General features: G+C 47.4%; 7 protein-coding genes across 10 annotated transcripts in view; 4 read left to right on the forward strand and 3 right to left on the reverse strand.

Annotated features, from left to right (window-relative positions):
* Positions 1-1840: 1840 nt before the first annotated feature.
* LOC130129580 (basic helix-loop-helix domain-containing protein USF3) lies at positions 1841-15662 on the reverse strand. Its single transcript, XM_056299168.1, has 7 exons — positions 15619-15662; positions 15470-15501; positions 15274-15356; positions 15048-15144; positions 12720-14864; positions 9880-12608; positions 1841-4249 (listed from the first exon to the last, which is right to left on the reverse strand). Exons 1-7 carry the CDS (start codon positions 15660-15662, stop codon positions 2432-2434), a joined length of 6948 nt encoding a protein of 2315 aa, XP_056155143.1. The 3' UTR covers positions 1841-2431.
* Positions 15663-17112: 1450 nt separating this feature from the next.
* naa50 (N-alpha-acetyltransferase 50, NatE catalytic subunit) lies at positions 17113-21194 on the reverse strand. 2 transcript variants are annotated; one of them, XM_056299492.1, is made up of 5 exons: positions 20929-21194; positions 19348-19481; positions 18943-19062; positions 18761-18827; positions 17113-18607 (listed from the first exon to the last, which is right to left on the reverse strand). In XM_056299492.1, the coding sequence occupies exons 1-5, from the start codon at positions 20934-20936 to the stop codon at positions 18430-18432; spliced, it is 507 nt and encodes a 168-aa protein (XP_056155467.1). In that variant the 5' UTR covers positions 20937-21194; the 3' UTR covers positions 17113-18429. The 2 variants fall into 2 exon arrangements, with proteins under 2 accessions (XP_056155467.1, XP_056155466.1); XM_056299491.1 differs by having other exon boundaries at positions 19348-19484; positions 20929-21180.
* Positions 21195-21665: 471 nt separating this feature from the next.
* atp6v1ab (ATPase H+ transporting V1 subunit Ab) lies at positions 21666-41285 on the forward strand. Of its 2 annotated transcripts, XM_056299070.1 has the most exons (15): positions 21666-21753; positions 24768-24868; positions 26043-26171; positions 27473-27687; positions 27810-27947; positions 31000-31151; positions 33725-33887; positions 33991-34099; positions 34753-34875; positions 38220-38334; positions 38453-38516; positions 38637-38840; positions 39216-39310; positions 40064-40235; positions 40549-41285. In XM_056299070.1, the coding sequence occupies exons 2-15, from the start codon at positions 24787-24789 to the stop codon at positions 40639-40641; spliced, it is 1854 nt and encodes a 617-aa protein (XP_056155045.1). In that variant the 5' UTR covers positions 21666-21753; positions 24768-24786; the 3' UTR covers positions 40642-41285. The 2 variants fall into 2 exon arrangements, with proteins under 2 accessions (XP_056155045.1, XP_056155046.1); XM_056299071.1 differs by lacking the exons at positions 39216-39310; positions 40549-41285 and having other exon boundaries at positions 40064-40216.
* Positions 41286-50768: 9483 nt separating this feature from the next.
* On the forward strand, positions 50769-66887 carry gramd1c (GRAM domain containing 1c). The gene is made up of 17 exons (XM_056299477.1): positions 50769-50875; positions 51348-51465; positions 52791-52891; positions 53836-53931; positions 54348-54428; positions 57986-58104; positions 59206-59365; positions 59469-59625; positions 59733-59876; positions 60746-60864; positions 60960-61102; positions 61192-61295; positions 62117-62287; positions 63092-63158; positions 63327-63446; positions 64988-65093; positions 65743-66887. The coding sequence occupies exons 1-17, from the start codon at positions 50777-50779 to the stop codon at positions 65809-65811; spliced, it is 1974 nt and encodes a 657-aa protein (XP_056155452.1). The 5' UTR covers positions 50769-50776; the 3' UTR covers positions 65812-66887.
* A 21876-nt stretch (positions 66888-88763) lies between these two features.
* Positions 88764-99076, forward strand: zdhhc23b (zinc finger DHHC-type palmitoyltransferase 23b). Of its 2 annotated transcripts, none has more exons than XM_056299456.1 (6): positions 88764-89027; positions 92925-92990; positions 93411-93624; positions 94987-95661; positions 96111-96278; positions 97259-99076. In XM_056299456.1, the coding sequence occupies exons 3-6, from the start codon at positions 93491-93493 to the stop codon at positions 97530-97532; spliced, it is 1251 nt and encodes a 416-aa protein (XP_056155431.1). In that variant the 5' UTR covers positions 88764-89027; positions 92925-92990; positions 93411-93490; the 3' UTR covers positions 97533-99076. The 2 variants fall into 2 exon arrangements, with proteins under 2 accessions (XP_056155431.1, XP_056155432.1); XM_056299457.1 differs by having other exon boundaries at positions 96120-96278.
* A 130-nt stretch (positions 99077-99206) lies between these two features.
* On the reverse strand, positions 99207-121732 carry ccdc191 (coiled-coil domain containing 191). The gene is made up of 17 exons (XM_056299865.1): positions 121658-121732; positions 120954-120992; positions 120730-120862; positions 120456-120608; positions 119816-119994; positions 119419-119642; positions 113266-113416; positions 111603-111793; positions 110282-110579; positions 108223-108731; positions 106261-106352; positions 105667-105749; positions 105342-105443; positions 104956-105099; positions 102140-102292; positions 101807-101961; positions 99207-99437 (listed from the first exon to the last, which is right to left on the reverse strand). The coding sequence occupies exons 1-17, from the start codon at positions 121730-121732 to the stop codon at positions 99269-99271; spliced, it is 2850 nt and encodes a 949-aa protein (XP_056155840.1). The 3' UTR covers positions 99207-99268.
* Positions 121733-122654: 922 nt separating this feature from the next.
* Positions 122655-141803, forward strand: part of qtrt2 (queuine tRNA-ribosyltransferase accessory subunit 2) — a 26306-nt gene continuing 7157 nt past the window's right edge. The window contains exons 1-7 of the mRNA XM_056299676.1: positions 122655-122799; positions 123133-123336; positions 123450-123505; positions 128858-128934; positions 129145-129354; positions 130124-130323; positions 135376-135527. Of these exons, the coding sequence (XP_056155651.1) occupies positions 123134-123336; positions 123450-123505; positions 128858-128934; positions 129145-129354; positions 130124-130323; positions 135376-135527 (898 nt within the window). The 5' untranslated portion in view covers positions 122655-122799; position 123133. The remainder of the gene's footprint in view (positions 122800-123132; positions 123337-123449; positions 123506-128857; positions 128935-129144; positions 129355-130123; positions 130324-135375; positions 135528-141803) is intronic.

The raw sequence follows: 141803 nt of genomic DNA on the forward strand, positions 1-141803 counted from the left end.
TAGCTCTTCACAAATGAATTCTGTACAGTAAACCTGACTTAAATTACTTCATTACATTGGTGGGCGCTGTGCCGAAGCTTTTCTGAAAGGAAGCAACCGTCCCTCTGAGGCGCCAGTAATTTTAAGCTCTAAATCTAAACAATGATTTCTCCTCAGAAGATAACAAAACCGAAGCATCAAACAAAGGGGTTTTTCTGTCTTTTCTGCATTCTTCTCTCCTGAATCAAGATTTCTGAGATAGTTTAAAAAAAGAGAGACATCATATGCCAATCAAAACCTATATGCAATTGTTGCATATGTTTGAACATGTAAACCATGATAAACATCACTGGCTCATACTGACACATTGTGTCAGTTTTCAGTCACATTTCAGTCCCGTCTGGTTTCTCAAACCAGACGTTAGGTGCTTCTAACCATCATTATTGGAGATGGACACATATTAGGATGACCGACAAGTTTGTCCTAATGCGTTTCGAGGCTGCATCTACAGAACTGGACGAACTTACAGATGCTGTGACATCTTACATCAGTTTTTGTGAGGATGTGTGTGCCCATCAAAACCTTCTGTACCTTCAACAACAATGAGCCCTGATTACCCAGCAACACTCAGGCAGCTTCGTCAGGCCAGAGAGGAAGCCTACAGGAGTGGAGATAGGAACCGGTACAACCAAGGCAGAAATGCGCTCACAAAGGAGCTCAGAGTGGCAGAAAGGCTCTACGCTGAAAAGGTGAAAAACGGGTTTTCTGCCAACAACCCAGCATCAGTCTGGAGCGGTTTGAAAGACGTTACCAACTACAGGAGACCACCCCCCAACACTGCAGGGAACCATCAACTGGCTGACGATCTAAATGGGCTTTACTGCAGGTTTGAAAAGCAAACGTTCACACCCCTCACCCTGTGCAGCCACAACACACAACCAACTGCACTCCCTGCCAGCCACTCCCTCCTCCCCACCGAACCCCCCCACCCGTGCTCATGATCTGTGTTTAGGATGTACGCCAGCTCCTCCAGAGACAGAAGACCAAGAAGACCTCAGGCCCGGATGGCGTGTCACCCTCCTGTCTTAAAAGTCTGTGCTGACCAGCTGGCCCCCATTTTCACACTGATCTTCAACAGATCACTGGAGCTGTGTGAAGTCTCCTCCTGCTTCAGAGCCCCACTGTCATCCCGGTCCCCAAGAAACCGGTGGCGGCTGGTGCTAACAATTTTTTGGGGGGGGGGGCGCAATTTACCTTGGTGCAGCACACCTGACAGCTGCTATAAGGTCCACACAGTGACAAGAGTTATTATGAAGGACAATGTAGCCTATAGATTTTACCCCTGATAAAATCTGCTGATTCAGTTCTACACTGCAATAACCCAGTCTGTCTTCTGCATATCCATCACTGTCTGGCTTGGATCGGCCACCAAACAGGACAGGGACAGACTACAACGGACAGTTAAGTCTGCAGAGAAAATCACTGCCCTCCATTCAGGACTTATATACCTCCAAACTCAGGAAACGGGCAGGCAGCATCACTGCAGACCCATCACACCCTGGTCACAACCTGTTCCAACTCCTTCCCTCTGGTAGGCACTACAGAGCACTATACCTCAAAACAACCTGATATAAAAACAGTTTCTTTCCACGGGCTGTCATTCAAATGAATGCTTAACACTGTCAAATAAATCCAACCATTTTGTATATACTGTACTGAACTTTGTACGTACACTGGTATGCTGTCATGTCCATCTACCTCAGGCATGTATGTAAGTAACCTGCTAACATTTATTTCAGCATCTGATATATTCTCTGCACCATTGCACTTTATTGCCTCTTATTTCACCTGTATAAAGGCACTGGGCATGGTGGCCTAGTGGTTAGCACTGTTACCTCATAGCAAGAAGGTCCTGGGTTCGAACCCCAGGCTGTCCCAGGTCCTTTCTGTGTGGAGTTTGCATGTTCTCCCCGTGTCTACATGGGTTTTCTCCACGTGCTCCCATTTCCTCCCACCATCAAAAAGACTTGTATGTTAGGGTTAATACTCCTGCCTGTGCCCCTGACCAAGGCAATGAAAAGAACTGGGGTTGGTCCCCGGGCGCTGCAGCTGCCCACTGCTCCTATATAATAGGATGGGTTATATGCAGAGAACATATTTCATTGTAACTGTACAATGACACATTTTCATTGTAACGGTACAATGACAAAATAAAGTAGCTTTCTATAAGTCAATCCTTGTGTATATATCTGAAGATTATTGTGTTGTAGTGCTGTTATTCTATGTTAAGTACACTGAGACAGCCATGAAACCGGAGTCAAATTCCATGTAGTGCAAACCTACATGGCCAATAAACATGATTCTGATTCTGAACAAAGTCTCAAACAGAGGTGGAATCTAACTGCTGTGGGATTGACAGTCTGCTGTGGTGGTGCAACAAGAGGCCCCGTGCCTATACAGCAGAGCTGCCGTCATGGCCCAGTATGTGGCTGATATTGTGGGCAGGCCTATTGGGCTGCTTGCTAGAATCAGCAGCCGAGGTGTTGGAAAGAGACAGCAGCGGGGACATTGGCATGGCTGAGCCGTCAGTGGGCATGGCTGTGGCGATCTCGGGGAATAGAGAGGTGAGACTGAAATTGGACAGGTGGGGGGTGATGCCTGATGAGTTAGTCATGGGCATAGGGGGCATATCTGGAAGCAGGGGGAAGCTGGCCTGGCCAAAGCCCACAGGGCGGGGCGGGGATAGGATAGAGCCGAAGCGGTTGTTGAGGGGGGCAGTGCTGCCCTTGTCGGCGCTGGGGCTGGTAAACATCTGGTTGGAGAAGTACTGCAGTGGGATCTCACTGGGGAGACTGGGGTGGGCAGCAGGAGAGTAAGAGGTGTAGAAGGAGGGCAGGGTGTTCTGTGGTTCTACAGGCAGGAGGGCAGGGGTGCGGGAGGCGTTGGGCTGGCTGACCGGAGGAATGAATGTGGAGTTGGCATTGATGGGAGGAGGAGGATTCATCCCTCCTTCAGCGATGAAGGGGAAGCCAAAGTTCTGGGCTAGGTGTTGATCTGGCACCAGGTTATTGTCACCAGTAACGGGAGCACCATCTGCCATGAAGCGCACAATGCTGCCGCGTCTGGCCTCTCCTCCAGACTGGGGTCGTCCCAGCAGCACCCCTCCCCCAGAGGACAGAGGCAGGTGTCCCTCTGGCTCAAAGGGGTTGCTGGGTCTCAGGGTGCCTGATCGGGGCCGGTCACCAGGTCTCATCTTGGTGGGTTGGTTATCCTGGGCAACATGGCGAGAGCGCTGGCTGACAGCGGTGGGGGGTCTGGAGGGGGCCGAGGAGCGGCCTGGCTCGGAGCTGCTGTGTGGGGTAGGGGGATGAGAAAGGCCTGCTCGCACACCTGGGCCTCCGTGCATGTTCCCACTGGCCTGAGGAATATGACCCTTGTTGCCCTCTCCAAGCCTCATGGCTGGGGTCTTCTGGGTCTGCGGTACGCTGGGGCTGGATGCTTTGGCCTGCATGTCCCCTGCAGAGCTACCAGGCACACAGCTATACTCCATGCTGACCGGGGGACAGCACTGGACGGGCCGCTGGTGGTTGCTTTGTTCAGGCAGGTGGGGAGACAGGAGGCTCTGCATGAAGCTCTGGTGGCAGCCTTCCTGCTCCCGGGGCAGCCCACCCCCTATCTGTACTCCCTGGGAACCAGGGTGAGCGGCACTGTAGCCCCCGCGGGCTCTGCCATCTCCTGGAGGCCCAACACCCATCCTGAACCCCCCATGCTGCTGCCCCTGAGGTCCTCTCTGGGCAGGTGGCACCGATTTGGGTGCCATGTCTCCCCCACGAGACACCTGAGCCTCAAAGCTGGTAAGCTGATGCCCTCCTCCCCCGCCCATGGTCTTGAACGGGGGGCACTCGGAGACCCGCTGAACGTCAGCCGAGCCCGGATGGTCTGGTTGCAGACGGTTCTGGGGGTTGTGTCCGATGTTGGCCTTCCCTCGGGTCGTGTCCAGATAACCCCGGAGGTCGGGCTGCTCCTGCGTGGCACTGCGACCCGGCTGAAGGTGGAGGCCCATGCGCTGCTGCTGTTGATCTCCACTGGAGGAGCTCTTGCCGATAAGTGCTTCAGCAGAGTAACTGGAGACTCGGTGGCGTTCCTGGCGGGATGGGGCACAGGCCAGCTCGGAAGGCCGGGACACAGGGTTGCTGGGCTGGGAGATGAGCTGCTGCTCCAGGGTCCTGGAGTTCATCAGTCTCTGCATGCTATTATGATCCGGACCAGCCTGACATGAAAGGAGGGGGGAGGGAGAACAGAGAGAAATTAGGAGAACTACATAAAATTTAGATTTTAAGCAGTTACTACTTAAGAATGAAATATTAACCTATTTCTAAAACATTTGTCAAGATCAAAATGTATACACACACACCAAAAAATATAAACGCAACACTTTTGTTATTGCCCCCTATTTTGCACATGTTGCAATAAAAAAAAAGCCAGGATATTGTTGTCTGTGTACAATAAGATTATAAATCACTCAAATATTGGCTGACAAACTGAAAAAAAGTATTGAATATTGGCATATTTCCAAATTGTTTGTCAATATCAAAATGTTTTATCATCATCATCATTAGTGGCGGTCTTAATTAACAATTAAAATGATTTTATTAATATGGCGACGACAGTGCTTTGAGTATCGTGCAAAGTAGTCCATCCGTTTGTTAGTATGAACCATTGTGTGTAACTCGATTTTTTAAAATAACAGGCTTTATGGAGGTCGGTTCGTAAGTATGGGCGTTCATAAATTGGGCGTCCGTAACCCGGGGACTTCCTGTACGTGCAAGCTGCTCCACTACGGCAAGGTGGCGATCTGGGAGAAGGAAAAATCTTTTTACACACAGACAACAAAAATATAAACGCAGCACTTTTGTTATTGCCGTTTTTCACAGATTGCAATAAAAAAATCCTGGATTTTTTTGTATGTGTACAACAAGTTAAAATAAAATAAAAAATAAATGAATAAAATAAAAAGATACTCTAGGCAAATTTTGTTGTGCAACACCGAGTTACAGGTGCCACAATTTATGCAGGAACGTGCCCTTGGCATGCTTGCTGCAGGAATGACCACTAGAACTGTTGCCACAATAATAAATGTTCATTGCTCCACCATAAGCTGCCTCCGGTGCTGCTTCAGAGCTTTTAGCAGTTTGCCACAACCACCGAGCACGTGTGACCACCTCAGCCCAGAACTGCTACACCTGGCTAATACACCTGTGTAAACGTGTGAGACCAGCCACATTAACTGCTCATGAGATATTTGGTTTGCACAACCAAATATTTTCAGCACAAACCATCAGACATTGCCTCAGGGAAGCTCATCTGTGTGCTCAGCATCCTTACTGTGGTATTTGGGCGGCACGGTGGCCCAGTGGTTAGCACTGTTGCCTCACAGCAAGAAGGTCCTGGGTTCGAACCCTAGGGTTGTCCAACCTTGGGGGTCATCCCAGGTTGTCCTCTGTTTGAGTTTGCATGTTCTCCCCGTGTCTGCAGTGGGTTTTCTCCAGGTGCGCCGGTTTCCCCCACCACCAAAAAGACACGCATGTTAGGGTTAATACTCCTATCTGTACCCCTGACTGAGGCATGGCAAGACGAACTGGAGTTTGTCCCCGGGTGCTGCATGGCGGCTGCCCACTGCTCCTAGCTACATAGCCAGAATGGGTTAAATGCAGAGAAGAATTTCCCAAGGGATTAATAAAGTATATATATATATATATATATATATATAAAAAAAGATTAATCTGAAAGATGAGCTGCCGCTCCTTCGCGTCGAAAGGAGCCAGTTGAGGTGGTTCGGGCATCTGATTAGGATGCCTTCCTTTGGTGTTTTACCAGGCATGGCCAACTGGGAGGAGACCCCGGGGTAGACCCAGAACTCACTGGAGGGACTACATATCCAATCTGGCCTGGGAACACCTCAGGATCCTCCAGGAGGAGCTGGAGGGCGTTGCTGGGGAGAGGGATGTCTGGAGTGCCCTACTTGGCTTGCTGCCACCGCAACCCGACCCCGGAGAAGCGGATGATGACAGGTGCGGCGCTAAGGAGGGGCTTGCCGGTGCTTCAGCTCCCCCTAGTGGTGGCATAGCACCCTCACGATATCAAATAAAAAGTTACCAAACTAAATATATTTATAAGGCTGTTTATTTTTCACTTTTTATCTAATTTTTGTCCGAAAATGACCAACATTTATTTAATGACATTACAAAATGTAGGAAATGCACTTAGGTCTGACGTCACCTGTGTTTTTCCCCTCGAAATTGTCAATTTCCCGCTTGCGCTCAGTGCGGTTTGTTAGTAGTCTTTTTGCCCTTGCCAGCAAAATGGAACGTTTCGTGATCCTGATTAAGCATGCTCGTAGTTCGGAAGAACCAGTACCAGTAAGCAGTGTGGAGGATACCGACATTCCACCGCTAAATACTGAGGATATGGCAACAGACAACACCTCAGAGTCAGATGACGAGTGTGCAGCAACAAGTGCTGGTCCCACGGGGGAGCTAGCTATTGCCAGTGACAGTGCTGCTAATGCTAATACTAACTCTTCTGCTGTTAACCTTGGCAGCAGCTCAGCCTCAAGCAAGGCCTGTGGACCGGAGGATCTTAGTGAAAATCCAGTGGAAGGACCGCGACGCCCTGTGCGCAAGTACCCAGCAAAGACCTTTGGTACTCAGAAAGGGAGTTTTAATCACGTATGGTATGAGCAATATAGTTGGCTGGAATAGTCAGTGATTAAGGGTGCAACCTTCTGTTTCTCATGCACACATTTTGCCCCTGCGGGCAGTTATGGATTTCGTTCAGAGGAAGCTTTTACTGTGTTTGGGTTCCAGAATTGGCGTAAAGCACAAGCGTCTTTCAAAGCCCACAACATAAGTGCTGCACATAAGAATTCCATGGAAGCATGGTGTAAGTTTAAGCAGAGAAAGCAGGATGGTTCGAAAATGAAGAAAATGCTCGATAAGGAACATTCAAAGCTGGTTCAAGAAAACCGGGAGTATATGAAGGTGGTAGTGGAGGGCCTGCGATATACAGCGTGCTAGGAGATAGCTCAACGAGGCCAGAGAGGATGGTCAGGTGGCTAACAGAGGAAACTTTCTCCAGCTACTAGATATTATCGCTATGTTTAACAAAACAATTGCTAAAAACATCTCAGACAACCCATCAAACGCAAAATACACCCACCATGAGATACGAAACGAAATGTTTAGTATTATGGCTGACATGGTGAGGAAACAAATAAGTGATGAGATAAAGGAAGCTGGGCATTTTGCCATAATGGTCGATGAGAGCAAGGACATTAGTAAGAAAGAGCAAATCTCAGCGGTGGTCCGCTATCTGCACAATGAAACTGTGCTTGAGGAGTTTTTACACTTTATGCCTGCTGATGGATTGGATGCAGACTTTCTGCTGAAAAGTATTAAAATGACACTTAGCCAATGCAACATTGACCTAAGTAACTGCATCGGCCAATGCTACGATGGAGCCGCAGTGATGTCGGGATGCAATAACGGGGTACAAGAGAAGTTCAGGAAAGTGGTGCCACAAGCTCTATATGTTCACTGCCATGCGCACCGGTTAAATTTGGTTCTGGTTGATTGAGTGAGTAACGTGCAACCTGCAGCTATTGTACAATTTCTTTTCTGGCTCGGTGGTCCATCACATGTTCTTGAAAAAGCAGAAAGAACTGCAACCATCAGAACAGCATGTTGAGTTGAAAAAACTATCCGATACACGCTGGGCCTGTCAATACACCGCATTGCGCGACAAAAAAATAAATAAATAAAAAAATCGCTCCCAGCCATCCAGGCTACTCTCCAGGACATCATAGGCCAGACAAACACGAAAAGAAAGACAGAGGCTAGAGGGCACAAGGGCTTATAGATGAACAGTTTGTTTTAAACCTCACTTTACTTGAGGATGTATTCAGGGTGAGCAAGTTTGCCTCGGTCCAGATATAGTCACCCAACCTGGATATCTCGTCTGCAAATGATCCGGTTCAGTCAGTCATCGCAACGTTTAAAAATAAAAATAAAAATAAAAACGGTCAGCAGAGTCATGGAACAACATACAAGAGCGGGCTAAAGAGCGGTGTGTTAAGGCTGGCGTAGCACAGCAGAGACCACCACCACCAAGGAGAGAGGATCGGCAGCAATCCAGCCGTTTACGGGACTATGTGGTTGAGGCCCCGAATCCGATACACCACACACATTCATCAGATGACCTGCGCACACAGCTTTTTTATCCGGTAATTGACAGGCTGGTCAGTGAATTGAGGAGGCGCTTCTCCACAGATGCGGGTCATGTGAAACGTCGACTGGTAATGGACTGGTGTTTTTTTCCCCCATGGCAATGGGTTGAATATTGTGTTGTATATTGTGAATGATTTTAACTGTGTGTTAACTATTATCATATGGATAGACATTTAGTTGTTTTGGTATCATACGGAATTGATGGTTATAACCAGTTGCTTAATAATTATGTGGATACTGTGTTTGAGTTCTCTGCAGTTTTATGTTTTGACATAAAGGCCTCTGGCATTAGGTCTGTGCTTCGCATCATGCGTGTCGTGTTGCGATTATGCTACAAATCTGGCCGTTTATCTAAATCTGTGTGGAACACCAAATTTGGCTTTTGTATTGAGTGAATGTCAGCCATTGGCATTATAGCAATTACAGTTCTGTGATACTTGCAAACTAATATTAAATTAACATGCCCACACCTGTTTTTGTGTTTTGTACCTATGCACTAGGCTAGCCTATATCTCAGTGCTCCCCCAGTCGATGATCAAGCACCTCCGTAGCACCGGCAATCAAAGTTCTCTGGGACCGCCACTGGATGATGATGAATGAATGAATGAATGACCTGACTGCAGTTTGCCATTGTAACCGACATGCCCGAGCAAGAGTTCATTTTCCATGGACACTGGCACACTGGAGAAAAGTCCTCTTCCCAGATGAATCCCGGTTTTAGCTGTACCGGGGAGCTGGCAGACGGTGTGGATGGTGTTGTGTGGGTGAGCAATTTGCTGATGTCAACGTTGTATACAGAGTGACCCATGGTGGTGGTGGGCTTATGGTATGGGCGGGCATATCCTATGGACAACGAATACAAGTGCATTTTATCAATGCCAATTTGAATGCACAGAGATACTGTGATGAGATCCTGAGGCCCGTTGTCCTGCCATTCATCTGCCACCATAACCTCATGTTTCAGCAAGACAACACATGGCCCCATGTTGCCAGGATCTCTACAGTTTTTGGCAGCTCAAAATGTCATACATGTCACCCATTGAGCATCTTTGGGATGCGCTGGAAGAGTGCATACGAGAGGATACTGCAGTTCCCACCATGATCCGAGAACTTGGCAGAGCTATGGGACAACATTCCACAGGTCGAAATCGACACTGATCAGTTGTATGTGAAGGAGGTATGCTGCGTTGCGCTGCACCATGCAAAGGTTGTCACACCAGATATTAACGTGATTTCTGTTACGTGACCATACCTTGTTTTTAGGATATTTGTTGCCTATAGAGCCATATCTGTATCTCGAAAGCTACTGAAACCAATAGATAATTGTCTAATGCATCGATTAAAGTGGACTGATTTTCACTTATTAAATTGTAATCAATAAAATCTTTGAAGTGTTTGAGTGCTACGTTTACATTTTTTGAGTGTGTGCATGCGTATATATGTATATATAGTCTTTAAAGGGTTAGAGCTCATTTTGCTCCTATAGCCAAAAAAAAAGAAAGAAATTTTCTTTCAAAATCATCACACTGAATTGTCACACACTGCCAAGTGCCTAATTTCATCCAACTCAGTCAAATGTACTCTCATGTAATCAGTTCTATGACACTGGACAAACCTTGAGGTGCTCTTGCTGGGCCAGGTGGCCGCCATGGTGTGCCCTGGGCCCAGCTGTCTGGGCCTCGCAGCTCTTCTCCTGGTGTCGAGCCCCAAAGTGCTGTTGCTGCTGTTGCTGCTGCTGCTGGATCTGCTGCTGGAGGTGCTGCTGGTGTCTGGAGTGGGAGTTCTGCTGCTGTAACTGTTGTTGCTGCTGCTGTTGTTGTTGCTGTTGTTGATGTTGTGCCTGGGGCTGAGGTTGGTGCTGTTGGGGTGGTGGTTGGTGCTGTTGGGAATGAGGCTGTTGGTGCTGGGGCTGTGGTTGTGGGTGTTGCTGGGATTGCTGCGGTGTGTGCTGTTGGTGTTGCGTCTGTTGTTGATGTGGGTGAGGCTGAACTCCAGACTTTTCCAGGTGATGTTTCTGTTGCAAGCCTGCAGGAGAGCCAGTCTGGGTGCCTCGCACCAGTCCCCGCTTCTTCTGGCCGTGTTGCTGCTCCTGCTGCTGCAGTGGCCTCTGGTGGAGGGAGTGGAGCTGTGTCGGGTCAGGCTGTGTGAGGTGATGTTGCAGCTGGTACAGGTGGTGCCTCTGCTGCTCCTGCTGCTGCTGCTGTTGTTTCATGTAATGGTTACCCCCCAGATGTTGACCAGGCTGAGGCGTAGGATGCTGTGAGTGCCCATGGGGCAGGTGTAGGACCCCTGGCTGGTTCTGTTCAGGGGGTCCTTGTGGTGGGCAGTGGTTATCAGTGGGCCGGAGGACAGTGCTCATGAAAGAGTTTGTGGAGAAATGGCTTCCAGCACCTTCTGGGTTAATCCTGGTCATGACAGCAGAAGAGTTGGGGGGTAACTGGCCCACCATCATTTGGCTATGGTCTGGGCCTTTCACCTCCATTCTGCTGACACTGGCTGCTGTTGGAGTACAAGGCTTGGGCCTTTTCCCAGTGGGCAGCATCACCTCCTCCTGAGCTTGGCGCTTGGAAACATTCTTAACGTGCCTCTCACTCACACCAACCCCAGGTTGAGCCCTCATCAGGGCACTCTTTAAGGGGGTGTACTCATTCAGCTGGGCTGAGCCAGAGCAAGGCGGGAGAGCATTGTTTGATGGTTGGGATATATGGGTGGTTGTCCCCACTGGGGATGGGACTGAGCCCTGTTGGCTAGCCAGGTTAGGGGAGCCAGGGTAGGGCTGCTGACTGGAGCTGGGCCTGATCAGGTTGTTGACACTGAGGCTAGCCACAGTGGCACCCTGGGATTGGCTCTGAGACTGGACCTGTGGGTGAGACTGGGAGTAAGAGATGTTCTGTGGATGCCTGGTTGCTGTAGGCCCACTGACAGCCCCATCTCTGACTTGTGCTCTGACCAACACCTGGGTGGGGGGTTTACTCACTGCCACATCCATAGGCTTACTCACCTTTGCCTGTTGTCCAGCTGAGTTTCGCTCCTGGTTGGTGGAGGTGGGTGGTGTCTTTGGGGGCTCCCATATAGCTGTGGTTGGGTTGGCAGAAGTGGAATTGTCTCCAGAGCAGCCTCCGCCCCTTCTCCCAGGGCTGTCCTGCTCTAGCATGGCCAGAGCCAGGATCTCTGCCTGCTCAGAGGTGAATGTAAATGTTCCAAATGAGCCAGACGAAGCACTGATATTGTGGCCCTGGGGCAGCATTGAGGCCACAGAGAAGCCCCTTCCTCCTCCAGCACCTGCAGACAAGGAAGAGTCTGTCTGTTGACCAGATGTCATTGGATTCTCCATGATGTCATGATCTAAACTGGTGTACACCTGATGAGGTACAGTGTAGTCTTTCCTGGAGGGTGTGTCAGCTGTAGCAGCAGCGGCCACACCCTCTTTCTCTGTTGCTGCTGTGTGCTGTCCATCCTTCCGAGTATCCCTGCCCTTCCCGGGACCCTGGAGCAGTTTGCCCTCAGCAGTGTGGGAGGGAGAAGATGTAGCCAAGCTCAGCTCTGGCTGCTGAGTCAGAGTTCTACCACCCACAACCCTTTTTCTATACTCTGAAGCGTCTGAGGCTGGAATAGAAACTGCTTTAAGGGATGGAGCAGCCAGTGAGAGAGGAATGGTATTGGACACAGTGGGAGATACAGTGGATTGAGGCTCAGGCTTAGCATAGGATCCAACATCTGTGGTTTTGGATGCTTTCGGAGGGCACACTGAAGGGTTTTGAGAAGCCTGGAATGAGACCACAGCCGTGCTCTGAGCAGCTGTAGCAGTGCAAATTGGAAGGCTACTAGTGATGGTAGTCACATTGGTCAGGGTACACTGATTCTCAGTGGCAAATACGCTAGTGACCAGAGATTGGTTGTGTCTTGAACTGGCAGTGGTGGCTGCTGATCTAGTTTGTGCTGTGCTAGCTGCAGTAGCGATGACAGGCTGTGTACTCTGCACAACAGAGAGTTTGTTTACAGGGGAGCTTATGCCAACCACTACAGCTGGTTTACTCTCCATGGCTACAGCTGAGGTTACTGTGGGCTGGGGCTGGACTGTTGTGACGTTGAAAGTTGTGACTGTTGTGGCCATAGCGCTGCTGTTAGCCTGACTGACAATAACTTCACTCTGTGTTGTGCTGGTGCTAGCAGTGGATACACCCTGGGAGATAGTCATAGTGCTGCTGGCAGGGGTTATGCTGTGTGGCAAGGTTTGACTGGGTTCAGTTGGGTCACTAGAAGAGCTACAGGTGGACTTTGTTTTCACTGTGTTCTGCGTTGAGGGGCTACTATTTCCTGCGTCTCTGATCTTTGTAGAGGAGACTCCGCTACAGCTTGTGGATGACCTAGCTGTGACACTGACTGTGGGAGGGTCTGGGACCTTTGCACTCGATGATGGTACAGCTTGCGCCACTGTCACTTGAATAGCCTGACCTTCTCCTGCAGCAGCTGCAGCCTTTGCTGTGATGGTGACAGTGTTTTGTGCCCAGTGGAGCTCTATCTTCTTGATTGGTTTAGTCTTCTTGGCTGCGGTTCTTTTAGTACGAGGCCCCCTCCTTGAGGTTTTAAAGACATTACCTGCCGGTCCCGGTGTCACTGGGTTTAAGCAGGGTGTCTGTTTTAGCTGTCTGACAGGAGTGAGTGTTGCTCTGGTGACACTAACCGAAGGTGGCGGCTGTTGGGGCTGGACCACTGATGGTGGAGCAGCTGGGAGCTGAACGCTGTTTTGGTTTGAGATGGAGAGAGGGAGGCCCTGAGAGATGCTCTGGTTGAGGGTGCTAAGGGCCCCTAGACTGTTGAGGGCCACATTGGTGGTTGGTTCCTCTGTGGTGGTGGGCTGCACCAGCTGCAGTGTGCTCTGGCCACCCTGGGAGCCCCCTTTGTCTGAGGTCTTCATGGGGTGCAGGGCAAAAACCTGCCCATTAACAGTGAAGGTTTGTGGGGATGGAGGAATAGATGGGGTAGAAGAAACCTGGGTAACCTGTGAAGGCTGGGTCACCTGTGGTTGAATAGGACGTGGTAAAATGTGCACCAGCTGTTTTCCCCCAACAGTCTGTAAGCAAGTGGTAGATGTCGCACAGCTGGTTGTGGCAATCTGGGTGGGCACAGCTGGCACTGCAGTGGGAACAGCAGCAGGCACCATGCCAACCTGAGGAGTCTGAGGTGCAGGTGCTGTCTGATTGGGGGCTTGAATAATAACAATATGCTGGCAAGGCGTTTGATTGGTTAGCTCTTCTCTTACAATAGACTGGGCTGGGCAGGTATTGGCATGTTGCAGGATAACCACACTTGGATTTTTAGTGTTCTGTGGAGCCGTTACTCCAGACACTGTTGCCCCCGTCGGGTTAACCTGCAGTAACTGCATGGTCTGGAGCAGAGGTAGCACAGTGGCCTGGGGCTGGGGCTGAGGAATAATGCTTGACTGAGGATGGGGAATCACTGATGCTGGTTGCAGTACAGCAGGCTGAGGCTGTGACACTACAATGGGCTGGGGCACTATGGTTGATTGAGGAAGAACAGCACATTGGGGTTGCGGGGCAAGGACAGGCTGGGGCTGTGCCTGGGTCAGGATGGCCGGCCGTAGCTGGGCAGGCCTTTGAATTGGCTGTGCTTGGATATGAGCCATGATGGGTGCCTGCTGTACAGGTGCCTGAGGCCGCATCTGGATTTGAATGGGCTGAACAGATTGTTTGTTTCCCGGGGGGCACACAGTCAACTGCTGGACAGCCTGGCTTGCATTGCCAACCTCTGCAGTGGACAGACTCTGGCAGACTGGCTGCACAGTGTTACCTGCGAGTTGCAAAGTGGTCCAAGTAGTTTGTGTACTGCCTGCTGCCCCAGCCCTAAGAAGGGCAGAGCAGTTGGCAACAGTAGTGTGGCTCACAGTCCTGATGGCAGAGTCTTGTGTTACCAAGGAGCTAACCTCTGAGACTACAGCTTTAGATGTAGTTACAGTGTGATGGAGGGCAGTGAGACTTGAGACAGGCTGAGCAGGGCTTTGAGAGGGGAGCTGTGAGGCTAAGCTGCCAGCTACAGTCAAGCTTTGGGCTGGAGTGGCAGGCTGGGGCTGTTGGTGTAGGGTGGTGGTAATAGCTGGGATCTGAAGCGTTATATAGGATACAGACGGTGGCAGTGTGGACGGTGTGGCTGCCGTGTCAACCACGCACTGCTCTACCACTCTCAGGCCTGGCATAGACTCTGTGGGGGACACTGCAGCACTGGGAATCAGTGAGGGGGCAGAGGAGGAGGCATTAACCTGCAGGAAGGCTCCGTTTACCCTCATGCCAGCACCGACCTCAGGGGATGGATTAACAATAACAGCTTCAGGAGGCTGTTTCCCCACGTTAGTCTCTTTTCCCGCAGGGCAGATAACATTCCCATTGGAATAGACGATGATTCCCTTTGGGAGTTGATGACAGGGCGTCACCTTGGCCACCTTGGCACAGCGCTGTTTGCCCTTCCAGTGGATGGTGGGGTCTTCCAGGAAGTTGATGTCATGGGCTTTAAGGAGGTCAATGTAGTGGGCACTCTCCTTCCTTAGCTCTTCCAGCTGACGTCGGAGTCGACGGATCTCCTCCGCTACAGAGACAAAAATCAGTGACCGTCAGTGGCGTAAATAGACATTCAAAATAAACACAGAACATATAAGCACAGGGCATCAACTGTGTATTTCTGTTGGGGTAACATGGAGCATAGAACCCATGAGAAGGGTAAAAATAAATAAATAAATATTTAAAAAATAGTAAACTGTTTTTACTTCACCTTGCACTTTATCCCCTCCTTCGAGAAGCATCGTATCATTCTGTTTCTTCAGGTCGGTGATATAACGAAAAGCCTGGTCTAAGATCATGTTCTTGCTCTGAAAGAGGAGGGCAATAAATTATACTCGTACTGAGGATGTCATGACAGCTAATTTGGACACTTTACCGGTAGATACAATGTTTTGTGTCGGTAACAGCGAGAAAGACTGTGAGAGGATTTGTCTAACCTGTTTCAGAGCCTGGGAGCATGGCAGAAGGTTACCAATGCGATTAATCCCAGCATTGATCTTCTCTTTTCTGTGTCTCTCAACTAAATAAAACCACAGATGAAACCGTTATACGTCACCAAAATGGCTGCAAAAGTAAATCAATGTTCATTAAACTGCAGGCTTTGCACGGGTGAAGGATTCCAGCCCATCTTACCTGCATTGTGGGATTCTTTATTTTTCTTCTTTCTGTAAAAGAAATTAAAAACATATGGTGACAATTTTCAACTACCAACTACCACAACCATTACAATGACTCACACCAACCAGCGGGGTTGGTTTTTCTTATATCGGGTACATTCTTACTTAGGCTTGCGACCAGGGCTCTGAGTTTCTGTCATCTCCGGCATCCTGTCCTTAACAGTTGCCTAGTCCAAAGCAGCGGTCACCACATTCACCAGCGGGACCTCAAATCCCTTTCCTGGCTGATCTGCCATCAAAACACAAAAATGAAACCGTATTCAGGGAATCCACACGATGATAACGACCATAAAGTCAAACGTCAAAGAAAACCGTCTGCAATCCGAGTGTAACAAATCAGTTATTTAGTTGTAGTACAGTTTAATAGTGCAATTCAATGGTAAGAGGCAGAGAAATAGCCTTGCTCGGCTACGATGAGCTTTAAACTACTAGTTAGCTGCTAACAAAACGTAGACATTAACCGAGCTAGACAGCTACACTCATTGACCAAATATTGCTTGAATCCCAATTTATAACAATAGCGTTGACCTGTCGCACAGACAGTTACAAATTCAGACGACAGAAATCTAAAATAAGACATCACCCCATTGGTTAACTAGTGGCTAGCTTCGATTCGGCACCCAGGGCACTTTCACGGCTAGCTATCTCTTTTCAGTTAGCTTGCTAGCAGCTAGTTAGCTTAGCTACCGCTACCGATAACATTATCAATTCGACGCGACAGCTGACGGCTTTTTTCCCCTCCGGTGACGCGAAGCTGGCGACGAACGCAACTTTCTACCGACCTGCAGCCTGACCATTTTAGGGACAACGTCTCGGCCAAAACTTCGGGGTCGGAAGCTAGCTGGCAGCGCACTCCGCTCAAACTCATCTCAAAACAATCCCTTCGCAACCTAATGGGGGAGCAGAAAATGGGCGGTGTTTAAGACGACAACCAATCGTCTTTCAGACGGTGAGACGGACGAGCCAATCAAAATAACGACAGAGGCCGTAGAGCCTCTGCCCAGGATGCGCCTCTGTTTCCTTTATGGAATTTGACGTCTCGTTTCATTGCACCAACTCACAGACCGCCCGACAAAACATTGTAAACCTGTTTATATTACTGGATAGGGTTGTTTTTTTTTGTAAATAAATTTTCATAAAATGAAATTTATAAAGTCTTTAGGATACATTGCAGATGTAAATTGTTGGTGACATCTGCACAGGGTTTTTTTTTCCAAATATATTTCATGTGGGGTCAAGCACATGTGAGCCAAAGTTCTACTTTTGCTTGCAAATCTACAGTTAAAAGTTTTTTTTATGGAACGCACGAAGATATTAAGTATCTAAATTTATTAGGCCTATCTAGTGATGTAAAACCAGAGGGGTAGTAATCAATGATCCCGCCAGCGATCATTATAAAGCAAACAACGCTGACTGCAAAACAAATAGCAAGTAACCTTCGGTTTTAATATTTGCTAGGGATTTCTTTAATCCGTGTAAGTTTTTTTTTGAGTAACAAAGCTTTATTGCACAAATGAAAAGGGTGAGAAAACCCTCCACATCCAAGCATGCCTGTTTTCAGTATGCATGTTGATAAAGGATGAGTCAAATACCAATTACTGCAAATAGTAATTCCTTTATTTAGAGGTTAAAAAGTTTTTATAATATAGAGCTCCAGAAAAGATAAAATTCTTCAAAGGAAAAAAAAAAACAAAACATGCTTATACTACAGTGGAGAGGAAATGACTCTCCTCGCATGCATATGGTCAGAGCTTCCCCTGGGCAGTATGCTGTCTATAAGACTATATCAAGCAAGTTCCAGACTATCCGGCAAGCTCCCAAATTCAATAAAAGGATGAGTAATACCAGTAGTTAATTGAGACATTATCAATCGAGAGTAGGAAATTTGAGGATGCTAGATTTGCTATAGGTGGTCATGTGACTGACAGGAGCTGGTTTTTTAAAAAAAACTGATAGTCAATCTCAGAAAAACAGGGCTAAATCAGATCAGACCATCTTGCCATCCTTCAAATCCCTAATTCATCGAGTTCCCTTACTGAACAATCTGGTGTGGCATTCCCAAAAAACACATTAAACATTGTTTTTTTTGTTTGTTGTTGTTTTGTTTTCATTTTCCTACTCATTTGACATACTGATTTCTTGACATTGTGTGCCTTAGTAAGAAACCCAGGAGAATCTCTGAGCCATTGCCATCTCAATGTAAAAAATAGAACAGCTGAAGGGGAATTAAATTAAACAGGCTGAAAACATTTTTCTTTCTACAAATTAAGAATGGCGACCATCTCTTCCCACCACCTGTGAACCGTTAAGCTTTCCTCTTGCCCACATCAAGGGGGCACATTTCTGCCATTCCCCTCTGGACACGACAAATCACCATAGTGGCCAAACTCTTCCCATAGGTCCCGGGAATTCAGGTGGAGGAGGGATAGAGTTCTGACGTTTCCACGTCACCATGTCGACTCAAAGCATCGCTCCAAGTTTACCAGCTGGGACTCTGATTCAGTGATGGTCTTTCAAAGACTTTCCTGCTTAAAATAAACTCTTCTTTTTGCTCAAACAGTAAACGATATGTCCTTAATTTTATTTCTGCATTTAAACTCAGATAAAGAGTATGAGTCACGAACAATGCACTTATCCCCTCATCGAGTCCAAAACTACACTGTGGGGCTACGTTTGGATTCTGAGAATTTTGTCAAGTTCAAAACGTCAATGAGAAAAGGGGAAAATAAAAAGATGCAAAATTAAGGGGACCCTTTGCAGAATAAATGCAGCCATGTTTTTGTTATTGAAATTTGTTTTCTCTTTTTAACGTCCATTAAAAGAAAGTGTTGAATATGTCGACCCTGGGGCATTTGTCACAGTTCTGTTTCTGTGGAGGTGGGCACAGCTGTGCTCGTCCCAAAAAAATCTGTGCCCCTACTCTGACTTATGTAACTCTCCAGTGGGGGGCGCACATGGGCTGCGCAGACTCTTCTGCAGCACATGAGCGTCTGCAGGCTCTATCCTCTTGTAGTAATTCTTTTTTGTTTCAATGATCTCAAAGCCAAACTTCTGGTAAAAGTCAATGGCCGACTCATTGCTGATCTGCACATGACTGTGGGGAGTGAAAGAAAAATCTCATTAGTAATGAATAAGTAAGAAGTGGCAAAAAGACACCATTAATGGATGTCCTTGTTTTAACAGACCCATAAGCTTACTCCACAGAAGTATAAAGTTAAATTTTCTTTCTGCAGGAACAGACACTCACAGGTAAATATTATCAAAGGTGCCATCTTTCTCACAGATGTTTAACACATGATTCAGCATCTTTGTACCTAAAGAGGGAGAGGGGCAAAACACTGAATGCAAAAACCATCATGACAAAATCAACTCCAATACAATGTGAGCCATGTTGAAGACTTGAGGAGATACAGATGCAAAGCACCATACCAATTCCTAGTCTACGATAGGGTGCTAGGCAGCCAAGTGTCATGATGTACAGTCTCTTCTGGTTCTGGGAGTGATCCACTCGGCAGCATACAGCTCCCACTGCAATGTCATTGAAGTACGCTACAAATCAAAGAGAAAGGCAACATATAGACATCACAAACAGGCAGGGATTAACTAGAATTAGACTGCCTAATCTAATTAGGAGAGATCTGTAATAAAAAGTATACTTCAGATGATTTATTATTGAGACAAGAGTACAGACACACTTTCGTATTTTCTCAAAATACAGCATCTGCCAACTATATGTTTGTGTTTGTTGGAATTTCCTACCTCATGTATAGATGCTGTGGCATTCAAATGGATGCATATTAAGTGAATTAGGATTATGAACATACTGTCCCTCACCTAGTTTGGCAAGCTCTCCCACTTCCAGTACATCTTTGTAGAACTTGTCATTATAACTGACAGGAAAGATGACCTGGTTCAAGCGTTTCAGTTGCTTAATGTTGTGGGGCGTAACATCCCCCAGCTCGATCCGGCTACTGGAACAAGAGCAAAACGGTCAACTAACTGGCAAAAGACATGCCATAATATAATGTCAGGATGTCTAGACATGAAATACACGAACGAGCCATTAAATAACCAACAGCTACAACAAAACTACAGTCTGTGACTTTAAGATCCTACATGAGGTTTTCAGTGAGAGAGGGTTTCAAAAGCTTATGGTGAGGTAAGCGTTTTTCTTCCCTTGCTCTTATTCACAAGTGCACCACCTGTATCTACTTGGGCAAACTTCAGCCTGACCAGATGTGCAGCACCCCAAGCTCTGCATCCCAAATGCCACCCGAGACTGGTGCCACACATATTTATTAAGGCACAGAGAAGAACCCCCTCAACACAGCTGTACCACAGGGAAACTATTTCTGGCAGGTGATTTCGAGTTGCCCACAGCAAGAGGCGAGAATCTGAGTAACGAGCTGGGCTGCCACGACGCAATTCGTCTCAACACATCTTGTGAGATTAATGGATGATGGGTACATTTGTTTCTTGATAAGGAAATACAGACACCACCTTCAATTGGGCTCGGTGTGACGAGCTCACGGTGATATTTATAGGGCAACGGCCATGGGCAAAACCTCTATATACCGACACGACAGCTGTTGGTCACGTGTGTTGTTCACCAGAAGCGGTCAACAGCAAGGGAAATGTGCCAGCACCAGTCATTCAACTCAAAGAGAATGGGGGGGGGGACTCGAGTGTTATTCATTTAAAGTTGACCAATTAACGCCATGGCATTTGCACGCCCACAGCCAGCTGTAACTGGAGAGGATGAGCGCGACAAGCTAGAACGCGCTACCTGGCGAGATCAGATTACAATTATCACGATGACAGTAACGCTGGAGTTAACATTAGGGAGCATCAACACACGAGGCAGCCCTAACCATCCACCTGACCAGCGTCACATAGCTAACAAGCTGTTGACTTGTACAGCACATGGCTAGCTGGCTAACTAAACCGAGCTGACACTTGTTCATTGGTGGGTTTTTTTTTTTGCCAAATGGCAGATTTAAAAAAAAAAGAGAGAGAAGAAGAAAAAAAAGGTCAGATCTGGTCTCTGCTAGATATGTAACGCTAACTTTGCTAAACGGGTTAGGGTTGCCTTTACGGTTAGCCGATTAGCTCGACAGTAAAAAAGCCTCTTTGCTCGCTCGCCTATCAAACGGCAGACCGGCAGGCAGCTATAACAAACTAGCACGCCGACCCAACGCGGGTCCGGTCGGCGTGCTGTCGTTGGCAGGTTCTGGCCAAACCGCCTGCAGAGAAGGCTCGGCTAACGTTAGCTCTCACGCTAGCGGAGCCTCGCCGTCTCTTCGCCGCCTCCCCCCCCCCCCATCGAGAGAGAGAGAGAGGGGAGAAAAAAAAAGATCCACGAAAAACTTTGCCCGTTCTTGCTACTCAAACGCGTATTTAAACGGCCGTACTCACCCCTTCATCGTAAACCGCTTTTATTCCCTACTTCTGATATTGGCGAGGTTCGGATTTTTTTTAGACGAGAAGGGGGGGATGATATTGAGTTAGGGCCGGGGTTGCCTCCCGTTTTACCCTCCACATGTAGTTGGTTGCGATGGTTGCCGTTAGCTTAGCCGCCGCGTTTCTTTCACGACTGTGTGGACCGCTGTCAACCCTGACCTCTGCGCATGCGTACACGCCAGACGTCACCGCGAGTTGCGCGTCGATTTCGACGCCGTTTCGTTTCATAATTGGCAAATCGCGCGCGCGGGGGGGGGGTTGTGAAGTGTATTTCTTTCCGTACGCACGTCAACGAAAAATGAACGTCAAACGCAGCCCGGACGCACAAGTAAACCTTACACCTCAGGTCATTGCGGAAGTGTCAATAACTGCGGACTGTTTGGCCAAGCGAGGTAAGGTGAAATTCAATACACGCGGCCACGGGTGGAGAAACTCATTTACGCAAAGCCATTCGTCCAATCGCCTCCATCTTGGCTCAAACGTCAGCGCGTTAGAAGAGAGCGACGCGAGGGCGACAGGCCCCGGCGGTGACTGACGCACAGTGACGTAAGCGCGTTTTACGCCGCAACCTTTCGCCGTGCGGATCCAAAATGGACGCGGTTACGTGACCCCTCCCCCCCACGTCCTCCCCCCGCCCCCTCCAGTAAAAAGGAGCCGCGTCTGAATGAAGTCAGCTGATCTCCTCCGACTGTCACGCATCGCATCGCAGCGCAGCAGCAGCAGCGGCTCTCCATTTCTCTCTTGCGGCGAAGCTACGAGACCGCCGATCCATTCGAGAAGGTGAAGCCTCCTTTTTTTTTCCTCCTCCTCCTCCTCTCTCTCTCTTCGGGTGTCGTTGCGCATTCGTCGGTACCGACTTGCCGCGGAGGCCGTTACGTTTGGTTCGGTCGTGGAGTCACTCGGCCCGTTGCACCAAAAGAAGAAGAAGAAGAAGGAGAAGAAGAAGAAGAAAAAAAATGGCAGAGCCAGCGATTCTCTTCCGAGGCCAAGAGCGGCTTTGGTCGCCAGTGTCAATTTCTGGCAATTTCTTGCGGAGTTGTACCGACGTTGCGGGTCTTTCCGATGGAAAAAACCGCCGGTTATTTGTTCGTTTATAATGGCGTTTTCAGTCACGCGATGGCGTTGTTCAGTGTCCAGTATCGTTTTATGGCTACGATTGCTGTGTCATTATCGTTTACACTTCCAAGCAAGGTTTGAATTGTGTGCTTTTCGCCAGAGGATCACGCTTGTCACAGTGGTGCAGGATATGCACCGCACAGGGGTCTCGTCATCGCATGCATAATGACGTGCTTTTGGCCATAACACAAGTCTCCTCTTGGGGTTAGCGTTTGAATGGATGGGTGATATTTAGGCTGGGGTGTCATGTGATTTGCTCGTTGCATTCGGGGAGTTTGCAATTAACGTCAACGTGTCAGGATGCTGCTGTCCGTGGCCACCTCACTTGGGTGTGACATTCTCGTATGAGGAACACTTGTACCCAGATGAGTGCATGACGGTGTTGCTCATCTCCGTGTCTGCGCCACTAAAGAATGGGTAATTGTGGATAAATACAATAACTAGCCAACACGACAGCTTAGGTCAGTATTAGGACAGAGGCGGGCAAGTGTGATGTATGTAAACCCGCAAGATATTTTTCTGCTGTGTAGGATTTTTGTGTAGGGACACATTTTCCAAATGTTTCTTTCCACGGTCAGATTTTAGACTTCCCTGTTTTACCCCCAACTTCCTTAAACAGCAGTATAGAACCAGCCAAGCAGTCATGTGCCAGGATCATGTGAGTGTCAAATATAGTGTCGCATATATTCTTTTCCAGTGCACTTGCCTGAACTCCGTTTAACGGGAAATTATCATCAGCACTGTGTTGAATGCTCAACGATTATATTAGAACTTGCAGGTGTCTTGCAGGCTTTCTACAAATAATATAGGCTGGGTTTTTTTCTCTTTTTTTTGCAGGTTAGCACGAATGTGAGTGTGCATGCACCCTTTGTCATGTGAGATGAAATCAACTCATCAGGAGAACAACAGGCCGAATCAATGTTTTGTAGCCTTATCTTCCCCACTGCATGCCAAACTCAGCGTAAGGCACACTTAAGGCATTGTTTGATAGGGAGGGCTAGAAAGCTACCTTTAGGCCTACCCCACATATGGGGGAGTTGTTGTACTGAATGAGCAATTCAATTCATCCATCTGCTGTCCATCATTGAAAATGTGTTGTCCAAATTTAGATTGAAAGAGAAAAAGAATCACACAACTGATTCCATACAACCCCCCCCCCCGACATTTTTCAATTGTTGAGACCAGGCTGGGATTCCCGTCTGTCATGTGTTCTTCTTTCAAATTCACCAAGCGTAGAACACACAACTGTGTTGTTCTATCCACTATCCATGTACTGTTCTGCTTCGCCCGGCGTTGATACACAAGAATAATAAACAATAGGATTTAGATATTTAGGCGTCTTATATACTTAATTTCTTTTTTTCTTTTGCTGGGGAATGCTCTGCCAAATTCACAGCACGCTGCCGGGAGGTGTTTGTCTTGCAATTCCAGGAGAAACCCGTTGATGGAGCTGCTTTATCCCAGCACAGATGGTGCAAACACCCTGGAGTAAAGAGGAAGATGTGTAGATCAGTGGGAAGGACAAAAAAAGGGCATTAGAACATAAAATGTGTGTGTTTAAACAGCGTCGGTGAGAGACCTCATGCTTCAGTAATGTGTGCATTCAGCCAGGCTCTGGTTGAAGCAAACATCTTAAAAGAAGGCTGTTATCAAATGCCAGTACAGCAACCTGCGGTCAGCTGCCTGTCTAAATAGAATTATGTCACAACGGATGACAGATTGTGTTACTGCGACCGCAGAATCCATGCATCCACGGTGGTAAAGCATGCAGGATATGTCAGAGTGCTTGGATGCATGTTGGTGAATGAATATGTGGCAGGACAATGAGATAACTGAGGTTCTGAGAAAGATAAATGGAAAAACAACCAAAATGGTGCATGGAAAGATTTCCCTCTAATAATGAATTAAGATCGCTCATTGAGATTAATTCAGATAACTGCAAGTCTCTATGGAAGGTGTGTGTGTGTGTGTGTGTGTGTGTGCATATGAGGAAACAGTAAGAAATGATGCTTGTGTGGGAATCCCCTCTGACATTAGCACGCTGCGTCACACAGACTCCACTGCTGGCCCTGGGTGTAGAGCCAAGGTGGAGGGAAGGAGAGTGGAAGGGGTGTCCTAGTTTATACTTTCGGGCTGAGAAGGTGAAGTCGTGACCCGTATTTTGGTAGATATCGCCACGGTCATGGTAACAGTGAATGGAAGGGGTGCTGCTGCCATGGTAACGAGACGGATGGTACCGTGCAGAGGTTGATGCGCATGGGACAGCTAACTAATGTACATGACTGGATGCTTCCAAATGTTTCATTCAGAATTTGAACCCATGTCCAAAATGTGCCAGTGGCACTCAACCATAGGGTTTATTGTGTCCTTGTTGGCCAAAGCAAGTATTCCCTATTGGGTCTTGAAATGAAGTGAGCTTGAAGAAACAATAACCAGTGCACTTTTCGGTAGTGCATTTCTTTTGTGCCTCACTAACAGTCACGCACTGGATAACCCAGCAACTTTTGTCACTTCACTGAGCTATTCAAAATATATAAAGTTGTGTTATCCGAACACTGTTTTGACAATTGTGAGAAATGTAATTCATCGGTGTGACATCTTTCTCTCTACTGTTTCATTTATTCCTCTCTATTTCTATATTGCTTTGTGACTTCATGACAATTTTCCCATCCTCTTAGTCAGACCTAGCCTGCCAGGATGGACATGTCCAAGCTGCCCAAGATCCGGGATGAGGACAGAGAGAGCCAGTTTGGATACGTTCATGGAGTCTCCGGACCAGGTCACCACCAACGACACCATGCAAAACACACACACACACACACACACACAGCTTTGTATTTACAGCACATCACATGAAATGTTTAGATCTAACTCGTTTACTCTTCTTTTCAGTATGTTTGTCACAGTCTTTGTCTTTGTGATAAAAATGTTGCTGCTTATTTATGAATGGTAAACTGTTACCTGCGATCATTCAGTGGTAACATTTTGGTACTTGTTAACTTCACATTATGGGCTTTTTTCTGCATTGTTCAAATCCTTCATCAGAGTATTCGGTTTGCTTGAAAACTGTGGGTTTTATGCTACCTTGTCTTGTGTGTTATTCCTGAGCCCACTCTCGTCCCACAGCATCATATATTGACGCTGTTGACAAAGCATCAATATATGATGCACAAGGCACCCTTCGGCATCTGTATGCCACACGGCGGGTTAACCACTACCTAACCTGTTCGTTATTTACTATTCAGAAATGAGGGCGGAAGTTTAACATTGGAATCGGGGGCGTCCGGGTTGCATAGCGGTCTATTCCGTTGCCTATCAACACGGGGATTGCCGGCTTGAATCCCCATGTTGCCTCCGGCTTGGTCAGGCGTCCCTACGGACACAATTGGCCGTGTCTGCAGGTGGGAAGCCAGATATCGGTATGTGTCCTGGTCACTGCACTAGCGCCCCCTCTGGTCGGTCGGGGCACCTTTTCATGGGGGAGGGGGAAGTTGGGGGGAATAGCGTGATCCTCCCACGCGCTATGTCCCCCTGGTGAAACTCCTCACTGTCAGGTGAAAAGAAGCGGCTGGCGACTCCTCGTGTATCAGAGGAGGCATGTGGTAGTCTGCAGCCCTCCCCAGATCGGCAGAGGGGGTGGAAGCAGTGACCGGGAAAGCTCGGAAGAGTGGGGTAATTGGCCAGGTACAATTGGAGAGGGAGAAAAGGGGGGGGGAATCCAACCTCCCCCCCAAAAAAACAAAACTGGAATCTATGCAACACTGCCGTGTCTCTATACAGTTGTCAACAGCATCAATATACAAAGTCATGAGACGAGAATGCGCTATAATCCACATCCAGTAGGGGCAATGTTTTAAAGACAGACCCACAATAGTTTAAATGCTATTAGTTTGCCAGCTTCTACGTCTGTATGGTTACTGTAATAAAAGCAAAAAAAAATTCTCCCCCTCCAGTGGTGACGGCGACAGCCATGGCGGGAGCAGCCATGTACGAACTGGTTCGTGTCGGTCACAGCGAGCTGGTGGGAGAGATCATCAGGTTGGAGGGAGACATGGCCACCATCCAGGTCTACGAAGAGACGTGTATCCTTCTGTGCCTGAATCTTTTTACACCATTCCTGTCTCAGCCCCCACATGTAATTCATCTCGAGAGCGTAACATGGCGCTACGAGCTCATGTTTTCTTAGACAAAGATGTTGCGTAGTGATGGGACTTTTTTAAAGCTTTCTGTCTCATAATTAGCACAACTACCTCCATTATACTTAAGCGCACAAATTAAGATTATATTAAGTCAAGTCAAGCCAATTTTATTTGTATAGCCCAATATCACAAATTATAAATTTGCCACAAGGGGCTTTACAGCAGCACAACATCCTGTCCTTAGACCCTCGCATCGGATAAGGAACAACTCCCTTAAGTACAGATCTGCGCTTTTGTAGTCTACCAACCACTCAGAACGCTTTACAATGGATGCCTCAATATACTGCCTGCCATTGCAAGGGGCAAACTTGCTCATCAGGAGCAGTTGGGGGTTCAGTGTCTTGTTCAAGGACACTTCGACATGCTCTCTGGGGGAGCCGGGGATTGAACCAGGAACTTTCTGATTACTGGACGACCCGCTCTACCTCCTGAGCTATGCCGGCCCACTCTGTAAAATTGAAAATGATGCCCAACAGGGTTTCATTGATGTCTGGCATCAACACAAGTTAACCTGCGTAGAAGTGATTAGGAATATTACAACCTTTATCGAAAATCTCTTCATCTTTCCCACAGTAACCTGTAGGAGCAGACAGGACTCCTATCAGGAAGGGGGAAGGAAAAAAAAGAAAAAACTTACCGCTGGTTTTAACATTCATTTAATAATGTATAAAGGCTATTACCTCCAAGTGCACCTCTTCTACCCTGTTCACCACTTTGGCCTCCCCTGCCCCTATTAAAACGATGTACTTAATCCTCGTGGGGAAATCATCCTCTGTGTTTAACCCATCCTAGATATGTAGCTAGGAGCAGTGGGCAGCTGCAGCGCCTGGGGACCAACTCCCATTCTCCTTTCCTATTGCCTTGGTCAGGGGGCACAGACAGAAGTATTAACCCTAACATACGTGTCTTTTATGGTGGGAGGAAACCGGAGCACCTGGAGAAAACCCACACAGACACGGGGAGAACATGCAAACTCCGCATAGAAAGGACCTGGGGTTCAAATCCAGGACCTTCTTGCTGTGAGGCAGCAGTGCTAACCACTGGGCCACCGTGCTTTCCCAACATGATGTTAACACACATCAGTTGAAAGATTATAACAAGCTCCTCCCGTGTAATATACAAAAGTGAAATGCTCTTAGGCTGTAATTTACATGGTACAGTTAATTTCCTGAGTCCTGTTTTAGCTGGTGTGTCTGTGGGAGATCCTGTGTTGCGCACAGGGAAGCCACTCTCAGTAGAGCTGGGCCCTGGAATTATGGGCTCCATCTTTGACGGTATCCAGCGACCCCTAAAGGATATCAATGACATCACACAAAGCATCTACATCCCCCGCGGTGTAAACATCGGGGCCCTCAACCGAGACCTCAAGTGGGAGTTCACTCCCGGCAAGAGCCTGCGGGTATGCCATCTGCAACACCCTAGGATGCTGATAGGAATTCACAATTTGCATTCTTAATGGACTATTCCTTCAGATGAACAGATTATGTAGATTTGTTTTTTCCTCCTCTCTGCGGTTTTCAGGCTGGCAGTCATATCACAGGAGGCGATATCTATGGGATGGTGTTTGAGAACTCCCTCATCAGGCACAAGATCATGTTGCCCCCAAGAAACCGGGGGACCGTGACCTATGTGGCGCCGCCTGGAAACTATGATGTCTCTGTGAGTTCCTTCCCCTTCCTGCCACCATAGGGCCTTTGGAGAAACTTTTAGGTTTTGCTTTGTACTAAAGGGAAACATAAAAATTTACATGAGAGAGAGCGAGATACTCCATTAGCAGCCATAATACTGAGCAGTCTTCTCTATCGCTCTGATATAAGGATGAAATTGTGTCAGTCCATAATCTCACTGGCGGACCATTTCTGAATATGAAGACATGCTTCCTGATTTGCTGATTGTCTGCATTTTATGAGAAAATGTGAATAACAGGGCTACATTATACAGCTGTATGTAGCAATGCTGTTCTCATTTTCATATACATAGGGTTGGGTATCGTTTGAAAATTTTCTCTACAGATACCAAAACCAATACCTCCAATTCGATACGATACCTAAACGATACTTTTTTCGATACTATATATTATGAAAACCTTATAGGATTATCAGCAAACTACTTTTCCATTCAGCAAGCACCATAATTCATTGACACGTTGTGTTACTTTGGTTCTGTACTCTAGCACTTTGAGATTGAAAGGATACAATGACAATGAGGTCAATGTGCAGACTGATATCTTTAATGTATGTTTGCTCATTCTCATTTAGCATTCTTATGCAGGAAGATAAGCATATCTGCCCTTTCTGGCAGGAGACGAGCCCTTTCTACACTAATTGTGTCCCCAGCTGTTGAGAATGTTCGCTCAGCCGGAGTGGGGGATGCTTGGGGACACAAGTACCTAGCACTTAGACCAAACAAGACTGGTAAAGCCTCCTTTCTCTCAAACCACCAGATTACTGGATTTGTTGAGGTCAACACATTAGGTAGGCTTCTATACAGCTCCAACTCCTTTCTTGCCCTCTCTGCTTCAGTCTGCGCATTTGTGATGACACCCTCCACATTTCTGCTGATGGTTAGGGCCCTGCCTTCGTCCTCAGAGTTCATGTATTTACTGTTACCTTTCCTAGTAGATCGTTGCAAACATAAGCTACCTAAAAGATGGAGATTCAACTGTATTGAAGGGCTGCAACCCCTTAACTATGAAGCGGGTTACAGCCCGGTGACATTCCTCTCTCTCTTATTTTCTCATCTTAGCATTGGTACTAGCCAAAGAGAATGGAGTCACGGAGACTTGACTTGGCGATCTACACTACTGCAGGCTTAGAGTAGGGACGAATGAAATAGGAGATAAAGGCAGAGCTAACGTTATCTTTTTTTGTTTTTTCTTTTTGAACCTCAGACTGCTGTTAACTAAAGTTAGCTAGTGCTAGCTACGTTAGCTTCAGTTTTATAACCTAGCGTAGCTAACGTTCTGTGACATTAGACTCGCTTCATTTCTTTTTGACCTCAGACATACTGCTAGCGTTAGAACCAGAAACACTTGACAGAACCGTCCTTATCTGTTTCCTCATTGCTAGCAGTGGCACCAGAAGACCCAGTGGCAGTCGTCCCAGAGCTAACGTTAGCGTTGGCAGCAGCACGGACATTAACGTTATCAAACACAGAGCAGTTGTAAATGTATCCCATGCGTGATCAGATGTTTCATCATATTCGACGTATTCCCAGACTTGCATTTGATGATCGCTTTGCAGCGGTTGCATTTTACTGTGCCAGGTTTGCTGTTTATTTTTTACAAAGTGCAGCCACGCTTTGGAACGCAACTTTCCCGCGAGTTTTCAGCTCCAACCAGTCACTCACGAGACGCACACGCGTACCAAATAGCTTCATGCTGATTTGTCAGTCTGTACAACAACGCCGGCAGTGATTGGTTGGCTGCAATAGCGTTCACGTCGTCTACCGTAAAATATCGAAATTTGGCACCAGTTTTTTTCCAAAGAGTTTGATACTCGGTAGGACCGAGATATTTCGGTCGGTGCATTTTTTTAAGAAAGTGTATTTACATCTTCATTACATTCAGCTGGAGTAAATGTGCATGAGTCAACCATATCACGGGCTCTCCATAAATCTGGCCTCTATGGGAGGGTGGCACGAAAGAAGCCGTTGCTCAAAACCCACATGCCTTGATGCTAATACTGACACTGATGCTATTACTATTATCAATACTGATGGACTGTCATTTACACAATGATTCATGTTTCAGCAAAAATGTACCACACATGCATGAGCATTACCTGAACAAACACATACACAAAACCCTACATATACATTTGGCATTGATGTGAAAACATCCATCCACCCATTTTCCAAGCCACTTGTAATCAGGGTCACGGGGTTTTGGAACGTATCCCAGCAGTCATTGGGCAGAAGGCGGGGAAACACCCTGGACAGGTCGCCAGTCCGTCACAGGGCCCGACACATTCACACCTAGGGACAATTTAGTACGGACGATTCACCTGACCTACTTGTCTTTGGACTGTGGCAGGGAACCGGAGCACCCGGGGGAAACCCACACAGACACAGAGAGAACATGCGAACTCCACACAGAGGAATTAAGAACTTATTGATATTAATAATTTGATAACATAATTGTTGGTTCCTCCCTATCAAGGATGTGCATGCAAGGATGTGTAGTCATAATCCTATACAGTAAAATGTGGTCAGATTTTGTGTATGTGTTTGTTCAGGTAATGCTCATGCATGTGTGGTACATTTTTGCTGAAACATGAATCATTGTGTGAATGACAGTCTATCAGTATTGATACTAGTAATAGCATCGGTATCAATATTAGTATCAAGGCATGTGGGTTTTGAGCAACGGCTTCTTTCGTGCCACCCTCCCATAGAGGCTAGATTTATGTAGAGCCCGTGATATGGTTGACTCATGCCCATTTACTCCAGCCGAATGTAATGAAAATGTAAATAACATTTTCTTAATAAAATGCACCCTACTGGAAAATCAGGGAGTGTTAAGTTTTCCCATTTACAGATTGTCCACCAACGGGCACAAGTTCGGCAGCATTTCAGAGACACACGGAAGACTGCTCAGTATCAGAAGTGTTATCCCTGTAACATGCTTAAAGAGATAATGGCGAAAATTGTGATTTTTTTTTTTTTCCCCTTTTAATTTTTTGTTTATGTGTGTGGTGTGTGTATGCATCAGGACGTGGTGATGGAACTTGAATTTGAAGGGGTGAAGGAGCAGTTCACCATGGTGCAGGTGTGGCCTGTGAGACAGGTGCGTCCCGTCACAGAGAAACTGCCCGCCAATCATCCGCTGCTGACCGGACAGAGAGTGCTGGACGCCCTCTTTCCGTGAGTCTCTCTCTTTTCTCATCCCTTCCTTTTCCCTGTAGCTCAAACACTCCAAATCATACAGCGCTGGCTTACTGCTTAGCTTGTCCACTGGCACCTGGTCATCTCAACTGCTTGTCGTGACTGGCAGTGTTGCTGTTGCTCTGCAACCACGTTTTGACCCCCCCCCCCTTTTCTCCCCAATTGTATCCGGCCAATTACCCCACTCTTCCGAGCCGTCCGGGTCACTGCTCCACCCCCTCTGCCGATCCGGGGAGGGCTGCAGACTACCACATGCCTCCTGCAATACATGTGGAGTCGCCAGCCGCTTCTTTTCACCTGACAGTGAGGAGTTTTGCCAGGGGGATGTAGCGTGTGGGAGGATCATGCTATTCCCCCCCAGGCGCTCCGACTGACCAGAGGAGGTGCTAGTACAGCGACCAGGACACATACCCACATCCGGCTTCCCACCCGCAGACACAGCCAATTGTGTCTGTAGGGACGCCCGACCAAGCCGGAGGTAACACGGGGATTCCAACCGGCAATCCCCGAGTTGGTAGACAACGGAATAGACATGTCTGTGAATGTTCTCATTCATCCAGGTCATGGTTATCCAAAGGAGTTGAATCAAGTGCAACTGGACTTGGTATATATCCGTGAAGACGTTTCGCCTCTCATCCAAGAGGCTTCCTCAGTTTGTGCCTTTCTGACTAGACCAAGCTAGTCTGACTGGCTGGTGATGAGACTCAGAATTTATCCTCTAGGAGTCGTCGTCAGAGCTATTGATATGCGTGGCTCTTTGTGATCCGATGTTTACCAACGCCCGTCGCTAACAGAGCCATAGATATGAGTGGCTCTTTTGTGTACCGATGTTTGGCCGCGCCCGTAATAGTGAAGTCGAAACTAACACCCCCAACGACCGTCGCTGCTAAACAAATGCAAATCAATAGCTCCGATGGCGACGGGCGCGGCTGGACATCGGAGCACAGGAGAGCCACGCGTATCAATAGCTCCGATAACGACGGGTGCGGCCAAACATCGGTACACAAAAGAGCCACTCATATCTATGGCGCTGTTAGCGACGGACGTTGGTAAACATCGGATCACAAAGAGCCACGCATATCAATAGCTCTGACAACGACTCCTAGAGGATAAATTCTGAGTCTCGTCACCAGCCAGTCAGACTAGCTTGGTCTAGTCAGAAAGGCACGAACTGAGGAAGCCTCTTGGATGAGAGGCAAAATGTCTTCACGGATATATACCAAGTCCAGTTGCAACGGAATAGACCGCCACATTACCCAGACGCCTGCAACCATGTTTTAAACCAGTGGCTTCTGACCATATGTCACTGAGCCCTTGTTCACTCAAGAGCCAACTACGGTTGTTGCGCCCCCATTTTAGTGCTTGATCGGTCAAGCTCACACTCTAGTTATTAATGGGAACAACTGACAGTAACAAGTCCTGCTGGAAACAGGAACTAACAACAGAAGTTGACTCCAGTTCCTATAGAAAGGAGCTTGACTGTGTATGTGTAGATGGGTATGGGAGTTGATAACTGGTAGTTGATGCACAGTAATGCTCCCTGAATGTCTCACTCCTCCTTCAAAAGAAGGGCGGGGGCAGCAGGTTATGGATCAACTTGGACAGACGCTGAGACAAACGTCTTTAAGTTTATGGGCGGATTCTTTTCGGCTGCCGGAAAAGATGCGAAAGTACATGTCTCTTCTGGCTTCTCTCAGCCGAAATAACCAAAACCTGAAGGACCAACCCTGTATTTGTTGAGATCACATTTAGACCCCTGTGAATATCTGAAATGAAAGATTTGCATTCGGAGCAGCTTCAGTGGTGTTACAGACTTACTGACAGCGCTGGAGACACAGGAGTGAGTCCTGTTACTCCTACGTACGCGGAAGCTTTCTCAGTCTTGTACATATGCGTGTGTATGTACACAGAACATGGGCGACTCTACTTAATAACTTCGGTTGTTGGGGCATCTGGGTAGCGTAGCGGTCTATTCCATTGCTTACCAACACGGGGATCGCCGGTTCAAATCCTCGTGTTACCTCCAGCTTGGTCAGGCGTCCCTACAGACACAATTGGCCGTGTCTGCGGGTGGGAAGCCAGATGTGGGTATGTGCCATGTCCTGGTTGCCATACTAGCGCCTCCTCTGGTTGGTTGGGGCACCTGTTTGGAGGGGAGGGTGAACTGGGGTGAATAGCATGATCCTCCCACGTGCTGCGTCCCCCTGGTGAAACTCCTCACTGTCAGGTGAAAAGAAGCAGCTGGCGACTCTAAATGTATCGGAAGAGGCATGTGGTAGTCTGCAGCCCTCCCTGGATCAGCAGAGGGGGTGGAGCAGTAACCCGGATGGCTCGGAAGAGTGGGGTAATTGGCCGGATACAATTGGGGAGAATATAAAAGGGGGCGGGGTCGGTTGTTGAGCCCAAAAATGCAAATGTGGACAGGGCCGGAGAGCCATGGGTAATTTCCCTTCAACTAAAACTGCAACAACGGATTTCCTTATAGGTAGGAGACCCTTACTGTACATCCATTGCATTACATAAGGAGTTTCTCTCCTTCCCTTTCTGTTAAGGTGTGTACAGGGAGGAACCACAGCCATTCCAGGGGCCTTCGGCTGTGGTAAAACCGTCATCTCCCAGTCTCTGTCCAAATACTCCAACAGCGATGTGATCATCTATGTGGGCTGTGGAGAGCGTGGAAACGAGATGTCAGAAGTACTGCGAGACTTCCCTGAGGTGGGTGGTCGAGGTGGCGGTTCGATCTCATTACAGGAAGTCTATTCCAGCGTGTCTTTTTAGTTGGAGTTCAGGATAACTGACTTGTGTGTTCGGCCAACAGCTGACCATGGAGGTTGATGGGAAGATTGAGAGTATCATGAAGAGAACAGCCCTGGTAGCCAATACCTCCAACATGCCTGTGGCTGCCAGAGAAGCCTCTATCTACACAGGTATGTGAATACCAGCTACATTTAATCAAGGTTTTTACTTGTTAACCCAACTGTCCAAGGGGCAAACTCTCGTATGTCCTCCGCAGTCATAAAACACAATGAAAATCTTGTCAGTAGAGCGCTTGTGTTGTTGCAGTACATCACATAGCCGTGGTGGTGCATACCATTACAGATTGTACCTTTTAACTGGGTGATTTAAAGGCCGATTATAATAACCCTGATTTGGCTATGATGACTGATTTTCAAGCTCATGGAGCCATGCACAGTGGGGTGCACATTGTTTTGCAGTGTTTGGGGATTTAAGATTCAGATCTCTAATGTCCTGATTGAGCCTCAGACCCGTCACAATTATGCAAAACATGTTTGATTTTTATGACTGGAAGTAATACGTCTTACCATGCATGCATTGGGTGAGCCAGTCATTGACAAAAAGTGTAAAGCATGTTCCACCTTAAGATAGGAAATAGAAATCTGCAAATTTCAGTTGCCAAGTGTGCGATGCCTTGTTTTTTTCCACAGTCTGCTATGATTATAAAAATTGTGTGGCCTGTGTGGTGCTAAAATGATGGGTGATCTCACTGGTGGTGCGATAGCTTGGGAAATGACTCTCGGGGAAGTGTGTGTGTATGTGCTAATCTAGTGTGTCTTGTCAGGTATCACACTGTCTGAGTACTTCAGAGATATGGGATACAACGTTAGCATGATGGCCGACTCCACTTCCCGTTGGGCTGAAGCTCTCAGGGAGATCTCTGGCCGTCTGGCTGAGATGCCTGCTGGTGAGTATGGACCATGCAGGCGATCACCGAAGGAGTCCTAGAGAATGAAATTTGCCTCAGTTTGGCATGCATAGAGCGGTGTTAATTATTTGTGTGCTGATAAAACATGGTATTAGCCCTACTTACCATTCCACCAGGGTTTGTGCCAGACTGAACAAGCTTGTCAGAATTGATATTACTTGGCGTCCGGGTAGCATAGCAATCTATTCCATTGCATACCAACACGGGGATCACCGGTTCGAATCCCCATGTTACCTCTGACTTTGTCGGGCATCCCTACAGACACAGCTGGCCGTGTCTGCAGGTGGGAAGCTGGATGTGGGTATGTGTCCTGGTCGCTGCACTAGCTCCTCTGGTTGGTTGGGGTGCCTGTTCAGGAGGGAGGGGGAAAGAAGTGTCAGGTGAAAAGAAGTGGCTGGCGACTCCACATGTATCAGAGGAGGCATGTGGTAGTCTGCAGCCCTCCCCGGATTGGCAGAGGGGGTGGAGCAGCAACTGGGATGGGTTGGAGGAGTGGGGTGATTGGCCGGATACAATCGGCTCTGTGCATAACTGTAGTCCACTGACTTCGGGTTTCTACTGCAGCGGTCATACCAGCTTCCTGTTTGTTGGCGTGTGCTGTTGACAATGGCATATTTTTCGCGATGCCTGCAAGATTTACCATGGATAAATGTCAACGACATGCACAGAATTGTCGAAAGCTTTCACCTGCGCCTACGAGCAAACGGGTGAAAAGTTTCAAGTTGTACATATCAAGTTACGGACGGACGGACAACTGTGGACACAACTGGTATGACCGCTGCAGTAGAAACCGGAAGTCAGTGGACTACAGTTATGCACAGAGTGGATTGGGGAGAAAAAAAATAAAAATAACTGATATTACTCATGGGCTCCAGTTAAAATGGCCAGTACATTTTTACATATTACTCTTCTTTATTCAGTGGACTACAGTTATGCACAGAGTGGATTGGGGAGAAAAAAAATCAAAAAAATAAAAATAACTGATATTACTCATGGGCTCCAGTTAAAATGGCCAGTACATTTTTACATATTACTCTTCTTTATTCAGTGGACTACAGTTATGCACAGAGTGGATTGGGGAGAAAAAAAATCAAAAAAATAAAAATAACTGATATTACTCATGGGCTCCAGTTAAAATGGCCAGTACATTTTTACATATTACTCTTCTTTATTCAGGTGTAGTTTGTTACTTTCCAGTCAGGCAGCCAGTCTAGGCAGTCGGTAGTTTTTGTGTGTGAGTGGTGTGTGGTGGGGGGGGGGGACCTTTCACATCCACTGAAATCAGCCTGTTTCATTCAAGCTGAGAAAGAGAGATGGGAAAATAAATGAGTAAAAATAGATTTCATGTTAATTAAAAAAAAATCTTCAAGGTGTGTAGATGCCTGAAACGTTATATAATACAATATTGATACACACAGTGGTTATAAAAAGTCTGCACACCCCTGTTAAAATGGCAGGTTTGTCGTGTAAAAAAATTAAAACAAGATAAAATTATGTCAGAACTTTTCCCATCTTTAATATGAAATTGCAACCTGTAAAATTGAAGTGAAAAACAAATTTGAAAATTTTAGGGAAAAAAACAAGCTGGTTGCACAAAGTGTGCACACTACACTAATGCTTAGCACCTTATGTTTCGATGACAGCACTCAGTCTTTTTGGGTAAGAGTCTGTCAGCTTGGCACAACCTGACTTGGTAATATTTTCCACTCTTCCGTGTAAAAACATTTTAGATCCGTGGGCTTGTGAGAGCATCTCCTGTGCACAGTCCTCTTAGGTCACCCCACAGATTTTAAATTGAATTCAGGGCCGAGCTCTAGCCAGGCCTTTCCAAAACGCTAATGTGCTTCTGGTGAAGCCATTCCTGTGTTGATTTGGATGTATGCTTTGGGTTGTTGTCATGCTGAAATTCATCTTCAGCTTTCTAGCAGATGCCTGAAGGTTTTGTGCCAAAATCAATTGGTATGTGGATCTACTCATTATTCTTCCACTTTGACCAAAGCCCCAGTTCCAGCTGAAGAAGAGCAGCCCTGAAGCCTGATGGTGCCTCCACCATGCTTCACCGTGGGTCTACTGTTCTTCTGGTGACGTGCTGTGGTGTTTTTGGGCCAAACATACCTTTTGGAATTATGGCCAAATGTTCAACCTTGGTCTTATCAGACTATAACACATTTTTCCACTTAGTTTTGGGAGACTGGATGGATCTTTTTGCAAAACTTAGCCGGGCTTAGATGTTTATTTTCATGTTAAAAGGCTTCCATCTTGCCACCCCTACCCCATGGCCCATACATATGAAGAATACAGGAGATTGTTGTCACATGTAGGGAACAACCAGGACTTGTCAGAAGTTCCTGCAGCTCCTTTAAAGTCGCCATAGGCCTCTTGGCAGCCTCCCTAACCACTGTTCCTCTGGTCTTCTCATCAGTTTTGGAGGTACATACTGGTCATGCTAATGTCACTGTCGTGCCATATTTTCTCCACTTGTTGATGGTTATCCTCACTGTGTCCCATGGTGTATCTGATACCTTGGAAGTTATTTTCTACCCTTTTCCTGATTGATACCTTTCAACAGTGAGAGCCCATCCATGCTTTGTAAGCTCTTTGTTGACCATGGCTTTTGCAGTTTGATGCAACCAAGATGATGTCAGGGAACTCCTACAGGAACAGCGGAACTTTATTTGGGGTTCATCATAGTCACTTTAACTTATGTCAGGTGTATACTAACTACTATTTAACATGAGTTTGAATGTGACTGGTTAATTCTGAACACCGCCCCATCCCCAATTATAAAAGTGTGTGCACACTTATGCAACCAGGTTATTGTATGTTTAGTATTTTTCTTTTTTCTTTTTTCCCCTAAAATGTTTCTGATTTCACATTGAGGGCGGGAAAACGTCTGACGTGATTTATCTTGGTTTCATTTTTTTCCCAAAAGACAAAAAAATCACGAGTGACCTAAAAGATGTGCGTTCTGGGTTTTCACTCGTTCATCCACTCACCAGGAAACGGATCCATTTCAGCCATATGATGACGCTTCATCTGAACAGACAGGCTGGCATAGACATGGCTCTGGTGTGTGAAAACACTAGTTGCTGAACACAGTGTGCACATAGACGTATAGACAAAGGCAAAAAAAAGTATCACAAGCCGGCATACCTAGAAGACGACCCAGCGAGCTAACCAAACAGAACTTGGGAGTTGTAGCATGTTCTGCTGCTTAGCACAGCAACGCTGTAAAACGAGATTGCTCAATCAGTTTAAAAACACGAATGTCTGCCAAGCACAGATTGTTGGCTGAGGGAAGCTTATTTTGTGTGCGCTCACAGACAGCGGTTACCCTGCATACCTGGGGGCCCGTCTGGCTTCCTTCTATGAGCGTGCCGGAAGAGTCAAGTGTCTGGGAAACCCTGAGCGAGAGGGCAGCGTCAGTATCGTCGGAGCGTGAGTACACCCTCTTCACCTCTAGATGGCCACATTACCCTCCTCATCTTCATGGCTGTTAACAAGGGCAAAGTTGTGTGGCGGCTGAATATAGTAACTGTGGTTGTTGTCTCCTCAGTGTGTCACCTCCTGGTGGTGACTTCTCTGACCCCGTGACTTCCGCCACCCTGGGTATCGTACAGGTGTGCAATCATGTGGTGGCAACACACCGCATCCTCCTCACAGAGTTAAGTGTTTGAAAGTGCTTGCCTTTTACACGCCATCACAACGCCCCCCCCCCCTTTCTCCCTTTCCCCTCTCAGGTGTTCTGGGGTCTTGATAAGAAGCTGGCTCAGAGGAAGCACTTCCCTTCCGTCAACTGGCTGATCAGCTACAGCAAGTACACCCGGGCGCTGGACGAGTACTACGACAAACACTTCCCCGAGTTTGTGCCTCTGCGCACCAAGGCCAAGGAGATCCTGCAGGAAGAGGAGGACCTGGCTGAGATCGTGCAGCTCGTCGGAAAGGTGCTTGGAGGCTTTTCCATATCACCCTCACGTTGAGTAGTTCAACCGGTGGACGAACTGTTTCAGCATGTAATCCAGGCCCGCATGGTGGAATAGGATCATTTGACCTGCAAACGCGATTCGTAGGTTACCTGTGGACATGTGCACTCTCAGAAACACCCGGTAGTCAGTAGCTTTGGTTGTCCTACTTTTATGGATTCTGAGAGACAGGCAGCTACTTTCAACGTTGCACAATAACGAAATGGTAGAAGTAGTGGATTTTTTTTATTCTTACTTTTAAAACAACCGAATGTGAAATGTGTAAACACACAGAGGCGATAGACAGCGAGGATGTCTTGTTCTGGTCTTCTCCCTAACCTGGCGTCGTTCTCACAGGCATCGCTGGCAGAAACTGATAAGATCACCCTGGAGGTGGCCAAGCTTATCAAAGATGACTTCTTGCAACAGAACGGTTATACTCCATATGACAGGTACAATCCCAGCCAACACCTCCCCTGCTTTGTCCGATTTTCAAAGGACTTCGCAAAAGTTTAGAGGAAAGAGAAGAGGGTCGATTCCGTTGCCTACCAACATGGGGCTCTCCAGTTCAAATCCTTGCGTTGCCTCCGGCTTGGTCAGACGTCCCTACAGACACAATTGGCCGTGTCTGCAGGTGGGAAGCTGGATGTGGGGATGTGTCCTAGTCGCTGCGCTAGCGCCTCTTCTAGTCAGTCAGGGCGCCTGTTCAGGGGGGCGGGGGGACTGGGGGGAATGACGTGATCCTCCCATGTGCTACACCCCCCTGGCGAAACTCCTCACTGTCAGGTGAAAAGAAGCGGCTGGCGACTCCATGTGTATCGAAGGAGGCATGTGGTAGTCTGCAGCCCTCCCTGGATCAGCAGAGGGGGTGGAGCAGAGACCAGGACGGCGCCGAAGAGTGGGGTAACTGGCCAGATACAACTGGGGAGAAAAAGGTGTGGTGGGGGGGGGGACTGCTAAAGCGAAACCTTTAGTAGCCATCAGAAGAATGCCATTGCTGTGCTTGGCAGCTCAAAGGGGTCAAGAGGGTTCAAGTACACGAAACAAGAAGCAGGGCAGTGATGGGGAAATGTCCAAATGATTTTAAAAGCAAAACTTCATGAAATACTTACTCACATTTAACATCTTGAGAAAAAAAAGTCGCTCTCCAAGGTAGCCGTTCAGTCAAAGGAGATTGTAATAGCCTTTTTCTCGCACCTCCTCAGGTTCTGTCCCTTCTATAAGACGGTGGGCGTCCTGTCCAACATGATATCCTTTTATGACATGGCACGGCACGCGGTGGAGACCACGGCTCAGAGCGACAACAAGATCACCTGGGCTATGATCAAGGAGCACATGGGGGAGATCCTGTACAGGATCAGCTCTATGAAATTCAAGGTAGGCGTGTGTGTGTGTGTGTGTGTGTGTGTGTGTGTGTGTGTGTGTGTGTGTGTGTGAGAGAGAGATTTTTCCTGTATTCTCACTCCCTCATTCATTGGGATGATTTAATTTCACATATTTCATCTATGATACAGTAAGTGACAGATTAGAATATTATAAGGGTGGTGTGGTATATTTGCTGTGATTGACAGGTCACTACACACTCTTATCTGCCTATTTGGTACTTGAAGCATGTTGTGGTATTTAGTGTTTAAAAAAACAAACAAAACAAACTCACATTTTGTGTTTGCGTTTCTGTGTGATGGTACAGGACCCAGTGAAGGATGGTGAGGCTAAGATCAAGGCGGAGTACGCCCAGCTGTTGGAGGACATGCAGAACTCCTTCCGCACCCTGGAGGAATAAGGCCATCACCCCCGCCTCCACTTTTCATCTCCTACCCTTCCACTACAGAATCACATTCCACCACCTAGTATTCCCAATACCTGTGCCCCGTGTGTATGTGTGTGTGTGTGTGTGTGTGTGTATGTGTGTGTGTGTGTGTGTGTGTGTGTCATTCAATCAAGAGGGAAAAGAGAAAAGATGTACTGTATTAGTTGTTTGTTGCCTTATGTAGGCGTAACTCTGGAGCCTCTGCATGGTCATTGATCTTGGGAGTGTCTCGTTTGCGTGTTTATGCAGGCGAGGTCTCCTCGCTCTCTCTGCTTTTTCTTGCTCTGTTTACATGATTTCTGTCTAGCTGTGTTGGTCGACCCTGAAGACTTGAGTCGACGTCATTGTCATTCATAGGCCGTTTGTACAGAAGAGTATTGAGGATAAATTTATCAAGAGCAATCACTATTTATTGCCAGCATTTTGACGTGAACGCTGTGTTGTTGTTGATGATGATGATAACGACGATGATGCGGTTTCTGTTGTTTTTATGACTATGTGTTCAAGCTGTGCTGTGTCGTGTACTCGCTGTGTGAATGTGTTAAGAGTCGGGACTCCGGCACTCAGCTGTCCAATAATTAACGTGACGTGACTTCCAAAGAATAAAATGTGGAGAAAATCAGCCCCGTGCATGTGTGGCGTCATTATGTGCACTGATGACATGCAGCACTTCTGGTTCAGCTGGTCCCCCTGCATACTACGCATTCTCTGCAGCTCCAGGACCGTCTCCTCCCTGGCACGATGCTCTGTCGATGGAAAACCGAAACTACCACAAGTAAATAAACACCGGCATCGTGTGCCAAAATACATGTTTCACTCTACGATTTCTCCCGTTTCTCTGCAGCTCGGAGAACCCAGTTATCAAAATAAGTGGCCATATGCGGCCGTGCACAGCCCGGTGCACTTGGTGGCCGGTGGGCAAGTGAAAGGAGAGGTTATTTTTAGAGCCCTTTCGGGTATCTATGCAAATGCAGATCTGTGAAGCAGGAGGTGACAGCCCCCCCCCTCCTCCTACTCCTCCCTCCCCCCCCCATAGGTGTGTCCCCAGAGTCGGCTGGATGGGCGACCGGTCCGCTTGCTGACACCCGGCAGGTGAGTCACGTAGAAAAGACACTTGAGACCGTTGTGGTTCGGAGCAGGTTCTCGGTTTCCGGATTGTCCCGCTGCGATCGCAGAGACGATTAAAGCCGATAGTTGGTAATCGCGGCTCCTGTCGGCGTCAAGGTATGTTGAATGATGACACGCAGCCACTTTTTTTGTTTTGTTTTGTTTTGTTTGTTCGTTGTCTCGCAGCTCCGTCGGTATACCCGCATTCGGAGACGGGTCGGCCGGGTCGCGCGCTGATAACCGCAGGTTTCGCCGTCAGCCACGCGGCTTGGCTGATGCGACGGGGGGGGGGACGTTGTCACGCGGGAGGCGCAGCTAAGCGCGTTCGTCTGACGTGCCTTGACAGTCGCTGCTCCCCGCGCCGCTGCCGCCCCCCCTCTCCAGAAACCGGCCATTGATCCGGCTAATTACTGTACACGCAGTGTGAACGCAGCTCGTTGTCGCTGGGGGGGGGGGGGGGAGTAAAGGCGGCGTGTTGAGGTCAGGTTAAACGGAGTCTGTGGGCTTGGCGACAGTTTCGACAGAGCGGCTCCGCGAGATAAACCAGTTCCTCTCTCGGGCTGCGGCTCCGAGTCCGGGGAGCTTGGCAGGAATTGTGTGCCCGCGCGTGCGCGCGCGCATGTGTTATTGTGACTGTGTGTGCGTGCGTGTGTATGTTCTTGTGACTGTGTGTGTGTGTGTGTGTGTGTGTGTTTGTGTGCGCGTACATGCGTGCGTTTATGTTCTTGTGACTGTGTGTGTGTGTGTTCTTGTGACTGTGTGTGTGTGCGTGCGTGTGTATGTTCTTGTGACTGTGTGTGTGTGTTGTGACTGTGTGTGTGTTCTTGTGACTGTGTGTATGTATTGTGACTGTGTGTGTGCGCGTACGTGCGTGCGTTTATGTTCTTGTGACTGTGTGTGTGCGTGCGTGTGTATGTTCTTGTGACTGTGTGTGTGTATGTTCTTGTGACTGTGTGTGTGTGTATGTATTGTGACTGTGTGTGTGCGTGCGTGTGTATGTTCTTGTGACTGTGTGTATGTGTTCTTGTGACTGTGTGCGTGCGTGTGTATGTTCTTGTGACTGTGTGTGTGTGTGTGTGCGTACGTGTGTGTATGTGTTCTTGTGACTGTGTGTGTGTGTGTGTTCTTGTGACTGTGTGTGTGTATATGTGTTCTTTTGACTGTGTGTGTGCGCTTACGTGTGTGTATATGTGTTCTTGTGTGTGTGTGTTCTTGTGAATGTGTGTATATGTGTTCTTGTGACTGTGTGTGTGTGTGCGTACGTGTGTGTGTGTATGTGTTCTTGTGACTGTGTGTGTGTGTATGTATTCTTGTGACTGTGTGTGTGTTCTTGTGACTGTGTGTGTGTTCGTGTGTGTGTGTGTCAGCCTAAATATTTTTGTGTACAGTTGTGACCGTATGATGACGAACCTCTCGTGGTTGCGGTGATTCAAACCCTTCGTAAAACGTTTGCTCTCGGTATCTCCGCTCCCTCTCTTCGTTCACTCTCTAGCTCGCTCGACCAACTCTGCTTTGCGCCGGCTGCCCGCTCCGAGTCACCCGTGCGCATGCGTGACTCACATCTACGGTTAACAGATCGGGCAGCGACAATGTCGAAGCGAAAACATGATGTATTCGGGCATGAGTCTTGAAAGTAAAGGCGAAGGCTCCTTCACCGGAGATCTCAGCACAGGACAACTGGAGGAGCCAAACCGTGGAAGTGCCATAGATCCTGTTTACACTTGGTTTTAAAACGCGTTTTGGGCGACCGGATCACAAGTGGACAGCGAGACACGTCGCCGTTTACACCTGCGTCTCTCATGCGTCACCAAACGCGTCCTGCTGACCACGTGATCAGATGTCGTTACTCCGAAGAAGAAGAAGACTTCCTGTTGTCCTTGTCGGGGACGCATCAGGACGCATCAGCGTTTACACTACAAAAGAAATGTGGTCCCATGCGTCCCAGACCAGCTCGGGGAGTGGTTTGAGTAACCGGTTCACAAAACGTTTCGGTGGTCGTTTACACTTGTATTTAGCGCCGTTTACTTGTGATCCGATCACAAAAAAACGCATTTTAAAACAAAGTGTAAACGGGGTCTCGGTCTCCAATGTTAAATCTCAGCTATAAAATATTGTAACGTGCATGAATAAGTAGACACGTTGGTCCTTGACTAACGGGTCGGACCCTTTAGTCCAGTGGTTCTCAACCTTTTTGGGGTCCTGGACCCCCTGCGTATTTTTGATCTACCCTGAGGACCCCTCCACCTGATCTTGGGGGAGGGGGGTTGCAATTTGATAGAAACAGTAGAAACTGCATTTTAAATTGCATTATTCACTCTTTGGGGCAAAAATAAGAGCTTTCAGTTGTAACTTAGATATAGTTAACAAAACAGAATTCTTATGCAGTAACTTTCAGATATATGTAACAAAACATAATATGTATTCAGTAACTTTCAGATATATGTAACAAAACAGAATATGTATTCAGTAACTTTCAGATATATGTAACAAAACAGAATATGTATTCAGTAACTTTCAGATATATGTAACAAAACAGAATATGTATTCAGTAACTTTCAGATATATGTAATAACAGAATTTTTATGCAGTAACTTTTAACAATGCAAACGGGAGCGAGATCTCTTATTAAAATACAATAAATTACACTTGTGAAACAGATGTAATTAGAGAAAAAAGTCCTGTTACCCTTTATAGTTTAGGTAGATAAAGGTCTCAGTCACATTTGAATAAAATAATCCTATTTCTATAAATGTCATAGGATCTTTTTTTTAAAGATATTTTATTTTCACGGACCCCTTGCAATTACACCACGGACCACTAGGGGTCCGCGGACCCCCGGTTGAGAAACACTGCTTTAGTCGACTGGTTAACGTTGTCGCTTGCGGAGCGGGAGACACAGGTTCGCGTCCCGGCCATGGCGACGGTCTCCCAGACTGCCCCCCGAATTCGCTACAATATTAAGAGCGGGATTAATTAGTCACAGCTTGAAATCATCTCAGTAAGCCACAATTAAACGTTTCCGGTGGCTGAGCTGTTGTTTTATGAATGAGCGGAAGAACCATTCACCTTTATTCACGTTACACCGCGAAAACAGCGACGGTTAAACACGTCTGAAGTCTTTACTCACCGCTGTTTCGTTGCGTTAGAGCACAGCTGACGTCACCAGTGTGCTGCCAAGCACGATATGGCGTGTGCATTAGAGAAAGGACACATGGGTGACATCGCTGCAAGGGAAAAGTTACCCACAGATTTTTTTTTTACAATGGCCCGTGAACCCAAAACCATATGGGGGCGGTCAAAGAAGCGTGAACCCCCAATTAAGACAATTATCCCAATTATTATTAGGCCTCAGCAGCTGACAGCCGCACAGCTGACTGTCTGGACCGCTTAACGTTAGAAGCCGAGGGAACACGTGGTTGTTTTTGTGCACACGTCTCACCTGTGATTTGAAGTCTAGCTAGGTGACGTTCGACCCGATTGGTCGACTTCCTGTCAGCTGTTCCCCGCTGTCTCTGGCGGTGGCGGACAGGAACGCTCCAGCTGTGTGCTACGGCACACTGCGCATGCGCGGTAGCTGTGCACAGCCACTTCCAGCACTTAATTATGCAAGGTGTGCAACAGCTGGCATAATTCATGGCTGATTGGTTGAATAACTACAAACCGGTACCTATTCAGGGTTGCAAAGAAAATCTGCAGGATAGGGGGTCCTTGAGGACTGGGTTGGGAAACACTGCTCTAGATCGCCCTCTGTCACGCAAGCCACTTGCACGTCTTCCCTCACCACATCCATAAACCTCCTCTTTGGCCTTCCTCTTCTCCTCTCCCCTGGCAGCTCCATATTCAGCATCCTTCTCCCAATATACCCAGCATCTCTCCTCCACACATGTCCAAACCATCTCAATCCTTCTTCTCTTGCTTTGTCTCCAAACCGTCCAACCTGAGCGGTCCCTCTAATATAGTCATTCCTAATCCTGTCCTTCTTCATCACTTCCAACAAAAACCTTAGCATCTTCAACTCTGCCACCTCCAGCTCCACCTCCTGTCTTTTCATCAGTGCCACTGTCTTCAAACCATACCACATAGCTGTTCTTACAACCATCTTGTACACCTTCCTTTAACTCTTGCTGGTACCCTTCTGTCGCAAATTATTCCTGACACTCTTCTCCACCCACTCCACCCTGCCTGCACTCTGTACACCACCTTTCTTCCATACTCGCGTTACTTTGAATAGTTGACCCCAAGTATTTAAACTCATCCACCTTCGTCACCTCTACTCCTTGCATCCTCGCCATTCTGCTGTCCTCCCTCTCATTCACGCATATGTATTTCATCTTGCTGCCACTGGTTGTCATTCCTGTTCTCTCCAGTGCATACCTCCACCTCTCCAGGCTCTCCTCAACCTCCACCCTACTCTCGCTACAGATCACAATGTCATCCACCAACATCATAGTCTACGGAGACTCCTGCCTGATCTTGTCCGTCAACCTGTCCATCACCATTGCAAACAAGAAAGGGCTCAGAGCCGATCCTTGATGTAATCCCACCTCCACCTTGAACCCATCTGTCATTCCGACCGCCCACCTCACCACCGTCATACTGCCCTCATACATATCCTGCACCACTCCTACATACTTCTCTGCCCCCCCCCCCATTTCCTCATACAATACCAGAACTCCTCTCTCGGTACCCTGTCATAAGCTTTCTCTAAATCCAGAAAGACACAATGTAACTCCTCCTGGCCTTCTCTATACTTCTCCATCACCATTCTCAAAGCAAACATCACATCTGTGGTGCTCTTTCATGGCATGAAACCATACTGCTGCTGCTGATCATCACCTCTCCTCCTCTTAACCTAGCTTCTGTTACTCTTTCCCAAATCTTCATGCTGTGGCTGATCAACTTTATACCTCTGTAGTTGCTGCAGTTCTGCACATCGCCCTTGTTCTTGAAAATCTGTGCCAGTATGCTTCTTCGCCACTCCTCAGGCATCCTCTCACTTTCCAGGATTGTGTTAAACAATCTAGTTAAAAACCCCACTGCCTTCTCTCCTAAACATCTCCATACCTCCACACACAAGTATGTCATCAGGACCAACTGCCTTTCCACTCTCCATCCTCTTCATAGCTGCCCTCACTTCCTCCTTGTTAATCCACCACACTCCCTGATTCACTATCGCCATATCATCCAACCTTATCTCTCATTTTCTTCATTCATCAGCCCCTCACAGTACTCCTTCCACCTTCTCAGCACACTCTCCTCACTTGTCAGCACATTGTCATCGCTATCTTTCATCACCCTAACCTGCTGCACATCCTTACCAGCTCGGTCCCTCTGTCCAGCTAATCAGTACAGTCCTTTTCTCCTTCCTTAGTGTCCAACCTGTCATACAACTCACCATACGGCTTTTCCTTTGCCTTCGCCACCTCTCTCTTCACTTTACGCTGCATCTCCTTGTACTCCTGTCTACTTTCTTCATCTGTCTGACTGTCCCACTTCTTTGCCAACCTTTTCCTTCGAATACTTTCCTGTACTTCCTCATCCCACCACCAAGTCTCCTTGTCTTCCTTCCTCTGTCCGGATGACACACCAAGTACCTTCCTAGCTGTCTCCCTCACTATTTCTGCAGTGGTTGCCCAGCCATCCGGCAACTCTTCACTACCACCCAGTGCCTGTCTTAACTCCTCCTTGAACTCCACACAACGTCCACCATTTGATCTTTGGCTCTGCCTTCACTCGCTTCATCTCCAAAGTCATCCTACAGGCCATCATCCGATGCTGCCTAGCTACGTTCTCCCCTGTCACCACCTTGCAGTCTCCGATCCTTTTCAGATCGCGCCTCCCGCATAAGATATAGTCCACCTGTGTGCACTTTCCTCCACTCTTGTACGTCACCCTGTGTTCCCCCCTCTTCTTGAAATGTGTATTCACCACAGCCATTTCCATCCCTTTCGCAAAATCCACCACCATCTGTCCTTCCACATTTCTCTCATTGACACCATATCTACCCATCATCTCATCATCACCTCTGTTCCCTTCACCAACATGCCCATTGAAGTCCGCTCCAATCACCACTCTCTCCTCCTTGGGTGCCCTCTCCACCACGTCGTCCAACTCACTCCAGAATTCTTCTTTCTCTTCCATCTCACACCCAACTTGCGGGGCATATGCGCTGATAACATTCAGCAATACACCTTCGATTTCCAGCCTCAGACTCATCACTCTGTCTGACACTCTCTTCACCTCCAGCACACTCTTGACATACTCTTCCTTCAGAATTACCCCCACCCCATTTCTCCACCCATCCACACCATGGTAGAAGAGCTTGAACCCACCTCCGATACTCCTGGCCTTACTCTCCTTCTACCTGGTCTCTTGCACACACAGTATGCCTACCTTTCTTCTCTCCATCATGTCAGCCAGCTCTCTCCCTTTACCAGTCATGGTGCCAACATTCAAAGTTCCGACTCTCACCTCCACCCTCCTACCCTTCCTCCTCTCTAGCTGCTTCTGGACATGCCTTCCCCCTCTCCTTCTACTTCGCCCGACAGTAGCATAGTTTCCACCGGCACCCTGCTGGCCAACAGTACCGGTGGTGGTCATTGGTAACCCACCACTGGTACTGATAATGGCAGGAAAACACTGGTTTTTCTGTCCGTATATTTGTGTATTTCTCTTCTTCCAGTAGGTGAAAAAAGGGTTTGTCGCCAAGCCCGAGTACCGGAGAAGGGGAGATAGGTACACCTGGTGGACATCTGCACTATACCGAGTGCACTCCTCTAGCTTTTAAAATACTATTAACCTCCAAAGAGCTAATTAGGAAGTAACATATCTTATTCTATTTTTACGTTTATGTTTCGACATGTCTAAATGGGTATTAGGGCCACCATGGAAGGGTATTAGGGCCGCCGACAGATGATTTTTTTTTTCAAAACGGGGTGCGCACGAGGATTTATATTCTGAGTTTAATGTCAGAATTTCTGAGGGAAAAAGTTAGAAATAACTTCTGAGGAAAAAAAGTAACTCGGAATTTCTGAGATTAAAGTCAGAGTTTCTTTTTTTTGGAGGGGGGGGGGAGTTTCCCAATTTTTCTCCCCAGTTGTACTTGGCCAAGTACCCCACTCTAACCCACATCCAGCTTCCCACCCGCAGACACGGCCAATTGTGTCTGTAGGGACGCCTGACCAAGCCGGAGGTAACACGGGGATTCGAACCGGTGATCCCTGTGTTGGTAGGCAACAGAATAGGCCACTACGCCTAAAGTCAGAGTTTCTGATAGATAGCTAAACAAATAAATAAATAAATAAATAAATAAAAGGTAGGAAGGATACCAGACAGAAGGATGGAGTGGGTCAAATTAACACGACGGGCTCCACACCTTGAGGATCAATTAATCTGATAATCTGTCGTGTCACATGTTGTTGCACTACAAATCCCCTTTGACGAGCTCTAAGATGCACCCAGCGACAGCCTGGCCTCGGCCATTTCTCTTTAGTTCCTCCTGCAGAAAGGCCTTGCTTAAATCCAAAAGGGTTCTCCTTCTGAAAAGACCAAGGTCGCGACAACGTGGTTTCGAGGTACCAATATTTGTTATAATAAGGTGATTTTGGGCTAACATAGAATTTCCTTATTACTAAATCCAGTTCCAAAATATAACTTGATAAGGGCATGCATGTCAACCATCTTAACGAGCAGCCCCAATAAACACTAAACTGAGTTTTTCTCAGAAATCCTGACTCATTAAAATATAACTCCCCGCGTGCACCCCCTCTTCGAGAGAGAGAAAGAGAGAGAGAGAGAGAGAGAGAGAGAGAGAGAGAGAGAGAGAGAGAGAGAGAGAGAGAGAGAGAGAGAGAGAGAGGGAGAGAACCCTCGTTTGGTGGCCCTAATACGCTTCCGTTGAAGGGACACCATTTTCAAGGTTTTTTTTTAAAGGCACAAACCTGAATTCAAATGTAAACACAAAACGGCAACGCCACAACTAAAATATACAAAACCTCAGGATTTGAACCTGCGATCACTTCCAAACTGATTGGCAGGTCTCTTAAAACACCGACACTAAGCAACTGAATAACTACTAATAATAAATATAGTAGTTTTTAATGTTTTCTGACGCTGTTAAGGTTTGTTTGTCTGTAAAACAGGCCCATATATTCAATTACACTGAGCTGAGAAAGACTCCTACTTAATTCAACTCCTCAGTTATCTACTACTACTACTACTACTACTACTACTACTACTACTACTACTACTACTACTACTACTTTCGGCTGCTCCCATTAGGGGGCGCCACAGCGGATCATCCGTTTCCATCTCTTCCTGTCCTCTGCATCTTCCTCTGTCACACCAGCCACCTGCATGTCCTCCCTCACCACATCCATAAACCTCCTCTTTGGCCTTCCTCATCTCCTCCTCCCTGGCAGCTCCATATTCAGCATCCTTCTCCCAATATACCCAGCATCTCTCCTCCTCCACACATGTCCAAACCATCTCAATCTTGCCTCTCTTGCTTTGTCTCCAAACCGTCCAACCTGAGCTGTCCCTCTAATATACTCGTCCCTAATCCTGTCCTTCTTCGTCACTCCCAGTGAAAATCTTATCATCTTCCACTCTGCCACCTCCAGCTCCACCTCCTGTCTTTTCATCAGTGCCACCATCTCCAAACCTTATAACATAGCTGGTCTCACAACCATCTTGTAAACCTTCCCTTTAACTCTTGCTGGTACCCTTCTGTCGCAAATCACTCCTGACACTCTTCTCCACCCACTCCACCCTGCCTGCACTCTCTTCTTCACCTCTACTGCACTCCCCGTTACTTTGGGGGGGGGGGGTTACAACTCCTCAGTTACACCAGGTGTAGATACACCTCCTACACGGTCAAATAAATCACAGACTGGGCATTAAAAGTTGGTAGCCTGACAATCTATGGCAGCGTGTCTGATGTGGTTCATAAAATTAAAAAAAGTTTTCAATCTCTTTGTCTGCTGGGTGCAGCCCAGCCCAGATGGAGCAGATATTCGGCCGTTCAGGTGGGGGCAGTGATGACGTCACTGATGAGACGGCGTCCATGTGTGAGGTCAGGTGGAGCTCCGAGGACCAGGAGGTAAACCAAGTGACTGCTCACGTCACATCACATCACGTATCGACAAATCTCTGCTATCTTCAGGTATAATGTAATCAACCACTTATAGTATATATATATATATATATATATATATGTGTGTGTGTGTGTGTGTGTGTTCTGCCTTCACGTGGCGTGAATGTAGCAGAAGTGCAGTTCTACCGTGTGCTCCAGCATTGGCAGTGGTTTCATCACACGACAGGGATTTACTCCTCTGACGACAACAACAAAATCTCAAGGGCTGATGATGTTTTCCATCAGCTCAAATATATAAAACGGCCTTTTGTCTTCCCCGTGTTTCTCCCTTGATTCGCTTTACATTAAAATTAAAAGGATATTCGGTATAATCTGAGTTTATTGAACCATGAAGTATTTTCCAAGTTACACAGCAATGTCTCCTGCATCAGTATTACAATAACCACGGTCTTTATAATGTTTATATTCTATTCTTCAGGCCTTGGACACACAATGTCTTGCCGCCCCACAAGCCTCTCCTCCTACCTACAAACAGAGGCTTGACGAGTTCAAGAAGCTTTTCAAAGAGCAGCCGGAGTCAGAGAGACTCATTTTGGGTGAGCAGAAGAAGCTGTGTGTAGTAGTTACCCCATCTCTAGTCCTGTGTAGGTACTACTATGTCGTCCTGCACTGGCAGTAGTGAGTAGTGCTGAGTAATTCTGACACGTGGTCGCGTTGTTAAGCAGTTTTGAGACTAGTTTACCGGCATTCATAAAGTGTAGTTTGATGGGCGTCTGGGTAGCATAGCGGTCTATTCCGCTGCCTACCAACACTGGGATCGCCGGTTTGAATCCCCCATGTTATCTCGGGCTCGATCAGGTGTCCCTACAGACACAATTGGCTGTGTCTGCGGGGGGGGGGGGGGGGAGAGCCGGATGTGGGTATGTGTTCTGGTCACTGCACTAGCGCCTCCTCTGGTCGGTCAGGGCGCCTGTTTGGTGGGGAGGGGGAACTGGGGGAAATAACGTGACGCTCCCACGCACTACGTCCCCCTGGTGAAACTCCTCACTGTCAGGTGAAAAGAAGCGGCTGGCGACTCCACATGTATCGGAGGAGGCACGTGGTAGTCTGCAGCCCTCCCCGGATTGGCAGACGGGGCGGCGCAGTGACCGGGGAGGCTCGGAAGAGTGGGGTAATTGGCCAAGTATCTGGGGGCAGATTGCAAAATTGCTGTGGCCTGGACCCGTCCCACACCAACCCTTTCTTCCAGCCCACATACCGCATGGAATGATGGCACTCGGATGGTCTGCTCCTGTCTGCCAGATCTGGGCCAGAACCAAGCCATAGCAATGCCGTATTGCCAAAGGCGGCCCATATTTGTTTTGTGATATTTGGGCCATATTCACCATTTACCACACGGGCCACTTCAGGGTCACATCCAGATTACATGTTGCCCAGAGCACCGCATCTTTGGCATCTTTAGCATCTTTGGCACCACATTTGATTCTGCATATTTGGGCCATATTTGCTATTATACATGTGGGCCACTTCAGGCTCACATCCATTTTGTCAGGGCCAAGAAGAAGGCCATCAGTGCCGCATCACTGCCTGAAGTGGCCCACATCCGGATGCTGTCTGGGGGGGGGGGTAGTTTCATAGAATAAACATGTGATGCTTGCCTTCGTCTAAGAGAACTATTCACAAGTCTTCCAAAAACCAAGAACCTTTCCCCTCACAAGCCAATGTTTACCCTCAGATCACAAAACTTACATTTCTGCTGCGTCTGCACCGATTACAAAAGACAGAAAGGTGAACGCAGGGTTCGGGTGGCCCCTCATTCATCTTACCCTCAGTGTCCCATGATATGCCGAGTGTATTCAGACGCCGTGCTTCCCTGAGGTCATCTGCCCGCCTCACCTGTCCTGCACAATGCGTTCCTCAGACTACCCGTGTGCCCTCCAGAGAGACATTCTCCTCCAGGGACGCCTCTACCTCTCAGAGAACTGGCTCCTCTTCCACAGCAATGTCTTCTGGGGGACAAAGGTAACACAGCGCATGGCTCCGAGAGGGAAACACATGCATGTAGTGGGCGGTGTTATACGGTGAAAGGCCTTTCTGACGGCTCACAGTTACGTAATGGTAAATACAAAGGACGGGTAAACGTTGAACTCTGACCACCGTGAGGTCGACAACCGTCAATATAAACAAGTCGGAAAGTGTGGTGTTTGTTCGTGTTGTGTTCTCATGGAAAGACCCTGTTTCCATACAAACCAGTCAGTCTGCAGATGTTTTCCATCAACTTCACACACATATGCGTCTCATGATAGTGTGTATTTCAAATTTAAATCATTTGTAAGCTGGGCGTCCAGGTGGCGCGGCGGTCTATTCCGTCGCCTACCAACACGGGGGTCGCCGGTTCGAATCCCCATGTTACCTCCGGCTTGGTCGGGCGTCCCTACAGACACCGGTGTCTGCGGGTGGGAAGCCGGATGTGGGTATGTGTCCTAGTCGCTGCACTAGTGCCTCCTCTGGTCGGTCGGGGCACCTGTGGGGGGGGTAGCGTGATCCTCCCACGCGCTACGCCCCCCTGGCGAAACTCCTCCCCGTCAGGTGAAAAGAAGCGGCTGGCGACTCCACATGTATGGGAGGAGGCATGTGGTAGTCTGCAGCCCTCCCCGGATCGACAGAGGGGGTGGAGCAGAGCCCAGGACAGCTCAGAGGAGTGGGGTAACTGGCCAGATACAATTGGGGAGAAAAGGGGGAAAAGAAATCCCCCCCTAAAAAACATGAATAACAATAATTTGTAAGCTAAAATAGGCTAAACTCTGACAAGTAAAAATTGGGGTCAGTGTATTTGACACCCGCTAAATCCCCGCAAATACGGTGGGAGAGTAATACAGACTGATGAATACGCATTATCATATTTTCCATTGATAAACTGGTGTAGTTTGATGTTTGTTTTTTAACCTTTCACCTTTTTGTGCCAGATTATACTGCCACTGAAAGACATCATAGCCGTGACCAGAGAGAAAACAGCGCGGCTCATTCCCAACGCCATCCAGATCTGCACAGGCACGGAGAAGGTATCTATCAGGCCATCTGGGCCATGCAAAGCAGCGGTGAAACCTCTGCAGGGAGGCATTGTGTGTGACTATCATCACAAGAGATCAGCCCAGATAAGGTTTAAAGGTACAACCCGTAAGGGCATGCGCCGCTATACGTGGCGCTCTGCTGACGACAAGAAACATGGCACGTATCTCGCCATCGGGTCAACGATGTGGATTTGTTTGGGGATGTTAAGACAACCGAAATCCGCAACAGGGACTGGAAACGATGCAGCATTGGCTGGTTACGCAAAAGAATATTTACAAAATCTGACCAAAACAACGGCAGGAGTGGGACGGACAGCCGCCGTGTGCATCAATTGCGGACTGCGCCTTTAACGCTTGATAAACAGCAATTACTTTTGTCTTTTACGGCTTCATCTCTTCACCCACAGATGTTCTTCACTTCCTTCTCAGCGAGAGAGAAAAGTTACCTGGGTATCTTCCGCATGTGGCAGAACACACTGATGGACAAGGTAAAGCCCCGCTCGGTCCGTATCGATACCGGCCTCCCCAGATAGCAAAATTGCTGTGGCTCGGACCCGTGCCACAGCGACCCTTTCATCCACCCACATACCGTGTGGAAGGATGGCACCTGGGCGGTCCGCTCCTGTTTGCCAGATCTGGGCCAGAACCAAGCCATAGCAATGCCGCATGTGCCACATATTTGCCAAAGGTGGCCCATATTTGTTTTGTGATATTTGGGCCATATTCACCATTTACCACACGGGCCACTTCAGGGTCACATCCAGATTACATGTTACCGAGAGCACCGCATCTTTGCCAGTAAAGGCCCACATGTGATTTGGCATATTTGCTATTACACATGTGGGCCACTTCAGGCTCACATCCATTTTGTCAGGGCCAGAAGAAGGCCATCAGTGCCGCATCACTGCCTGGAGTGGCCCACATCCAGATGCTATCGGGGTCCCCTCTCTCAGCACACCCACACCCACCACACAGTCGGTCACAGTGTGCAGCATCAGTCTGACAGGATCAGCGTTTACTCTCAGTCTAGGAGATACTCTGAACATTAGAAATAGCCCCTTGTTCAGATCTCATTAGCATGAGGGTATTATATGAGGCTATACGTAACATGAGGGATGAATCTGCCCAGGACTGGCAGGCATTTCACAGTCCAGCCAACCCTGATCCAGTGACACGACGGAGGGGAAAAACCGACAACACTTTGATTTAATGGCTGAAATTCACCAAAACCACATTTGTGTTGCGTTCAGTGCTCTGAAGCTGACCTTGCTGTGTCCCCGTGCAGCAGCCGGTTTGTGACTTTACCCCACTTAGCAGCGCTTATCTTCTGAGTCCAGAGTACACGTCGTGTTGCCTTCGTCAGTGACTGTGTCTCTTTTTAAGGGCTGTATATTTGGCTGCTACAAGCGGGCCATGAATTTGCATGAAGCTATCGGATGACCTCTAGGCATGGATCGCGCGCAACACATTTCGAATTGGTCGGGCCCATCAGCCCCCCCCAACCTTTATGATCATTATGATATTACAGCTAACACATTATTAAGAGGCTAGAGAATAAGCTCTGTCGTGTGGAATTTAAGAAGAAACCTCAAACTCCCCACTGCTGTTCAAACACTGCTGAGGAGCTGTCTCCGTGTGCGGCTGTGCCGGATCGAAGGCTCCGGCGAGCCCCAAAAACATCCCTGACCCCAGTCCCCCTCCCCAGCTTTTGTTAGCATTGCCCCGTCAAAGTCTGCTGTTTTTCAGCGTTTCAATTATTACGTAGAAGCCAACTAGATAACCAGAGTGACGTGGTGTGGGAAAATGATTCACGTCACGTGACACAATTAGCCAAGACATTTTTAGATAACAGAATGCTGCTTCCTGATAGGCTGTGGGGGGGGGGGGCACACAGGGAAGCAGTGTGATATCTGGCTGTAGATGGATTCAGATGGATAGATGGATCCCCGCGACCCCGAGTAGGATAAGCGGTTTGGATAATGGATGGATGGATTTGAATATTTCTTTATTTTTTACATTTGATATTCAGAAGTAGGCAGGGCCCCCGCAGCTCTACCGGTTCCTGTAGACTCGGGTGAAAAAGTCAAACTTAAGTGTTCCCATCCCAGATAGCAAAACTGCTGTGGCCCTGACCCGTCCCACACCGACTCTCATACCGCGTGGCATGACGGCACTTGGGCGGTCCGCTCCTGTTTGCCAGATCTGGGCCAGAACCAAGCCGTAGCAATGCCGCATGTGCCACATATTTGCCAAAGGTGGCCCATATTAGTTTTGTGATATTTGGGCCATATTCACCATTTACCACACGGGGCCACTTCAGGGTCACATCCAGATCACATGTTGCCCAGAGCACCGCATTGTTGCCAAAAAAGGCCCACATCTAATTTGGCATACTTGGGCCATATTTGCTATTTTACATGTGGGCCACTTGAGGCTCACATCCATTTCGTCAGGGCCAGAAGAAGACCATCAGTGCCGCATCACTGCCTGAAGTGGCCCACATCCGGCTGCTACCTGGGGTCGATATAGACAAGTGACGTGTCTGTTCACTTTATTTTTGAATAATTTCTATTCAGAATCAGTTGTCACGTGTCGCCGTTGTTCAAAGTGCACGCGCACCACACAGCAAAGCGGGTAAGGGAGTACTCTCTCGGCATAGCACGCGTTCTGGGTGAAAACACCGGTGCTAGGTGGGACTCCATGCCGCTAACGCTACTTCTGGTGGTGTGCACGGTGCAGGTAGCGCAGGAGCAGGGGGGGGGGTGGCTGCAGCGAGGCGGCGTCCAAACCGCGTAAACCGAAGTCAAACCGGTGACATACGACGATAAGTTAGGAGGAGGAGGAGGAGGTGCATGGTGCACCTCCGAGCAGGACAACCCATCCCGCTGTACGTTGCACCGTGTACACAATTTACTCGCCCTGTGCGCCGTTTCGCCATAGTGACAACAACATCTGTCACCCGTCACCCCCCCCCCCCTCCCCGGGAGGTGGGTGGAGTGGGGGTGGGGGGTGTAGATCTGTCTCGGGGGGGCGGCGCTGGGGCCAAAACAGCCCTTTTAAAAACACTCCAGTCCAAAGTTCATTGACCCCGCCAGGTGTGGCCACGGCCGCCTCATTTACATAGAGACTGTACCTGCCCTCGCGGCGCTGCAGGCGGCGCGGGCTCAGACCGAGCCGCGAGCACGGGACGCCCTCGTTCACCTGTGAGCCAGGCTCTCCGCCGAGAAGAAGAAGAAGTGTGTTGTGTCAGCTAATCGCGGTGTGAATCTGGGCGGTGTGTTGTTGTAGAGAAAAAACAACAGGGACTTCCTGAATGCCCGGACCGACGGATCCCAGTCCGGCGGCCGCGGCGGGGCGCGCAGGTTGGAGCTTTCTGCAGAGGCGGACCGAGACGTAAGTGTTAAATTCTCCAGAAAACCCCCCGACTCCGCTTTTAACGATGCTCCTTCCTCCTCTTCCTCCCCCTCGGCGGATTTGCGTCCATACGGCAGCTCACTGAAGGCTCCTCTCCCACCTTCCGCAGCTGCCCACCGTTTGTGTTTAAGTCTCGTTCGTCACGTTCTTGGGCGCGTGGGAAAAGTTGCGTTTGGCTGGAAAACGGCAGGCGTGACGTGGTCTCGGGAGCCGTGCGTCGCGAGACGGTCGGGATTGGTTAATTACTTTCTCATTAGGGACCGTGGGGGGGGGGTTGTTCCACGCCATTTGCTCTTATATAGGTGGTGTGTTATATTTATGTGTGTGTGTGTGTGGGTGGGTGGGTGGCCTGTCGCCGTGTGTGTGTCCAGTGGGGAGACTCTTGAGTAAAGCGCCGGCACTTCCGCCCGCGCGCCCCGCGGACTAGTTTCCTTCGGCCGTTCAAACCAAACACGCGCACACTTGGCGTCAACAACACGGGGGGTCGAGATGAACTGGCCGCTGCCGTCGTTTACCGTTAGCGGCCAGGTCTGCGTGGGACACGGGGCAGATACCCATCAGCACTGGATGTCCAGGCGAGACAGATGGTTTTGATACCCACCCCCCCCCTCCTGCTTCCTTCCACTTGTAGCCCCTGACAAGCCCGGAGCTCTGGCAGATGGTGAAGCAGCACTATGGCAACGACCTGGGCCTGAGCCACGAAGAGATGGAGAGCTTACAGGTGTCGGCAGACTCAACCACCCAGACCAGGTACACACACACACACACACACACACACACACACACACACACACACACACACACACACACTTGCTTGCTTGCTTGCTGGTTGTCCATCGTGCCCGATGATGACCATCTTCTTCTATTTGTGGGTCCTTTGAGGACTCAGATAGCAGAAGATACCTGCGCAGAGATGGGTTTTAAAGTGGCATGGGGGGTGCGCTTCTCCCAACGCCGCATGACTTGATTGTAGAGGAGATGGTTCCGATGGCAAGGGGGGTCCCTAGACGACCGGCACCTCCACACAACCGCAGGGGGCTGCCGGAAATCCAGTTTTTCGGAAACCGCCTCGAAGCGTACCGCCACAGCTTGCTTTTCTGTTGGGGTGAGCTCCCTTAGCCTTATGTCTTCCCAGACTCACCCACAAGGCAGCGGGGCAGTGGTTGATAGGTGCCAGGGCGTGTCCACCAGGGTGGGCCTTCACACCATATCTCTAGGGCCCACTGCTGCTCCGAGATCCCCTGCCAAGTTAGCCTGGGGCCGCAAGACCCCAGTTACCACGTGTGGCCACGGGGAGGCCTGGCAGGAGTCTTGGTGAAGGAGAGGCTATGTACTGGCAAGGGAAGGCTTACACGCTAGGATGCTTCCCTATTCGCCACAGAGGCTAGCCAGCGGCAGCAAGCTAAGGGCAGGAAGGACACAAGCGGGTTGGAAGAACACATGCACCTTCCCTCCAACTACACACTGCTGCACTAGACGCATCACAACACCCTGTGTATGTACACACACAAACACACACACACACTGGTTCTTCCATAGGCGAGGGAGACTCCTTATTGACGACAACTCATTCTCTAGTCCTTAGCTGAAACCGTCACGACTACGCGCCCAGCATGAACCTAACCCTACTGCAAACATGAACCCTAAACCCAAATCCCAGCTTCCTAACTCTTAAAATAGCTACTCGAGGGAGTGAGGACGGGCCAAAATGTCCTCTCACCAAGTTTGTCCTCTCAAAAATATGTGGGCAGTCAAGGGTCAGACCTCACGAGTCACGAGTATAGCAGTAGATGCATGTGTGTACTCACGCACACACACAGTGTTTGACACTGCTTGTCCGTTTCTCTGCAGCATGACCTTGAGGTTTGGTGCAGAAGACGGTATGGGACGGTTGGAGCAGCTCTCCTCCGCCCGTCTGCCTGTTGAGCAAGGGCCCATCGAGGCCTCCACGCCACAGGGGGACGACGCCCCCTCTCTCCTCGACTCCCAGAGCACCCACTCTGGCAACGTGGTATGAGAAATGGTCTGTTAAAGAAACACTGTTGATTGATTTGGTGGTCCGAGTCCATGCATAGATGTGTGTGTGTGTGTGTGTGTGTGTGTCCCTCTTCCAGGATGACTCTCACAACAGCTCATGTCACCAGCGCAGTCCTGTTCCCCCCCTGGACCGCCTCGCCCCAGAGCGGGTCTCCAAGAATTCACTTTCTCTGGACCTTAACGCCAACGTGGACACCCTGTCGGAGCAGACCGGCTCGGAAAGCACCGAGGAAGGTTGAGAAAAGCGCCACGCAGAAGTCAGATACACGGTGTACCGCGTTCTCTGTTTTGTGGGTGCATTCTCTGAAGACGTACTTTCTTTTTTTTTTTTCCCCCCCTAGTGGAGGAGCGAGCGGGTCTGACCCAGGTGCAGGGCAGACTCTATCTGAACAGGGTTTTCCACATCAGCGCTGAGAAGATGTTTGAGCTGCTCTTCACAGATTCCCACTTCATACGCAGGTTCATGAGTGTCAGGAAGATCACCAGTAAGTCTGGCCCATTCTCCTCATTCTCTTCATTTTTGGTTCATTTGTGTCGTATGTCAAGTTACAGCCGAGCCGAGCCGAGCCGGAAGGCAAAGCTCTCAATTTACCAGTCAATTGTCGTTCCGTTCCAACCCTCACCTGTGGCCATGAGCTTTGGGTCGTGACCGAAAGGGTGAGATCGCGGATACAAGCGGCTGAAAGGAGTTTCCTCCGTAGGGTGTCCGGGCTCGGCCTCAGAGATAGGGTGAGGAGCTCGGACATCCGGAGGGAGCTCGGAGTGCAGCCGCTGCTCCTTCGCGTCAAAAGCCAGTTGGGGTGGTTCGGGCATCTGATTAGGATGCCCCCTAGGCGCCTTCCTTTAGCGGTTTCCCGGGCTCGTCCAACTGGGAGGAGACCCCGGGGTAGACCCAGAACTCGCTGGAGGGACTACATTTCCAATCTGGCCTGGGAACGCCTTGGGATCCCCCAGGAGGAGCTGGAGGGCGCTGCTGGGGAGAGGGACGTCTGGAGCGCCCTACTTAGCTTGCTGCCAGCGCGCCCCGACCCCGGAGAAGCGGCTGATGATGAGATGAGATGTAAAGTTGCGGTGGTTCTCAACCCAGTCCTCAAGGAACCCCTATCCTGCAGATTTTCATTGTAACCCTGCATAGGTAGCCCCGCTTGTACTTACTCGACCAATCATCTCGCAGCACTTAAATATGCAAGGTGTGCAACATCTGACAAAATTCATTGCTGATTGGTTGAATAACTACCAACAGGTACCTATTCAGGGTTGCAAAGAAAATATGCAGGATAGCGGTTCCTTGAGGACTGGGTTGAGAAACACTGAGTTAGAGCATCACAATTGTTGTTTCCCCCCCCCCCCCCAGATGCAAGCCTCAACTCTTGGCAGAGAGACGTCTCTGGAAACATGACGCGGAGTCTGAACTACACGATAACCATTAGCAACCCGTTGATAGGGAAGTTTTCCACCGCCACTGAGAACCAGGTGTGTCAGCGTCACCGTGAACCAGGGTGTGTGTGTGTGTGTGTGTGTAATTAAGCTGTGGCTCTACCTTTATTTGACTTCGATTTACCTCCCAGACGTTGTACCAAGAGTCCAGAGAGGGTCAGTATTACCTAGTGGACGCCGAGGTGTACACCCATGACGTTCCCTACCACGACTACTTCTACACCCAGAACCGCTACTGCATCATACGCAACTCCAAGCGCAAGTGCCGTCTCAGGTATCGCAGCCGTACCGATGGCCTCCTGTGTGTTCAGCGTTTCGCCAGCTTTGAGTGTCGTGAAAATGGAGCTCGTCTTGTGCTTTCAGGGTCTATACTGACGTGAAGTACAAGAAACAGCCGTGGGGCCTCGTTAAGTCGTTCATCACCAAGAACTCCTGGAGCGGCATAGAGGATTACTTCAAACAGCTGGGTGAGTAGCAGGCCGTGGCGGCAGGACGGAGAGGCTAATGAAAGCCTCCCGTTATTTTCTCGCTGTGGCCTTGCTGTTAATTTGATCGTCGCATGTGAGCTTTGGGGGTTCTCCTGTTAAACTATGCTGCCGGGCTCTCGAACAGCAAAGGAACAGAAAGGGAACATGAGGTGCAGCGTCAAGTCAGCTCGTGTGCGTGATACTCGAGATAATAATCCGCATAAAACCAGGGCGGCACGGTGGCCCAGTGGTTAGCACAGTTGCCTCACAACGAGAAGGTCCTGGGTTCGAACCCCAGGCCGTCCCAGGTCCTTTCTGTGTGGAGTTTGCATGTTCTCCCCGTGTCTGCGTGGGTTTCCTCCGGGTGCTCCGGTTTCCTCCCGCCATCGAAAAGACATGCGTGTTAGGGTTTAATACTCCTGCCTGTGGCCCCTGAGCAAGGCAATGGAAAGAACTGGAGTTGGTCCCCGGGCGCTGCAGCTGCCCCCTGCTGCTATACAATAGGATGGGTTACATGCAGAAGACAAATTCATTGTAAGGATACGATGTCAAAATAAAAGTCTTCTTTCTTTCTAATATACAAGAAAACAAGGGTTTATTTGTAGGTGATGTCATCGACCACTGAATACGTCACAGCTGATAGATGCCACTTGCCATAAACTCGTCTTCGGCCATTTTTGAATGTTGTGTCACTTGGACAAACTGTCTCCAGCTGGAGTGTCCTCGTGGTGTTGTGACGTTGACCTTACCGTCTTTCCCCATCTTACTCTGGCGTCTGTCTGCTTGCTGACTTTTTATGGTCTTGTGACGCCACGGGATAGAGTCGGAGCTCCTGGAGGAGGAAGTGGAGATGAACCAAGGGGGCGGGGACTCCGGGAAGATTGGCGGGCTGCGAAGGAAGAGGCGGACCTACAGCCGCACTCCGCAGGAGCACATGAAGCCCATCGCCCAGTATGGACCTGACTCAGAGCAGCACAGAGAGGGCCAAATGGGTACGCTTTTTTTTTTTGTATCTTCAGCATCATCTTTTAGATAGCCATATATTTAATCCCTTAATAATCAGTTTCTTAAATTGATTTTTAACTTAACTTAAAACTGCAATCTGCAAGATTTTGCATTATTTTCATCCATTTCAAATGCGACGACGGTGTCGCGGTTCTGTTGGACGATGAAACAGTATGACAGTCGAGCAGCGTGTCAGCATAGCTGGATGCAGGAGCCAGAGAGGAACAGACCTGTTGACGCTGATTTTCTCGGACTGCGGACGAGGCGTGGCAGCCGCTGTGGCTCGTGTGCCGTCAGCTCAGCAGTAAATGAGTCTGCACCCTTGTGAAAATGGAGGTGGTGGCCGGTGTTTGTCCTACCCGGTCAAAACATTTCAACGGCGGTATACGGAGACTGGAGAGTGTCTCCAACCATGGTCAGGATGATTGGTAGTATTCTGCAGCCTGACTTGTATGGTCCGGATGGATAAAATAACCATTTATTTAACGGAGAAATGTTACGGATTGCAGCTTTAAGGCCATTTTCCAATGGGCAATTTGTAAATAAATGGTTGTGTATACAACTGAGATGGGGTTTTTTTTGGTGTGTGTTGCACATATATATGTGTATGTATTTGTATATATAGTTTCACATTTTATTTTCTCTGCACCAACGCCATTCCTAGTACATGTAAGGCACATGGCAATAAAAGAATTTCTGATTCTGATGTAAAACCCAAAAGACAAATTAAACAAAGTGTCTGCAGGGAAACGATGCAAGCTCGTGTAACGGTCTCTTCTTTTGTGCCGCAGGCCCCATGGAGTTGAAAGGACCACACAGATGGAGCATCACATCCATCGTGGCTGGGATGAGTTTAATGTAAGTCGATGACATGCAGATGTACCTGTCACTCGACACCAAAAAAAAATGCTTTAAGGTCATGTTTAGGGGTTTTCTAATGTTCTTTTTTGTTATTCTGTGCTTCTCTGTCGATGTGTGCCCATGTGGCCAGTTTTAACTCTGAACTCCCCCCCCCCCCCCCCGCAGTCTGCTAATTCTGACGATGCTTAATCTGGGCCTGTTCTTCAAGCTGTGGGCTATGGAGGACGTGGCTCATCGCATGTACCTGAGCACCAGGCACCGGCTGAGGGAGAGGAGCAACCCCAGGTCAGGTGCCTTGTTATTGTCCCGCGCCGCTGGTGTATCCAGGGTGTGGTCTTCGCGCCCTCATCGTCCCGTCCAGATTTAGAGATACACATAGAATTTCGAAAGACAGCCTTGGATCACATGAGGCGCCGTAAGGTAAAAAGGTGTCCGTCACCAGTCGAGGCGTGTTAATACAGCAGAATGTCCAGGGCGTGCAGGCTATTCCGCCCCAAGCACCAAGATTCTCCTTCTCAACCACACCAACAAAAGTTAAAACACAACAATACCTCTGCCATAACGGTGCATCACTAGTCTCCAGTCAGAGAACTGTAGTCTACAGGGGCAAATGTGAGGTTTTATTTATTTAGATTGTGTATACCAAGCGTTGGATGTGTATCTGCAGCGTGGTAGCCAGTAATGTTCATGTGTGGGGGAAAAAAAGCACATACAGCAGACTCATCTGGGCCTCGGAGAACGCGTGTAAAGTGATGCGTGCACCAGCAGTGTGCATTTGTCAGCGGAGAGCATGCACGGACACACACTTCTTCTCACTGGAACCAAATAAAAATCTCCGGTTAATATCAGAAACCACACACTTCCTTTTATCTGCTGTGTGCAGCATAGTGCCGAGGTGGTTTGGATGAAAATTAAACACAAAAAAAAACTGCACAAATTGCAAGCCGTGCCTCATCGCGCTGAGAAATGACTGACGGGAATGGCGTTTTTTCTTAAAACATTTATCAGCTTAACTGGTTTCCTCACCGTCAACTGTTTTAACGTTCCTGCCCATCCACGGATGAACAATAACGCGGCAGTGGCGTCCGTTAATATATATTTTTTCGCTTGCGGTAATTGCATGTCCATGCTACTTTACAAAACCTAGCAGAAACTAGTGTTTTCATGAAGGCTGGTGTCGTTTCTAAGAGATTCGCCCCCTGCCCCATCGGCTTATGCACGCCTCTCCCTCATACTAATAAGTGTTTTTCCCCCTTTGCTGCTTCATCCATTCAAATGCCCCTAGTTTTCCCACCTTAATGTGCCTTTGTCAGAAATCAGTCACTTATATAACGTTGAACCGATACACCTTCACTATCTATCTATCTTCTCTTTACCGCCCACACCCTCTTATCTGTGCAGCTGCAGCTCTCTGCTTCCTTTTGAAACATTTCCTCATCTGCCATTGCATGAAGACATATGCATTTTCAATGTAGTGATGTGGGAGGCCGGATGTGGGTACATGTCCTAGTCGCCGCACTAGCGCCTCCTCTGGTCGGTCGGGGCACCTGTTCAGGGGGGAGGGGGAACTGGGGGGAATAGCGTGATCCTCCCACGCGCTACGCCCCCCCCCCCCCCCCCCCGCTGAAACTCCTCACTGTCAGGTGAAAAGAAGCGGCTGGTGACTCCACATGTATCGGAGGAGGCATGTGGTAGTCTGCAGCCCTCCCCGGATCAGCGGCGGGGGGGGGGGGGCAGCGACCGGGACGGCTCGGAAGAGTAATTGGCCAAGTACAATTGGGGAGAAAAAATCAAAAAATTAACGAATACTTTCCATGTCTTGGCAGCTTGGCCCCAGATTACGGCCCTAGACAGGGACCGGGGCACCGCTGCAGAGAGGAGACCCAGCTGCTGAAGACTGTCCTCCAGGACTCCATCAACCTTCTAGAACAGGTGCGTCTCTAACCCTGATGATTGAATTGACTTTATTTCACGTTAAATGTTATTTTTTTGATGTCCGGGTAGCGTGGCGGTTACCTCCGCCTTGTGTCAGCGTCCTTACAGACACAATTGGCCGTGTCTGCGGGTGGGAAGTCGGATGTGGGTATGTGTCCCGGTTCCTGCACTAGCGCCTCCTCTGGTCATTGAGGGGGGGAGGGGGAACTGGGGGGAATAGCGTGATCCTCCCACGTGCTACGCCCCCCTGGCGAAACTCCTCAGTGTCAGGTGAAAAGAAGCGGCTGGTGACTCCACATGTATCGGTGGAGGCATGTGGTAGTCTGCAGCCCTCCCCGGATCGGCAGAGGTGGTGGAGCAGCGACCGGGACGACTTGGAAGAGTAAGGTAGTTGGCCAAGTACAACTGGGGAGAAAAAGGGGGGGGGGGGAAATCCAAAAAACAAAAAAAAGTTATTTTCTCTTTCAGCTGACGGAGAAAACGGAATGAGATGTTTTTATTGTCGAGTAGTGAAACGGTTTTGGGAGTTCATTGAACCACAAATGCGTCACCTCTTAACTATTTCTCACCAGCCTAAGATGCTTCCTAATATAGAAAGTAGGTCTTGCTGAGTCTGTTTTTTTTCTCCCCCGCCCCCCCAACACAGCTCCGCAGTTCTCTGGTGATGCTGCAACATAATTTTGCGATGGCCAACAGAACCGAAACGCCACAGTGACGCTGCCACGCCTGGCGACCGCAGGATGCCGTGCGGCGCTGAGGACCGCAGCAAGCAAACCGCCTCCACGGAAACCTCTCGCGTCCGATGCCTTGGGTATCCCCAAATCCCTGACAAGCAAAGTGTTGCCAAGGGCAACGGGTCCCATGGCCTTTACTGTGAATCCAAGCGTCAGGATGTTTTCGGTTTTTGTTTTTTTTCCTGTTCCGACTACTGGGAGGGGAAGGTTGCATCATCGTCGGCGGACTGAACAGTGGGCTTGAACTTTTCCTAGGCTCTGTCGTCGGCTCAGTTTTCCGGCCAGCTCAACTAATTTCTGAAATGGTGGCGTTGGATTAACTCTTAATTCGATTCGGAGAAGCCGTACTCCTTCCTCCCACGCCCCTATTTCCGTCTTGCCGGTGCCCGTACGGAAGGAGCCGACGTGACGGCTGCACAAGCGGTGACTTATTCTGAAGGGTGGCTTTTGATTTGTCATCCACAACCTTCACCGGCAAAACGGTTCTGTTGTAAAATGAAACGTGCAATGCTAATTTTTTTTTTCTAAGATTGTAATTTTTATTTCCATTTTAGCACATGTGCCTTTTGTAAATTCGGGCTGAGTTTTAGATTGCCTTTGACTTCTTTAACAGAGATACGGCAGCGCTGAAGTAATATATTTGATAACCTCCTACTCTTGTGTGATAGTTTTTTAGGAGTGTTTTCACCTCGTTTGTGCAGAAAACCTCAATCATCACACAGACTTGTTCAGAATCTCATAGGATCTTATATTAACCAAGCAACCATCGGTAACGTTTTGTTCATTCAGAATATATTCCTCCTCATCCGGCTGTCTGTTGGTACTGTCCTAGTTCCAGCAGACAGCCGGTGGAAGCAAATGGGACTACTACAGACACAACTGGCTGTGTCTCTGTGATACTATGAGGATGCTAAAGACCCGAAACACACCTTGTTCGGCCACGGACGCAAGCAGATTCCCGTTTGTTTCCCGAGAGATGGGAGTAAATTGCATGATGAAATTCTGAGTACTTCCTAGCCAGACCTTCATTCCCACATTAGCCCAGCTGGGATACATACACATTGGGATAACACACCTCCGTACTGTGCACTCAATAGTACCAAAACATGATTCCTAGTCGGGGGTTTTCGCTGAGAAGGACACAACTTGATCTCTTATTTTGTGCTATGGTAGCTTTTTCATATATATTTTAATTCGTAATCGCAGCTTTCACCTTGTTTGATGTTTACAGTGTTACTGTCGACCCTTTGTTTTAAAATCAGATGATTTTCTATGACTTAATTGACACTTTTTTAAAAATTCAAGTTCTACCACAGTTGCTTCTATTTAACTCTGTCTGCTGTGTTGCTCATTCATTAAGTTGTATTGTCGCATCTTGGTGGTTTTGAATAAAAGTTGCTCCCCTGCCTCGTGGTTTTTGATTTTGATAATGAGGAGCTGTATCTGTGTTTAGATATATATACTATATACATATATATTTTACTACTTTATTAATCCCCTGTGGGGAAATCCTCTCTGCATATAACCCATCCTAGCTGTGTAGCTAGGAGCAGTGGGCAGCCGCCCTGCAGCACCAGGGGACCAACTCCTGTTCATCTCGCCATGCCTCGCTCAGGGGCACAGACAGGAGTACTAACCCTGACATGCATGTCTTTCTGATGGTGGGGGAAACCGGAGCACCCGGAGAAACCCACCACAGACACGGGGAGAACATGCAAACTCCACACAGAGGACGACCTGGGGTGACCCCCCCCCCCAAGGTTGGACAACCCTGGGGTTCGAACCCAGGACCTTCTTGCTGTGAGGCGACAGCGCAAACCACTGTGCCACCGTGCTGCTAATGTGAGTGTTAGCATGAAGGAGGTGGATATTTACTTTATCATCCATTTTCTTCAATGTCTTTGGAGGAAAAATGGATAGTGAAGAGACTGGTGTACCGGCGTCCAAACGATGTCCAAATAACACAAAAAGACCAATGACAAAATCGTAAGTTTGTGTTACTTGGTTTCAACGAAAGGACTGGCTAACGGCAAGTGTAGCTTAAGAATTCCCTTTTCTGTTTCCCATGCTTGATGTTTGGAGGAGACACGACTTGGACCCAAAGAAATTGTGGATTTGAAACATTTATCCAACAAAATTAGGAAACGTGTGTGTGTGTGTGTGTGTGTGTGTGTGTGTGAGAGAGTGAGAGAGAGACAGAGAGAGAGAGTGAGAGAGACAGAGAGACAGAGAGAGTGAGAGAGAGACAGAGAGAGAGAGTGAGAGAGAGACAGAGAGACAGAGAGAGTGAGAGAGAGACATACAGGAGTAGTTTTTGGCGTCAGGTCGTTCTTGTGGGTACGTCTCTGTGTGGTTGCTGTAGAGCTCTTGCTGTATAACAAGGTAGATAGTGTCGCTGCTGTAACTTGGTATCTGGGATGTGATGCTGCTGTTGATGCAGCGTGAGCTGTTGATGCCCCTCAACCCGTTCTTCACATTCCTCCCATCTGGTTGCAGATAAAGGCCGACATCCTGGGAAAAAAAAGCCTGTTTTGACTGAAGTTCTGTCCCCTTTGCCACAGCAGCTTTAAATAAAGTACCCCGGTGACAACGCTCGTCCATGTGTCTCATTAATGGTCATGCACAGTTATATGTTGTGTTACACACAACATATAACTGCATGACCATTAATACAGTTACACAGTTGTGTGTAACAACTGTGTAACTGTATCTAACCATGGACGTATGTATTATGTAAACAGTATGTCACATACTGTAGACATAATACATACGTCCATAGTTAGATACAGTTAGATAACTGACCAAAGATAAAATTAGATAACCGGCCAAATACAATTAGGGAGAAAAAGAAGGACAAACCCCCCCCACCACCAAAAATACACATACTGTATGTGTAAGTATGAAGATAAACTTGTTTTCTGATGTGATAAACTTGTATTTGGCTGTACAGACTATGTGGTAACAAAATTCATTAAGTAAGGACAATTAGGCATCTACCTATCTACCTATCTACCTATTTATCTATCTATCTATCTATCTATCTATCTATCTATCTATCTATCTATCTATCTATCTATCTATCTATCTATCTATCTATCTATCTATCTATCTATCTATCTATCTATCTAACTATCTATCTATCTATCTATCTATCTATCTACCTATCTATCTAACTATCTTTCTATCGTTGTGGTCAAATATTGTGTTTTAATGTCAGAAAAACTGAATCAAAACAACAAAAAAACCCAAAAACAAAACAAACAAACAAACAAACAATATGAGCAGCAATTATTAAATAATTTAGCAGCTCATTGTCAATAGTTGTTCATTTCATATATCTGCATTATTGGTCCCTGGTTGTATTTTCTTGGTGACAGGTTCCGGAATTCTTTTGATGGATGGATTCTAGAATTAGTGAAACAGCCTATATAAAGCCGGCTCATGTGGAAATTGACCATTTCGCATGTGGAGGTGAACGAGTGAAGACGTATAACGTGCAAAGTGCTGATTGTTTGATTTGTGAAACAAGAATGAGTTCCTCATCAGAGAAATCCACGTCAGACGTGAAGGGATTTCAGTATTATGTTCTGCCTAGCAGTACTTCCTACTACCTGCTGCAGAGCTTCCTAGGAGAGGGCTGCTTTGGACAAGTCGCCCAGTGTCTCAAACTACCTGCAAAAGAGACCGTGGCTGTTAAGATCCTAAAAACTAACAGCAAGTATGCTCTGGAGGCTGAGAAGGAGGTAAAGATTTCAGCGTACAAAATAATGAGTAGGCTGACTAAAACGTTGTTTTAAAGTCTGTTTTTGTTGCTAAAATATTTAGTCTCAGGGGCGTCCGGGTGGCGTAGCGGCCTATTCTGTTGCCTACTAACACGGGGATCGCCGCTTCGAATCCCCGTGTTACCTCCGGCTTGGTCGGGCGTCCCTACAGACACAACGGGTCGTGTCTGCAGGTGGGAAGCCGGATGTGGGTCTGTGTCCTGGTCGCTGCACTAGCGCATCCTCTGGTCGGTCGGAGCTCCTGCCAGGTGAAAGGAAGCGGCTGGCGACTCCACATGTATCAGAGGAGGCATGTGGTAGTCTGCAGCCCCCCGCGGATCAGCAGAGGGGGTGGAGCAGCAACCGGGACGGCTCGGAAGTGTGGGGTAATTGGCCGGATACAATTAGGGAGCAAAAGAAGGAAAAAATTCCCAAAAAAACAAAAACAAACCTGTCTCATCAAAAAGTATGAGGTGAACAGCTGGTATAAGTATTTATATTTGGTATAAGTACTTTGTATGAACCTCTCTAACTTGTGTATCCACAGCTGGCCATGCTGGAAGTAGTCAGGAGTCTTGATCCAGACACTCATAACATCGTCCGCTTCCATGAAGGCTTTTTCTATCGCGGACTCACGTGTCTGGTGTTTGAACAGCTACACATGAGTCTCCTCGACTACATGAGACAGACACACTGTCAACCTCTGTCTCTGAATGAGATTCGTCCCATCACAGTACAGGTACAGTGACACGTTAAACTCTCGGGTTGTTCGTCTTGCACACCTTGAATCTACTAGGAAAATGAGTGACAGAATGTGACACGGTGCCCAACATTCAAAACTCTGCCAATGTGGCGAGTGTGGAGAGTCATCTCTTATTTCTGCTTCTCCGTCTCCAGCTGGCCACCGCCTTCAAAGCTCTGAAGAGCATCGGGCTGATTCACACAGACCTGAAACCAGACAACATCATGCTGGTGGACCAAGTCAATCAGCCGTTCAGGGTGAAGCTGATTGACTTTGGTCTGGCTGTTCTCTCCTCTGAGGTTCAGCGTGGCAGCATCCTTCAGCCTATTGGTTACAGGTGAGTAGTACTGAGACCTGAACTGTCCAGCAGTGTGTCTGCAGTTCTGCTGGAAACCAGAAGCTACAGTTGTACTATTCTTCCATACTGATGAGGAGAAATGTTACATCTGATCATTCTCAGCCGGTGAGGACATTAAGCACTGATTTTTTTTCATTTATTTATTTAACCTTATGTGACTAGGAAGGTCTCTCGAGATTGAAAATCTATTTTTTGAGAGAGACCTGGCCAAGACAGCACACCACAATCACAAAGTCATGTTAAAACATACAGCGGATACACAAATGGAGAAAATAGAAATATATCAAGCTTAGGAAAAGCAATTTCACTCTTCCCTACACCGTCTTTTATTACAGGTGTGAGTGATGGGTGAATTCATCTACAAATGTGTGATTTTGTTTTGTGGGTCCTTGGTAATGTTTGCTGTCTTTGGTCCTTGTCTCCCCACCTTTAGGGCACCAGAAGTTGTCTTGGGCCTCCCCATCTCAGAGGCAATAGACATGTGGTCCCTTGGCTGTGTAATGGCAGCGATGTTCTTGGGAGGAAACCTCTACCCTTCTTGGAAAGAATTTGACATGGTAAGTCACCTGGTGTCCCTCACCAGCTGCTTCCTCACACAGACAGAATCTCACAAACCCATTGTTGAAGCTGAAGGTGGGTTAATGTGATGTTGCGTTGTCTCTCCAGATGAGAGCCATTGTGGCGACACAAGGCATGCCGGCAGATCACTTGTTGGATGCTGGTTTGAGGACGAAGTGTTTATTCACCAGGGACTCAAAACATCAAACCTGGAGGCTCAAGGTAGTGCATCATAACAACTTCCTGCTTCAGCCGGTCAGAAAACACATTAGATAAGTAACAAGTGAAATTGTTGAAAAGGTTTCAAAGACTTGTCGCACGTTTGTTATTTCTTTTAGCTGCCATGGGAGTACTTCCGGGACACAGGAAAATTGCCCAGGTGCCCCAGCAGGTTTAGGTTGGGCTCCCTTGATGTCCTGTTGGAGGTAAGTGGTACCGCTGGTACTGGTTTATTCTACAAGTGATGACTCAGATGAGAACCGTCACTTTGCTCCTTTAACATGAGCCAGGCATTTTCTTTTGACTTGACTGACTTGTGGTTTGTGTGGTCTCTAAATCCAGTGCAAACCTGAGGGGGCAGACGAGCACGAGGAGGAAGACATCCAGGCATTTGTTGATCTGCTCAAAAGAATGCTCAACCTGGATGCTGCCCAGAGAATCACCCCCAGCCAAGCTCTGAGACATCGCTTCCTCAGCATGACCCACCTTGCTATGGGCTACCACCACAGCTCCTAGTGAGTGACTGTGTGTGTGTGCGTGTGCGTGTGTTTGTGTGTGAAAACACATGTCCATTTTAAATGCTAATTCTCTTTCTTTTATAACACGGGTCTTATTTGTCTAGTTTTCCATCGTGCATATCAGTTGTGGTATTTTTCTCACCAACTTCATTGTCAAGGTTTTGAACACGGGGCCACCACAGGCCTCAGCTTTACAACAACGTCTTATGAGGGAAGTGAATATGAGCGCCAGACATGTTTTAACAAGTCCAGTTGAACCCAGTTATCTCACCACATATTCAGAAGTTAAAACTACCCCGAGATCCCAGAAAGTTGAGTCAGTTATTCTGGACACAAAGTTAGCAGGAGAAACGTGTCACCACTCATCTGATGCCGGGATCAGACTACACGAATTCAGCCCGATTCTTTTTGGGGGGGGGGGGATTTTTCTCTTCCTTTTTCTTCCCAATTGTATCCGGCCAATTATCCCACTCTTCCGAGCCGTCCAGGTCGCCCCCCCCCCCCGATCCAGAAAGGGCTGCAGACGACCACATGCCTCCTCCGATACATGTGGAGTCGCCAGCTGCTTCTTTTCACCTGACAGTGAGAAGTTTCGTCAGGGGTACGTAGCGCATGGGAGGATTACGCTATTCCCTCAAGGTCAAACCTCTCCCCTGAAGAGACGCCCCGACCGACTAGAGGAGGCGCTAGTGCAGTGACCAGGACACATAACCACATCCAGCTTCCCATCAACAAGGCCAATTGTGTCGGTAAGGACGCCCGACCAAGCCGGAAGTAACACGGTGATTCGAACCGCCGATCCCTGTATTGGTTGGCAACAGAATAGACTGCGATGCTACCCAGATGCCCATTCAGCTCGATTTTGACACGACTCTGTCGTCACCGGCAAGTTTCCAGCATCAGGCCTGATTATGAACATTGGGAACGACGAACGGGGGTCTTGACCCCGTGTAGTGTGACATGATGGAAGAACAGCGATGTGGCGTCTGGACGCTCCACGACACCCTGACATAAAGTCTAGCATGTCAGAATTTATTTTATGTTCCTGCCTCGTCCGACATCTCCTACCACGTGTTCCTTGAGTATCGCCAGTCTCCGGGCTTTCAGGAACGACCAGCCTATTTAAATACCCTAGGTAGCAGTAACCATCAACTAACTACCCTGCCAGTGCAAATTAAAAGTCATAGATAATGGGAAATCATGAACACAGTGTAACTCAGGCACTAGGTCTTCTTTTGTTTTTTGTTTTGTAGCTTAAAGGACGGGTTCAAGCTTGTGTTCAGTTGTATCATAAGTGGCTGTTTTAAAGCTGCGTCTCGCTGTGGTCCCGTGTCCAAAATCACAAAAATGAAGCCGGTGATTAAAATATCATAACTGATACGCACAATGGCAAAAACTATAAAAGTAAGACCAGAAAGGATTGATCCTTTAAGGTGTTTAATTCATAAAGACATATTGACGTGGATTCATTGATTCATTCACTGATTTATTCACCAGTTGATTCATTGATTGATTGATACATTATTTGTTTTGTATCCAGCGTGATGGACTCCTTTAACAACATGTACATCTGCCCACTCTCGGAGCCGTCTTGGGGGTCTGAGATCGCTGAAACCTACAGCCAGCAAGACCAGGACCCCATGACCTCCCTCCCATATGCTAATGGAGGAGGAGATGATAAAGAGGAGGGTGACATCAAAGGAGATGATAAAGAGGAGGGTGATATCGAAGGAGGAGATGATAAAGAGGAGGGTGACATTGAAGGAGGAGATGATAAAGAGGAGGGTGACATCAAAGGAGGAGATGATAAAGAGGAGAGTGACATTGAAGGAGTTGATGATAAATTGGAGGGTGACACCGAAGGAGGAGATGACAAAGAGGAGGGTGACATCGAAGGAGGAGATGATAAAGAGGAGAGTGACATTGAAGGAGTTGATGATAAATTGGAGGGTGACACCGAAGGAGGAGATGACAAAGAGGAGGGTGACATCGAAGGAGGAGATGATAAAGAGGAGAGTGACACTGAAGGAGTTGATGATAAATTGGAGGGTGACACCGAAGGAGGAGATGACAAAGAGGAGGGTGACATCGAAGGAGGAGATGATAAAGAGGAAGGTGACACTGAAGGAGGAGATGATAAAGAGGAGGGTGACATCGAAGGAGGAGATGATAAATTGGAGGGTGACATCGACGGAGGAGATGATAAAGAGGAGGGTGACATTGAAGGAGTTGATGATAAATTGGAGGGTGACATCGAAGGACAAGATGATAAAGAGGAGGGTGATATCGAAGGAGGAGATGATAAAGAGGAGAGTGACATTGAAGGAGTTGATGATAAATTGGAGGGTGACATCGAAGGAGGAGATGATAAAGAGGAGGGTGACATCGAAGGAGGAGATGATAAAGAGGAGGATGACATCGAAGGAGGAGATGATAAAGAGGAGGGTGACATTGAAGGAGTTGATGATAAAGAGGAGGGTGACACCGAAGGAGGAGATGATAAAGAGGAGGGTGACATTGAAGGAGGAGATGATAAAGAGGAGGGTGACATTGAAGGAGGAGATGTTAAAGAGGAAGAGAACATCAAAAGAGAAGGTGGTGTAGAGGAAGGGAAAATCGAAAGAGAAAATGATGAAGATAAGGGACACACTGGGGACGGTGACAAAGAGGGGCTCACCCAAAGAGAAGATGATCAAGAGAAGGGAGACAGAAGAGAAAATGGTGGAGGGGAGCAGAAGAGAAGTGAAGGAGCAGGATGTAGAGACAAAATTGGTGGAGAAAAAGATGAAGGGTTGAAAAGAGAAAGAAAAAGAAAAGGAGGAAGAGGAGTGATAGGAAGATGGAGAAAGGGTTGGAGAAGTAGGAAGAGGACAGGAAAAGATGAGGAGGAGGAGAAGGAGGGGAAAGCAGAGGAGGCGGAGGAGCAAAACAAAGAGGACAAGATGAAACAGAGCACATTGATATCCCCACCAACAAAAACTAATATTCTTACTCCTCCTTCCCCCTCCTCACGTTCATCCCCTCTCCGTCGCCCCTCGGCCCGTCCTCCATGCTGCATACTCCTCTAACCCAACAGACATGTAACATAAATGTATAAATGTTAAATGTAAATATTGAGCCTACATATAAATGTTAAATAGTCATGTGAATGTTGGAGCTAGATGTGCTCGGTGTCAGCACTCTCATCAGAGCTCCTGAGTCTTCTTCCTGTGAGGACGTCCTCTGACATACCTGCACTGAGACAGCTGGATGCAGGACGCTGTATGTAAGAATGTCCAGTCAGTCCTGGCTCATCCTGGCCACCCCCTGTCCAAGGGCTTCAAGTTACTTCCGTCTGGCCACAGATACAACCTGCCAACACGCAGGATCAATACACTCAACAACTCATTTGCCCCGGCTGCCATTAGCCTTTTATTTACTGTTATTTGTCTGATGGACAATTGTTTAAAAACTGTATATAAGATAAATATGATGAATTAATTGATGAGTAGTGCAGAAAGGGTAGGCTTAAATAAGTTTATACTTCCTTCTACTCCCTTTTGAACATGTTATATCTAATTTGTGTTGTTTATAATCAGTTGCTCCATAATCCCATCTCGTCTCTTTTTCCTGTTCAATAGCCTCTTGTCTGACAAGCTGAATATTGACTGGTGTTTGACTGAAGTATCTGCACCTTTTTTTTGCGCACACCTTTTGTGATAGTTTGACGTTTTGTGGCAGTCCAGGAGGCTTAGGCACTTTTCCAATTGTTAATTCCCAACTTTACAAAGCCGTCATCCCGATACTTCGAGAAAGTTAGAAGCTGCTTAACAGCAGCAAATCTGCATATTTCACAGAAGGCTCGCTTACGGGTTTTGCATGGAATTAACCACTCTCTATTTTGATACCATTCTGCATTGAAGTATCTTTCCCTTTGGCCAAACAACCCAGCAGTCTCCTTTTTGTCAATAATTAGCTGTGCAGCTTTACCCGTCTCTATGTCCCGACAACAATCCGCCACGAAGTCTGCACTAGCGCTACCCTGTTTCGGTTCTATGCTGGCGGTTTCAACAGTCTCAGCAGTCCCGGTCCTGGAGCTGCTGCTTCGGGGTTCTGGCTGCGCTGGTTCTTGATTTGGGGGGCCAGGCTCCAATGGAGTTGTGGACTGTGGGGGTGTAACATTACTGTTAAAGTTTAGTTTTGTTTGGCTGTATTTTACTTTCTTATTCACTGGTTCTTTTGACATTTTTGCTGAAGCACGTGTTCGCAATATTGATAGCTAGCAGAGCTGACGTTAGCCAAGTTAATGGCTCAAACACACATTTCATTGGTTGTTATGTAGGCTACGATGCATTTGATTTGTGTTGCAATGTACCCTTTGATTAGATTAAAATGTGAATATTCTTCCTGATTTATGTCTGCGTGCTTTATTTGACCTAAATTCTTAATGTGGAAGGGAATGATTGAAACCGTAAGTGTTGCAATATAGGGGCATTAGCGGGGATACAGTGATTCCTGACTTTAAAAAAATGTGGAAAGAGGGTAAAAGTGTGGGGGGGGCAATAGCACCCTGCCCACCCCCCATTCCGGCGCCCCTGAGTATTATACACCACTCTTTGTATTCAGAAATGAAAATACAAATAAAAAATATAAAAATAAAACAATCTCTCACAATAACTCCGATCCCCAAAAAAAAAATACAATGAAAAAATACAAAAATAAAACAATCTTTCACAACAACTCCAATCCCCAGCGAATGTGGCAAGGCATCCAGTCTATCACAGATTACAAAAGCTCCAATAGCGGTCCCACTGTCCATGATGCCTCCCTTTCAGACAAGCTAAATCATTTCTATGCCCTCTTCGACAAGGACAATACTGATGCAGCCACAAAAACCCCCAGCCACCCAGCAAACCAGGTGCTCACTCTATCGATCGCAGAGGTCAGAGAATCACTGCGCAGAGTGATCACATGGAAGGCTGCCGGACCGGACGGCATACCGGGTTGGGTCTACCGGGAATGTGCCGACCAGCTTGCTGAGGTCTTCACAACTACACTGCTCAAAAAAATAAAGGGAACACATAAGCAGTGCAATGTAGCTCCAAGTCAATCATACTTTTGAGATATCAACCTGTCCAGTTAGGAAGCAACACTGATTTGTGACTCAATTTCACCTGTTGGTAAATTGTCTAATTTCCACCAGATGGAAATTAGACAATTTGCAAGACAACCCCTATAAAAGGAATGGATTTGCAGGTGGTGGCCACAGACCATTTGCCTGTCCTCATCTTTTCTGGCCGATCTTTGGTTAGTTTTTCATTTTGCTAGTGCCCTCACCACTAGAGGTGGCATGAGGCGGTATCTGCAACCTACAGATGTTGCTCAGGTAGTGCAGCTCATCCAGGATGGCACATCAATGCGTGCTGTGGCAAGAAGATTTGATGTGTCTCCCAGCACAGTGTCCAGAGCATGGAGGAGGTACCAGGAGACAGGCCAGTACACCAGGAGACGTGGAGGGGGCCGCAGGAGGACAACAACCCCGCAGCAGGACCGCTATCTGGTCCTTTGTGCAAGGAGGAACAGGAGGAGCACTGCCGGAGCCCTACAAAACGACCTTCAACAGGCCACTAATGTGCAGGTTTCTGCTCAAACAGTGAGAAACAGAATGCATGAGGATGGTATGAGGGCCCGACGTCCACAATTGGGGCCTGTGCTCACAGCCCAACACCGTGCAGCCCGATTGACCTTTGCCAGAGAACATCTTGGTTGGCAGATTCGCCATTGGCGCCCTGTGCTCTTCACAGATGAGAGCAGGTTCACACTGAACACATGTGACAGACGTGAGAGAGTCTGGAGACGCTGTGGAGAACGTTCTGCTGCCTGCAACATCCTCCAGCATGACCGGTTTGGCGGTGGGTCAGTGATGGTCTGGGGAGGCATATCCTTGGAGGGCCGCACAGACCTCTACGTGCTAGCCAGAGGTACCATGACTGCCATTAGGTACCGGGATGAGATCCTCAGACCCATTGTCAGACCATATGCTGGTGCAGTGGGCCCTGGGTTCCTGCTCATGCATGACAATGCTCGTCCTCATGTGGCCAGAGTGTGTCAGCAGTTCCTGTATGTCGAGGGCATTGATGCTATGGACTGGACTGCACGTTCCACCGGACCTGAATCCAATCGAGCACCTCTGGGACATCATGTCTCGTACCATCCGCCAACGCGATGTCGCACCACAGACTGTCCAGGAGTTGACCGATGCCCTGATCCAGGTCTGGGAGGAGATCCCTCAGGAGACCATCCGTCGTCTCATCAGGAGCATGCCCAGACGTTGTAGGGAGTGCATACAGGCACGTGGAGGCCACACACACTACTGAGCCTCATTTTGAATCATCTTGAAGAATTTCCACAGAAGTTGGATCAGCCTATGTTCTCATTTTCCACTTTGATTTTGAGTATGATTCTGAATCCAGACCTTAATGGGCTAATGATTTTGATTTCCATTGATCATTCTTAGGTTATTTTGCTCTAAACACATTCCTCTGTCTAATAAATAAAGATTTTCAGCTGAAATATTTCATTCATCGAGGTCTATATTGTGTTTTTAGGTGTTCCCTTTATTTTTTTGAGCAGTATATATTTAACCTGTCACTGTCCCAATCCATAGTCCCAGCATGCTTTAAGACCACCTCTATTATTCCTGTCCCCAAGAAACCAACATTCACATGTCTGAATGACTACCGACCCACAGCACTCACCCCCATTGCCATGAAGTGCTTTGAGAGATTGGTTCTGGCTCTCATCAAAAACATTATCCCCCCCACATTCGACCCACATCAGTTCGCCTACCGTCCCAAAAGGTCTACTGAGGATGCCATCGCCACTGCCCTGCACTTTGCTCTGACCCACCTTGAACTTAACAACACTATATGCAGATGCTGTTTATAGATTATAGCTCTGCCTTCAACACTATCACCCCCGCCAAACTAACCACCAAACTCCTCTCCCTTGGCCTCAACCTCTCCCTGGACTTCCTGACCAATAGACCTCAGTCTGTTAGGTTAGGTGACCACACCTCCTCCACCCTGACCCTCAGCACAGGTGCGCCTCAAGGCTGTGTTCTGAGCCCCCTCCTTTTCTCCCTCTTTACCCACGACTGCCTGCCAACTCACCGTTCAAATGTTATAGTTAAGTTTGCAGATGATACCACAGTCATTGGCCGTATCGCTAACAATGACGAGATGGCCTACAGGGACAAGATTCAGCACCTCACATCATGGTGTGCTACCAACAATCTTGTTTGTCCTCAATGTGCAGAAGACGAAGGAGCTGATTGTGGACTTCAGGAGGTCTAGAAGCTGCAGCCACTCCCCCATACACATCAATGGGGTGGAAGTGGAGCGTGTTTCCAGCTTTAAGTCCACATCAGTGAGGAACTTTCCTGGACATTAAAAACCCAGGCCCTTGTGAAAAAGGCCCAACAACGCCTGCATTTCCTGAGGAGGCTGAGGAGCGCCTGTCTATCCCCCAAAATTCTCACCAACTTCTACCACTGAACCATAAAGAGCATACTGACCAACTGCATCTCAGTGTGGTATGGCAACAGCACCTCAGTAGACCAGAAAGCTCTGCAGCGGGTCGCCACGGCTGCCCAGCATATCACTGGTACCCAGCTCCCAGCCATAAAAGACATTTATCACAAACGCTGCCTTCGAAGGGGTCTCAGCATCAGCAGAGATCCCACCCACCCCAACCATGGACTGTTCTCCCTCCTGCGCTCTGGGAGGCGCTACATGAGCCTCAGAGCCCGCACTACCTGGCTCAAAAACAGCTTCTTTCCACAAGCTGTTGTGCACCTGAACCCGGCCACCCACTGAATGTCTGTAGATAGTTTTAAATGTAATCTTGTTCTTTTTTTAACTTATTTTTGGCTTTTGGTCTTCGTGTGTGTATATCTTATACTGTGTTTGCTGTTTATCTGTGTCTGTTATGCAGTGTTTGGTGAAGCCACAACCCTCATTTCATTTTTAACATGTGCCTGCACATTGTTTTTAAAGACAATAAATTGAATTGAACTGAATCTCTATTACATTGTAGTATTAGCATTAGCCTGTTCTCTTGAAGTCTACAACAGCGAAATCAATTGCTAACTCTTACACACAAACATACATATGCACCTCAAAGTTATACAAATAAACAAAACAAAACTCTTATCGTTTGATTCACATTTGTAACGGTTTTAACAAACCTCAAAGGTTGAAAGAGCTTATGGCGGACACAAAACCCTCGCTGCCATCTGGTCTGCAATTGTTCGTCTTCTCTCACGTTGTGCCTTCTCTGCTCTGCGTAGTCCAAAAAAACATGGCCACAACGACCATTGTTCACTTCCAGACAGCATGATACCATCAGCGATACACGTTCCACTCTTAAAGCGACAGTAACATAAATGTCAATATAACAGAAATAGGGACTAAATCGTGGTTTCCGAGTTTATAAGAACTTAAATGAGTTTCTTTACATTCTACACTAATACTCCTTTATCACCGGGTTACACTCTCCCCTGCTTAACCATCAATGTCCTCGGTGACTGGATAAGTAGTCTTCACCTCTTTCAAAGCTTCTCTAAGGAACACTGAACCTAAATTCGCTAGGATCTGAGATACAACTGCTGAACTTAGGGACAGAGACTCTAAAGCTGATTTTGGCTCAATATGTGTAATTCAGCTATTATATTACAAAAGATATATATAATCATATATAATTATTATATTATTAATATATAATATATATTTACATTATATATTAATAATATAATTATTTTTATTATTTTTTTTAAATAAAATATATATGTAATATATAATACACTTAACTTTATGCACCTTACCTTACCCTTGTCAGGAGTTTAGATCAATCAATTAATCAATCAAGTTGCATTTTATATAGCGCTTTTTCTAGCTGCAACAGCCATGCGGTCTGAAGTGGAGCTCCCGCCAAGCGCCCGCGACATATTTAAAGCGCGCACACGACTTGTTAAAGCTTGCTTGCAATTTGCTAAATTGAGTGTGCGACTTAATAATGCGTGCGTGCGAGTTAAAAAAAAATACTCCCATGTCACCTCCCAGGTTCTGTACCGTACTAAATAACTAGACATTCATAATAAAATACGCTAATAGTGTACCTTGCCTTACCTTTTTCTGCAGTGAAGCTCCATTGTTCGGCCACGGGTTATAAGCAGTGAGCACAGAAAGGCTGTAGAGGGCGTGCGACTTCCTAAAGCGCGAGTGCGCTTTAATAGTGCGTGTTACCGGCTGTAGACCTAGGGGATATCCGGAGCGGCAGCAAATGATACGCAGGCTAAATAACACTGTGGATCTGTGAATCAAAAAAAGAGGCACAATGAAAATACGTTGTCACTCAAGCTCGCGCCAGTTTATTTCTGGTCTCAACAGTTAAATAAATTCTCCACGCTGTACCATATTCATCAAAAGTAAAATAAATACCCGAAGCGTGGAATAGAGTCATAAAAAATCTTCTCCGCTGCGGTTTTGCCTGACTTGTTCTTAGTTGGGTAGGCTCATGCAAATCGTGTGAAGTGATCTACCAGGACTAATATGTACTTGTAACCTCCTCGGCTTGGTTCAAGATGGAGGTAATCAACAGAAATTAGCTCAAAGGGACTGTTGGTTGCAATCGAGCCCATTGGTGCTTTCTCTGGCATGGTGGGTCGCTTCTGTTTGATACATTGGCACTGGCGAATGACATAATCTTCGATTTCTCACTGCATAAATGGCCACCAGGTGGATGACTTTATCAGCCCCGGTGTGTCCCATGTCATCGTGCAGGTGTTTTAGTACAGTGGACTTGAGCGTCTTGGGAAGAACGAGTTGTTTATGTTGTTCTGTCTGCCTGTACAGAATTCCCTTGTCAAGCCTGAGTTTGTTCCACTCATGTATCAGTCTTTGTGTTTCCAGTCCCATCTGTCTCTTGTCTTTATCGTTAGGATTCCATCCTCTTTGTTTTAAGGTTATCAGTTCCCAGACAGACACATCATCTTTCTGCGCAGCTCTGATGTCCTCTGGGGTGTACATGGGTGTGCTTGTAGGAAGTGAGACATCATCAATGGAACCCAGCTGTAATGCTGCCACCCATGGCACATCCTCATCTCTATTGGCCTTGTCCCTTTGCCAGACGGCGGAGATGACATCCGGAGGCATGGTCTCTGTGTATTCTATCATGAGGTCTTGGAGTTTCAATGGATACCGAGAGAGGGTATCAGCATCGATATTTACCTTGCCTGGCCTGTATTTGATCGTAAAATGGAAGTCGGCCAACTCGCCCACCCAGTGGTGTCCGACAGCACTTAAGTTGGCTGTGCTTAAAACGTAAGTTAGGGGATTAGTATCTGTGTATACCGTGAAAGTGGGTGCGTAATACAGGTAGTCCCTAAACTTATCGCAGATCGCCCACTTTAAGGCAAGGAACTCGAGCTTGCTAGAATGGAGGTGGTAATTCTTCTCAGCAAGTGTGAGTGTCCTAGATCCACAAGCAATGACATGGAGTTTATTTCCCTGTTCCTCAGCACTGCCCCCAGGCCTTCGTTGGATGCGTCGGTGTGTAAGATGAATGGTAAATTGAAGTCTGGGTATGCCAAGATGGGGGGGTTGGTCAACATGTTGACCAGGTGAGACACGATAGCACTGTGTTCGGGGGTCCATTGAATGGGTGTCTTGGATGGTAATTGGCCACTCTTTGTGCCCTTCAGTGTAGCCTTGGCAGACGTAGATGTAACAGGGTGCTCACTAGACTCCCCACAGCCCTCTTGAGGCTTAAACAGCGGCCGTGCTATCCTAGAAAAGTCTTGAATGAAGGATCAATAGTAGCCTAAGAACCCTAGAAGAGCGCGGACTTCTCCCACATTCTTTGGTTCCCTCTCCTTCAACTGAAGCACTGCTTCCATGTCCTTAAGGTCTACCTGAACACGTTCACTTGACACCAGGCGTCCAACATACCTCACTTGGCACTTGAACAACTCACATTTCTTTGGGCGTAACTTCACACCATGCTCCCGTAAGCAACACAGCACTCTTCTCAGATCCTCCACGTGGTCATGAAAGGTTTTGGAAAAGCAAAGTATGTCATCCAGGTATGGGGAGCAGTACTCATCCCTCAGACCATCAAGAACACCTTCCATACATCTCTGGAGGGCTGCTGGAGTGTTCGTCAGGCCGAAGGGGAGGCGGAGCCACTCATATAGCCCCCAAGGCGTACTAAAAGCCATCAGATGCCTGGAGCCTTCATCAACAAAGCCCTGGTGGTATGCACTGCCTTGGTCAAGTATTGAAAAGCACGAGTAGCCTCCAAGGTTATCCAGCGGATCCTGGATGCGTGGGAGTGGATGGCGGTCAGGGACTGCTTTGCTGTTCAGCCCACGGAAATCAATGCATAGACGTAGGCTCATGTCTTTTTTCCTAACACAGACCACGGGAGAGGAATATGATGAGGTGGACTTTCTGATCCATCCATGGTCGAGCAGGTTCTGCACATATTCCTTTACCGCTCTGTACATTGGCTTTGGAATCACATTGTATGTCTTTTGAACTGGTGTTTCGTCTTTTAGGTAGATTTTGAGTTGCAGGTTTGGGATGCAACCTATATCTGCATCATCCTTGGTGAACACATCTGACTTGTTGAATAAAATGTGGCTAACTATCTTCTGTTCATCTTCTCGGAGATGTGACAAGTCAACAGGTGGAAGCCACTTATCTTTTGTCGTTTGCGCATTTGAGTGTCTTTCTTTCCCTTTGCTCATATTAGTCTGTTTGTCTGTACTCAACTGAGCTGAGCATGTTTGGGCAGTGGGTTGGGGTGTGAGCTCAGAACTCAAAGTGGGACACTTGACTGGTTTCACATCAATGACTTCTTCGAGAGTTCCAAGGATTGTTCTCTGTGCTAGATATATATCATGCCTAGTGGAGTTCTGAATGGGGACTAAAGTACATTTTGCTGACCCACAAGGAACATCTACTAGAGCTGGAAACAGCTCTAAACCTTCAGGGTAGTTATTCTCTGGACTAGGCTGAAACAACCTTGTGCCACCTTCTGGCCACCCCCTAAACTTGCATCTCACTTCTCTGATTTGGCCTGCGGGAATAGTTAGACCTTTCTTACTCACTCTTACATTACACTGGGGTGGCGTTTCCTCAGGGGCCATTATCTGGAGAACAGAAACTAAGGCCTCCACTGTGTTCTCGGTGACACCCAAAGCTTCTTTAAGTATAGCTGTAACATCCAGCCTATCGCGCTGCCCTGCGTTTTCTTTGATAATCTCTGCAAGGACATTGCTACCTAGTAGGGGATGGTTACAGTCCCAGCTGATCACTATTGGTACTTGGATAGTCACATGTTCATGATTCACACTACAGATCTGAAGGTCGATTTCTGCACAACCATCCAGGGGAACCTCTGTACCATTCACCGCTGATACTTCAAGGGGTTGGTTGGTAAATAAGGATGCAAGCAGCTGGATTTTGACACTAGGCAATGTTTTCTTGAGCCATTCTCTCCCCACCATGGTAACTTGAGCCCCAGAGTCCAACAGCATTTGGAGAGGGACGCCATTGATTTGAACAAGAGACCATACATCGCTTTCCAATAAGTTGGGCTACATGTTCTCTTGACTTTTGCTGACATTGTGTTTCGATTAGTTGTTTTGACCTTTACTGGGGGCCTCTTGCTGCTGAAGATCGCTGGCTGCCCCTTTCCAACGACCCCCCCCCCCATTTCCCGACATCCTCTTCTGCAGACAGCCAATGGCCCTATGTCCTACCTGGCCACAGATAAAACAGTGGGGACAACTCACATTGCCATTTTGGACACAGTCATTGCACCTACCCTTGGACTCAGTTACTGGTGACTGGGAACATTTCATAGTTAAGCCTGGGCCTCTGGAAGTAACATTTTCAGCAGGTTTCGCCATCTGGGCCATGTGCTTGGTTAAAGTGGACACTTGTGCTGTCAGCTCCTGAATAGCAGCACGGTTAGCCTGTAACTCAGTCGACTTCAGTCCGTTTAGTCTGGTCAGTCTGTTCATTACTGTCATGTTGAGCTGCACTAACAGTCACTGGTCTGGTTTTGGCTGTTGTACCTAGGCGTTTTACCCTCCCTTCTTCTTCACTGGTAGATTTGGTGACCTGCTCTAAGAGAAAGTCATCACTGACCTGCATGTCTGAAAAGAGGGGCTTTAGGTCACGTCTGACACGTCTGACTTCTCTCATTTAACCTCTGGTAGAGTGTGTGAAGGAAAGTGCCTTGCACAAGCTTTTCATCACAGCTGAAACATGCACCAGGCCTGTTGTGACTCAAAACGAACTTGCTGCTTTAACCCCATAACTCTGTACAAAAACTGTTGTGGGCTCTCTTTGTCTTGCTGTCTGGCATTACTTAACTCTTGGAACAGCTCAGTAACATTTTTATCTCTTATATGGGAGCGGAGAAACCGCTTCAAACCATCCACTGTGAGGTCATCCTTGTTGGTTAACACCTCCCTGAATACACCAGGTTTAGTTATCTTAAGTATGGTTCTTATGACCTCTGTCTCACTAAACCCTTCTCGCAACCCCTCATCAATCTGTTTACCCAGACTGCTACATAAGATATCAGAACCTGCATCAGAGATCTGATCACCATGCACCTTAAACTCTGCGTGGAAACAAGGTAGCCACATCAGCCAACCTTACCACCTGATCCATGATAGTGGAGGATGAGTTCACACAACCCAGGGGAGCACTCCCGGCACCGTTGAGGCTGGACTTAGCTGGCATCTGCATGGCGGGACCCCTGTCTGGTGGGAATGTCTCTGTCTGTGGTGGTTGGGTTGTGTGAAAATGTCTCTGTTCATGGAGGTTGAATGCGTGTGGATGTCTCTGTCCATGGAGGATGGGTGTGTGTGAATGTCTCTGTTCGTCAAGGATGGGTCTGTGTATGGTTCAGTTTCCATCTGGAGGGGTGTGGCCTGGCTAGCTTCAGCCACTCCGGTGTCTTGGGCTAGTATCGTCCCATTGATCATGTCATCAGGGTGGAGGAGGTTAGTCATACCTTCATCTTCCATAGCTTCCAGCTTCTCACTTCAGACATAATTAACATCAAGTCATAGAGTTCTGGTTCACATAGGCCTTTAACATCACAAGTCCCTTTGCCATCATCAATCGCACTTGCAATGGCCTGTAGCTGACTGGTTCTCAAATCTGAGAGTTTCTTCTGGATCTGGAATATCAGCATCCGCCGGGGGGTTACAGTTGACATCATGACTTCACACCTGTGGCTATGGCTCTCTGGATGATGCGTGTTGTAGCAGTCTTCCCTGAAGCTTTGGGCACAGGAGCCCGTCGTCACAGTTACTGCTTCCTCACCTGGGTGGTGCTAAATCCTGGATTGGCCCCCAACTGTTACCAGCTCCAGACCTAGGGGATATCCGGAGCGGCAGCAAATGATACACAGCCTAAATAGCACTGTGGATCTGTGAATCAAAAAGAGAGGCACGAGGAAAATACGTTGTCACTCAAGCTCGCGCCAGTTTATTTCCGGTCTCAGCAGTTAAATAAATTCTCCACATTGTACCATATTCATCAAAAGTAAAATAAGGTTTTTCTCATCACTCAAACATCAATATAGGCTACTGTCAAAATAGCAATTTCACAACAACAGAAATAATTATCCTATTACAGCATCTGAACCATTTATCTATATCCACCTGCACAACTCTTTTATCCCATCCACAGGCTTTAATACACTATGCGTGGTCTCACGCATGCGCATACTTCCTAAGACGCAGTACCAGCAACAGGGATGAAATGGCGACAACTGAACAATGATCTGAACAGGTTACCACAGAATAGCTCCTCGTACAATAGTAACATTAACACTTTTCTTACAACATAAACCCACATCTCCATGTATCACCAAAACATTACTATGAGATGTTTACAATCTACTATGACAGGATACCACTTCATTGGGCTAACCTAGACCACTAGCTAGCATGGCGTTTGTTACCCTCAGCAAGTCGAGACAAGTATCCACCCAAAACATAACATTCTTATCACATTTGCACTAAAACAATACGGAATACTGTCTTGACTATATCTTTTGTCTAAGACTAAATTGGAGTGTCTGTAATATCTTTTTGCAGTACCCGTGAATCAAAAAGAGAGGTACGATGAAAATACGTTGTCACTCAAGCTCGCGCCGGTTTATTTCCGGTCTGGTTTAAGGAAGCTTTGCTCTTTCGTACTGATCCCCAGAAGCGCTGCAGCGCCACCTAGTGACTTGGTGGTGTAAACCCACGTTGTATTTAATCTAAAAAACGAGGTGGGGGGGTTATTCTAAACTTTTAATGAAGGCAATTTCTCAATCCCTTACATGTGCGCGACTTACTCAAAGCGTGCGTGCGACTTACTCAAAGCGTGCGTGCGACTTACTAAAAGCGTGCGTGCGACTTAATATTGCGTGCGTGCGAGTTAAAATAATTTTATTCCCATGTCACCTCCCAGGCTCGTACGCGCCTGGCGAAACTCCTCACTGTCAGGTGGAAAGAAGCAACTGGGGACTCCACATATGTATTGGAGGAGGCACGTGGTAGTCTACAGCCTTCCCCGGCTCGGCAGAGGGGGTGGAGCAGCGACGGCTCGGAAAAGAGGGTAATTGGCCAAGAACAACTGGGGGGGGGGAACAAAAAAGGGGGAAAGGGGGGGAAACAAAAAGTGCAAAAAAAGTTGTCCCCCCCCCCCATTGAAAATCTACCCTCGGGACAGAAAAACACCCTTAATTGGACTATCCCCCTTGTATGTCTTGGGGAGGAAGACGCAGCAGAATTTTGCCCTGTGCCAGTCAAAGGTAGCAGGGAGGGTGTACAGCTAGTACTTCGGCAACTAAAAACTAAATTTCAAGTTGACTTGCAGAGTTATGCACAGTATGGAGGGGGGGGGGGCTCCATCGCAAAGCCAGTTCACTCGCAAAACCAAACAAAAGGGCCTAAAGTAAGACCATCAACCATGCAAGCTTTCATTTAACGATGCAGTCGTGTTTATTTATGCACGCATGCATGTGAAAGCATGTGTATACATGGATGTTGTTGTAGGAAGTTTTTAATGTGGACCCCAGGAAGAGTAGCTGTTGCCTTGCGTGACAGCTAACGGGGATCTAAATAAACATAAACATCTGTAAGATCTTCCCGGTTTATCCTGGACATCCCTTTTCTTCTTCCCTCTGACAACCCTCGAGTTCCTCTCCTCGATGGCTGACTATCTCTGGAAAGCGAAAGTAGGACTTGTTCCGCTCTCTCGTCAGCTCGCTTGGAACCACCAAGAACAGCGCAGAAATTGACCGCTGTACCGTGTCGAACCACGACAGCTGTTCTGTCGGACTCAGACCTGGAAACAAACTGTCCACTCCGACTGCTTAAGAAAGCGTTTAGCGTCGCGCAGTGCGGGCAGCGTGACAGACGCGTCGCCGTCACGTGATATGTGACGCAATACGAGAACGTGCCTCGTTTCTTCTTCTACGAACAAAAAGGCTGTCACAACTTTTCATTTATGCGCGTCTTTTAATATCTTTATGTAATGGACCCCTGGTTCTTTTGTTGTGTATTTTCGTCTTGAATACTGTCCTCTGTGTGCTAAAGATTTTTCTAAATCTTCCTTTTCTTTTTTCTTAAAAGTTTATTGCGTGTCTGCAGGAGGAGGGGGGCGGGGCGGAGAAAGGGCTGAGCCGCCACCTCGCATGACGTCATCGGTGCGTTTGAGAGCCCACGTCCGCGCGCCTTGTTTGCCGTTGCCGGGGCGGAACAGGACGTCTTGGACGGGACCAGAAAGCCCTCCCGGGTCCCCGGCACGGTGCTCATCCCCCCGGTTTAACGACGGGGACACTTCGCAGTCAGCGCCTGAATGGCGGAGGGCGAGTCGGTGTTGCTGGTGGCTTCCTCCACCCCGTCCTGTGTTGTCCAGAGTGACTCCGTGGGGAGCGACGGCGGCCAGTCCCGCGGCGGCGTGTAAGCGGTCTCGGACGGGTATGTTGTTCCGGTACCGTAGATCCGCTATAAGTTCTCCTCTGCCTCATGTCTCCTCTGCCGGGTGGTTTCCTCATGTTGTGCGGGACTTGGTGCCGGGTGGTTCCTTCATGTTGTGCGGGACTTGGTGGACTTGGTGCCGGGTGGTTTCCTCATGTTGTGCGGGACTTGGTGCCGGGTGGTTTCCTCATGTTGTGCGGGACTTGGTGCCGGGTGGTTTCCTCATGTTGTGCGGGACTTGGTGCCGGGTGGTTTCCTCATGTTGTGCGGGACTTGGTGCCGGGTGGTTCCCTCATGTTGTGCGGGACTTGGTGCCGGGTGGTTTCCTCATGCTGTGCGGGACTTGGTGCCGGGTGGTTTCCTCATGTTGTGCGGGACTTGGTGCCGGGTGGTTTCCTCATGTTGTGCGGGACTTGGTGCCGGGTGGTTTCCTCATGTTGTGCGGGACTTGGTGCCGGGTGGTTTCCTCATGTTGTGCGGGACTTGGTGCCGGGTGGTTCCCTCATGTTGTGCGGGACTTGGTGCCGGGTGGTTTCCTCATGTTGTGCGGGACTTGGTGCCGGGTGGTTCCCTCATGTTGTGCGGGACTTGGTGCCGGGTGGTTTCCTCATGCTGTGCGGGACTTGGTGCCGGGTGGTTTCCTCATGTTGTGCGGGACTTGGTGCCGGGTGGTTTCCTCATGTTGTGCGGGACTTGGTGCCGGGTGGTTTCCTCATGTTGTGCGGGACTTGGTGCCGGGTGGTTTCCTCATGTTGTGCGGGACTTGGTGCCGGGTGGTTCCCTCATGTTGTGCGGGACTTGGTGCCGGGTGGTTTCCTCATGTTGTGCGGGACTTGGTGCCGGGTGGTTCCCTCATGTTGTGCGGGACTTGGTGGACTTGGCGCCGGGTGGTTTCCTTATGTTGTGCGGGACTTGGTGCCGGGTGGTTTGCTCATGTTGTGCGGGACTTGGTGCCGGGTGGTTTCCTCATGTTGTGCGGGACTTGGTGCCGGGTGGTTTCTTCATGTTGTGCGGGACTTGGTGCCGGGTGGTTTCTTCATGTTGTGCGGGACTTGGTGCCGGGTGGTTTCCTCATGTTGTGCGGGACTTGGTGCCGGGTGGTTTTCTTCATGTTGTGCGGGACTTGGTGCCGGGTGGTTTCCTCATGTTGTGCGGGACTTGGTGCCGGGTGGTTTCTTCATGTTGTGCGGGACTTGGTGCCGGGTGGTTTCCTCATGTTGTGCGGGACTTGGTGCCGGGTGGTTTTCTTCATGTTGTGCGGGACTTGGTGCCGGGTGGTTTCCTCATGTTGTGCGGGACTTGGTGCCGGGTGGTTTCCTCATGTTGTGCGGGACTTGGTGCCGGGTGGTTTCTTCATGTTGTGCGGGACTTCGTGCCGGATGGTTTCCTCCTGTTGTGCGGGACTTGGTGCCGGGTGGTTTTCTTCATGTTGTGCGGGACTTGGTGCCGGCTGGTTTCCTCATGTTGTGCGGGACTTGGTGCCGGGTGGTTTCTTCATGTTGTTCGGGACTTGGTGCCGGGTGGTTCCCTCATGTTGTGCGGGACTTGGTGGACTTGGTGCCGGGTGGTTTCCTCATGTTGTGCGGGACTTGGTGCCGGGTGGTTTCCTCATGTTGTGCGGGACTTGGTGCCGGGTGGTTTCTTCATGTTGTGCGGGACTTGGTGCCGGGTGGTTTCCTCATGTTGTGCGGGACTTGGTGCCGGGTGGTTTCCTCATGTTGTGCGGGACTTGGTGCCGGGTGGTTTCTTCATGTTGTGCGGGACTTGGTGGACTTGGTGCCGGGTGGTTTCCTTATGTTGTGCGGGACTTGGTGGACTTGGTGCCGGGTGGTTTCTTCGTGTTGTGCGGGACTTGGTGGACTTGGTGCCGGGTGGTTTCCTCATGTTGTGCGGGACTTGGTGGACTTGGTGCCGGGTGGTTTCCTTATGTTGTGCGGGACTTGGTGCCGGGTGGTTTCCTCATGTTGTGCGGGACTTGGTGCCGGGTGGTTTCTTCATGTTGTGCGGGACTTGGTGCCGGGTGGTTTCCTCATGTTGTGCGGGACTTGGTGCCGGGTGGTTTTCTTCATGTTGTGCGGGACTTGGTGCCGGGTGGTTTCCTCATGTTGTGCGGGACTTGGTGCCGGGTGGTTTCCTCATGTTGTGCGGGACTTGGTGCCGGGTGGTTTCTTCATGTTGTGCGGGACTTCGTGCCGGATGGTTTCCTCCTGTTGTGCGGGACTTGGTGCCGGGTGGTTTTCTTCATGTTGTGCGGGACTTGGTGCCGGCTGGTTTCCTCATGTTGTGCGGGACTTGGTGCCGGGTGGTTTCTTCATGTTGTTCGGGACTTGGTGCCGGGTGGTTCCCTCATGTTGTGCGGGACTTGGTGGACTTGGTGCCGGGTGGTTTCCTCATGTTGTGCGGGACTTGGTGCCGGGTGGTTTCCTCATGTTGTGCGGGACTTGGTGCCGGGTGGTTTCTTCATGTTGTGCGGGACTTGGTGCCGGGTGGTTTCCTCATGTTGTGCGGGACTTGGTGCCGGGTGGTTTCCTCATGTTGTGCGGGACTTGGTGCCGGGTGGTTTCTTCATGTTGTGCGGGACTTGGTGGACTTGGTGCCGGGTGGTTTCCTTATGTTGTGCGGGACTTGGTGGACTTGGTGCCGGGTGGTTTCTTCGTGTTGTGCGGGACTTGGTGGACTTGGTGCCGGGTGGTTTCCTCATGTTGTGCGGGACTTGGTGGACTTGGTGCCGGGTGGTTTCCTTATGTTGTGCGGGACTTGGTGCCGGGTGGTTTCCTCATGTTGTGCGGGACTTGGTGCCGGGTGGTTTCTTCATGTTGTGCGGGACTTGGTGCCGGGTGGTTTCCTCATGTTGTGCGGGACTTGGTGCCGGGTGGTTTCCTCATGTTGTGCGGGACTTGGTGCCGGGTGGTTTCCTCATGTTGTGCGGGACTTGGTGCCGGGTGGTTTCCTCATGTTGTGCGGGACTTGGTGCCGGGTGGTTTCCTCATGTTGTGCGGGACTTGGTGCCGGGTGGTTTCCTCATGTTGTGCGGGACTTGGTGCGCCTCTGCTCAGACCGAACGATCCGTTGCCAGAAAGTGTGCTGTCGTCCATCCACAGTAGTCAGGATCAGCTCTCAAGATCTGGCAGCCATTCATTCATCCATCATCCCGATGAGTGTTTGGCACAGGAGAATCTGGGGGTGGGGGGGGGGTGGCGGAGGGTCACGCTTTTATGCAGATTTGATTACAGTCTGGCAGATCGGATTACAGCAGTGCACTTAATTCCCCCTGTTCCTAAAAAGTTAAATAAACAAGCCACCCCCCTTATTCAAAACGCTGCGGCTGGAGTTTTAAGAAAGGCCAGCAAGAGAGTACGAGTAATATCACCCCTCTTTTTGAAAAGCCTTCACTGCCTACTCGTTCATTTCCGGGTTGCTTTAAAAAAAAGAATCCCTTAAACTGTATTATGGCTCTTGCCCCCCTGTGTGTTTTAAGGACATGCTCCCGCGCTACCTGCAGGGTCCCTTAGCTCCGTCGACTCCAGCCTCAGCACATACACGGGCCCCAACCCAGGTGATACACGTTGTATTGCAGCTGAACGTATGAAAACGTGCCTTTGCTGAATGCTGCCTGATTGTGACACATTAGCAGGTGTCATAATCCCCCCTACCAACGCCCCCCACATTTCGGTGCACTGGGTGACAGCCCACTTTGCCTCCCTCGGGCTTTCGCAGAACACTTTGCTTCAAGCCCCGCTGGAGGGACTCGAACGAATAGATGCTGTTAACAGAATGACTATCACAGTCCTGTGTCCTTTTTGACCATATTAGCTGAACTGGCTCAGTAGTTACATCATTGCTTTTGATTTGGAGCTAATCAGGGATTCATTCAACCGTTGTGCTGCCTTTCTACAGAGTCAGTCCCCAACTGGGGTGGGATTTGACTGAGCCAGGAGACTAATCCCACCAACTCATTCCCTGGTGAGCCATTAATTTTGCCTTTTTTTTCCCCATTTCGATTTAGGAGATCTGTCACACATCTGTTACAGATGTGTGACAGATGTGGATGGGAGGTTAACCTTCCAAGAAAATCTGACCATAGTCAAATGTATAGGGCCTATTTTGTGGTGTGCTGGGAACATAAAATCTATTTAAAACCAGTCCACTGCTTTAAAAAGAGAAAAAAAAACCATATAGTTGTTAAGCTGCTGTATGCAAAGGTCATTTTGTTTGACTGCTTTTTTAAAGAGCTTTTTTTACTCAGTGGAGTTTCAATCTACCAAATTGTCTTATTTCAATCTCATGTTACTCTAACTTTATGTCTACCAGGCACCCCTTGCTAGCTATCAAGTGTCATTAGCAGTGTCGTTATTATAAAAATATATTTTCATGCACACACAGGAGTCATTTGCAGATGAGTGAAAACCCTCCAAGCTGCCTGCTGTCCTGCTGTTAACAGACTGGCTGCAGAGCTGATCAATATGAAGAAAAAAGACAAAGTGCTGGAGAAAGATGAGACCTTGTGCTGCTGTGAGTATATGAACAGGCATGGAGAGAGGAGCCATATAGCAGCCTGCTGCTGTGACTGTGAAGACCTGGATGAGGCCTGTGACAGGTGAGAGACATTAAACAAGGACTTACTTTCATTTCACTGTGTTGTTCAAGCACCTGACACAGATTATAAACTGATTAGCCAAAACATTAAAACCAAATGCCCAATATTGTGTAGGTCCCCATCATGCCGTCAAAACAGTTCTGACCCATCGAGGCATGGACTCCACAAGACCTCTGGAAGGTATCTGGCACAAGATGTTAGCTGCAGATCCTTTAAATCCTGTAAGTTGCGAGGTGGGGCCTCCATGGATCGGACTTGTTTTTCCAGCACATCCCACAGATGCTCAGTTGGATTGAGATCTGGGGAATTTGGAGGCCAAAGCAACACCTTGAACTTTGTCATGTTCCTCAAACCATTCCTGAACATTTTTGCAGTGTGGCAGGGCACATTATCCTGCTGAAAGAGGCCACTACCATCAGGGAATACCGTTGCCATGAAGGGTTGTACCTGGTCTGCAACAAAGTTTAGGTAGGTGGTACATCCACATGAAGGCCAGGACCCAGGGTTTCCCAGCAGAACATTGCCCAGAGCATCACACTGCCTCCGCCAGCTTACCGCCTTCCTATAGTGCATTTCCCCAGGTAAACAATGCACCCAGCTGTCCACATAATGTAAAAGAAAACGTGATTCATCGGACCAGGCCACCTTCTTCCATTGCTCCATGGTCCAGTTCTGACGCTCACGTGCCCATTGTAGGCACTTTCGACAGTGGACAGGGCACTCTGACCGGTCTGCAGCTATGCCGTCCCATACACAGCAAGCTGCAATGCACTGTGTGTTGTGACACCTGTCTGTCATAGCCAGCATTAAATTTTTCAGCAATTTGAGCCACAGTATCTCCTCTGTGGGATCGGACCTGAGGGGCTAGCCTTCACTTCACATGCGCATCAGTGCATCAGTGAACCTTGGGCGCCTATGACCCTGTTACCGGTTCACCGGTTGTCCTTCCTTGAACCCCTTTTGGTAGGTACTGACCACTGCATACCGGGAACACCCCACAAGACCTGCCAGTTTTGGCGATGCTGTGACCCAATCGTCCAGCCATCACAATTTGGCCCTTGTCAAAGTCACTCAGATCCTTACGCTCGCCCATTTTTCTTGCTTCCAACACATCAACTTCAAGAACTGACTGTTCACATGCTGCCTAATATATCCCACCTCTTGACAGGTGCCATTGTAAAGAGATAATGTTATTCACTGACCTGTCAGTGGTTTTAATGTTTTGGCTGATCGGTGTTTTTTCGCGACTGTAATACAGTAAATGCGGAAGATGTTTCACAGTAACCGGAGGTTCTTCCACTATACCTTGATGTAAAACAAGCTCCAGAAGCATAGGTTTACATTTTATTTTTTGTCATTCAGATGGCTGAAGAGAGAGTCTCAGAGAGCCGATTCCCTGTCACGGCTGGCCGCAGTGGTGACGGACCGGATTCGTGTGCCCTGGCTTTGGGGTGGAGCCCGAAAAGTGGACCTGTCTGTGGTCCCACCTCTTGTCCTTCTCCCAATTCTGCTTCATTTGGCAGCCCTCCACTTCCTCCTAGGCATGGTGGTTCTGACAGCCCTTCCTGGCCTGGTGCTGTGGTACTACTACTTCACCCATCGCAAGAAGGGAAGGACACTGTTCTTCCTTAGTTTGGCCCTCTTCTCCCTGGCCTACATGTACTACATGTTCATTACAGAAGTGCTTCCTCGTGGGGACGTGAGCTCTGTCCAGCTGGGGGTGGTCACGGTAGGGGTAGTCTTCACCCTGGCAGCCCTTGCCCACACCAAGAAAGACCCTGGCATCGTGCGTCCAAACCAGGCAGATATCCATAGTACAGTAACCTATCATAGCCCCGTGGTTGACAGAGATCCTGCCCTCAATGGGACAAGGCAGGAAGTGGAGGCGATCCTTGCCAACGAGCCAGTGGGGTCGGAGCGGAAGGAGAGCGGTCGGAGAAACTGGTGCCAAGTGTGTAAGGTGGTGCGGCCCCCCAGGGCGGGACACTGTCGGATATGTGGCGTCTGCGTGCTGCGTCTTGACCACCACTGTGTTTGGTGGGTTCCATTGAAACGTCCGTGTTGTCTGTCACTGAACCTTCCCACTGTCTCGGGTCTCGTGGTCTGTCTAGTTGTCCTGTTTTATCATTTCCATTCAAAGCACAACATACTTAATTTATTCCAAACTATGATCCAAAGGGATTGTCTTTGTTTTGTTGACACCTGATCAACTCAGAAAGGTTTGCAGTATATCACTGTTTTCTCACTTTTGTGTGTGGGGATTTGTGCACATTTCATGCTTCACATTTCAGATTTACTTCTTATCAGTACTGTCAAAAGCTAGCATATCCTCACTGTCACTCAATTCTAAAATTGTGTGTGTCTGTGTGTTTGTGTGCGCACACCGGTGTCTACCTTATCTGTCTTTGTGGTGTAACCTTGGGGTCTCAGTACCATGTTTTGTCTGCCTGTGTGTATGCGCTACCTCGCCGTTGCTGTCGCGGCAGGATAAACAGCTGTGTGGGGCAGGCCAATCACCGTAGCTTCCTGCTGACGCTCCTCCTTTTCCTGTTGACCTCGCTGTACGGGATCATCCTGGTGCTGCGGAGCGTATGCCCCCGGCAGAATCTCCTCACTGCCTTGCTCTACTGCCCCGGAGTCTACAACCAGTACAGGTATTGAGAAAACACACACACAAACACACGCAAAGCAACGACAGAAAGAACACAAAATCAAAACACCGGCTCAAGTATGCAGAGACAAACTCCCTCAATGTGTAACACACGACAACAACACACACAAAAGAAATGGCACACATGCGTAGTTTGACTGTAGCCTGTGGAAATCGCCCACTGTAGACTGGCTTTGTAGTGGTGGCAAAGGCCCAAGTCACGCTCTGCTTACAAAGGTAGACTAATGCCACAAAGGTAGGCTAATTGAGGTTTCTGTCAGAATTTCCTATACAGAGCATTGGTTTACTTAACTGTTGTGCTGACCCAGTTTCACAGTGTCTGTTTTGTTGTTGGTGAGGGACAGGTTTTGTGTGTGTGTGTGTGTGTGTGTGCTCAGAGCGATGGGAGAGTGCATTGGAAGTAAGGTGAATGGGTTACTCTGCCACCCCTCAGTAAATCTAAGCTACCACGCTCACCAGGGTATGTGTGTCACTGCCATTAAAATGAGGCCGACAGCAAAACCCCATTCAATGCAAGTTTGGGCCACTCATCCTCCTTCAGAAATGACTATGATGAGTGAGCCGTGCAATAAAGCCAACGATATTCAATTAACTGAGAGCAAATTAAAGGGTCAGAGGTTATATTTGAACCCCAGAGAGAGAGAGAGAGAGATGCTTGACAATGAATGTGTCTGTAACTGCTTGATTCTCCTGTGCATTAATGTATGTCTCTACGTAGCAGGCCTGTAGTAGATTTGTTTGATTTACATGAAATTTGTTTTTTCCTTTCCAGTTTTTAGTTTGATCAATCCTTTTGTTTTGGGTTTTTGCTGAAGGAAGTGAGAACAAAACAAGAGAACACTGTTAATGATAATAAATTGTACAATCTTGCACACACTTATGTACCTGTGATCTAGTATGGTTTATTCTTGTGCAACAGCTGGATGTACAGTATTATATTGTGTGTGTGTGTGTTCGTTCCAGCACCGCGTTATGCTTCACCTGTGCGTGGTACAGCAGCATAGTGACCGGTGGCCTACTTCACCTGCTGGCGCTGCAGGTCATCAACGTCACCTACAACGTGACGGAGCGCGAGGCCCGCACCGCCCTGCGGGACAAAACGGCCCATAGCACCTACTGGGGACTCATCGTGGACACCGGCGCCTATTCCCGGGGCTTCCGCAGCAACTGGGCAGAGTTCTTGACTATGGGAGACCATTTGAACCAGCCTCCTCCCGCCCCCGCCGACCTGGTGTGAGACCACTTGCACGGAGCAAGCTGAGCAGCGTGTCGGGGGGGGGGGGGTGTCTTTGTGGATGCTGTGCTGTGCACGGCCTCTGGATGGCAGCATGGCTCCTCTCAGCCTATTCTCAGTCTGCTTCCCTGGTCCGGTCTGGAGGGAACCTGGGATCTCTGAGGAATTTGAATCGGCTGCTCCTCCATGGGGTTTTAACTTGAGTTACTGCTGTTACTGAGCTGACCTGCCAGTGACTCACAGCAATAAGAACAACCGACCATAATGAGACGCTGCTATTAAAGTCACTGACCGATAACCGGTATCTCCTCGGTGCATATTGTGCTGCTCTCACAAAGATCTTTTTTTCTCTAGCCATTGATGCCTTATTCCTCTTTATCCATCTCTCTCTCTCTCTCTTTCTATGTTATTATTTGGTCACGGTGTCAGTCTTCTCTGAACAGTTCATACTCTTTACCTCTCGACATCCCAGTGCCTTGCTGGAGGACACGTTTGACCATGCGAGTAGGAGTTTAATGATAATAATAGTTGTTATTATTATAATGTGATACCCTTGGGGTGGGGCACGGTGGCACAGTGGTTAGCGCGGTCGCCTCACAGCAAGAAGGTCCTCAGTTCGAGCCCCGGGGTAGTCCAACCTTGGGGTCGTCCCGGGTTGTCCTCTGTGTGGAGTTTGCATGTTCTCCTCGTGTCTGCGTGGGTTTCCTCCGGGTGCTCTGGTTTCCTCCCACAGTCCAAAGACATGTAGGTCAGGTGAATTGGCCGTACTAAATTGTCCCTAGGAATGAATGTGTGTGTGTGTGTGTCTGCCCTATGATGGCCTAGCGGCCTGTCCAGGGTGTCTCCCCGCCTGCCGCCTAATGACTGCTGGGATGGGCTCCAGCATCCCTGCGACCCTGAGAGCAGGATAAGCGGTTAAGATAATGGATGGATGGATGGATGGATGGACCCTGGGGGGGGGGGGGGTTCTCCTCTCTCCTATATCTCTTAACAGAGAGAGGTCAGCGACAGACTAGCATCCCTGGAGGTGCTGGGATTTCAGCGTCTCGCTCACAACCACTTGAGCAAGGTAGATGACCCAGGTTTCGATGCCCCTCCTAATCTTGTTAAAGAACGACCCCCCCCCCCCACACTCCCACAACCCTCTACACAAGTTTGCACTCAGCACTCATTACCAATGCAAGGAGGCGAAGAAGAGCTGTCAGTGCGGTTTGAAGTGGCTTTACTGGGAGCTTTGTGTTGATCCCGCCTCACTGCGGCGGCATCTTGAAGCGGCTCAAGGAGAAACGGTTGAAACGAACGTACGTGGGCTCCCGTCAGAGGGCAGGAACTCATCACTGTTTCTGTTGGCATTAAACAGGAAGAACGCCTCCTGGTGCGGTGCAGATAACTCGAAACACCCCTCCTTTTAAACCGTTCAAGCTGAATCCTGGAGTGGACCGCTTTTGAAAAATAACGAGAGAGGGAAAATCAAAAAATAATTAAAATGAAATACATGGATGCACATTAAAGTCAGCTGGAGCCCAAAATTAAAGTCTCTGTTTGAAATCCTCTCCAGTCTCTTTCGTTATTGATCTGAGAACGAATATAACATAGCCTCAGCCTCTTTTGTCTCCCTGAGTGAAGAAAGTAAAACAAGAAGTTGTACATGATTACATTTATTTTCTCCTCCGGCGTGTTTGATGAGAGAGAGAAGAGGAGAGAGGGAGAGGCTAGCTCTACGGATGTGTGTAGTGTCTTTAAAGCGAGGATGGCTCCCTCAGGCTCTCCAGCGGAGAGCGGCAGAAGTCGGGCAGAACCTCGGCAACTTTCCGTCTCAGCCGCTCTCGTCTCGCCTCCCTCTCTCGCTCCTCGCGCTGCAGACGGGGAAACCGCCGCCAGGCCAGGAGACAGCTCCGCAGCACCCGTCTGAAACACAGTTGCACGGGAAAAACAATGCGAGGCCGGTTAACACGATGGTCTTGAAATCAGGGGCCCTCTTGGGATAAGGGGAGCTTCACAACCTGTCCAGAAACGTTCCTGGTTGGGATCTCATTCGAAATGAGAAGTGAGTCACCCGGCGTGTGCTTCCTCCCCTCAGTCTCATCCCAGTTGAGGTGATGGAGTCAATAAATGCTCAGGTTTCTGTGCAGTGCAGCCACTATTACCCCACTCTTCTGAGCCGTCCCGGTCGCTGCTCCGCCCCCTCTGCCGATTTGGGGAGGGCTGCAGACTACCACATGCCTCCTCCCATACATGTGGAGTCACCAGCCGCTTCTTTTCACCTGACAGTGAGGAGTTTCCCCGGGGGGGGGCGTAGCGCGTGGGAGGATCACGCTATTCCCCCTAGTTCCCCCTCCCCCCTGAAAAGGTGCCCCGACCGACCAGAGGAGGCGCTAGTGCAGCAACCAGGACACATACCCACATCCGGCTTACCACCCGCGGATACGGCCAATTGTGTGTATGGGGACGCCCAACCAAGCCGGAGGTAACACAGGGATTCGAACCGGCGATCCCCGTGTTGGTAGGCAACGGAATAGACCGCCACGCTACCCGGACGCCCTGACTTTTGAACTACTTTTAAAAAGACTTTTCTTTTTGGATAAAAAAATAATATTGATCCGGGTCAGGTCACCGATCAGTCTACAGACGTGGTCTCTCCGGTAGAGAGAGAAGCAAAGAAATCCAGGAGACTACATGGCTCGTCATCCTGCCTTTTAGACACTACACAACAGTTATACAGTCTAACTCGCAATGGACAGAATAGACAACTGCAGTGGGAAACCATGGTGTAGTGTAGTATAGTGTAGTTACTTCTCAAACTTATTACTTAAAGGTCAGACGTCCGGAATGACTGGCAACAACAAAACAACATTTAATCAACTCACTTATAACTTTTGCTATAAAGTTATTACTTTTATAATGTTCTGTGAAGACCTGCCCCACTCGGCCTCTGATTGGCTCTAACCCGAACGAAAACTGCTCCTTACTGTCATTTATGGTCACGCTAGTTTTCTCCTCTGCTCTCTTCTATTCTGAATTTCAATGAGGGCTGAGGGCCCCCCCCCCCCCCCCCACACACACACAGAGCGGAGCAGAGGAGAGACAGTGAACCAGGTGAAGTGAAAATAGCATTACTGGAGTTGATGACAACTACACCCGTTGCGTTACTGTAAGTGCAGTAAAAGCTTGGCAACACCCCCAAGGCAAAGTCTCCGGTGTAACCTTAACATGTGAACTCAGCAGCAACAACACACAAAATAGAAAATGTTACGCTTCATAACGTATTGTATTCATAACGCGGTACGGGCTGGGTCTGGATTGATGTGCTGTTCGGTCCGGCAGTGGACCGAGGTCTGGGCTTTGAGAAGTCCTGGTGTAGGATGTCTACAGTATAGATACAGCTTCGCGCTAGACTAAGATCATTAGCATATGAATGGCTGCAATAACAAATGAATCCATATAATCCCCCAAACTAGTAAAAAGCACATTTCAGCATCATAATGATTCATGTTCCCCTTAATTTTTTACTGTTTACCACTAAACCACAAGTTGGTTATGCTACACCCAAGTAACAGTAGCCTGCTGGTAATGCAAGTGGACTTGCTAGCTGTTGAAGTGTATTGGTATAGTATATTCCTCCAGCAATGCCGCAGAGCATCTTACGGTCACCATATGGGAGATTTTTGCTCTGGGTAAGACGCTAAACTGCAACCGCAGGCTGTAGAGGGGTAGCACCTTACCTCAGCAAGGGCCCTTTGGCTAAGGACGACGTCCCTGCTGATAGATCTGGTCCTCTTGCATGCCTATATGGTACTTCCCATGGTGCCCAGTCCAGCCAACACATTGGGATAGGAGAAGGGAACTCTGATTTCAAATCCACCTGCTGCCTTGCGGGTTGATGTCTCTTTAGGCAAAGGCTAGGGGAAGGTAACTCTGAATTCAAATCCCCGGGCACAGTCTACCCAGCTGTCAGTACCCGGAAAGGGTAAACCATGGCGGCTCTGCTCAGTCAACTCGGCAGCGGTTCCGGCAACCGGCAGTTCTGTTTGTCAACTCGACAGCAGTTCTGGCAAAAAGCAACTCCTGCGGCCGTCTCAGCTACGCTGTGCCATCGAACAACAGAAAATCTTGCCAAGGGACACTACAGAGCACCAAACAGTGTTGTCATCTAGGGTGCAGCCTCACATTTGAATATGGAGATAGTGAATCATTATACTATCTTTGTATTAACTTGTGTTTTACTCGTTTCGGGTGAAGGTGTGTGTGTGTGCATGTGGGAGATACGGGTGGCTAACCTGTCACTGTAATCCTGAGCCAGTGCCTGGCGGTCCCACTGTACCAATCTCTCCATGCTCACATGGTCTGCGAGTGCCAGTAGAAACCTCCTGAGGGTGTGTGTGCGATAGAAATGCCTTGCTCTCTCTTCCAGGATCCTCTGCCAGTCCCTCAGCTGAAACGAGCCAAGGCCAGAAAATTGCATTTGAACTTTATAGCGCTGATGTAACACTGCAAATAATCACAGGTCAAAGAGGAGATTGGGAAGGGCGGAGAAGATGCCAGAACAAAAATACGGCCACAGTCCTGACTGGACATGTGTGTTAGTGTGAGTGTGTGCGTGCACAACTCACTCTTTTCCAGCTCTCCATGCCCCTACAAAGCAGAGCGTGACGGTGAAGCTGGTCAGCCAAGGCCTGTTTGTGAGACAGGGACTCGCCTGCATGTTGCTGCCAGGCCAGTGTGAACCTCCTCAGGAGATGGAGATTGCAGTGGTTCTCAGCCAGCTGGAGGGGATTGAAAGAGAAAACTGCCAGTGCACAATGGGAGTCTAGTTTAGCAACATGAGAGTGTTTCTGTGATGTTCCACCACGTTTACATCAGCTTTAACATTCATGAATTTGTCGAAATGACCATCGCTCACCTCTCCCCCTTTGCCTCCCACCGTCAGGCAAATGCTCATCACACCAGCACAACGGCCTGATCGTGATGGTGTGCAGGTTGTGCTATATTTGTTCCATTTTGTAAGACTTTACACTGCTCCGGGGGCGGTTCACAGCTTTGTCAGTTTCTGGATAACTCAGCTTTTTGCCTTCATCTCTACGTTCTGCGAGCACTTCCTTGACTTTAATGGCAGCAGGGATGATCTGGTTGTTTCGGTCATGACAACTTACAGATATAGTGAGCCTGTCCCACAATCTACTTGATTCACACTTTTTTGGATTTCACCCCCCCCCTTTTTCTCCCCAATTGTATCCGGCCAATTACCCCATTCTTCCGAGCCGTCCCGGTCGCTGCTCCACCCCCTCTGCCGATCCGGGGAGGGCTGCAGACTACCACATGCCTCCTCTGACACATGGAGTCGCCAGTCGCTTTTTTTCCCCTGACAGTGAAGTTTCGCCAGGGGGGCATAGCATGTGGGATGATCACGCTATTCCCCCCAGTTCCCCCGAACAGGCGGCCCGACCGACCAGAGCAGGCGCTAGTGCAGCGACCAGGACACATACCCACATCCGGCTTCCCACCCACAGACACGGCCAATTGTGTCTGTAGGGATGCCCGACCAAGCCGGAGGTAACACGGGGATTCGAACCGGGATCCCCATGTTGGTAGGCAATGGAATAGACCGCTACGCTACCTGGACGCCCCCACTTGATCCACACTTGAACGCTTGGGCAGTTGGACCCATCTCACAATGTTGGTGACGTTGGTCACAACATCAATGCAGTGCATTGTGGGTCATACAAACTCAGCCAAACACCGCTCCACACTGGTCTTGGCTTCAGAGCAGATAAAGTGTACATCATGCATACTATGCTTTGGCTTATAGAAACGGGACACACTACCTGCATGAGCGCACACTCCGAGTGCCCAAGTTTTCAAGCGTGGACCAAGTATGGATATTTACTGCACAATCCTGCAGCTGAACACAAGTGGATTTGAATCACCACAGGTGGAACATGTTAATATATTCAGGATGCTCTCTCAATAATATTCATATACACATTGACATTGTGATCTGTAGCGAGAGTAGGGAGCAGGTTGAGGAGAGCCTGGAGAGGTGGAGGTATGCACTGGAGAGAAGAGGAATGAAAGTCAGTAGGAGCAAGATGGAATACCTATGCGTGAAGAGAGGGAGGACAGTGGAATGGTCAGGATGCAAGGAGTGGAGTTGACAAAGGCATTTGAGTTTAAATACTTGGGGTCAACTGTCCAAAGTAACGGGGAGTGCAGTAGAGAGGTGAAGAAGAGAGTGCAGGCAGGGTGGAGTGGGTGGAGAAGAGTGTCAGGAGTGATTTGCGACAGAAGGGTACCAGCAAGAGTTAAAGGGAAGGTTTACAGGATGGTTGTGAGACCAGCTATGTTATATGGTTTGGAGACAGTGGCACTGACGAAAAGACAGGAGGCGGAGCTGGAGGTGGCAGAGTTGAAGATGCTAAGATTTTCACTGGGAGTAACGAGGGAGGGCAGGATTAGGAACGATTATATTTGAGGGACCGCTCAGGTTGGACGGTTTGGAGACAAAGCAAGAGAGGCATGATTGAGATGGTTTGGACATGTGTGGAGGAGAGATGCTGAGTATATTGGGAGAAGGATGCTGAATATGGAGCTGCCAGGAAAGAGGAAAAGAGGAAGGCCAAAGAGGAGGTTTATGGATGTGGTGAGGGAAGACATGCAAGTGGCTGGTGTGACAGAGGAAGACGCAGAAGACAGGAAGAAATGGAAACGGATGATCTGCTGTGGCGACCCCTAATGGGAGCAGCCGAAAGTAGTAGTCGTAGTCTCTCAATAATATTGAATACACCTGGCCCAGGCCCTGCGATGGACTGGCAGCCTGTGCAAGGTGTCTCCCCCACCTGCTGCCCAATGACTGCTGGGATAGGCTCCAGCATCCCGTGACCCTGAGTTGGATAAGGGGTTTGGATAATGGATGGATGGATGGACACCTGGCCCAATCTAATTTGTTAATTCTAAGGAAGTTAATACTTACGGATTATTTTCAGTTTTTTATTTATAACATATTTCTGAAGACATCTCAATACTTTAAATTGTTTTTTGACATTTTAGGAATGATTTCTGGCAGAGAAGAAAGAAATCCTACTGAAATGTGTTTTAATTTGACTTTGACTTGCAAGGGCAGGAGCAACGGGGGAGATACTCGAGGAGCAAAGTGGTTCTGAATGTGTCATTCTGTCATCATGTGGGAGTGTTAGTTACCCAACAGTTTGCTCAAAATAACCACTCTATTTAATGTGGAGGAGTACTCTGACTGCGGATATACAGCCTAGCATGACACAGTATGCCACGCTGTGTGTGTTCAGGTGTGTCTTCATCATAGCTACTGAGTCACCCCTGGAACTCTAGGGCTGGACTATAACGAGGCTTGACCACAGTGGGGCGGCCGTTGCTGGTACTGTAATGGGCCGGGCCTTCCAGGATTGGTGATTACCTGCATGTTGGTTTGTTTGAGGTGAAGGAGGCATTTCCACGGTGCAAAGCCTCGCCTCAGTAACAGGCTCCTATGGTAGTGCTGCTGGGCCAGTCTCCTCAACTCCTGCAACCGCATACACTGCCTCTGCTTTTCCTGTTCCCTCTGGATGCATGTGCACCCGCACATACATGCACGCCGCACACACACACACACACACACACACACACACACACACACACACATACTGGCTATGTTACATGTCCTCAAGTTGTGGAGGTTGTCACAAGGCTGCAGTTCTGCTGGGAGTGATTGCGTAACCGTCAGAGAGGAGGACTGATTCCTGTATTCTGACTCAAGTCTCTCAGTCTGTCTTTGAGTGTCACACAGTAAGAAGTGCCTCTCACCTCTCTCGCTTGCCGTCTCTCCTCCATCCTCCTCTCTGCTGCTTGGCGTTTCTCCTCCTCCTCCTCCCTCTGCCTCTCTTCCACAGCAGCTTTCATGTGAGCCTGAGAAAGATGTGATGTTTTTTTTTTCTCTTCTCCCTCCGTTTCACCCAGTTACACCTCCCCCCAAACATACACAGAGCATTTTCACCCCCTTTCCACACAATACCAGTGTCAGCATCGGCCTTTATGTATCATACACCACTATTATGTGTTGTACTTTTCAGACAACAAAGCCACCTCACACCATTACAATTTCCTGTGGTTGTACAAGGTTATTCCCTACCAGCTTTTCCTCCTCCTTCTTTCTCTTCAGCTCCTCCAATTCTCTCCTTCGCTCCGCACGCTGACGAGCACGCTCCTCCATAGCTTTTGTGTGTGTGTGTGTGTGTGTGTGGGGGGGGGGGGGTTGTAACAGAAAGACAAAGGAGTGAACAAGTTGTGCGTATTTCTGAGTGGATCTGTTTGTGTGTGTGTGTGTGTGTGTGTGTGTGTGTGTGTGTGTGTGTGTGTGTGTGTGTGTGTGTGTGTGTGTGTGTGTGTGTGTGTGTGTGTGTGTGTCCTTTCTAAATTTTGGCCACGTAGGCAAAACTCCGGCAGACTTATTTTCAGGGAACTTCGGCCTGGGTTTTTATTTCTTCTGCAGAGGTTATGGCTCTATGCATCTGACTCAAAGCCATGAAATTAAATTTCCCATGATTTACATTATGCGCTGTAGCGAAAGACCTTGAACTTTTCCGTGACCGTCTCTCTGGGGGCAGATACATGCTTTTCTAGTGTGTACAGGTTGTGAGTGTGTGTGTGTGTGTGTGTGTGTGTGTACATGTCTACATGCATATGTTTGAGTAAATTCATTGTGTGGAGAAATGCACTGACTGACCCGTAATGATTGGATGAGGGCAGGGCTTGCGGGCATCTGCTGTTGTGGGAGCTGAATAGCTGTTGCTGGTGTCTCCACCCTCCCTCACAGATCTGCAGCAGCAAACACAACACAAAGACCGGGAAGAGATGTGAAAAATAACGACAATATTTATTCTACCGAACCTATTATAGTCAGCTCCAGGGTTCAAGTCCCGCTGAACGACGCATATAGAGGAATGGAGATAAAGCACTTATTCAAACTTGAGTAATTTGCATCATATAGAATGTATATATTGCAGACTGACTGTTTCAGACTACTGCATGCACACCTCAATAAAGGCGCCGTGGAACATTTTACGAATATTTTTGTCAGAAAGCGTACTTAAGCCTGGAGTTGCAAAAATGGTTAAATCAATTAATTTAAAGAGTTTTTTTTTTTTGGGGGGGGTGCGGGGAGGTCTCCCCAGCTGTACTTGGCCAATTACCCCACTCTTTTCTGAGCCGTCCCGGTCGCTCCACCCCCTCTGCAGCTCTGGGGAGGGCTGCAGACTACCACATGCCTCCTCCGATACATGTGGAGTCGCCAGCCACTGCTTTTCACCTGACAGTGAGGAGTTTCTCCAGGGGGGCGTAGCGCGTGGGAGGATCACGCCATTCCCCCAGTCCCCCCCCCCGAACAGGTGCCCCAACTGACCAGAGGAGGCGTTAGTGCAGCAACCGGGACCCACATCTGGCTTCCCACCCATAGACACAGCGAACTGTGTCTGTAGGGACGCCCGACCAAGGGGGGAAAATTCAAAAAAAAAAATTTTTTTTTCTTTTTTGAGTTGGGGAATTTAACTGGAGTTAAAGAGACAGTAAAATTAACAATGTATGGCCTTGTCACTTCCAGAGAGAAACTTCAGTATAGGGAGAAGTATTTCATGACAGACTTCATCATATAGTCTCAGCCTAGGCATATACACCCCTATACTCCAACAACTCAGCATACTTAATGACCAGTGCTTCGCCACAATTCCCAGCGTTTACATCCATCGTTTTCATTTCTGCTGAGTGCAGAGCTAGTTATCTTGTGTATGTATGAGCAGCAGCGAACACAGAGCGCCCAGGGCCAGACGCAATAAAACTGTGGCTGTACACCGACACTGATATTATTTGCATAAAATTACATCTCAGTCACCCACAGCAATAATGAGAGACTAATATTCAGCTAATTGGGTGTAGTGCATTTCCACGCTTGACTACTCCGGATTCAACAGACTGTAATGAATAACACGGAATATCTCACATTAGCCTGACTTGGAGGGACTTCTCGGGAGAATGCGGTATATTCTTTTAATAAAGCCGATCCTTGAACGTGATCGCTCTGCACCTCAATGAAGTCAATTATTGTTGCGGATGAATTCAACACATTGTTCTTTCCTCAGTTACACCCAAAAACAACCCCATCCTCCAGTCTTAAGGGGTGGGGGTTATAGCAGTTGCAAAATGTCTATCTAAGTAACTTTGTATGGTTTGCGTTCACATTATTTATTACCAATTGTGTCTGTAGGGATGCCCGACTGAGCCGGAGGTAACACGGGGATTCGAACAGGTGATCCCCGTGTTGGTAGGCAATGGAATAGGCCACCATGCTACCCTGATGCCCACATTCATATTATCTTGATATCAGAAGACATTTAAAGACTTCCAACAAATGAGTTTCCTGGTTTTTGGATGGAAATGGCCAATCCTTAAGGAATACAATTCTAATAATATTTTTTATTTTATGAATGGCTAATGGATACAATATAACCCTGACTGTGTGTGCATAAGGAAGCAGAGCCAGTTTGTTTAAACTTACAAAACCTCTCCTTATGTGGACCACCAGAGTTTCATAGGCCAGCAATAGGCAAGTCTTACAGCAAAAAACAGAACTTCATAAGATGTCTACGGGGTTTAGAGAGGCTCTTTTCTATTTCCTGCAGCACAATGAGCCTACCTCTGCCCCTTAGAGTCAAGGTTGCAGCCCCTTTGCCCCGAGGCAGCAGAGTTTGACCGCTGGACAGCTCTCTGCACCTCCAGCTTCAACCCCATGGCTCTGTGTTCCTCCTGCAGCTGCTCCAGTCCTTCATGCTGGTCTCTGAGAAGTTTCCTCTGCTGTTGGATGGTTCGCTGCTGAGCGGCATGCCGGTGTTCAAACCGGCCGGCTCGTGATGCATTGTGTCCGCCGGCGCCACCGCCATCTTCCCCCTCAGCAGCTCTCCTCTGTGCTCGGTGAAGCTCACCTGCTGTCAGCCCCGCGTGGCGTCGGCTTACCTGCCACGGCTGGGTGGGCCGGGCACAGGATAAAAGTTTAGCCGCGGCCCCAGCTGACGTTTTATCCGGATTCGGCAGGCTGGCGGCGGCGGGGGCTTGAGCACCTGACTTTTGGTGATTTTCCAACAGGGACACAGAAAGCAGACCAGAGAGGGAGGCATTATCAAACATGGGGAGCAGATAAAACCCGGCCTGAAGTAGAAGTTGAGGCATAGCTTAAAGAGGAGGGGGAATACATATCTCACTTCTACTACAAGTAAACTCAACCCCTGCTGAAACCAACCACGGCTTCACGCACCAGCAGCAGATGGCTGGCGGCACATATGGCACCGCCGCTGACCTCCAGCGGAAAAACAAACGAAACCAAAACATAACTGCTCAGCCACCAAATTCATCTCCTATTCCCTTTCTTCTGTCCCTTGGGTTCTGTTCCATTATTCTCCATCTCTTATTCTTCTTTTATATTTTCCCATCTGTTCTAACATCACCACACACCGCTACCCCCCCCCAAACACACACACACTACCACCGGCCCCCGTGCACACCCTCTATATTTACTCATCCCTTTTACTTTTCTTTCGCTCTTATTTTCTCGTGTGAAACCTGATTAGGTTGTGAATATTTTCGGTATTAAGAGTTTCGCTCCCCAGATGATGAACTTATGAATAGGTCACCTCGTGCAAAAAAAAAAAAAGAGTAATTGAGGAACAAAACTTATTTGTTCAGCTCCCGAAACCAGGGACTGCATGGTTTTCTCTTAATGAATGCAAAAATCATGCTTATTGCCTGCCTAATTAGGCTTTTAGCACCACCTGCGTCATGTTTCATTCATGGTTTGGATGAGTCCTTGTGAGGGCAGTTCATATATGATGCTTGCTTACTTTTAATCTTTGACCCTGTATCAGCTACACTACGTTCAGGCTGCTTGGATGGATGTTTGGAGCTCAGGTGTGGCAGGTCAAAGGTGGTGCTATAAAGTGTTTCCTCCTGTGTGAAATAGTGAAGGGCTGTTGTCGACTGTTGGCTGATGGCGGAGGAACGTGTGGGACACCCACCTGAGAGAGATGGGAGAGACCCCTCCTCTGTTGCTCTCCCTGAGGTTTCTACCTATTTTTTTTCTCCCTGTTAACGTTTTTTTTTTTAGGGAGTTGCTCCTTATCCGATGTGAGGGCCTGTAAAGCCCCTTGAGGCAAATTTGTAATTTGTGATACTGGACTATATAAATAAACTTGACTCGAGTGTCATGAGGTCTGCAGGAACGGTGCTGGAGAATTACGAGCGGGATGATAAGGACGAGCGGAGACCTGACCTATGAACTCTGAGCAAGTTCTGTTATCCATTAGGATGACAGTGCAGAAATAAAGATGAGCTACATTTTCCAGACAGGATTAGGGAGAGACTCTGGGTATGTACTATTTTGACCATAACTCAGACTTGTTCGCAATAAGCAGTTTGTGCAGCAAGGTATATAAAGGTATATAAAGGGAGTGGGCTCTGAGATCAGGGCACGCACTTAAATATCTAGGCTTGGTGTGTCTGTTCATGAACATATTAAAAAGTGTGACAATACTGTAAGACATTTTTGTCTCGCTCCTCATTTAATATCAGAGTGGAACTAAATAATTCCTGGGACAGTCCTCTACTTTTAACTCCCCATCTCGCCAGTACTTAACTTTTAGTTGTTTCCGGTGGAAAGAATCAACCGACTGTATGTATTTTATAACCGTGAGCATCATTTGCACCTGTGCGTCTTTGCTGATGATAGTGGGATTTTTTAGTGTGCTTCTCTCCACGTCAGTGGTCTCAGGTTGGTCAGGTGTCTCAGGGGAGGCCATTATTGCAGAGTACGCTTTGGTTTCTGTGGCCTTGAGCTTGCCAGTCGAAGCAGAGTTGATTAGGGCGGCCATCTTGCGTCGAGTTTCCGCCTTCCGTGCCAAAAGCTCCCGTTGCTCCCTTTCCACCCGACACCACAGCTGCCAGTCACTTAAACATCGCCGTAGCAATCGCCTCCGGTCACTCTCTGTGGCCAGCTGGCATCCTCTGGAGGAAGATAACGTAGGACCACATTTTTCTAAGGCTCATTTGTTGTGCTCAATGATTCCTTTTCAATTAGGGTGAAAGAATATAAAAAAAACTCCTATCAGCCAGAAAACCACAATTCAATTCCATTTCAGTCAGTCTGGCCCCTGTCTTGCTAGCTGTAGTCTAGTTTGTGACAGTTGTGGTTTTGGCCAGTGGGGTGAGGGGATGAACATTGGCCAGGAGAGGAGTGTGCCCAACTAACTTCCCCCTAAATGTGTATTTGTTTTCAGCGAGGTGAGAGGACCCATGGAAATATCAAGAAATTCGGCTGTGGAGTTGAAGCCAGGACTAGTGGTTAGTCCCTGTGAAACGACAGGTTTATTTTATTTATTTATTTTTATCCCCCCCACCCCTTTTTCTCCCCAATTGTATCCGGCAAATTACCCCACTCTTCTGAGCTGTCCCGGTCGCTGCTCCACCCCCTCTGCCAATCCGGGGAGGGCTGCAGACTACCACATGCCTCATCCGATACATGTGGAGTCGCCAGCCGCTTCTTTTCACCTGACAGTGAGGAGTTTCGCCAGGGGGACGTAGCGCGTGGGAGGATCACGCTATTCCCCCCAGTTCCCCCTCCCCCCCGAACAAGTGCCCCGACCGACCAGAGGAGGTGCTAGTGCAGCGACCAGGACACGTACCCACATCCGGCTTCCCACCCACAGACACGGCCAATTGTGTCTGTAGGGACGCCCGACCAAGCTGGAGGTAACACGGGGAATCGAATCGACGATCCCCGTGTATAGGCAACAGAATAGACCACCACACCACCCGGACGCCCTCAAGAATGGGTTTACTGATATTCTGTTGAATCATCCCAAACGGGGAATACTAAAGACTAAACTGAGCAGCAGTCATGAATTATGTAATACTAATGTTGTTGCAGAAAATACACAGCTTGCCGGAAAAAAAATCCAGGCCTCTCTCCAAACATCCTTCCCTAAGGTTAATGAAGTGCCGGTTCAGTTATCTCTGTTGTTTGCTTGCCTGTTGTCGTCCCGTAGCTCCTCCTCCGTTCTCTCCGTTTCCCGCTGTTTTCGCGCTGACCACACCAGCGCTCGCCAGGCTCGCCATGCCCTCAGTTTTCTCCTCCAATCACAGAGGGCGGCAGCCTTACCCAAACGGATCCGCTTCTCCAACAGCACCGAATACCATCCAGAGAAATGCCTCTGCATGCACTAGAACCAACATAAACACAAACAAACTGGTACTCATAAACATGCACACTAATATTGCTTGGCAATAATGGAAAATATTATTATCATGATAACAATAGGGAATTTTACACAATATCAATAAATAAAGGTAAATCACAATTTCTGTTTACTTAATAATAAATAGTAATAATCATTATTACTTATACTTAAATAAATAGCTATACTTAAATACTTATGCAAAAATGCCATGTTGAAGGATCAAAGTGAGGTTCATCACGTTCAGCTGTTTGGTAATATAGAGTGTAATATTAAACCTGTTTTCACTGAATATCTCAATATTGATAGGCTCCAGCATCCCCGTGACCCGGAGAGCAGGATAAGCGGTTTGGATAATGGATGGATGGATGATAAGGTGACAATAATTTGGGGATGGCTGTTGATGCTTTCATAAGATATTTACACACAAGAAAATGTGGAGAAATGATCACTGGTAATCTGGATATGATGACAAAGCAGGTAGAGACATTCATTGTTCGTTCCGCTCAGCTAAAACAGTTGAATAAGTCCAGAAAATTGTCTGACTTTACTGTAATGCAGCCTTTAAGACCCGGGGATGACTACATTTAAGTTATATCACCATATCACCAGAAGCACAGTCCCACAACACATCTGGTCTCATATCATGACATCAATATTATATCCATATATTGCCCAACTCTAGTTAAACCACAACTGGTTTTCAGATAATACCCCTCATATATTTCAGACCTCATTTTGTGAGAGAGTTTAGGTAACACACTCTTATTATCATTATTTTAGATGACAAAATTGTGTATCACAATATGACAATATCCTAGTTTCATCCTGACACAACAGCATTGAAAGATGATAATACTGAATTTTTGCCAAGCCCCTCTGTTAACAAACACAAGCATGCACACGCACACACACACACACACACACACACACACACACACACACACACACACACACACACACGGCCATTTTTAGAATAAAAACACAACCAGAGGGTGTCCGGGTAGTGCAGCAGTCTATTCCGTAGCCTACCAACACAGGGATCGCCAGTTCAAATCCCCGTGTTACCTCCAGCTTAGTCAGGCGTCCCTACAGACACTATTGGTTGTCTCTGCGAGTGGGAAGCTGGATGTGCGTATGTGTCCTGGTCGCTGCACTAGCGCCTCCTCTGGTTGGTCAGGGGGAACTGGGGGGAATAGCGTGGTCCTCCCACGCGCTATGTCCCCCTGGTGAAACTCCTCACTGTCAGGTGAAAAGAAGCGGCTGGTGACTCCACATGTATTGGAGGTGGCATGTGGTAGTCTTGCAGCCCTCCCCGGATCGGCAGAGGGGGTGGAGCAGCGACCGGGACGGCTCGGAAGAGTGCGGTAATGGCCAAGTACAATTGGGAGAAAAAGGGGGAAAAATCCCCCCCCCCCCAAAAAAAACATAACCAGACAGAGTGCGTATGTGCTAACCTTGAGGTTGAGAATATAAATTCTGGCCTGAACTTCCTGTTCTTTGTATAACTGTAGTGCGGTCTCTTTGTCCTGGAGCTGTTTTGTGGGGAGCAGAGATGCTGACTGGAGGCTCCTGTTGGCCACTTGCTTGTCCATCCTCTCCTTCTCCCTGTTGGACAATGAGAAGAACAAGGTCAAGAGGTGATGGACCCTGGTACCCCTCATGCAAAGCGATATCAGGGTCTGTAAGGACAAAAGCGTAAGGGCGAAGAAAAAATGTTGAATGGAGGGAGGAAGCAAACAAAAAGAGAGAGAAAATGATGCAAGAACGCCAATTTATACCAGCAGGTGTTTTGGAGTAAATGGAGCCTTTATATGTAGAGGACAATCTCCAGGGCAAACAGGGGCGTAGGCTGAGGAGAGAAGACTTTACAAAGAGTGCTGTGTTTTTGGGAGAGAATTACAGTAACCTTGCTGACATGAGAATTTTAAGTGAATATTTATGTTAGTGCTTGAAGTGTACGTGTGTTGATAAGCCCTTATTTCTACTCAACATTCATAGATCATGCTGGTGCTGTGATGTAGACAGATTCTCATTCCTCAAAGCGACTAGCCCACGCTCTCCTGGGTATACATTAGAGTACATGAGAAGGTTTATCAGGTCTTTTAATGGAAGGAGCAGATGCTGGAAGGCATGTGGAGTTTGGACTCTATAAAGGGAGTGCGAGGGTACAAAAATACCACCCTGTGCATATTTCTGTGAATAAACCACGTGAAATAATGGTATCTTGTTTGTCATCTTTAGCATTATCCAGCCAGCCATTATCCAAAACGCTTATCCTGCTCTCAGGTCGCGGGGATGCTAGAGCCTATCCCAGCAGTCATTGGGCGGCAGGTGGGGAGACACCTGGACAGGCCACCAGGCCATCACACAGAGCCGACATACACACACATTCATACCTAGGGACAATTTAGTACGGCCGATTCACCTGACCTACATGTCTTCAGACTGTGGGAGGAAACCGGAGCACCCGGAGGAAAGCCAAGCAGACACGGGGAGAACATGCAAACTCCACACAGAGGACGACCCGGGACGACCCCCAAGGTTGGACTACCCCGGGGCTCGAACCCAGGACCTTATTGCTGTGAGGCGACCGTGCTAAGCACTACACGACCGTGCCACCCATCTTTAGCGTTATACCAAATTTAGATATAAATTATGTTTGGCGTCAGTGGCGTGCTCAGTCCTCTCTGTAGTTAAGTAATATACTTGTTGGGTGCTCTTTGGTCCAAGGTTAATAGTTTCAGATGAGAAAAAGAGAACAAATCTCTCTGACCAAGGCACTCCATGTAATTAAAAATGTCGTTATTGAAACTTGGACATATCCAAAAAGGACCTAAAAATGCCCACGCGTAGTGGCTTGGGCCTTCTTCAGGGCATGGTGAGACAAAACAGGAGTGAATGGTTTTTGTGCAGGCACAGAGCTCAGGTGTTAGTTGCTTGATTGGATCTGAAGCAACCAACTGCTAAGACCCGCCCCTCACACAGATCCTAGAGAGCAATCACACACCAAACACAGTTCATTATAAAAAGGAAACAAAAACACAGATTAAGTGTACACACACCCCCAACTATATCACAATAAAGGTACATGTTCACAGTGACTCGGAAAAACAGTAGATGATAAATTAGACATTTTTACAAAAAAGGCCTATAGTCTATCTCCTCGTTCAAACCTGGATATTCCATTGCCTTAAAATTCCGGTTCCAAAAAGTTTCCTGCTGCAGCAACTTTTTCAATCTGCCCCCCCCACGTACAGATTTCTTTATCATCTCAATACCCTGGACTCTTAAGGATGAAGGGTCGCTATGGTGTATTTCTCTATAGTGTTTGGCCATTGGATAATCTTCATTGTTGATCCTTATTGCATATTTGTGTTCAGAAAAACGTTCTTTTAATTTGCTCTTTGTCCTACCTACGTAAAAGCACCCACATGGGCACTGTAGGCGATATACAACAAACTCAGAATAACAATTGATAAAGCCATTGGTTTTGTATTCCTTTTGGGTTTTCAGGTCAAGGAATGTCTTGCACTGAGTGACACCCTCACAGTGTTTACATGACCCGCACTTAGAAGTTCCCCAAAGGTCTTTATGCAACCATGTTTTTTCTTTTGAGCCTGGCAGGTAACTCCTGACAAGTTTGTCTTTTATAGAAGGTGCTTTTCTGAACACTGTCATAGGTGGATTTGGGAAAATGTCCTTTAGAAGTGGATCACTATTAATCATTTTCCAAATGGACCTGATTATTTGCTTCATCCTGGAGGCACAGCGGCTGTATTGTGTGATGAAGCATGGTCTGGGATTGTTTTTAACCATATTAGTTTTCTTCTTTTTCTTTAAGCGGTCAGACCGATTTTGAGACTGGGCTTTTTTTTATTGCACCATCAATCAAAACTGGGGAATAACCCCTTTCACAAAATCTCAAATTCATGTCTTTTTAACTCCCTTGGCATGGAAACTGTCAGATCTGAGTAAAGTGTTCCTGTCTGTTCTCTTTCTATATATTGTGGTTTGTAGAGAGCCACTCCCATCAATAGAAATCGATAAGTCTAGAAAGTTTACAGACATTTTGGAATAGTCAATTGACAACTTGATGTTAGAATTTGTCGCATTGATATAATCATGGAATTGTAAGAGTTCACCCTAATCAATATCGCTAAATGTACATTGACACAAGACTCTGTGACTATGCTATCAAAAGGACTAACCTTTGCCCCTATGTGTAATGCTGGTGAATTTAAAACAAAAGTGGACCCTTTTAGATTCTATAGGAATCTTCATTTAAAAGTGTGGTACCATCAAAATAATAAACACTTAAACAGCACACCTAATGTGAACTCTAATTCCACTTGTGGTGCCAAGACACTCTTTAAACCTAAGTCTAATTTCATGCCAATGTGCACCAATCCCACTTTGATTGCTTTTACCAAAAAAGTCTCACATGATATGGATGAAATGTTTTGTATTAGACAGAAAAAAGTGAAAGACAACCTTACAAGAAATGAGAGAGAAGCACTTGAATCTTTGACAAAAAATTAACAAATTATTATCAAGCCTGCTGATAAAGGCGGTGCAGTGGTGGTAATGGATAAAAGTTACTATGTCACTGAAGCTCAAAGGCAACGGGGCAATAGTCTCTACTATGAACAACTGAAAAGAAACCCAACTGAGGCAATGAAAACTGAGCTAAGGGCCATCTTATCTCATGGGAAAGACCAGAATTGGATCTCAGACAATGAATTTGCATTTCTGATGAATGAGAATCCACAAATGCCATGTTTTTACATGCTGCCTAAGATCCACAAGAATCTGTCGCACCCTGAGGGGAGACCAATCATCTCAGGCAACGGATCATTGACAGAGCCGTGTTCCCAGTTTGTGGACTTTTTTATAAAACCTTTAGTGCGGGATCTCCCGTCTTTCATTGAGGATACCACTGATGTTTTAGGCAAACTGATGAATATTAACAATGCTACTGACGGTTTCATGGTGACTTTGGATGTAGCCTCTCTTTATACTAATATTGACCACCAGGAAGGCCTGTTAGCTTTACAGCATTATTTGTCATTCCGGTCTGATAGCGTACCACCCAACCAATTTTTACTCACTCTGACAGAATGGAATTTACACAATAATGTCTTTCTTTTCCAGGACTCTTTTTACAGACAGCTTAAAGGCACAGCTATGGGTGCGTGTTTTGCGCCGAATTATGCAAACCTTTTCTTGGGTCACTGGGAAGAAACATTCATATACAATCAACTAAATAATCATTTTTGTGATAAGATTGTATTTTGGGGTGGCTTTATTGATGACATCCTTTTAAGTTGGTCAGGAAGTGAGGGTGAACTCTTACAATTCCATGGTTATATCAATGTGACAAATCCTAACATCAAGTTGTCAATTGACTATTCCAAAATGTCTGTAAACTTTCTAGACTTATCGATTTCTATTGATGGGAGTGGCTCTCTACAAACCACAATATATAGAAAGAGTACAGACAGGAACACTTTACTCAGATCTGACAGTTTCCATGCCAAGGGACTTAAAGACAACATTCCCTTTGGACAGTTTCAGCGTTTGAAACGCATTTGCAGCAATGATTCAGATTTTGAAAAACAGACCAAAGACATGAAATTGAGATTTTGTGAAAGGGGTTATTCCCCAGTTTTGATTGATGGTGCAATAAAAAAAGCCCAGTCTCAAAATCGGTCTGACCCCTCAAAGAAAAAGAAGAAAACTAATATGGTTAAAAACAATCCCAGACCATGCTTCATCACACAATACAGCCGCTGTGCCTCCAGGATGAAACAAATAATCAGGTCCATTTGGAAAATGATTAATAGTGATCCACTTCTAAAGGACATTTTCCCAAATCCACCTATGACAGTGTTCAGAAAAGCACCTTCTATAAAAGACAAACTTGTCAGGAGTTACCTGCCAGGCTCAAAAGAAAAAACATGGTTGCATAAAGACCTTTGGGGAACTTATAAGTGCGGGTCATGTAAACACTGTGAGGGTGTCACTCAGTGCAAGACATTCCTTGACCTGAAAACCCAAAAGGAATACAAAACCAATGGCTTTATCAATTGTAATTCTGAGTTTGTTGTATATCGCCTACAGTGCCCATGTGGGTGCTTTTACGTAGGTAGGACAAAGAGGAAATTAAAAGAACGTTTTTCTGAACACAAATATGCAATAAGGATCAACAATGAAGATTATCCAATGGCCAAACACTATAGAGTATTGCACCATAGCGACCCTTCATCCTTAAGAGTCCAGGGTATTGAGATGATAAAGAAATCTGTACGTGGGGGGGACAGATTGAAAAAGTTCCTGCAGCAGGAAACTTTTTGGATCTGGAATTTTAAGGCAATGGAATATCCAGGTTTGAACGAGGAGATAGACTATAGGCCTTTTTTGTAAAAATGTCTAATTTATAGTCTACTGTTTTTCTGAGTCACTGTGAGCATGTACCTTTATTGTGATATAGTTGTGGGTGTGTGTACACTTAATCTGTGTTTTTGTTTTCTTTTTACAATGAACTGTGTTTGGCACGTGATTGCTCTCTAGGATCTGTGTGAGGGGCGGGTCTTAGTAATTGGTTGCTTCAGATCCAATCAAGCAACTAACACCTGTGCTCTGTGCCTGCACAAAAACCATTCACTCCTGTTTTGTCTCACTATGCCCTGAAGAAGGCCCAAGCCGCTACGCGTGGGCATTTTTAGGTCCTTTTTGGATATGTCCAAGTTTCAATAATGACATTTTTAATTACACGGAGTGCCTTGGTCAGAGAGATTTGTTCTCTTTTTCTCATCTGAAACTATTAACCTTGGACCAAAGAGCACCCAGCAAATATATTATTTAACTACAGAGAGGACTGAGCACGCTACTGACTCCAAACATATTAAAAATAAATTACTTTTATTTTTTTTTTGGAATGCAAATCATATGAATTAATTCCATAAGGCAGATACAAGTCCATCAGCTTCCATTACCTTAATAAACTGAGGAGAGAAAACTCTTTGACAGCAACTCTTAATATTCTTTGCTCAAGGTAAAACTATAGCCCTTTGGTTAGTTACGGTTAATCCTTCATCGCCCTTGTCGACTGTGAACTCTGGACTTATAAAGGATCATTATTTGTTTAAAACCTTGTGGCTTTGAGCCCTACTGCTCAGGGTTAAACATATGATTATTACATAGCAAGTATATGTGAATAGTACATGTGGTATGTTCACTTGCATGTATCTGTTTTTTAAAACTCTTGTCTGAGCGGGCAAATTAAGCTTAGAACATATTCAGAATTACGGAAAGGGCCTTTATATCCACAACGTTGTTGCACTGGCTAAAGAGCTCTTTTGGTGCAACAGTTACCTTTCTCAAGACCACTTTGTTCGTAGGGACGGGGGCTTGCTCAACATAAGCTTGCTCATCCATCCTCTTGACTCCATCGGTCTGTTCAATTCAATCTACTCTACTTTGGAAAGGTGTATATGTAACAGATAAGGTCTCAAATAATGCAGTCAGTGATGGATGCTTATTTCGAATGAGGAGAATATTTCTTCCCGCGGTCATCACAGGCTGAGTGGCCACTGTGAATATCGTACCTCTGTCTAACCAGCTGCTCCACGCATCTTCTCTCCGCCATCTGGCGACGCAGTTTCACCATCTCCTGCTGCACCATCTCCTCCTGCCTGCGCCCCTCCTGCCTTTTCTTAGCCTCCTCTTGTCGCTCCCGCCTGTTTGCCTCCTCTTTGGCCTCCCGCTGTGCCACCTTCTCCCTCTGCTGCCTCTGCCTTTCAGCCTCTCGTCGCGCTCTGTTCTCGCGTACCTTCAGTGGCAATCAGCAGCGATCAGTTGGAGTGACAGCACAGCACAAGTCCCTGCTGTTCCAATTCTGTCACAGTGCAACTCACAGGTCGACTCTTTATCGTTTAAGGCACTAAAATCTCTTCTAAAACCTCAAGAATCCACAACCGCTCCATTACAATTCTGACGACTAACCTGTTTGTGTCGTTCGTCCATGGTGATGGTGGGGTCCTTCATTTTTTTCACAGTTTGTTCCCAGTCCAATGCCAGGTCTTTCACTGCCCTGCAGTCCAACACCTCTCGCTCCATCAGGTCCTGCAGGATTGTAGTGACCGTGTTGTTCTCCTCTTCTTCAGCCAGGTGATTGTACAGGTCTGAGAATGTGCCATCGTTTCAGTAATGATGGCATTCATGTGTGTGTGAGAGGGAGAACTTGTAAAACATTGTGTCAGAAACGAAGGGTGTTAAACGACTGGGACAGTTTAAGAGTTAACTAAGTTTATCCATCAAATGGCGAAAGATAGGCCATATGTTTGATTTCATTTATTCTTATATATCTTAGGCAAAAATAATTATGTTACATTATTAAAACCCACATTAGTGGACAACAAACTATACACACCTGACATTAACAGAGAGACTTTTTACAAATACATGATACCACATGACCTCTGAATTTTATGGGCCAGTTATGCGTGTCTTTTTACAACCTCCAACTGCCCACATCACCATTCTGGTCAGAAGTAGCAGTCAAGGCTAATTCACAATTAGCATGGATTATTAATCATTAGCTTTTGTTTAGCAGAATAATATAATTTCCATCCACGCTTCATACCATCAAAGTTACTGAAGTCCAGGGCAGCAGGCTGAGCAGCGCCCATGGCATCAGGCCTGCTCATTTCATTTGAGCCAATCAGGTTACCTTCTTCCCCCAACTCCAGCTCCAGATGCAATTTACTGGTCATCCAATCGCTAAGAAGAGCCTGAGCTGCAACACACAAGTTTCTAAATGCAGTCCATTGTTTAGTCTGCTGCTGGGAAGGCTAAAATTGTTATTCCCTTGGTTCTCTGGAGACTATTAATATTATTATTTGCATGGATTGATCTACCTTCGCTGTAAGCTTCATCATGATCTTGTAGCTGATCGGTGCTTTGCAAGGCCATTGCATGGCTTTTTGTCCTTGAACGTTTTCTCGGAGCTAAAACTTCAGACACGGCATATGCAGAAGCCATCTCCACTTTCTGTGGACAAGAATTTTTATGAATGGCGGGGATGTCAGACAGACACATGCACACACAAACACACATAAGGTAGTGATGAGGCTTTTCTCACCTTCATCCATTGATCAATGTCATCATTCTTCAGCTGCATCTGTTGCTGAAATAGGAATATGTTCATGACTTAGAAAGGGTCCACGGGGTTTATGAAAAAGTGTGACTCTTCCTGTCACCTCTCTTCTGCTTGTACAACCTAGACAAGTTCAGACTACATGAGGTGCAGGCGCAGCATACAAACCATGAACCCGGTTGTCTGTGGATTATTTCAGAGGAAAGTTTAGCCACTGCAGTCAGGTTATTTTCAGATTCCTTTTTCTGACATCAAAAAGTCAGTGCCTCACTTACAGCCATTCAGCTTTCCCTGACTCACACCGCAGACACCAGAGTATCAGAGAAAAGCCATCTGTATGCCATTTCTAAACCACCCCCAGACACCGGAATACAAAATAGGATCTCATACGTAGCTACATGCGTTTGCAGTTCTCCTTCATTCAGAAAGACGCGGGGGCACTTTTAATAATGTGGTTTATCTCTCTGGGGGGGGGGGTATTGAAAACGGATGATAGAGAATGTACAATGTAACTCCCATAATATATTTGATGTTGAAAATGACAAGGCAAGTATTAATCTCTCCTCAGGTTATTTTGCTGCACAGACTAGCTTCTTTCATTCTGGTGATGGTGACGATAGGACGTCTACCATCATTACAGCTGCTGTAAACCTGGCGGCTTATCTGTCATTATCCTCCTCACAACTCACCTTGTGTGCAGGTGTTTCAGAGCTGGTAACTCTCCTCCAGCTAAACAGGGGAGGATTGTGTCCTGAGTATGCCATCATTAGTTATGAGCTAACCGTGAGGGTTTACGTTGCTAACCTAAGTGCGGTGTAAAACAACTTATCTAACTCGTACCAAACCCACGCACATCGCACACTCATCTCAGCCGGCAACTATTTAAAAGATCCACGATCAAAAATGGTAAAACTTTACTATTAACCCTCGCAAAATACCCCAAACGTACACCAGGGCGTCTTCGAGGTAACTATAGCAACGTGGCTCCCCCCCCCCAAAAAAAACGTTTTACAACTTGTGTCTAAGTAACACAAATGAACAATCACTAACCCCACAAAAAGAAAAGACTCTTTATAACGTCCTTTTTTCACATTGCACCGCAAAGCTGACAGATATTCTGTAAAAAAAAAAGAATTTATATTGGAATTTTCACGAGAGCAACGATGGTGACGCAATATTTACGCGACGTGTAGTTCTTCGAGTGACAGGCAGCGGAACTTTATGCTCCACCCCAAAAAAACGTTTTACAACCTGTGTATAAGTAACACAAATGAACAATCACTAACCCCACAAAAAGAAAATACTCTTTGTAACGTCTTTTTTTCACATTGCACCGCAAAGCGGACAGATATTCTGTAAAAAAAGAATCTATATTGGAATTTTCACGAGGGCAACGATGGTGACGCAATATTTACGCGACGTGTAGTTCTTCGAGTGACAGGCAGCGGGACTTTATGCCCCCCCCCCAAAAAACGTTTTACAACCTGTGTATAAGTAACGCAAATGAACAATCACTAACCCCACAAAAAGAAAAGACTTTTCATAACGTCTTTTTTTTCATATTGCACTGCAAAGCTGACAGATATTCTGTAAAAAAGAATCTATATTGGAATTTTCTCGAGGGCAACGATGGTGACGCAATATTTACGCGACGCGTAGTTCTTCGAGTGACAGGCAGCGGGACTTTACAAGTCAATCAGATAGTCCACATTTTCCACGGAACGTCGATATTGTTCGGCGGATAAAGCCTCGCCGTGTATTGCTGGGAAACGAAACACGTAAAAAAGAAAAAATATAAATATAAAAAGGGCTCGCCTCGTATACAAAGCACGTGAGTGTAACCATTAGCGGCGTGGCTAACGCTATCGCATGATGATTAGCATGTCGGCGTTAGCGACTCGCCGATGCCGTTCAAACTTTCAAGTTAATTAGTTCTCTGTACGCGAATTGGTTCTGCAGGTGGACAACTAAAGGTTAAAGGCTACACTGAACAATGTCGACGCCCCGGCAATTCACATTTTACACAGGCTCATGAGAAGTGCTTTACCAAAGACGAGCGGTTTATTAAATGAAAGTTTGCAGCGGTGATCTCTTGGCGTTTTAATAGAGTTAAAAATGAGCCCCGCGGCTGAGAGGCTAACCACCGCCATCACTATCTCGACAGGATGAAGCTGGAGCTGTCCCGTGTGGCTCAGGGAGGATGGCGTCTGGGTGTCTTAAAAGAGCTCGGAAAGACCAGACGACACACCCTGGAGGTCCCCGGCTGTCTACTGTACACACGCTGCGGCACAGTGCCACACCTCACACAGGACACACTCAACACGCTGCGCAACCTTCCCCCGGTCACCCAGGTCACGCTCTCCACAATGTAAGTTGGCTTCCATCCTCCACCTCTTTGCACCCACCAACCATCTAAAATGAGATTTAATATTTCTCCACATTTCATCGTTACGTTTCTATTCTGTTTTACTCTCCGTCAAGAGCAGAGCATCAGGAAGTGCTGGAGGAGTTTAAGGATGGCTTCAGAAAGTTTGCAGGTGCTGTGATGAATTTTTTTGCTTTGTTCAAATTGGTTGGTTTGTTTGAGTTGACTGAGATGGATATCTTGGACGCTGATGACTGTAAATTGAAATCTACCCCTTTTGAACATGATTGGTATTATTTGAGTTGCTTATTTGTTGCTGATGACTAAGTTTATTTGTTTTTATTGCTCATACGTTTTCTTTAACATGTTAATAAAATTGATTGATTGATTGATTGAGCTACATCCTTGCACCGCCATCTGTTTACCGCTTCACCACCATTTGCCCACTAGCAGTAGCTAAGTAGCTGAGAGAGAAGAGAAAACATCAAGGCAGTTCCTATATTCCATCCATCCATTATCCAAACTGCTTATCTTGCTCTCAGGGTCACGGGGATGCTGGAGCCTATCCCAGTAGTCATTGGGCAGCAGATGGGGAAACAACCTGGACAGGCCACCAGGCCATCACAGAGTTTCTATGTTAATCACCCTAAATAATATAGAAATAGCCAATTACTGTATGCCAATCCAATTTATGAGCACTGAGCAAGGAATAGCGTAATGTTGGTCTAGACAAGAACTGTGTTTAAATGTCAAAGGCAGGAATGTAATATGTACATGTAGCATATGGCATCTTCTACTTTAAACAAACTGAATTCAATTTCATTAAAGTTAGATATCAATGCTTATTCATAATTAAGTGGGGGTTTGAACTATGGTATTAACTTAGTGCTATTCTGGATATTTCTTTGATGCATGCAGTTAAAAGCCTTTAAACTGTAAATTGGACTACACAGGTTTATCCTCAAGGAGGGAATTCTTTTCCACAGTAGGTGCATACATAGCACAACCAAGTCATACAGAATTATACAAAATACAGGACTTACAGGGGCTCACACAACAGAGACAAAGACAGAGATTGACACCACACCACAGACTGGATTTCTTGTAACTTAAGAAGTTGCTTATTTAAAGCTTGTATGGCTGTATGAACAAAGCTCTTGCTAAAACTGGCCTTTCTGCACAACATGCCAACATATGTGATTTTGCACAAAACTAAATTAAATTGCTATTTGCTGGAACAGTTCCAGGTTTTGAATAACTTCATATTTTCAAATTCAGTCTAGATGAATCCATAGTCTATCTGAAAAGACATTACGTTTTATTAAGCTCCATAGGGTACCTGCAATCTAGATGTGGAGAGAGACAGATGGTGGTGGATTTTGCTAAAAGGATGGAAATGGCTGTGGTGAATACATATTTCAAGAAGAGGGAGGAACACAGGGTGACGTATAAGAGTGGAGCATAGGATACAGTGCACACAGGTGGACTGTATCCTATGCAGTATGCACAGTCTGAAAGAGATTGGAGACTGCAAGGTGGTGATAGGGGAGGACATAGCTAGGCAGCATCAGATGGTGATCCATAGGATAACTTTGGAGATCAAGAAGAGGAAGAGAGTGAAGGCAGAGCCAAGGATCAAATGGTGGAAGTTGACGAAAGAAGACCGTTGTGTGTAGTTCAGGGAGGAGTTAAGACAGGCACTGGGTGGTAGTGAAGAGTTGCTGGATGGCTAGGCAAGCACTGCAGAAATAGTGAAGGAGACAGCTAGGAAGGTACTTGGTGTGTCAACTGGACAGAGGAAGGAAGACAATGAGACTTGGTGGTGGAATGAGGAAGTACAACAAAGTATACAGAGGTAGAGGTGGGCAAAAAAGAAGTGGGCTAGTCAGAGAGAAGAAGAAAGTAGTCATGAGTACATGGAGATGTGGCGTAAAAAGAAGAGAGAGGTGGTGAAGGCAAAGGAAAAGGTGTATGGTGAGTTGTATGAGAGGTTGGACACTAAGGAAGTAGTAAAGGACTTGTACCGATTGGCTAGACAGAGGGACTGAGCTGGGACGGATGTGCAGCAGGTTGGGGCGATGAAGGATAGAGATGGAAGCGAGGAGAGTGTGTTGAGAAGGTGGAAGGAGTACTTTGAGGGGCTGATAAATGAAGAAAATGAGAGAGAGAAGGTTGGATGATGTGGGGATAGTGAATCAGGAAGTGTGGTGGATTAGGCAGGAGGAAGTGAGGGCAGCTATGAAGAGGATGAAGAGTGGAAAGGCAGTTAGTCCAGATGACATACCCGTGGAGGCATGGAGGTGTTTGGGAGAGATGGCAGTGGGGTTTCTAACTATTGTTTAACACAATCTTGGAAAGTGAGAAGGTGCCTGAGGAGTGGAGAGGAAGCATTCTGTTACTGATTTTCAAGAATAAGGGTGAGGTGCAGAACTGTAGTAACTACAGAGGTATAAAGTTGATCAGCCACAGCATGAAGATATGGGAAAGAATAATAGAAGCTTGGTTAAGAGGAGAGGTGATGATTAGCGAGCAGCAGTATGGTTTCATGCCACGAAAGAGCACTACAGATGCATTGTTTGCTTTGAGGATGTTGATGGAGAAGTATAGAGAAGGTCCGAAGGAGTTACATTGTGTCTTTGTGGATTTAGAGAAAGCATATGACCAGAGGTGTAAAAACCAGGTCCAGAAAGTAAATGTCCAAACCGTGTATTTGCTCCAACCATGTTACTAAACCAGCTGATTTCATTAACTAGTTTTCCCTACCTAGCTGAGTGCTGTTGACTAGAATCTGCTGGTGTAGTGCATGAGTGGCGCAAATACATGGTTTGGACTTGTACTTTCTGGATCTGGTTTTTACACCTCTGCATATGACAGGGTGCCGAGAGAGGAGGTGTGGTATTGTATGAGGAAGTTGGGAGTGGCAGAGAAGTATGTATTGGCGTTTTCACACTGGCCAAAAAAACCCGCTAACATCCGCCTTTTTACATTGACCAAAGGCAGACATTAGCGGGTTGTTTTGGCCAGTGTGAAAGAGGTATAAGAGTGGATATGGATATGGATATTTATGAGGGCAGTGTGACAGTGATGAGGTGTGCAGTAGGAATGACAAATGGGTTTAAGGTGGAGGTGGGATTACATCAAGGATCGGCTCTGAGCCCTTTCTTGTTTGCAATGGTGATGGACAGGTTGACGGACAAGATCAGGCAGGAGTCTCCGTGGACTTTGATGTTTGCAGATGACATTGTGATCTGTAGCGAGAGTAGGGTGAAGGTTGAGGAGAGCCTGGCGAGGTGGAGGTACGCACTGGAGAGAAGAGGGATAAAAGTCAGTAGGCGTAAAATGGAATATATATGCGTGAACAAGAGGGAGGACAGTGGAATGGTGAGGATGCAAGGAGTAGAGGTGACAAAGGTGAATGAGTTTAAATACTTGGAGTCAACTGTTCAAAGTAATAGGGACTAAGGAAGAATGGTGAAGAAGAGAGGGCAGGCAGGGTGGAGTAGGTGTAGAGGGGTGTCAGCAGTGATTTGCGACAGAAGGGCACCAGCAAGAGTTAAAGGGAAGGTTTACAAGATGGTTGTGAGACCAGTGATGTTGTCTGGTTTGGAGACAGTGGCACTGATGAAAAGACAGGAGTTGGAGCTGGATGTGGCAGAGTTGAAGATGTTAAGATTTTCGTTGGGAGTGACGAAGGACAGGATTAGGAACGAGTATATTAGAGGGACAGCTCAGGTTGGACAGTTTGGTGATAAAGCAAGAGAGGCAAGATTGAGATGGTTTGGACATGTGAGGAGGAGAGATGCTGGGTATATTGGGAGAAGGATGCTGAATATGGAGCTGCCAGGGAAGAGGAGAAGAAGACGACCAAAGAGGAGGTTTATAGTTGTGGTGAGGGAGGACATGCAGGTGGCTGGCATGACCGAGAAGATGCAGAGGACAGGAAGAGATGGAAACGGATGATCAGCTGTGGCGACCCCTAACGGGAGCAGTCGATAGTAGTAGTAGTAGTAGGGTACCTGCAATCTGTTATGGCTTGTCTATACTTTTCACTCAACACCTTTAACACACCTATTAATCCCGGAAGAGGGCTGTCTCCTCAGATGCTCTCCCTTAGGTTTTTCCAATCTTGTTTTTTTCCAGGCAAGGTTTTTATCTGTGAAGGTTTTCCTCATCTAAATCAAGGGATGGGGGATGTCATACAAAATTTAGTGTGATGGGAAAACCTTATAGGAGGACTAAATTGTGATATATACAACTACTATAAAACAGAATTTGACTTAACCTTTCAATCAGTTGGGATTTTCTGGCATTGTTTTTCCAACACCAAGTGACGCAGCCATTGAAACACCAGGAATCATGGGAGGCGGAGTTCTAACAACCTCCTCGGGCTGTGATAAGTCACGGCTTAGTAGTTCCATGAGTGTGATAATGCTGCATTCCTTCCACTGAGACAAGCTGGCTTCATCTCAAGCTTCTCACAATGGGGCTTGGTTATGGCTGACATCTTTAATTGGAGTCATGTGTGCATGCTGCACACTCCAAGGTTGAGGTTGGTCAGTTGTAATAGAAGCACTTAACACACAGGGACTTTTAGATGCTTTGAAAATATAACTTACACACTTCAATATCAGCTAATTGCACGATAATTGCGTAAACACAAAAATCATGATATTTGACTATGTATGATTAATTTGTGTAGTCGTTGTGTCAAGTAGGACTTGCTTTAAAAAATGGTTCAGTGCATGGCATCTTGCATATTGAACTGAATGCAGATGCAATTTTTTTGTTTGGCTGTGGGGAGGATGCTGACGTAGGAACACTGGTAATTTGGTTTTCTTTTTAATGGATGGCTCAGCCAGGTGAGAGAGTGCTTGGGCCTGATTGCAGTGTCCCGGGTTGCAATCCAGCCTTGGGACCTTTGCTACATGGCTCCCCTTCTCTGTTCTCTCTGGGTTTCCTGTTTGTCGTCACTGTTCTATCTCATAGAAAGGCTACAGTGCCAATAAAAATGATTTATCCCCGGGATCTAAAGTGGTTGAGCAACTATATTTAGAAATTGTAGCTTTGACTGCACTGTTAAAAAGACCATTACACTGAGTGACCTCATTCATCACTGCACCCTGCTCTAGGCAGGAAAAGTTGAACTTAGAAAATACAGTTAGTGTAGAGTCAGTTGTTGTTCACTTGCAGGGAATTATTAAGTTGTTTTCTTAAGAACCTAAAATGAGAGAGTGTTGATTGGTTAGTTAAAAATTTGAATTTATTGTCTTTATTCGTTTGTTTTGTCTGGTCACCTTTTGATCCGCCACAACTGGGTTTGTTGGTAAAACCATTACTCATCCATCTCCCCCGATCCAGACATGGGAAATTGCCATATAACTATAAATGTCTGGGTTATTCTCCTAGATTTGCACCAGTCCAGTACAAATAATACTTAACCTTACATTACCCTCTGTGAGTAGTCACTTAGGTTTTTGAACTGACCGTGTTTGCAGCTGTTTTTTGCTTGTTTTTTTGTGTGTAGGTCTTCATGACACGGTGTTGTACTGCTCGCTACACGATCCTGCGACTGCATGCCGTACAGGTCACATAACAAACAAGGTCAGGCTCATAAATGCATTCTGCTTATTCATCAGCACATGCAGAGAGACTAGGAGGAGGCTGATGTTTCTCTTCTGTTTCTTGTTGGTGTGTCTGTATTGTACGTGGCCATTTTTTCCCCGCTCTGACAGTCTGACAACAGCAAAGCCTCTGCGGTCACAGAAATGTCTCTTTTTAACATGAACGTCTTTTGATGTCGGTTGTGGCCAGACGGTGTCAGTGTGGGGCAGCGGCGGTAGGATAGAGCTGACGGTAGCCAAATTCATGGCCCTGCAGAAGGCAGTGCAGCCAGACTGGTACCAGAGCATGGCTGACGGCGAGACATGGCAGACCGACACCTCTCGAAAACGTGTCCGCAAATCAGTCGACCGAACTCTTGCCCACCTAGACGAAATTTTGCTTATACATCATAAAACACAGGTACGTAGACCTCAAAACGCACACCTCATACATATATTCATAAGCAGGGAGGTGGTAAACTATATGGGTGGGGTTTTTAAGCCAGACTGTGGCGATTCAACGGTTACGTGACTGACGGGGCAGAAGGAATATACGGTGGGCCTAAAGACTCGGCTATTGGGCATCAGGGTAGCGTAGCGGTCTATTCCGTTGCCGACCAACACGGGGATTGCCATTTCGAATCCCCGTGTTACCTCCAGCTTGGTCGGGCGTCCCTACAGACACAATTGGCCATGTCTGCGGGTGGGAAGCCGGATGTGGGTATGTGTCCTGGTTGCTACACTAGCGCCTCCTCTGGTTGGTCGGGGGCGGGGGGGGGGGGACTGGGGGGAATAGCGTGATCCTCCCACGGGCTACATCCCCACGGTGAAACTCCTCACTGCCAGGTGAAAAGAAGTGGCTGGTGACTCCACATGTTTTGGAGGACACGTGGTAGTCTGCAGCCCTCCCCGGATCAGCAGAGGGGTTGGAGCAGTGACCGGGACAGCTCAGAAAATAGGGTAATTGGCCGGATACAACTGGGGAGAAAAAGGGGGACAAATCCACAAAAAAAAAATCTCAGCTATTGCACACAATGATATTCAATGGACAAGTGGACAGAATCTGATTTTACTCTGTTTTGGGTTTCAAACATTCATCTGTCTCTTGCAACCCCCCCCCCCCAACACACACACACACACACACACACACACCAGTTTATTATTTGACAGTCTCTTCCTGTGGTTGATAGGAGCTGCAGGGACTGGATGTGTTTGGGGTGGTGGAGGGAGGCGACATCCTTGAGGAACGGGTCCGCTCAGCCAGGGAGACAGCCAAAAGGCCTGTGGCAGGATTCTGCCTGGACAGCCTCCAGACAGGCTCCATGGACCAGGTCCTGAGGACCCAACTCATCACTGCTGTGACCAAAGAGCTGCCAGAGGACAAACCCAGGTGGGCACTATGTGTGGCTGTGTGGCAAGATCAGAAGGCAATCCTAAATTCATGTCTGTAATGCAACTCTGTACAGTTCTCACAGAAACAGGCATTTATTTGGTCCTGTTGATGATCATGTCTTTGTTTGGTAACCCATCAAATATGACCTGCAAACTGCTGAGGAAAGCCTCCTTTATATTCTCTCCATCGGAGAATGGCTTCCCATGTTAAGCAATGCACTGCGTGACTTTTTTTACACTTGAAGGTCGACACACAACATTTTCGCAGCAGAGAGTGCACACAGCTCGGTCCTTTCACGAAATAAATCCGAATTTGTTTGTCCAAGACTGCTGAAAGAGGCGAATATTACACGCGATTGTTTCTGCCATCATCAGTTCTTGGCATAAAGCAAAACAGAAAGCTAGCTAGCTATGCTACGTTGGCACTACCACTGTAATGCTGCACTCGTGGGCAGATCAGAGGGAGGGGGAGGAGGGGCATGACAGACCACGTCAATAGTGTGTTGCTCTCTTGCTGTCAAAAAATGGTGCATTTTGAGACTAGTGAGTTATTTCAGTATTCTTTTAAATCGAATTGTTCACCATTAGGCTCAATTTTACATTAAAATGTTCATCAAAACGTATATTAAAAAATATTTTTATTGAATTTCTCCGTGTGCTTGTGTTAATGGCCTGGCGTGCCAACATGGCCACGTATGTCATAGGTTGCCAACCCCTGGCGTACACTATATTGCTCTGTTTGTGCTGAGGGACCCGATCCTTGGGGTGGACCGATTTCTGGCGCAGCGTGTTTTGGGGTTTGAAAGCAACTGAGACGCGGTGTTTGGAAAATATGCGTCTAAACTGTTCTGACACACCTGCCACATAAAGAATCACCACTGGTTTATGCTTAGGCAGCTTTTGTCCTTCTCCTCTCTTCGATTGGCTGGTGCACTGTTTGCACGTCTTCCTGGCTTTAACAAACACTCAGAAAGGATAACCACACTTAACCAGGGCCTGTTTAATGTGGGATTTCTCCCCTTCCCCAGCCACTGTGTCAGTGGGGACGTTGTCAGCTTGGTGATACAGCGTCCTGATAACTCCTAGTTTGTGCTCCAGTGGATGAGAGTAAAACCTTAAGTGAAGAGGGAACAACCTTCCCTGAACGGGGGGGGGGGGGGGGGCTAAGAGTACATCTGTCGCTATCTTACAATGCTGTGATTGCAGCTATTCCCCAATCTTCTGTGAATAGTACACATGGCCATTGTAACTCTAGTTAATGGTCATGGCAGTTTGCATATGAAACCGATCATTGAGCCGGCTGTTATGTCACCGTATTGTTTATAAGGGTGGGGATACCTGCAGTCAGCTGAGACTGAAGAAGTCACTTAGATGAGTGATGAAACCTTTCTCTCAATAAATGTTGTGTCCAGATGAACTGATTCCACTTTCTGTGATAACCGCTCTGATATCATCATCATCATCATCATCATCATCATCATAATCTTCTTCTTCTTTTCAGCTTGCTCCCTGTTTCTCAGGAGTTGCCACAGCAGATTTTATAGTTTCCATCATATCCACTCTGATATATTGTGATTTAATGTCCACTGACCATGTCCTTACATAATCTTTTCCTCTTTCCATTTTTCATGGCAGGATTTTGCGTGGCAGTAGTAGCCACACACTGTGGTAGTAGCTAGCTAGCTGGAAACATATTTCTTATTATTTATGAAAATTTGAGCGGTTGCCGCTCTAGCTAGTTACTGCATCACATCAGGTGTGTGCGTGTGTGTTCGGCGGGGTTGGGAGATTGGAGAGGGAGACAAAGTGAAAATGGAAAGGAAAGGAAATGATTTAAGAAGCGCTGGATTGTTTACGTGATATCATTATAAGTGTATCATTAACATAATATCAATATTTAATTTTTTAAATCATCATCATCGGCAGTCACTCGGGGTCGAGTATGACTGTCCTCCTTCTAGGTCCTTGTGGGTCTTCAGGTGGGTGTAGAGACCGATCCTGGAGCCGCATATTTTGGGGCAATGTGGGCAAGGTTGTGAAGAAGTGGTTGAGAATGTGGTTTGGGCCTTTCTGGTAGCTTGCTCCTTTCTGAGTCTTCACTTGTTTTCAGCAGCATGGTGGAGGTCATGAATGCAACACCCTCCCAGACAGCCAGTCTCCAGGCCTCTCTGTTTTTTGCTGCTTGTTCCCAGGTGTTAAGGTCGATGCCAACCCTTTTGATGTGGGCCTTAATGTTATCTTTATATCGCTTCTCTTGCCCTCTTGGGGCACAGCGTCCTGTCACGAGCTGAGAATAAAGGACTTGTTTCAGGAGGCGAGAGTCAGACATGCGGAAGACATGGCCAGTCCATCTCAGCTGATGTTGTGCGATGGTGGCAGTTATAGTAGGCATGTTGGTCTCCTCGAGGACGCTGATTTTGGTGTGCTAATCCTCCCAGCTGATCTTAAGGATCTTCCTGAGGCATTGTTGTTGGTAAGCCTCGAGTGCCTTCAGGGGCCTGCTCTATGTGGTCCATGTTTCTGATCCATACAGTAAGGTGAGCAGCACTACCGCTTTGTACACCAGAATTTTTATTCTGGCCTGAGGGTTGCAGCTTCCAAAAAACACTTTTACTCAATCTTGAGGACACCCGACTGGCACAACTGAGACAATGGTGTATTTTAATGTCAATGTTGGCTTTGGGAGAGAGAAGGCTGCCAAGATATGGGAACTGTTTGGTGTTTTTGAGCCTGGTGTTGTCTACAGAGATGGATGGGTGGCAGAGCAGGCATATGACTGTTGGTTGGGGGTCGGTAGAGGATATGGGCTTTTTTATGGTAATGGCCAGGCCAAGCTGCTTGTGTACCTTTGGAAAGGCATCCAGTATGCTCTGTAGTTCCTCTTCTACGAGGGACGCTAAAGTGTTGTCATTGACGTACTGCAGCTCTATGATGGATGTGGTGGTGGTTTTACCTTTAGCCCTGAATCTGTTAATGTTCAGAAGATTCCCATCAGTCCTGTACATGATTATGACTCCCTGAGGCAGATTGGGACCTGTGAGGTGGAGGATGGTGACAATGAAGGCAGAGAACAGGGTTGGGGCAATGACACAGCCTTTTTTAACTCCTGTGTGGACCTAGAAGGACTCTGTCTTATCTCCATAACTGCTGAGTACACAAGCTGACATATTATCAGTAGTAGTCATAGTATTCTGATATATTTGTCAGGGCAACCTATTTTTGATAGAAATTGCCAGAGGGCCTGGCGGTTTACAGAATCAGAAGCTTTGATTAAGTCTATGAAGGCTATGTACAATGGTTGATTCTGTTTCTGGGCTTTTTCTTGGAGTTAGTGAGCAGTAAAAATCAAGTGCGTCTGTTAGGACGAAAACTGCTCTGGGATTATGGCATAATTTCCCCTGATATTGGGAGGAGTCTACTGGCCAAGACCCTAGCCAGGGCTTTCCCTGTGTTGGAAAGCAAGGAAATGCCATGGTAGTTTCTGCACTAAGCTTTGTAACCTTTCTTAAAGATAGAGACATTGAGTGCATCTCTAAGTTGCCCACGGATTTCTTCTTTTTCCCATATTTTAAGTAGCAGGGCATGGATATGTCTGAGGAGTTTAGGTCGACCTGCCCTCAGTACTTCTGCCGGTGTTCCATCAGGACCAGCAGCCTTGTTGATTGTCATCCTCCTGATGGCATCCTGGACTTCTCTTAGAGTAGGTGGTGCTATAATTTTCACGGATATCGTCAGTACTGGTATATCGTGACACCCCTAGTATTGTAGCTGGACCTACCTGCTCCACTGTTTATAGCCGTAATGTCATATGTTATTTGTGATACACTACCCCCGTTTCTTTTTTGATGCATAGATAAAGACAAAGCACTAAGATGCAATGTTTGTCTGCCTTAGCAGAAACGGTACCATGTTATTCAACATCATTGATTCATTTGACATGACCTGTCAAGCGTGACTACTTCCTGATTATCATCCCAGTCCTATATTTGACAGCTGTGACCATCTGCTCTATTCTCACCTCAGTAACAGTCTCGTTCAGTGCCTAGCCAGTTTGATGGAACGTGCTGATGTCCTTTAATTGACTGATCACATATAGAAACCCAGTGGCTCTGACATGCTCATTTCCATGTGTCTCTCAACTCCTCCATGACCAATCAGCAGCCATTATTCATCCTCTGAGCTCAACCTTAAAACCTCTATTTCGGTGTATGATATTTTTGGAAGTAGCCCGAAAAGGCTGTTGAATTCGACAGTACGACTCTCCAGCTGTTCCGCCAATCCCCTCCATTGTCACTTTTCTCCAATGCCTGCTAAATCCCTTAGAAACCATGACAACCGCTTCCTTGACACCATGGTAACCAGCTTTTCCCCTGTGCACTGCCTTAGACAGCCTCTTTAAAGTCACTTTGACAACCTTCCCAGGAGCTCTGCAGTCCTCCGGGCCAAATTAGCCTGTGACCTTTCAACAGGGATATGTCCCACCTGTCTTTTCCTCTACTGCAGGTGCTTGTCAACCTCTGCTGGCCGTGTCTCTGGGTCTTGAGAGTGACTGTGGACCCTTGAGGAGCAATATAGCCTATATCCAGCAGCCCGGCTGCTCCCTGCAACACTGCTGCATTTGGCCCTGAAAGGACTCGTCTCAAATGTGGTGGGGCAGCATCCCTGCCGGTTGTTCTGCCTGCTGTGAGATACAGAGCTCCCCTCCGGGCAGTTTGGAGTCATTTACCCAATGCTAAATTAGGTTTGGCCTCGGCACCTACAGGAAGAGAGTCTGAGGGAGCTAGTTAACTTAAACCCCTAGTAGAATTAAAACAGCCCTTAAGTGCGTGTGTACATTTGTATGTGAGTAATAGATGCTGCTAACATCGATTTGTTTCTGGTATTAAGTAAATTAGTCACACGGACGATTGTGCATCTGCCTCTGATCATTGTGGCTTCCCAATTTTTAATGATTTTGACGCATGATGCAAAAATGTTTAACTTTGTGTGGTATTTGCGTTGTGTGTGCATTTGGTAATTCTGTTGAATGTGTCATATGCATCATTCTCAGACTGCTGCAGGGTGTAGGGAGGCCCGACGAGGTGCTGGCATGCGTAGAGGCGGGTGTGGACCTGTTTGAGAGCTTCTTCCCCTTCCAGGTGACAGAGCGAGGCTGCGCTCTCAGCTTCAACTTCGACATCTCCTCGGACCCAGAGCGAGCAGGTAGAGCACCCCCCACAGGTGTAATGAAACACAGTGAGTAACACTCGGGATGAGTCCATATATTTTAATGGTCAGTTATTTGCCTTTTGAAAGCCCAGATTGGTTCTTTGAAATGAACATTCAACATTATTTTACAAAGTAGAACACAGGACGCAGCAGTTCCAATGTCCCTGCATTTGATGGTAAGGAACAATCTAAACGGGTGGACAGCGTTTGAGGACCTTGTTCATGTGCACAAGTGAAGCACTCCACTACTCTGTTTTTGTTGCTATTTGCTTGCTGCTACCAAATCAGTCTCTCATGCTTGATACATTTAGATTTGTTTGTAATGATTTTGGATAGCCAACATTTGGCACAGTGGTTAGCACTGTCACCTCAAAGCAAGAAGGTCCTGGGTTCAAACCCTGGGGTTGTCCAACCTTGGGGGGTCATACCAGGTCATCCTCTGTGTGGAATTTGTGTGTTCTCCCCATGTCTGCGGTGGGTTTTCTCCGGGTGCTCCGGTTTCCCCTACCATCAAAAAGACATGCATGTTAGGGTTAATACCCCTGTCCGTGCCCCTGACTGAGGCATGGCAAGATGAGCTGGAGTTGGTTCCTGGGTGTTGCACAGCGGCTGCCCACTGCTCCTAGCTACACAGCTAGGATGAGTTAAATGCAGAGCTTTTGATTGCCCTACGGGGATCAATAGAGTAGATCAAAATAAAAAAAATAAAAAAAATGTAAAAAAAAAAAAATCGAAAAAAATTGAAAAATTAGTCTTGTACAGATCCATTAAGAGTGGTTGTTATTGTATCAGATTTAATCAGTATAGCATTCAAAATGTCGTAGTTTTGAATCTTAACTGGTAATTCTTGGTAGTTCAGTAGCAATACCAAAATATGCTGTTCTTGATTTGTATAGAAACATTGACGGTAGATTACGCTTACTTTTGATGGACAGTAATTCAAGCAAGGAAAAGTTTTGCTCTGTGGCAAGAATTATACTGACATTTGTGTAGCTTGGTTGTGATAATGGCATAACAACATGTTCACAAGCAAACACCACATGGACTCTCTGAATTCATATGGAGTTTAAATGAGGACCGAGACAAAAAATCTCTTACAGTATTGTCACATTTTAATATGTTCATGAACAGACACACAAAGCACGAATACTTAAGTGCACAGTGATCAGTACAGTACAGTCTCTCTTATAGGGCAGTAGTCTGTTCTTCTCCTCATCTCATATCTTCCAGCTCACATCCCACCAAGGCTATTTCTCCATTTAGTGTGTCCAGACTTTGCTACACTCAGTGAGTTTCTCACACAATCATCTGCTATCAGTTAATACAGGACTTTATTAGTTCACATGGAGAAGACACTTTATAACACTACCTTTCTTCTGTTACATGTGAACTTTAAGCACCTACCTAAGCAATATAGACTGAAGTTAAACATGGTATAGGGCCGACATGGTCAAAGATTCTTCTTCTTCTTTCGGCTTGTTCCCTGTTTCCCAGGGATTGCCACAGCGGATTTGATAGTTTCCGTCAGTACCCTATGCTATGAGGACACAGCGCCAATGGTGGTCATTGTTAACCTGGGCCTTGACCGATCCAGTATGGTCTTGTCAATCTGCATAATGATTTGATTCTGGCCTAGGACTATCTCTCAAATGAAGACATTGGGTTACCATATCAGGTACCATGACAGGGTATAGCCTTAATTATCACAGACTGTCTTTTTTGACAAGATATTACAAAAGATGGCTAGTTTTTGCACTTTAGCAGATACTGATCTGGGATAGAATATAAATCTTCACTACATGGCCAAAGTATGTGGACACCCAAACATCACACCCATGTGTACTTGTTGAACATCTCATTCCAAAACCATGGGCATTAATATGGAGTTGACCCCTTTTTGCGCTATAACAGCCTCCAGTCTTCTGGGAAGGCTTTCCACTAGATTTTGGAACATGGCTGCAGGGATTTGCTCCCAGTCAGCCACAAGAGCATTAGGGAGGTCAGGTACTGAGATTGGGGAGAAGGTCTGGCTCACAGTTGGCGTTCCAGTTCATCTCAAAGGTGTTGGATAGGGTTGAGGTGAGACAGAGCCACGTTGAAAGTCGGTGAGCCCTTCTGTATGACCCATTCTACTGCCAATGTTTTTCTATGGAGACTGCATGGCTGTGTGCATGATTTTCATGTGTCTACCAGCAATGGGTGGGGCCGAAATATCCGAACCCACTCATTAGAAGAGGTGTCCACATACTTCTGGCCATATAGTGTATTCAACGTACTAAAGAGCTCATTTTGTGTCTTTTTTGTGTTATTGTGTTGCACTCCTTTGCGGTACATTTTTCTACTACATTGGGCTCTAGGGATGGGTACCGAAACCCAGTATTAAATGAGCACCAATGCTAAATTATTAAAGATAAGCTGCAAAGTTAACTGTTCTGCTATCGGTACTGAAAAAAATAAAGAAAATACATTTCCTATTTATGTAGGCTGCAGAAATGTTATCTTTCACCTTTTATCTCACCAACTCTGTTTCTAGTTTGCAATAAGATTAAGACGTTTGTCTATGATGCATTTTTGCTATTCCCTATCTGGAAGAGATCTCTCTCTCTCTTGTAGCCTGTCATATGTGCGAGCTTAGGGGCGAGACCAGCTCTCTCTCTCTCTCTCTCTCTCTCTCTCTCTCTCTCTCTCTCTCTCTCTCTCTCTCTCTCTCTCTCTCTCTCTCTCTCTCTCTCTCTCTCTCTCTCTCTCTCTCTCTCTCTCTCTCTCTCTCTCTCTCTCTGACGCACATGCACACACATCCACACACACAGCTCTTAGAGACAATGGCAGAGAGAGAACTAAATGGTCAAAAGTCTGGATATACGTCACGAGAGTCGATGCTGACAACCCTCGTTGCCACAAGTGCAACAAGTCTTTTGCATGTAAGGGCAAAAACACGAGCAATCTTTTGAAACCTCCAGCGAAAGTGCATCAAATACAGGCAGAGAAATGCACAGTTTCCGACTGCCTAGCTCGTAGTTCACCTCAGCCCCATCCACCACAGGTATGGTACATGCTAGCAGCCTAGAGCCCACACCGAGCTAACTAAATAATACAAACATGGGTTAATGATTAAAAGTAACACTGTCCAGACATGAGAAAATAAACCAGTGTTGATTCTGTTCTTCGTTTGTGTTATTTCTCTGACAAAAATAACAAAGAGCCGATAAGAGTACCATTAAAGTACCGGATATTTAAGCAGCATCGGTAAGAGTTGTAGTACCGTTAAAATCTTAACAATACCCTGGCGTCCGGGTAGCGTGGTGGTCTATTCCATTGTCTACCAGCACGGGGATCGCCAGTTCGAATCCCCGTGTTACCCCCAGCTTGGCCGGGCGTCTCTACAGACCCAATTGGCCGTGTCTGCAGGTGGGAAGCCAGATGTGGGTATGTGTCCTGGTCGCTGCACTAGTGCCTCCTCTGGTCAGTTGGGGCGCTTGTTCAGGGGGGAGGGGGAACTGGGGGGAATAGCGTGATCCTCCCACGTGCTATGTCCCCCTGGCGAAACTCTTCACTGTCAGGTGAAAAGAAGCGGCTGGCGACTCCACATGTATCGGAGGAGACATGGTAGTCTGCAGCCCTCCCCGGATCAGTAGAGGGGGTGGAGCAGCAACCAGGACGTTGTAGTGTGGGGTAATTGGACAAGTACAACTGGGGAGAAAAAGGAGAAAAATCCACAAAAAAAAAAAGAAGAAATGTACAGGCTTTCTTCTTGCAAGAGGGAGGCAACATGAAAAATGGTTTTGAACTAGGCTACATACCTCTAATTACACTTCCATAGATCTTTTTTAGAAAAACTCGTTTCGATGAGCATCATAAATAAATGTACCCTCCTCTCTCTTACAATGTGTTGGACTTTTACGTACGCCTGTGTGGACATGATTAAAAGAGAAAAAAGCACATTTGAAGTGTGTCCGTGATTTATATTGCAAAATAGGGAGGGAGAACTAGTAGCTCCAACAGTTAATGAGATGTCTGTGCATGCATGCGTCTAGTTCTTTCTCTCTTTCAGTTTTTTCTTGTAGGGTTGTGTATATTTTGTTGCCTCTGGTCAGTTGAAATAATTGGTGCAGAGTGTCAGCTGGTGAAATTAAATCAATGGTATCTTGTAATGGCTCCAGTGCTGAGACAACAATTAAGTCATATCCAGCCTTCTGTTTGCTGTTTTTGAGTAAGATGATAACAGCTTTTATGATAAGCGCTATTGGGAATTTGGCTGAATTCATATCCTTGAAGTTTTGGTGTCATGCAGCCAGCGGCAGTTCTAGCTTGTATGGCACCCTGGGCGACCCCCCCCCCACACACCGCTTCCGTCCCCCTAAAAAAATAAATAATCGTAACATTTAAAACTATATAAATATAAAAAGATAAGACTCATAAATATCAAAAAGAAACAAATTGTAGTATATAAAAACACAAATAAGAGAATCGAATCATTACACTATTACCCTATTACTAACAAAAAACAAAACTAAATTGCACAAATCCTATATCACACAAATACACAAACAATAACATGTTTATAAAGAAGAGAACCTGATTAATAACGCTATTGCACTTCAAACAAGAAACACACAGCTTGCACAACCACCATCTAAACCCTGACCTTTCTTGCCGTCCTTGGTGCGAAGTCATCAATTACATCATCATAAGAAATCTGCCCTGCAATTGCATGGTCAATACTGATGACAGCAAGGCCACTAAGGCGTTTCTGTGACAATGTGGACCTCAGGTAGGATTTGATGAGCTCAAGCTTTGAAAAGCTGAGACCAGTCCACAAACTCCAGTCACCTGGTTCCAAATTCGTTACAGCAGAGTCACGACAGCATGTATAGCTATTTTCCAAATCAATTTCAGCTCCCCAAACTAAATAATACCAGTGCAAATCTCTCCTCTCCTATACACCACTTTTTCAATTAGAGGACCTTGTGTGCTAATCTACTGCCAGCCACCCCCCTCTCTGTTTGGCTGATAAGTCCTCTTCCCCCCGCTGTCTCTCCCTCTCTCCATTTTCCAAAGTTTGGCTTTTCATCAACCAGTTTTCCCTCCCCTCCACCAACTCTTCCACTCAGAGTTCTTTTCTTTATGTCCTTTGAGTTTTGTTTCCTACCCATAACCCCCTCACCCTCACTTGAGTTACAGATGCTTAATCACTTATCGTTGCCCCCTTTAGCTCCGTATCTAACCACCTCTTAAGTTATTCTTTATCTATCTCTTTTGCTTACTTCCTTTCTGTGTTTAATGGACTGGATAGCATGGTCAAATCAAGTTTATTTGCGTAGCCCAAATTCACCAGGTAGTCCTAAAGGGATTTACAACCAGCACAATATACAACAACCTATGACAGTGTACGACACCCTTTATACTTGGACCTTGACCTGAATGAGGAAAAGCTCCACAAGAAAACCTTATCAGAAAAAAATATATAGGTGAAAACTCAGGAAGAGGAGGGATCCCTCTTTCAGGGCAGGCAAACACACAATAGGTGTCAAATGCACAAAATACACAAAAATAACAGCATTATAGGATCTGCAGTGGTGTAGCGGTCTAAGCATCAGCTTTGTGTCGATGCAATTGCTCACTGGGGACCGGGGTTCACGCCTCGGTCTCTTCAGATCCGACTATGGCCGGATTCGATGAAGCAGCAATAATTGGCAACGCTGTCTTCGGGAGGGGGGCGAGGTCGGCTTGTGTTCGTCACATGAATGCGTTTCTGTGTGTGTCGGAAAAAGCGGTGGTTCGGCCTGGATTCGCCTTGTCACGGAAGTGGCGAGGCGTCTTCTTTGAGACTGCCGGCTGGAGAGATGCAGTTGGCGAACGCACGCAGTATGAGGGTGGGAGTTTGAAGTAGAATAGGGAGCGATTGGCCACTAAATTGGGAGAAAAGGGGAAAAATCAGAAATAAATAAATAAAAAATAACAGCATTATAAAGTAACATCATAGATTACACAGACCAAGGTATTGTAGAATACATATAGTAAATGTATTAAATTTAGCAAATTTAAATGTGCTGGGTAATAAACTTGTAAATCAGGGGCTAGCAGTTAGCTTAGCCTGCCGCTTCCGTGTCCTGTCAGAGCACCCTTGGTGTTTCCTGCTCAGGCGCAGCTCAAGGCAGGGCCATGGTCCTTGGGCCCATCGGGTGTAGCAGACCAGGCTCCCTCAGCCGATCCAGCGCTAGCTCTCCAGCCAGACACCTCCGACACACCTCCACCGCACTCCACACGACG

The sequence above is a fragment of the Lampris incognitus genome, chromosome 19, assembly GCF_029633865.1.
Source record: "Lampris incognitus isolate fLamInc1 chromosome 19, fLamInc1.hap2, whole genome shotgun sequence".
NCBI lineage: Eukaryota > Metazoa > Chordata > Actinopteri > Lampriformes > Lampridae > Lampris > Lampris incognitus.

Bases quoted from the DNA above. Each gene is read 5' to 3' on its own strand.
- LOC130129580 (XM_056299168.1), bottom strand. From the start codon at position 15,662: ATGCCGGAGATGACAGAAACTCAGAGCCCTGGTCGCAAGCCTAA. The intron at 15,502-15,618 runs GTAAGAATGTAC...TTTCTTTTACAG, and splicing joins AGCCCTGGTCGCAAGCCTAA to AAAGAAGAAAAATAAAGAAT. The intron at 15,357-15,469 runs GTAAGATGGGCT...GGTTTTATTTAG, and splicing joins TAAAGAATCCCACAATGCAG to TTGAGAGACACAGAAAAGAG.
- naa50 (XM_056299491.1), bottom strand. The intron at 18,828-18,942 runs GTATGGTGCTTT...CTCCCTCTTTAG, and splicing joins CTATCGTAGACTAGGAATTG to GTACAAAGATGCTGAATCAT. The intron at 18,608-18,760 runs GTGAGTGTCTGT...CACTCCCCACAG, and splicing joins ACCTTTGATAATATTTACCT to TCATGTGCAGATCAGCAATG.
- atp6v1ab (XM_056299070.1), top strand. From the start codon at position 24,787: ATGGACATGTCCAAGCTGCCCAAGATCCGGGATGAGGACAGAGAGAGC. The intron at 24,869-26,042 runs GTCACCACCAAC...CTCCCCCTCCAG, and splicing joins TCATGGAGTCTCCGGACCAG to TGGTGACGGCGACAGCCATG. The intron at 31,152-33,724 runs GTGAGTCTCTCT...CTTTCTGTTAAG, and splicing joins GTGCTGGACGCCCTCTTTCC to GTGTGTACAGGGAGGAACCA.
- gramd1c (XM_056299477.1), top strand. From the start codon at position 50,777: ATGGAGCAGATATTCGGCCGTTCAGGTGGGGGCAGTGATGACGTCACT. The intron at 59,366-59,468 runs GTATGAGAAATG...TCCCTCTTCCAG, and splicing joins GCACCCACTCTGGCAACGTG to GATGACTCTCACAACAGCTC. The intron at 60,865-60,959 runs GTGTGTCAGCGT...TTTACCTCCCAG, and splicing joins CCACCGCCACTGAGAACCAG to ACGTTGTACCAAGAGTCCAG.
- zdhhc23b (XM_056299456.1), top strand. From the start codon at position 93,491: ATGAAGAAAAAAGACAAAGTGCTGGAGAAAGATGAGACCTTGTGCTGC. The intron at 93,625-94,986 runs GTGAGAGACATT...TTTGTCATTCAG, and splicing joins CTGGATGAGGCCTGTGACAG to ATGGCTGAAGAGAGAGTCTC. The intron at 95,662-96,110 runs GTGGGTTCCATT...CTGTCGCGGCAG, and splicing joins CTTGACCACCACTGTGTTTG to GATAAACAGCTGTGTGGGGC.
- ccdc191 (XM_056299865.1), bottom strand. From the start codon at position 121,732: ATGGCATACTCAGGACACAATCCTCCCCTGTTTAGCTGGAGGAGAGTT. The intron at 120,993-121,657 runs GTGAGTTGTGAG...TTTCAGCAACAG, and splicing joins CTGAAACACCTGCACACAAG to ATGCAGCTGAAGAATGATGA. The intron at 106,353-108,222 runs GTAGGCTCATTG...TTGCTGCTGCAG, and splicing joins CTTGACTCTAAGGGGCAGAG to ATCTGTGAGGGAGGGTGGAG.